General features: G+C 40.1%; 2 protein-coding genes across 2 annotated transcripts in view; both read right to left on the bottom strand.

Moving 5' to 3' along the window:
- Positions 1-22,465, bottom strand: part of kdm6ba (lysine (K)-specific demethylase 6B, a) — a 120,015-nt gene extending 97,550 nt beyond the window's left edge. Inside the window, exons 1-3 of the mRNA XM_055007785.1 lie at positions 21,956-22,465; positions 17,271-17,431; positions 16,709-16,742 (exon numbers count right to left, since the gene is read on the bottom strand). The gene's annotated coding sequence lies outside the window, so the exon portion shown is untranslated. The remainder of the gene's footprint in view (positions 1-16,708; positions 16,743-17,270; positions 17,432-21,955) is intronic.
- A 2,594-nt stretch (positions 22,466-25,059) lies between these two features.
- Positions 25,060-97,556, bottom strand: dnah2 (dynein, axonemal, heavy chain 2). The gene is made up of 88 exons (XM_035950287.2): positions 97,383-97,556; positions 97,056-97,137; positions 96,757-96,915; positions 96,145-96,370; positions 95,714-95,824; positions 95,201-95,439; positions 94,834-95,025; positions 93,873-94,030; positions 93,271-93,358; positions 92,900-93,105; positions 91,738-91,867; positions 90,076-90,258; positions 89,746-89,960; positions 89,000-89,146; positions 82,480-82,636; positions 82,150-82,259; positions 81,856-81,985; positions 81,275-81,463; positions 80,692-80,836; positions 80,406-80,598; positions 80,079-80,279; positions 78,251-78,407; positions 77,757-77,931; positions 76,751-76,914; positions 76,326-76,487; positions 75,809-75,912; positions 74,256-74,412; positions 73,284-73,366; positions 70,845-71,025; positions 70,509-70,647; positions 69,402-69,619; positions 68,641-68,730; positions 68,369-68,494; positions 67,959-68,069; positions 67,584-67,772; positions 67,179-67,300; positions 66,772-66,961; positions 66,335-66,515; positions 66,016-66,143; positions 64,656-64,808; positions 63,790-63,915; positions 62,563-62,781; positions 61,417-61,534; positions 60,501-60,637; positions 59,933-60,070; positions 59,691-59,849; positions 59,342-59,494; positions 58,095-58,186; positions 57,691-57,886; positions 55,948-56,172; positions 55,562-55,666; positions 54,696-54,884; positions 54,301-54,386; positions 53,987-54,117; positions 53,652-53,801; positions 53,088-53,255; positions 52,692-52,852; positions 51,598-51,737; positions 50,206-50,338; positions 49,549-49,688; positions 49,064-49,274; positions 48,815-48,931; positions 48,291-48,432; positions 47,445-47,614; positions 47,210-47,326; positions 46,922-47,086; positions 45,666-45,788; positions 45,312-45,460; positions 45,066-45,132; positions 44,554-44,704; positions 44,288-44,436; positions 42,641-42,774; positions 41,527-41,671; positions 41,032-41,231; positions 40,584-40,710; positions 40,142-40,328; positions 39,338-39,486; positions 38,929-39,112; positions 38,531-38,721; positions 38,197-38,388; positions 37,493-37,677; positions 36,181-36,415; positions 34,063-34,214; positions 33,075-33,189; positions 28,679-28,855; positions 28,204-28,278; positions 27,143-27,293; positions 25,060-26,962 (listed from the first exon to the last, which is right to left on the bottom strand). The coding sequence occupies exons 2-88, from the start codon at positions 97,110-97,112 to the stop codon at positions 26,808-26,810; spliced, it is 13,347 nt and encodes a 4,448-aa protein (XP_035806180.2). The 5' UTR covers positions 97,113-97,137; positions 97,383-97,556; the 3' UTR covers positions 25,060-26,807.
- Between the last annotated feature and the right edge of the window lie 46,623 nt (positions 97,557-144,179).

Here is a 144,179-nt window from a genome sequence, read left to right as displayed (position 1 = left end):
TCAATAAGGAAGGTGACTTTATTGATAATAAACCTTGGTCTTCATTAAAAAATAGGTCATTAAAAATTATGAATAATTTTAAATGTCGACTGAAATTTAAAGATTTTATGATGGAAATTTTTCAGCTCTATCACCAAGTCCCTTTTTGGTGCCTTTTAAAACACCCAAGGACACCTTCCAATACATCAAAGCACAATACCAAAAATTCTAAATAGCTAAAGTTAAAATCAAAATGAATGTGACAAGCTCAGAATGACCAGGTTAGACCTCAGATATAATAGGTAAGCTAATGGAAACTAAAATTTGAATTCAAGGATATGTAGCTGTATTAAGTTCCAAAGTTGTGGTGCAGAGCTGCTCAAAGCTCTGGGTTTAAAACCAATGACATACAGCAGAGCAGCTGAAGAGGATCTTAAGCACTGAGTGTAAGGATGGAGGAGGTCTCAAAGGCATGGGAGCCAAATTATGGATGGCTTTGAAGGTGAGAAGTAGAACCTTGCAATGAATTCACTGTTGAACAGGGTGCCAATGGAGATGGAGGAGGAAGGGTGTGATACATCCAGTGTGGGCGATGATTGTAGCAACAGTGTTTTGAAGGATTTGGAGCCGGTTGTGAATTTTACTGGGAAAACCATCGAGAATGACCTGATATTATAGACTGTATACAGATCAGTACCAACATTAAAACCACTAATACAATATTAGACATGTAGGTTTAATGTTGTGGCTGGTTAGTGTATGTAAAAGATGGATGAAGCCTTGAAGTCGGACAATTTAATTCAATGCAGAAGTGCTTTAAACCAACATTAAAACCACTAATACAATATTAGACATGTAGGTTTAATGTTGTGGCTGGTTAGTGTATATAAAAGATGGATGAAGCCTTGAAGTCGGACAATTTAATTCAATGCGGAAGTGCTTTAAACCTACATTCTTTATAATAATAACAAGCACTGGTTGACTATTCTGGTGGCAAAAAAGATGTTTGACAGTGTAGAAGTATATGACTAAAGGACCCCATGTCTCTCGATCTATGGCAAATCATTACTATTTACTGGAGTAAAACAGACAATAAAGCAGGGTATGGTTTAGACATGAATAAAGTCTGGAAATAGTATGTAGATGAAAATAAGCAGGATGTGAAGTATTACTGATATGGGGGCTATGGGAAAGCATACTTTCAAATATGATCCCAGTGCTTTTGATTTGCGGGGGGGATATGGTCAGACTATTGACCATGGAATAAAAGGAAAGGTTGGGTTTTGTACAGAAATCTGTGAAGCAGTGCAGAGAACCTTATGTTTTCACTGAGTTTGAGAAAGTTATTTGGCAGGTACTTGGTAAAGGTTAAGTAAATATTGTGATTTGGATTAAAATGACTACTTCACTGCACTTCGTAGAGTATTGCCATCATGATGATAATAACAGGTGGTTATGGTTATGTAATCATCACACAAACGGGTCTCCTAGTGTCTTTTAAAGCCTCCAACCCTCCTGCAACCTCCTCCTTATCTAGACTTATGTCTCCTGACTTCCCCACTGTTCCCGTGACATCCCTTCTGGTTACTCACCAACTGCTAATGAGATATAAGTGCACCAAAACACCAGCCCCGGCAATAGAAACCTCATCAATGCATTAGACACATTATGCCATGAAAGCAAATTACAACTAGAACAACACTCAGACAGCGCAACACTCCGCCAAGGCTTCCTTGTATCATTTCCGACAAATAAGTCCCAATTAGTCCGCAGTGGTCAGTTTGTGGTAGGATCACAATCGTGATCGTCAGCAGGCAGCTGATGTAGTGTTCACCTGTTGTCATAGTTACAGTGATTCCATGCCATTATCAATGATACAGAAATCGTGGATTCAGACTATATGCTGCATCACTGTCAAAATCTAATCAACTGGTCCTTGTGTCATTTCTGACCTTCCCTGAAAATTTAATATAAATCCTTTGATCCATTTTTGAATAATGCTGCTAACAGACAGACAAACCAACGGCGATGGTCACATAATTCTGTTGCGTTTCTTGGTGGAGTAAAAATGCAAAGTTTGGTTTTATGACAAACACCAAGCATTTTTCCTCACATGATTATAAACAGCCTATTATTCCTTTGAGAATGGAGCCCTCTCAACCCCAACTCTGTGGCTTCCAAGCAGGACTCCTGAGGTGTGTTTGTACGCCGCTGGCTAGACCTCTTCATCCATCCATCCATCCATCCATCCATCCATCCATCCATCCCACACTGCTGGCAGTCTGCACTGAGGGCTGATGGACTCAGCGTGTACACAGGAGCTGGTAGCTGTTCGCTATATGGTTAGGTCAGCCACGGTCCACTGTGTGATTCTAGTTTTTATTACTTTCATGAATGCATGTCTATTTCTTTGTCCTTATTTATGTGTGTAAATTTGTTTATTTGTGTGTGTCTTCAATTGTTGCATTAATATTAAAATAGTTACTTGTGTGACCTGACTGTAAGGATAATGAGGTCAAATTCAAATTACCCTTTTTTTCTGTTGGTCTTCAATATAAATATGTCATTAAAATGGATCAATAACTAAGGATGGACTGAAATATATGAAAACACAACATTAATTACATGAGAGCTCAAAATTCATGCCATTTTTAAACTACAGCTCTGTTTTGGATTATGTAAACTGGGAAGCAGAAATCTGTGCCTTATCGACTACACTGAATTTATCTAGGTTTGAGAATGTCAAGTTACCAAAATCATGCAAAAAAATGTAGTTTATTGCTAGAAGTTTTACTTTTACTACATAGCATGAGTCAACCATTCTTTACCAATTTCTTAAAAGCTGCACATACAGTACATCATGTTTAACTAGGAGCCTATAGATGGATGCATATAAATTTACATTTTTTTTCTACAACTTCAATTACTGCTCAAGACATTACAGGTAGCTGCTGAGAACTAATTTTCGGTTAAAGCTGGCAGCCTTCGTATATTTTTGTCTTCATATAATCTTCTTTGTGGTTCTAATAAGTTTGAGCCTTTACAGGACCTGAAAAGCTACAGCAGGCTACACAGCAGGTGCATGCCCTCACTTTTTGGTTATCTAGAATCCATAAAGCCCTAATAACTGTTCAAGTGATCTGTTTCACTCCTGAAGCTCGCTTTGTGGTTTCAACGTGGCACTTCTTACATTTCTAACACACGCAGGCAGACGCAGAAAAGGTAACCGGGTATGTCCTCTTTGTTCTCGCAGTGAGGCGAGATGTATAACGGGTGTGAGAGAGGGAGGGAGAGTATCAAAGATATGAAGACAGGAGGAGAGAGATGGTGGGGGGCAGAAAGACAAAGAGCCAAGTAGTGAGAAAGGTAGAAAGATAGAGTATGAGACAGGCCGGCTCCTGGAGAATAAGCAGGAGGAGAGACAATGAATAGCAGCTACTCCACAGACAGACAGACATGATGAATGGGTCTGCTGCCTAAAAAGCCAGTGCACGGAAGACAACGAGGGAAGTGTGTCTGTTCGTCCCACGGTGTGTACTCGCGAGCATGTGTGTAACGACAGAAGCGATCCATCTGGGCTATTGTTGCAGTGTCCACACTGCAGAGGAGGTTGATATCCAGTATCCCTTCGCCTCCCACAAAACAAAACTCACCCATCAGCTCCGAAAACAGCACCGAGGGTCAGTTGTCAAACCTAACAGCAGGTAATTAAAAGTAATAGCGCAGCTTCCCCTTGGGTTCGCTGATAGGCGATGTATGTATCCCCCCACCAACAGCAATTAGTCAGCCAATTACCCCGGGGCCTAATTATAACCGCCGTCCATAGGAAGGCTTTGGGAGGGACAATAATGGGCTCTTATGGTAGCTTGTGTTTATCTAAGTGATCAATGATTAGCATGATCACTGGGAAAGGTCAACACCTCGGATGAAAAGCTGGCTGCTTAACTGACATTTCTGCTTTGCGGGGTTAATTGGTACACCATGAGCAAAGTGTTGTTTTTTATTCATGGGTATTGTAAATACATGTATATATGGTAGGATGCCATCTTGGAGGCTGCATTGGGTGCAATTAATTTAAAGGCAGAGACATTCCTGAGCAGTAACATCATGTTTTTAAGGTTTCTGAAACATAAATACTGAAATTCAACATTTTATGGACAGACTGCCTAGACAAAAGCATGTTTCAGTCACTTAAATGTTGGAGCGTTGAGCTATACTTATATATGCGTCACTGATGGAGCTTTATTGGCACAAGTGGTTATGATGTTGCATTAGTTGGAAATTTGATGTATGCTATTTTGAGTGATTTAATTAAATGTAGAGTAGGGGTCCTCTGCTGTGTGTGTGTTTGTGTATGGGTGTGTGCATGCTTGCTGCAGCTCTCAGAGCAGAGGGCTTGGCGGCAGAAGCTACTCTAATCGAGTTAGCTGTGATAACAGGAGTGGCAGCTGGCTTTCCAGGAATATACTCTCCTACTGAGCGTGCACTCTCGGCAAGTGGATTTCACACATACATGCATGCAGATTCACACACACTGTAGCAGATAAGCGCACACACAAGCAAATACGCCCAGCGTGACCCACCTTTCTGCTTCCTGGGTTTTAAAAATGCATGCGAGTTGCTGTGGGTCTTTGGACAGCGAATGCATAATGCATGTACACATACTGAGACAAGCTTATTAATGCATTCATCTCTGCATTCACACATCGGCTTCACTCACTTGCTCTCTTACACACAAGTGTAATCGGTTTCAGTGCTTACATGTCACTCTGTCTGAAGGTTTGTTGGTGTTGTTTATCCGCTGGCAGCTCTGGGAGACATTTAGGTGGGTCAGTAGGTGGAAGACGCCTTCGGTGTCTGGCCAGCTTGTTTGGTCGACGTGAAGAGGCGAACATTAAAGCCCTCTTAGCAACATAATGGCCCATTTCCACGGGCTGAACTCATTGACCTGCTCCACCTGAGTGGTCAATGAGTCTGAATACGTCTGACGTTATTTTGGATTCAGATCTCTGAGTCCAAGATACATCAAGTATGACTTCTAAGACTTGTGACCTCAGGTATTTATCAAACCCTGGCCAAAAAAAAATAAAATAAAAAATTAAGCAAGTCTATGAAAAGGCTGAATGTCACAAACAGCAGCTCCTCCAACAGAAATAGCTTATTTTTTTACTTTTACGTTCATAAGAGCAGTAATTCTAATCCACAAAGTTCAGGTAACAAAGGTGCTGATTGTGACTAGAGGCTTTACCATGAACTGACACATTTAGTATTTGTACTGGCTTCTTCAAAATTCAGTGTCATTCTTACCAAGTGGTTATTTAAGTGAAGTAGAAATGCTAAACAAAATACATCTGAAGTTACACAGGTTTCATGACACTATATCAGTGTTGGTGCTGCTCTCTATCGCCCCCTGTTGAGCCTTTCTTGGAAATACTATAACATATTTATATAAAGAAGGATCTACTATATATCCAGCGTATTTAACTACAAAGCACAGGTTCATCAAGGTGGTTACAGTGTGGCTGCCTCACAGGGCAAACGAATAACCTTTTTGCACATTTCTATGCTGTATTTTTTTTTTTTAACTTTAAATACCAAATTCACTTTTTTTTTCCAGACATGTACTCTTTTTTTCTTCATCTGTCGGCATTTTATTGTCTCAGCTTTATATTTGAATGAGCACATTGGTCATTTTTGGTAAAAGCTAGTCTCACTAAGTTGGCCCTTGTAATATTTTTGCATTATTTTCAACACGGCACAAGTCTGAACTGTATTTTGTCACTTGCATTGACAAGCACGCACAAGCAACATACTTTGTGAAGCAATTCAGGGAAGTTTTTTTTCCCATTTTACTACTAACATCGATACAAAAATATCACAGAGTGCGCCAAAGTTTAGACAAAGTCTGAAGCCAAAATCACAAAACACCTTCCTTATTCAAGTGCACATCTATTCATCCATCTGTCCCTTCTTTTTCTTCCGCTTATCCAGAGCTACGTCGCAGTGGCAGCAGACTAAGCAGGGCATTCCAGACTTCCCACGCCCAAGCAACATTTTCCAGATCCTCCTGGGGGATCATGAGGCGTTCCCAGCCCAAATGAGATATGTAATATATCAGGAAAAGTGGGGCTCAACCCCAGAGTTTGGTCCCAGCTAGACCCATGTCTGAGCTCCTCACCCAATCTCTAAGGCAAATCCAACCACCCTATGGCAAAACTCTTTGGGGCCACTTGCACCTGGAATCTCATTCTTTCCATCACGACCCAGAGCTCATGAAGGTTGTAACATAAATTGATCGGCAAATAGGGAGCATTGCCATCTAACTCAGTTTCTTGTTCACCATCACTGTCCAGAAACACACTTGCATTACTTCTGACACTGCACCAATTTCAAGATTTACATCTATTACAAATTGAATATAATAACTGCAAAACTTTACTGCAATGAGGAGTAAAAATGTTTTTGAGCATGTATTTGATTTGATTGTTGCTGAAGTTTAGTTTGGTGCTTCCAGCTGTTCCTCTGACTTCATTTAATACCTTCAGCATCAGAAACAGCAAAGAGCCTTATGAGTATCTTCAAAGCAAGAGAGAGTTAATTGCCTTTATGTGATGATACAACAGACATAATTTCAATAATTACTTGAAAACGATCCCAAACATGGAGACAGAATGTGTCAGGATCAAACATCAGGTCATACTTTGGACTTTTCTTCACCTCAGACAGGTGAGCTGTCACATACAGTTTCCTAGTTAAGAAAATCATCCGTTACATAGTAGCAAATCATTTTTAACAATAAGCCTTCAGCATCTGTGACATGCAGTAACTTCTCATCCTCACTGACAAACGTGGACATCACTCGTCTTTATGCTGTCACATAAATTTGGAATAATGGGATTCATATGCACGATTCTTAGGCTGGGTCAGCGGTCAACCACAGAGATCCAAAATTGTATGCAACTTTTAGTCAACAGCCTTGTGTCTTTCTCTCAGTTGTTTAGCAACGTGTTGTGCCAAGCAACTACAGCAAGCAGAAGTCACAGCCTCATGGCTAAAAAATTAACAAAGCTGTGTAAGTTTGTTTGAAACTTAATCTTGAAATTCTGCATTAAACCAACATAGCGTCAGGCATTTCCATTTTTCTCAGCTCTAACAGCACAAATCTGATTGTAAAACAACTGAAAATAAAGTACATGGAAAAACTTCACATTTTTTTCATTACTTACTATATTTCTCAGGACATGCTTTGACTCTTTGTACCGTATATAAATTCAGTCTGCTAAAATTACTAGAGCCTGTGCAGCTGTGTCTCCACAAAAGACCGTCCAGCTGTTTCATGTCAGTCATCCATCTCACACATGACTGATGGAACACAGACACATTATAATCAATCCAGCTGTCTCCACAGGTGACATAACAGCTTGAGTTTTACTCGCACTATACACTCGTAAATGTGAGCTGAGACATATATTTTCCTGCCTTTTATGTGCTTAATTACAGTGGTGGTCTCTGAGTGTTTCCAAAAACGCAGGTGACCTGCAGCTCAACGCTGCCTTAATGCTTCATGTTCAGACGGAACAATGAGGCTCCTGCTGCTGGTGTTTGTACTACACCTTCTATGTAGGCATTGTGTGAAGTAAAGAAATATAGTCTTTTCTGATTTGTTTAAATGTATAGTATGTTACTGCTCACAGTGGATTGCTGTTCACATGTATATCAAATGCAGATAAAAGAGCAGTGACAACATTTCTGCAGGGTGAAAGAGAACAAACAGCTTCGTGTAAATCCACAAGTTAAGTAAGAGCATGTAAAAATAAAAGGCTTTAAGCTCTAGTTTCACATCTGATCTATAGGATCCTCTCTATCCTGTCGCTCCGACTCTCTCCTCCTCTGCAGCCTCCCTCTCCTCTCTCCCTTTGCTGGCCTCTCACACACAAAGGCAGGGGGAGGCAGAGGTGGAGGAGGAGGAGGAGGGAGGAGAAGGAAGGCACAAAGGACTGGGAGCTGTGGGCTTGCCCTCGGGAGAGGGAGGGTGAGGGGGTAGATGTGGGGTAACAGGGGGTCAAAGGGGGGCCACGGGGTGTAGATGGGGGCTGGGGAGAAACCTGAGAGGCAGAAAGCCAGAACAGGAGCTGGGGGAGAAAGACTGGGAAGGGAGGGTCCGAGGGTGAGAGAGCACAACACTAGACAGCTTATAGCTGCAGTGATTTTTTTTTGTTTCCACTTTGAAGGGGGGTTGGCAGTGGATTTGTTCAAGAAAGGGATTTGGTTTGGGAGAGTCGGGAGAAGCTAGGATTTGATGAGATTTACACTTTTCCTTCAACAGGAATGCACATCCACCATCTACTAAAGCCTGTGTAAGCGTTTTAGCCACATCTTTTTATTTTTTTTAGGCTGAGTGTTCACATCTTCTGCCCTCTTTGACCTGAGTCAGCTTCCTACAACAGCAGCAAAACTCCAGCCAAAGTTTCTTCTCATAAGTCTGCATGAAGGTATACAGAAGAACAATGGTGTGTAAACCTGCAGTAGTTCTTTACTAAGGTAATTCTCTGAAAAAGCAAGTGAGAAAATGTTTTTGCTAGACATAACAATGGATCAAGACATGTATAAGACCAATTAAAAATATTCACCTTGCGGGTGGTAATTTGTGAATTACTCCACTTTTTAGCCAGTAAAGAGCACACTGTGGAAATCAAGAGACCTTTGTTTACTCTCACATTTTCTTTGCTGTGACTGTCCTAATCTTTCAGCTGCAGGTGGAGATAAACACAACAGAAATAAGGTTTGATTTGAATGTATCCACTTTAGCCTATTTGTTACGGTAAACAGAACCAGGTATCACCAGAATAAACCCAAAACTGACCTCCAAGCACACCGACATCAAATCTATGAGCTTTTTAAGCAGGCTGCTGGGAATATGTTGTTTGGAGTGAGGTGTTTTTAGACTGTAAAGCCCATCTCACAAGAGACACTGTCAGTCCCTGCTGACTGCAGCCTCCACCAGCGGAGGTCTGATGGTACAGATTGAGGTGACCATGAGGCCAGGCAGCTGAGGACCAGCACGTCTCGGGAGATCAGGACGGAACGACGAAGGGTGTAGAGGCTCCGTTATCGAGGGATATGACAGACTGTTTATAAGGCAGGGACGGAGTACACATGAGGTTGATTCATGCAACCAAATTTTTTGCTATGTGCGTTCATGGTGGATTGCATCAAACTATTGAACATTTCTCGGTTTTCTTTTGCTGTCATTTTATTGCTCGACATTACATTATTCTGCACATCATGCCAGAGTTTCTTAATATGCTCAGAAAATAGAATGTGAGTATATCTATAAGAGATTTTATATTGGAAGAAGCATTTACTTTTCTTGGAGTTTCATGTGCAAATGAAGAAAATTCTACTTGATGTCCTATGAAAGTTGCATCACTGACACACTAAAATGTCTGCTGACATTCGGTCACACAATGCCCTTCATCGGGGCCCTTATGTAACTTCACACTTTATGCAACAGTGTTTTCAGAGTAGAGACAAAAATCAATGCAGTTGTGCCAAGTATGTTACTGTTGGACACGTTACTGCGACTGCAGAACTGACTGTCTGGGATGTGATGTGTCTGTCTTTTCACTCTATTATAGTTACTTAAATTAATTAACTTAATATTGATTACATTTAGTTTTTTTTTTTGTCATTGTGCTTTTTGTGTTTTCACTGTACAGCTTTTTAGTTCAATTCATGTTGCATTTAAATGTGCTTTAAAAAAAAAAAAAGACTTTGACCTTGACTTTAAAACTCTGAACCCCAAAACACACCACCAAGTTCAAAGTTAGTATTATTCTATAAAAACTGTCAAAGTTACATCCTGAACAAAGTCAGAAACTGTGAAGAAAAGAGAAATCTTTGGTTTTTTACATTTCAAACAGTCCTAAAACTAGTCATTTATGACTTAAAGTTTTGTCAGGACACACCAGCAAGTCCAAGCAAAAAATCTAACTATTTAATAAACATCACTTCATTCATAATATTTCATTTAAATATTTACCAAAATCATTTTTTTACATTAATCAGATTCTGTAAAATTAGAAAAAAAAAATCAGCATTCCTTATAGCAACAGGTAAGTCATTAGTAAATCAGTTACGACCAAAAGTAATGTAGGAAAAATTAAGACTGGAAATACTTGTAGACACTTGGAAAAATGTTGTTAAGGTTGATTCTTTTTTTTTTTTTTTAAACGAATAGTCAAATAAATTTAACTACTATTTTTGTTTGTTTCTAGATGCTTTATGGTATTACAACTGTGTCATACTGGATCATATAGATTTTTGAGTTTCATTCACTTCTAGCCGTGGTTGTGCTGTTTCCATAAAGGTGCAGGACTTCATACTGGTGTGGAAAATAAGCCCACAGTGAGTAAAAATGAGACAAGAGCAAAAAAACAATCAGAAACTGTTTGGTGTTCAGAGGGTTAATAGAGTAGCAATTGCTGGTTGTAATCGTTGCAGTATTGCTTTGTGTCACATTTCAAAGCACTATGATTGCCTACGCTCTTTAGTATTTTTTCATTGCAGTTCATCCCTTCCACTCCCTCCATTCGCTTTAAATATCACAAACTCGCCCCAATCTTGCACAATCTAACTTCCACAAACTGCCTCCAAAACCACTGTGGGGCAGGTGCACACATCAGGACTTAAACTTCACAGCAGCAGACCGAGTGTATATAGTACAGAGCTGAACTATAAAACATGTAGTTATGCATATCCTGGTAGAAATGCACACATACAGACACACACAGACCATATAAACATAAAGACACTGCATACCAACAGAGGCATGTTGGGAAATGCAGGCCAAACAACAAGCACAGCAAAGGACAGGAGGCATGTCTGGCATCCTCCTCTTTGCACACTCTGTCACCCTCCACACACAAACAACCACAGCCTACAAAGAGAGCTCACATGAGGACAAACAAGCACACACACAAACCCAATGCCCTCTTTTCGCATGAAAGTTATATAACCAGATAGGCAGAGGAGCTCTTTCTTTCTCTGTGCGCTCCTTTGTTTCATCACATCTTTAAAATCCCTCTTATCTCCAGCTCAGGCGGTTCTTCCATCCCTGCCTTTCTCTCCGTTCATTCTTTTTTAGCACCAGTTGATTTCACACAGAATTTCTTCTTTCTCAGCCAGCTGTTGTTTAAAAGCATTAAAGGCCCTTTGATGGCATAAATGTGAGCGTTTTAATGACGCTTTACTGTGGAGAATGTGGCAACACGCCCTCATAGACCTCCAGGAAGTGGATGATGTCAGCTCCACCTCTCCTCCTTTCCTCCCTACGCCACTCCTCCCCTCAATGACACTGCCGATGATGACAGAGGAGGAGGAGGAGGACGATGAAGAGGAGTCTCCCCGCCTCCCTTCCTCTCCTTCCTGTCCTCCTCCTCACCCACTGCTTCCTGCTGTCCTACCCCCGGGCATCCTGACTCAGCTCTTACCACCTCTCTTCCTGAAGCTCCCTTTTCTATCCTGCCTTCAGCTCTGCTCTCGTTTCAACCAAAAGCATTATTATTTTGTTCTTTTTAATCCCACGCCCTTCAATCTCAGGGTCTGAGACAGCTTCACAGTTCTTTAGAAACTGGGTTTTATTCAACATCAGGTAACAGCGGCAGAGAGGAGGAGAGAGCAAAGGCGGGAAGGCAGTCAATAGTACGGTGAATTAAATATCCTCACTTTACTGATGCAACAGATTGAAGCTAACATTAAAAAGATGAAACACATTCTGTTACACCACCACTAAATGCTATAAAAGCATAAATCCTATTCCGTGCTGCCTCCACAGGGTGTGTGGCACATGTGGATGGCACATGGCTTGCGACATTTGAAAGAAAGAAAAGGAGGAGGAGTGTGAAGACGAGGCTGATGGGGAAAAACAGATGTGTAAACTTAATGTTCTGTCCTAAATGTAAAGCTGACCACTCACAAACTAAAACAAGGACACAGAAGCAGGAAGTAATGCAAACTGGACAGTGTTGCGGCGGCATTTCTGGGGGGTCAGTAAAGTGCCATTCATTTCTCAAGTCTGAATTCACTGGAATGTTTACTTGCCACTTCAGTTTATCAGCGAAATGACAATGTCACGCCATTTTGAAATCTTTTTTTTCCTACATATGTGAGCTGTTATAGGCTTTCTAAAAATTTAATTTGTCTTATTCCCTCCATCAGTGTCTGCAGGAGTGTGGCTTTCACTGTGGACTCCTACCGCTCTACAAAGCTGCAGCTGAACATATGCCACTCATCTACCAAGCCTTTAACTAGATCCCTGTCCAAATAAACCATCTGACCAAACTGGTCCCAGGTGCTGCATATGGAATTGTTTCGCTTACAATCAGCCAACATCAAAACCCTGGTGTAAAAGGTGCTGCCAGGCTCTATAAGTCAAGCATGCTGACATCATTATAGCTTCAGATTTATTATCGGTGTTAGAGGCAACTCTCTGGAATCAAACCAACACTAGAAGGAAAGTCACACAAAAAGCTTGTGAATTACAGTCGAGACAGCAACGCTTACGCTACATAAGAGGTTTCTAGTCTTGTAGCACATATAGTACACAACGCAAGTTAGTATGCAACAGTCACTTAAATGACAAACGATTTCAAGTGGCATCACCTCTTAATAACTGCTAGGAAGATAACGAGAAAGACTATCAAAAACAGGCCCCAAAGGAGAAACTAACTGAAGCAAAAGTGAAGACACCTGTCTCACTGACACAACAGGTCAAAAATCTGAGATCTCTGAAGTCAAACTGAGAACACCTGTGATCTCCAGGTAGTCCAATGGCATGGACACGGTTATAAAACAACCTGGGAAGACCAGAACTTGCTCAGTTTCAAATATTATGGTTTCACTTACTTTTGCTATATACTGTAGATCTACGCTACATCTTTGTGGCTCTGCATGAAAAATGCTACAAGTAGATAAGACTGTGGCACTAAGACCAATGGGGAAAGTCCCAAGGAAGAATATGTGAAAGTTGAGAATACAGATGCTATCTGATTAATGAGCTGTCATGTAGCTTAATGTCAGCACTCCCTTAATCATGTTACCCTTAATCAATTATCATGCATATATCGTTCAAAGCTGCTATTTTTAATCAGTTATTGAGTTAATTGTTAATTCTTAAATTATTTGCCAATTTTTCCTTTTTATTCAGACAAAAGTCAAAATTCTTAGACTGAAGTTTCTGAAATGTGAATATTTTCTGTTTCTTTACTCCTCTATGAGAGCAAACTGAATATCTTTGGGTTATGGACAAAACATACATTTGAGATGTCATACTGGGCTTTGGGAAAACCTGATCCAAATGTTTTACCATTATTTTCATTTCAGAGGCCAGCCAACTTCTAAATTAATCAAGATAGATGAAACTAGAAAAAAAAAGGCTTCTTTTGGGTGCCATTATGTCTCACTACATCTCTGGTTCTATATGTATATCAGCTAGATACGACAAACAACAACTGCCTTACATTCACATAACTTACACAACTAGACTGGCATTTGAGGTTGCAATTAAGTCACAGTTTATTTTCTTACACAGTAGCAATCATTCATACATTGCATTTTAATAGTCAGTATTGTTTGAACTTCCTCCTAGAGTATTCATGATGCCACTCGTTTTCATGCTGCAATTCCGTTTCTTCTTTATTAAATAATTCTTCCTCCTGCTCTTCATTCATCTAAACAACATCCTTCCTGAGAAGCCTGCAGCTATACTGCACTCAATATATACGGTGCATTCAGAAAGTGTTTGCCTCATGGCAAAATCATTTAAATTCGTGTTTTTCAGACTCTTAACTCAGGACTTAGCTGAAACACCTTTGGCAGTGTTTATAGCCTCAAGTATTTTTTAAAGGTTTTTTTGAGGAGGTGAAATTTCAGGGAAATACAGGCGTGAGAGCAGGAAAGTACATGCAGCAAATAGTCCGTCCACCCAGAAATTAAAAGAATTATGTGCTGTGCAAGGTGTATGTACCGATATGGGATGCACCTGAGATCAGCTACCAGGTCTCTCTAAACCTTCACTCTTTCTGGGTTTGATGCCTTTGCATGTCTGGATTCAGGTGCAGATCATCTCAACATCTGTCAGGATGCATGGGGACCACTGAGAGACAGTCCTTCTCAGGTTGCTCCAGAGATGTTTAATTAGGTACAAATCACAGACATTCACAGAGTTGTCATCAAGTCACTCCAGGACTAGTGGGCAACTGGACTTGGCCCACCTTCGTTTGTCCCATTGGAAGGTGAACCTTTGGTCCAGTTTGAGGTCTTAAGTGCTCCGGAGAAGGTTTACTTTAGGCATATCTTTGTATTCTCTCTGTTTGCTTTCCTTCAACCCTGACTAGTCTCCCTTTCTCCACTGCTCAAAACATTCCGCGCCATGATGCTGCCACCACCGTGTTAGGCCAATGGGATGGTATTGGGCAGGTGATGAACAGTGCCTGGTTTCCTCCGGACATGAAGCCAAAGAGTTCATATTCTGACAGTTATTTAGAGTCTTCCTTCACTGACAAAAGATTTCTGTCTGGCCACTTTGCCATAAAACCCAGATCAGTGTGGGAGTTTAGCTCGTAACAGGCCCCGTGACAGAGACATCTATGACACTTAATGCCCTCAGGCTAGAGCTATAATGTTTAAAATAGTGTGTCCAAATGCAAACTTATATTTTGCATTCTCAAACTGAACGCAAACAAAGGATCGGGTAGGAAAAAAAAACATGCTAGTACGTTAAAAAATGTCCTGATCAGCCCTGATCCTGATTCTTAGTTTTCAGTTTTAGCCATAGCTAGCAGAGATGTTTGTTGTTCTTGAAGTTCTTCTTCTATCCCATGCCAGGCAGACTGACCATTGGGTTCTTGGTCACCTCTCCTACCAAGGCCTTTACCAACAGTTGCACAGGCTGGGCAGGCAGCTAGCTGTAGAAGAGTCCTAGTTGTTCTAAACTTCTTCCATTAAAGAATTATGGAGGCCACTGTGCTCTTGAGAGCTTTCAATTCAGCAGAAATATTCTGAAGCCTTCTACAGACCTGTGCCTCAACTCTGACCTCTACAGGCAGTTCCTTCAACCTCTTGGCTCGGTTGTTGCTATGATATCTATGGTCAGCTATGAGACCTTACACAGACAAGTCCAACAAATTGAATTTACCACAGTTGGACTCAAATCAAGGTGTAGAAACATCTTAAAGATGATCAAGAGAAATGGGAGGCACCTGAACTAAATTTCAAGAGTCATCGCAAAATGTTTGAGTACTTAAGCCAATGTGATATTGGGTTTTTTCTTTTTTATTGCATTTACCAAAAAAAAGACTCCCATTTACGCTTAGCCAGTACAGATTGATGAGGTGAAAATTAAATTCAAAATAATTTAACATAAGACTGCAGTATAACAAAGAGTGAAAAAAGTGAAGGAGTCTGAATACTCTCTAGATTCACGACGTGTCTGTGTATCCATATACAAGCATAATGGCGGCTGACTTATTGGTCTCGAGAAGGATTGTACGCCTTTTTGCACATATATCCATGTGTGTAATAGATCTTATTCATGGCCAGGTGTAAATGTATGTAGTAAAGCTGGGCTGCAGTGACAAAAAAGCCCAGGTGTGAGAGACTTGGCGAGGTCCTGGGAGACACCAGCATTAAAGAGAATGTGTGTCTTTGTCCCTAAGAGGGAGATCAAAACAGTAAGTGAGATGGGTGTGGGGGTGTTTGAGATGTATGTCAGAGACTGTTTAAGGACTGATAATGAAACAGCGCTGCTGTTAGGTGAGGTGCCTACATGCCTTTTTAAGCCTGCTGAATTTGTAAAACAGAAATGTGTGTGGCAGTTAGTGGCTATGGCAACTCCTTTACCAAAACAGAAAAAGTAGAAGTATGATTTCAACATGTAAAACTTCAGTAGTCAAAAGCTGTACGTTTAACCTTACATGGCAGTGCCTTTATAGCAGGGGAGGCTACCATACGACCCACAAAGAATCTACAGAAGCAGGCAGGCAGCTTGGCATCCACTACAATACAAACAGGGAAAATATGAGAAAAATCAAACTGGTTCATGTGTCAGAATGTTCCAGTGAACAAACAACAAGCCAGAACAAACAGAAAATAGAGGAAAACTTCTTAAATGCATGACTCAGTAACTGTAGCCAAGACCACTTCTTTCAGGTCACAAAGAAAATCATCAGTCACATGGACTCTGCTTCAGTACTGCATTACAGAGGTAGCCTCTATACCTCAACCACGCCCTTAGCTTCAAAAAGACTGAGTCGATAAAAACAAGAGTCGAATACGAAGCAAAATCAATGGAATTTCCTTTCTAATGGTTGTAATTAAAGTGGATTTCTTTGCTGAAAGCTGAGATGGAAATGGTTGAAAGAGACATTTCTACAGTGATTGGATCCCAGATCAGCAGGGTTTCAAATCTCAACCACTTTGCGTTCTCAGTAAAATGCTTCTAAACTGTAAGTACACATTATCACAGAGCTCGCATGGACATATTGTTCTAGTTGGCTGGACATTTCAGCTAATCAAACATTTCATTGTTCTGCAAAAGGCTCAGGCAAACATATTCACGGGACAGACAAAACAGGAGAGGCCGACATCTCAATAGGTCTGAACAGTGAACTCATGCACAGCCCATTTGTCACTGCAGGTCAAAGTCAAGATAAAAGCTTGAAAGTCTTACCTGTGCAGGTGGATGCTTGCAGCCAGGTGGTTCCCTGCAAGAAATGCATGTCAGTATATAAACAATGGGTCTGATAGGAATCGGTCCATTGAGTCTGCTGTCATTAGAAGGAAAACCAAGCAAGCTCAGCACAGTATGGCGACACCTTTAAAAGTTAATGACATCAACTAATATACAGCAACTGGTGTACAAAATTGCCATGCCATGTCTCCCTACAGTCAGTGGTGAGAGTGTGTGTGCGTGTGTGTCTGTGTATGTGTGGGCGTGCGTATGTGTGTGTGCTTGTGCAGTTGTGTGCATATATGTATATATGGAGGCAGGGAGGGATGGGTTTGCTTGTTTTTAATGTTTTTAAATGTTGTACAGCACTTTGTTGCATTTTTAACTGTATGAAAAGTGCTATATAAATAAAGTTTGATTTGATTTGAAAAGAAAATACTACAAGAGTCTGTTTTAGGATACACGGACACATCCCTGAGAAAATGTTGTGTCACACCTACCTAGAAAGTGAAGACAGATTAAAATTGTGAATTAAAATGTTTTATATTTGTGTCCATCTTACCATCACTGAGGGACGGGAAGAGTATTTTCCACTCCCACACTGTGCAGCCCATCTTGCCACTAAGGTGTTGGTCGCCAGATATTTCACTTACGCTTCAGTCAGGTGGTGGTGGCGGTTCTTCAAACGCAGCACAACGTTTGACCATGTTCTCCAATCCTTCTCTATGAATGAGAAACATGCATTCATCTATTTGAGGATGATTCGAAACAAGTAAAGCAGAAATCAATGGAAGAATAAAGTGGAGATCTGATGGAGACGATTACCAAAAATCAAATAAAATTCCCTAAAAACAGGATAAGAAATAGCATATTTTAGCCAAAATTGCTCCAAAAGTTAAACCAGTCATCGACTGCTAATCATTATACACAAAGAGACATTATTTGAGAGTAGCTGCTCCTACATATTGAATATTTAGTCAGTATTACAGTTTAGAACTTTGAATGACATATTCTGTTACTGTCCTATATTAAAGTAAAATAATATGACTGTTTTTGTGATCTTATGTGTTGCTGTTGAGCTTCCAGGGATGTCCTCCTGTGAGTTTCTGGCACCTTTATGTTCAGAGGACTGAAAAGTTGTGAACCTCTGATCTATGAGCCATTAAAGTAAGAAAACGTGGACCCCAATTGCTCTAAATTTGGCAAAATTCATACAATTTAACAACTACATGAAGTCAGAGACAACACTCTCCCCTCCTACTGCTGCACTGAAAGACACTAGCAGCTGTTCATAAAGCAGATAAGGAGACCAGGGCTGGACTGTGAGGGTGTCGCCATCTAGAGGTCAAAACACAACCTCGCACTTCAGCAATTTGTACAATTCATTAAAATAGTTTGGAACAGCAGCGTGCGTAGTAGAAACACTGCTTCAGTGCCAGCATGTAATTACTGTAAAGTCTGAAGATATTGTTAATCAATTAAAAAGAATTAACAGCTTGGTGATACACCTCCTTAAATACATGTCTGTCTCATAAAAGTAAAAGGCATGACCCAGATTTCTGAGATAAAAACAGCAGTGGTAGGTCCCTACTTAGTTTTTATCCTTTTGATTCATATTTGCATATAACTATTTAGTATTGGTCTCTGTGTACCGTCCGTTGCCTCATTTCACATTTACTTAAGTTCTCAGATCAGTTCCATTACAGCAATTAAAAAAAAAAAATAGCGGGATTCTCTAGAGGACATGACATTTGGGTTTCTGGGCCTGGAGCATATTTCAGCAGTTTTGTTACTATTTGAGCTGATGACTCTCAACTGATTCAGATGTCAGGGCCCAAATACAGTCAGCGCACCTAAAAATGACTCAAAATAAAGTTGACAATAACCTTCAGCACCAAACACATATTTACTTTTTACAATAAATCTAACTTCCTGTGGGCAGAAGCACCTAAAAGATAGTGTTGCATTGAAAGAACATTTAGACACAGTGAAAACAGCAGTGGCTACTTATAACTATAAATTCGCCATGACAAAGAGACAGGATCGATCAGGATCTAACAGTAAAAAGACTCTCTGCACTTGTTTCAGCTCAGACAGGTGAGGTGTCAGTTTATCAGTTAAAGCAGTCTTAATCCTGAACCTCATCACAAGCTGGATATTAGTTTAATGTAAAAGTCTGATCCATTTAATAAAATATTAATAATATACCGTCATATCTAATGTTTCTATTTTCTAGCAGGATATCTGCAACAGTGAAGCAATGAAAACTGTAGTTGAATAAATCATAATCACACATGAACAGATCATTTTTAGTGTTGAAATCACAATTACATTATGGATGTGTTGTCTGTGGGTGACATTCTCCCCTTGAATACTCTGCATTCTCCTCTCCTCAGCTATTTTGAACGGTGGTCACCATAGTAACCACATGTTAACTGAACCTGTGGAGATGACATGCTCTGTAATATTAACTGTAAAAGGAGAAACCACAGCATGCCCTAACTCTCACATTTGCCATGGTTACATGAGAGCTTTAATTCCTCTTTAATTCGGAATTAAAGTTAATTCCGCTTTAAGATCTCCTTGTAAACACTAAATTCCGAATTAGAAAGTTAAATCCGAATAAACTTAATTCCGAATAAACTACCTGGTTTATTCCGATGTTAATTCCGAATAAACTAATTTCTGTGTACGTTCTATTCATGTATACAGTTAATTCCACTTTAGTTAATTCCGGTCATTCTGCGCATGTTTGGCTCCTCACGTAGCGATGACGTAGCGACTTACACAGCTTGGTCTTCTGCCTCCCTTCTCCGGTATTCTATCTCTCTTCTCCTTCTCAAGTGACGCAACAGAAGTAGTACGCCATTGTCGAGTTGCTGTTTCAAAACGACAATAAAAAGCAAAGCGAAAAGCGTGCTTATTAGTTGTTCCTCCATGTTGTTGGGGAAAAGAAATGCCGCGGGAAATGGAGTTTGTTTTCTTCCGGTAAACAGGGATACGTCACGTCCACTTCCTGTCCAATCAGAATCCTTTCCAACGCCCAAGCGTTAAAGCGGCATTAAGGAAGGGGATAAACGTGCGGTCCATGTAAACCTTAATTCGGAATTAATATTTACATGTAAACGCGAAGCACAAAACTTTAATTCCGAATTAAAAAACTTAATGTAAACGTGGCCATTGACGTAGTTTTCAACTCTTTATACCACAACAGAATAATAAATGCGTGCTTCATCCCAAGATTTTCATGGGAAGCATTTGGTCATCAGTGTGGAAAAAAATCTGGAGGCGCCCCGGCACAATGTACTTTTAATAAAACTTTCATTTTAGTGCTTTGGGTACGTTGGAGACTCTGTGTATTCGGACCTGCATTATATATTTACATGTACAGACGCATTTCTGCCTAAATAAAATGTTTGCAGTGTCGTCTTGCAGCAGTACAGAAAATAAATGGAGCTACTTTACCTATAGAAGACGTGCACATGCTCCGAAAGATTCCACTTAAGGAATAAGCGAATAAAACTTAAAACACTTGCAATAACAAATTTTTTAAAAAGTCAAAAAATCGAGAAAAATACGTATTTTTTACGCTAAAATACGCCGTTTTTTCGTCTTAGTGCAGGCTGGTCTATGCAATTAGTTTTAAGCTTCTGCACCTGTGAGCAGCACGTCGTGTTGCACTGCATTGTGGGACATTGAGTCTTCACAACTAGCTTTTCCACAGTCAAAATGAAGGACTAATAGTCAAGTTTGTTCAACGTTATCACTTTAAGTGAAGAACTCGACATACTCAAAGAGCTGTTTAACAGAGAATGTAAATAACTGGTCAATATGGAATTTATGCGCACCCGTCTGTGCAGTATTTCACCTGCCTTTTGCGCTAAATTCCAACCAAACCAGTTATTTTACCGGTGGAAACAGCTATAAGGACGAACACAGCTCATATAATGATGTTTTGCTATTGCCAAAAAGTGACTACAGCCTCTATAATAAGACTAAATGTTATTAATTAATCAAAATGACTGTATTTCAATCATGGGGGTTACTTTTTAATGTTTATAACCAACGGTATAGCGGCAAAACAGATCATTTCTTGATTTTACGCACATAATCCCATCAGTAAATCACGTTAATTACAGTCGAAATCATAATATTATTCTAGAAATATGCTATTTTTTGGTCACGAAAGAAAAGTTGCGCACTTTTCTGTCACCACATACATAAAGTTATGTTTCATGGCCGCAGCGGCACATAAAGTGGGCGATACAGCTTTAACTAGAAGCGCGCAATCGGTTTTTGGCACCACAGCGCGTCGATCCCTCCGCGTTGGAGCAAGAATGACCTCTGTATCGAAGGCAGACCTGAGAGGCCCCAAAGTGGGTCAGTGGATCAGAAAAAGGGGGTTACTAGATGACCTTGCCAAGGCTCGCTGGCCATACAGGCCGTCTGGTAAAGTCCAACACTGGATTTCACACGTGTGCGCTGTCCTGCGTCGCCATCCAGCGGCAACGCGCCAGAAGTGGAAGTGGAAGAGGGGTGGAGACAAGAGGAGGGGGAAAAAAAATCCAAGGGAAGAAAATTCAAACACTCTTCCTGGAAATAGTAGAGAACCCGCCACAACTTCACCACATGACAATTCAGAAAGAAAATGCGACACTCCTTTCCTCCGACAGTGAAGCATTTCATTCAGATCACCGCCATTCAAGCCCCTTAAGAATAACCAAGAACGAGCCAAATCTCCGAGTCACACGTTGTATCTTGATCTGACACCCACGGACACGATCCGTCGCCTTTTGGTGCGTTTATAAACCGACATCAACACATCGTGATTGCGACATCACCAACTCCTACCTTCCCGTAAACTATCGCCTCCTTGCCGTAGAAAACATGACATCACCAAGTTCAGTTTCACTATGAATTTTGGGGGAAATCGGAGGCAAAATGAAACCGGTGCAGCGTCAAAACTTATATATTCATGTCAAGTTGTGGAGCTCATTATATAATGCAATCAAATCACCACATTATGGGGAAAAAACACAAGCATAGATCCATAGTGTTCCTGCTGTAGGAAAGCAGAGTTAGCAGACTTACAATCCTACAGTTGCTCTAATGTATCGCGTCCTTTAACGTTTATTTCAGGAAGAGGACACTGTAGTTGAGCTTGTTTTCAATGGAGTCTCATTGGTAGAATTAGGTAACGCGGTGTGCACATGCCAGCATGTCTGATAGAGTCATCATCATGCTTACCTTTTGATCCAAAATGTGCTGTGGTGGGGAGGTGCCCTGTTAAAACAGTGCAATAGTGGAAAAATCTGCAAAGCGGCTTCAGCCATGGATGACGCAGCCCCCTAAAAAAAACCCTCTCCCCCTAAAAAAAATATTTAAAAAAATCCTCATTCAACATCCATTTAGGTGCAAACGTCGAGCAGACAGCACACACGCATAGATCACATAGAAAATGTTCGCCCATGGGCAAGGCATGACGGATAGACTCATCACTGATGTTGCATCTCTGCACAGTCATATTCTGAATGATTGCAAAAAAAAAAAAATCGCAAGCTGGTTGTAGAATTCAAAACAGCAGAGAGGTTTTTATTATTATTATTAGTGCAATGAGCACAGATGTCCAAATCATCCAAAAACGCAAAAGGTTTCATGGAGAGTAATGGTCCGCCGCGATCCGAGCAGGGAGTCCTTAAAGAAATTGCGCAGTTTTTATTCCATTGAAACGGAGACTCTTTTCCCTTCTGTCCCCGTTGAAAGGCTCTTTTCCCTTCCTCCTCCCTCCTCTCCCTGCCTCCCTCCTCTCCCTTTCTCTCTCTCCTTCTCTCTCTTTCCTCATGAAGGTTTATTTTCAGTGGAAGAGTCTTGGACATTAACTGCCCCGCCTCCATAGTCACTGGCAAACACACTGTACAAACTTGCCCAAATTCCATTATTAACTACTGTTCAATGGGGGAACAACTGGACCCTCCTCACGAACTATTCGGCTCAAGAGTCAAGCTCTCGGTTGGAGGTAGTTCCTGGACTCAAAGAAAAGGAGGGCCATGAGCCACTTGAAGCAATCAGAAGTTGTGCTTTGGAGGTGTCTGCTAATCCTGTCAGGTGGCTCACACTTCCCAAGAAACCTAAAACTGGGGCAAAATCAAATTAAAGCACAGATGGGATTCAGTTCGGCTCTCAAGAGTGCTTGAGGTGTCGGGGGGGGGGGGGGGGGGGGGTAGGCGCTCCGCATGCTTTGATTCAAGTAATACTGTGTTCAACAGGAGACGGTGTAATGTGGCTAGACACTTCCCCTTGAATGTCCTCCAAAGTTCTCAGAGGGGCACTAGAGTCCACAGAGAGCAGCTATCATAGGTCCGTTAAATTATAAGCTTTGGATTCCCTCATCATGGACGATGCCAGGACTTTCGAGGTCACAGAAACAGTTTGGATCCATATTGTTTCCAAGAATAGCCAAAAAACTTGAGACTATTCCAGTCCATGTATGGTATATCTAATCTGATATGGTTCCACACCACATTCACGTTCTAGTTCATCTCTCCATAAAACACACCCCTCCTCGAGTCTGATATTTGTTACAACCAACCCAGAGAATAAGCCAATTTGAATTTGAATTCAGCATGCCGCCCCCTCCCCTCCCCTCCATGTCCTCCCCATCCAGAGACCACCAGTGTACACAGAGACCTGGGCCTGATAAAGAGGCTCTTAAACCCCGAGGAAGTCTGTGTTTGGTCTTTCAGGGGGGACAATCCTTAAGTCTGAATACAACCTTGAACTCAGCCCCTCCTTTGCTGGTTCCCCTCTCTCATTACTGGATCATTCTTCCTCCCGGCTCACTTTCTCCAGGGTCCTTCTCGTTTTTTTTTCTTCTTTCTTTCTCTCCCTCCCTTTCAGGAGTTTGGGCCGAGTCCTTTCCAGCGGGGAAGTCCGGGCCTTCTCTCTCACAATGCTGAGCGACTCCAAACATCTTGTCCGCGAAAGCTTCATTAGAATTCATTTGTTTGAATGGCTTCATTTCTCCTTCAGTCACTGCCTCCCCTCTGTCCTCTTTTTCAGCCTGGGAGAAATGCATATTAGCATAAAAATGTCCTTTACCTCACCTTGATTAACTGCATTGTTTGCATGTGTGCTTTGCTGTGTGTGTTTGGTTACTTTCTGTGTATGCGAGTGGGCTTAACCAAATCTAATCTTCACAAAATTTTAACGTAAAGACAAAAATCTACCAGTAACAGAACTGATTTGTATTTCTATGACTGTCTGATCAGTGGGCATCTTGTAAATAGTGGACATATACATCGGAATCTATGTGAACCCTTAGGAATTCTTGGTTTTTATGGTGTTCATCAGTCATAAAAATGTAATCGGATCTTAATCAAAGTTACAAGTACAGACAAATGCAGTATCCTAAAGCTAATAACACACAATAATTATCATCTTTAGTGTTTCTACTGCTGGTGGGAAAACTGACAGGAGTTTTGGGTGACAAACTGCTTCAGTTCAGCCATTTTCTTAGGATTTCTGGCTCTCTAGAGGTCAATCTCCAGCATCTCTGTTGGGTTAAATTGTGGGAATTTTTTTGCTTTTCCTGCTGCGTCACCCAACTTCTGCTGAGCTTCCGCTGGTAGAGAACCACTATGGCATCATCCTGTAAAATCCCTGAATAATTTGGGAATTTATTTCAGCCTCGGTGATGAAAAGCGAACTCCGAATCCTGAGCTCCCTCCACCAGAAATTTTGTGAGCATGTTTTTATATTGGTTTGCACCGTACATAGTGTTGTTTGTTCTTCCGAAACACAATCATGTTTGACTGGGGGGATTGTGTTTTTTTCTTTTTTACTTCAATGAGCTTCTATGTTGTGCTTTTGGAGGCATCTTGCTGAGGCCCCACTTCTAGGCAAAGCAGTCACAGTCACACTTATGCAAATGTTTAGATCCAACCTGTTCTGAGATCTCTGCATCAGATCGCGACACTCAAATCTTGTTTTTTTTCTATTAGTCAAAATATCTCTAAACCACAACACCGATCTTGTTTCTTTTATTTGATTCTAAGTTTGTTAACTCCAGATTCCAGTTGGTTGGTGCCAAAAGATTCTGGCTTCACAAACGTCTTTCAACCTACACTGTGAGTGTTTAATTGATGTATTTAAAACGGGCAAAAACGACACAATAATCTGTGTTACTAGTGAAATTGATTGCGTTGATTCATGATAAAAACTTGGATTAAATTCTGACCATATTTTTAAGATCCCCTAGAAGACAAAAACATTTTAAACTTTCCTAACATGTCATTTTGGTTCCTTTTATATGCTGCATTTCCACCTTGAGACTAAAAAATTAGATTGAGACATCCAGGGTGAATCTTTCTGTATCATAATTTTTCTTTAGAATCAGTTGCTGCTTCAAACATCCATGGCTGAATGACTCCAATATTACAGTTTGCTACAGTGTGGTGTAAAGTAGTTTTACAGTGTTCCAGCAGTGTTGTAGGTGAGCTGGTGTGCTCCATCTGCAGCGAGTGAGGAGTTTGTCGAGAGAGAGAGGCAGGGACTTCACAGATTTGCACATTCTAGAGCAGGGATGTCAAACAAACAAAAAACAACCCTCCAGAGGATCCAATCTGGCCCACGGGACGACTTTGTAAAGCGTAAAAATTAGAGATTAACTGCTAATTGTAAATTTGTAAAACTACAAATTTAAGGTACTTTCTAGACCATGAAAGTTGTTTTGATCATAAAATACTAGATTGCTCATTGTTCTTTTGTCAATTTGTATGTCATTTTTGTAATATTTTATCTAGTTTTTTTGTTTTGTGTCTGACTTGTCTTTTGTCTCATGTTTTTGTCGTTTTGTTTCCTTTTTATCTCATTTGTGTTTTTTTTTTCTTATTTTTATCATTTTGTGTTTTGCTTTATCCATTGTTTTGTGTATCATTTGTGTCGTTTTGTGTTTTTTTTGTCTCGCTTGTGTACTTTGTCGTTTTGTTTCTTGCTTTTGGTAAAGTTTGGTCTCATTAGTGCCATTTGTGTAATTTTTTTGTCTTGTTTTTGTCATTTGTCAATTTTTTGGTGGCTTTGTAAGTTTTTTCTGTTTAATCTGTTGTCTCTATTGTTTTGTTTCGTTTCTCATTTTTTTGTCTCATTTTTGTAATATTTTGTCTTGTGTTTTTGTTGTTTTTTGTCTTGTGTCTGACTTTTGTCGTGATCATAAAGTAAAATACTATATCATTCAGTTCCAAAGACCTGTGACTAAATGTTTTATGTCTTTGTAGAAACTCTGTAATCTGTAAGTTGTTATTTTTTTAAATGATAAACTGAGGCATGATAGTGCTGAAATTCAACATATTTTTCTTTAAAAATGTCAGATGTACTTTTTAACACTAAAACAAAGGAAAAATTTGGAGTTGTGGTTATTTATAGGTTATTATGCTCAGATTTTACTGGTCCATTGGAGATCAAATTGGGCTGAATGTGGAACCTGAACTGAAATGAGTTTGACACCCCTGTTCTAGAGGAAACATCTTTTTTTTTTTTTGTGCAAGTCCTTTGTCAAATCTGCTATGTTCATACAAAATAGACAACAGTGTGCTACACCTCATCAGATTACTATGGAATTCAATGAGCACACACTCAAACAAGCAGTCACTTGATCCAGATGTTACAAGGAAGCCAGTTTCCAGTAAAACACAGTAGGAGGTTATTCTGTGTGCCTGTGTGAGTGCGTGGACGTTGGTGCGTCAGTGTCTATGTTTGAGAGGGGTAAAAAGGGGTCAGCATGGAAAGACTGATGCAGGTCTGTGGAGAGGAGTGCATAATCGCTCAGCGAACAGCCGAGAAAGGAAGGAAAAAACAAGAGGATGGGATACAGATCTACTAGAAGTGTGCAGACGGACTGCAAAGTGTCAACTAACGACTCTTGTTAAACCTCAAGTGTGAAAACCTTCATAAAATGTAATATATTTATGAAGGGACACAGTCAGAACTTGAACACAAATGAGAACAATAGAAAAAAATCTGAAATTACATTCAATAGAATTAAAACATTAAATAATGATAACAAAGTGTGAGAACCTATTATTGAGTTTACTTGTCATGGCCTTTAATTTTCTAGGCTCATGAGAAGAGCAGTCCCTCTCTTTACCCAGTGGTCTGGACTCTCAGCTCCAGGTTTGAGGTCAACGCCGATCACAAAAGATGGTCTTCCTGCCCCACCAGACCGCAAAGGGAAGTAATAACATGGGCACAGGTACATACCTACAAACAAGAGGCACGGAGCTGAGTCAGTGAAACCACACAGCATGACGCAGATGGTAAAAACACGAAAGCAAAGATAAATCATTTAAAAATGAATAAAACTGCAAAGAGAAGACTATGGAAAAACAGCTTGTGGGGTGAATTGTGGAATTTCATATTATAAAGTCCTGTAAAACTCACTCTTAGCCATCTTCTTGCGGTTTTCCACTGGCCTAAAGTGGATGGTGGGCATGGGACAGACCATCTGCATGGGTTCAGCTTCCACCAGACATGTGTTCTTCCTGTCCCAACCAGCCCCCTCCAAGTACAAACCTCTGACAAATACCCCATCCTGGAGGGAGGTGGCAGGTAGGGGAAGGAATGAGATGACAGACAAGGGGGGAAAAAAGGGATGGGGGGTTACAAATGGGCAAAGGTAATGGGAGAGTTTTACATACTTTCTTGAAGGTGACTTTTGACAAACACGAGTGCCAGTTATTAAACTAAAAATAGAAATAATAAGGAGGGGCAAAAACAATGGAAAATGGAGGACTGCAGGGGGAAGATGAACAGAGGAGAGAGGGAAGCGGCAAAGAGGAAGCTACAGGAGAGAGGGTGGAAAGATGGAAAAGGCAGAGAGAAAACTGAGGTGGCACAGAAAGCAGAGATGAATGGGAAGCAGTAGGTCATGAGAGAGAGAAAGTAAGAGAACAAAAAGAGTTGAAACTTCCAAAGGAAAACACTGTGGAGAGAAGAGGCATTAGAGGTGAGAAGAGAGAGGAAAGATGAATCTGGGCAAAAGAAAAAGAGCCAGAGAAATAAAAAGAAACAAGTAGGAGGAAGGGACAGAAGTGTGCATTGGTTTTGGAGTAGCGCAAGGAGGTATAATGGAGAAAGGAGAGAGAACCACACAGAGAAGCCGACAGAAAAGAGTTAAATAAGACGAGTTGAGGAAGAAATCAAGTTGCAATGACAGACATTTGGGAACAATATGATAAAGCATTATCAGTCCTAGGCAAAGCAATTCAAACGGGAGAGCAGATTTGTGGAATGGGAAAACAGGCACAAAGTGGTGTGCTGCTTTGAATGAAAATACCTTTTTTTTTCTCCAACAAAAATCACACAGTCAGTGTCTGAGCAGAAATGAAAAATGTGACAGACAGCGGCAATGACAGCAGAAAGCTAATGGCTCAGAAAAAGCGGTCTGATGGCAGGTTTATGGAAATCTATACAGAAATAAAAATGTGAGTACAAGGAGTCACCTTGGGAGGGCGAAGGATGTGGCTGTCATCCACAGTGGACACTATAAACTCCCAGGACAGCACGTCCACTGATACCTGCAAGAATACACAATGATAAGTGTTGGATGGACAGGATATTGTTACTGTCAACAGTCTAACAGTGAAAGTTCTGTTAGAAGAGTTTCTTAACCTACAACATTAAGTGTGGAGTATCTGGCTGTGAAAATCTGAGAAAAATATATGTGCTTAAAAGAGTGATAGACAAGAGTATTTAACAGGTTGTGTTTGCCAAACCTCCACAGAGGATGACTGCTGGTGCGTCCTGAAAACCAGCGTGCCTCCAAGTGTTTGTCAGGGAGATTTCATGTGTGTGAGTTGTGTGGCTGTGAAATTTAATCCTCACTGTTTAGTCTTCAGATGTAAAATCACATAATAACCTCATGCATGCAGAATTGCATAACCGTCTCTATGTGCATGTGGTTGCGTCAACTCTCACGTTGTGTATTCGAGCAGAGGACTGCAACACGGCGGTGAGGAAGCCGTTGGGAGAGGTGAAGCCGGACAGCCAGAACAAGTTGGGGGGCTGCATCGTCTCTGCCCAGCGTGCAAACTGATCGACTCGCTGGCAAAGATCCCTGGTCCACGCTGCCAAGGGTTTCAGTGAAGGGTATGCCTAGTGGACAGAGAGACAGAGAGAGAGAGAGAGATGGGAAATCTGCAGTCATTTCATGCTTCCAGCTGTTGGCAGCCGCTCATAATGGGAACAGGCTCAGTACAGTGCAGTTGGTGGCTCGTACGTCTCACCAGCACACAAAAAGGGATGCAGGAAAATGTGTGTGAGAACTGTGTGAAAAGTCACAAGTTAGGCGTGAACATAGTTAGAATATATACACCTACATTTGATCATTTGCGCCTTTATTGTATTCAGTCAAGGCTGAAGGAAATGTAGGTGAGAGAGGGAAGAATGACATGCAACACAGGCCTATAGCTGGAATCAAACGGGGAACACTGTGGTTTTGTGTCATGTGTTCAAACAATTAAGCTACTGAGGCGCAATGTTTACTTCCTTTGGTTAATTTGATATTGCTTAAAGAAGATTTACTGGAATCTATGAACAATCAGTCATAGCATATTAAGGATTTTGAGGGAAGGTGTTTAACAAGCAGTGCTTCAAAGGTTATCTTGTTTTACTATCAAACACACAAAAATAAAAGCCATAATGGAATGGATTGCTAATTGCTGTCATAATTATTTTCATTATTAGTTGATTCAATTATTACTTTTTCCAAGTAATCGGTTAGCAATTGCGTGTAAAATCCATTAAAAAAAACAATAACTAGGGATGCCTGTCATAACTTTATAAAGCCCAAAGTTAAAATTTCACATGCAAAGGCATTTAATACATAAAGACATGTAACAGACGAAAGGAATGAAACAATTACAAAATGCATTTTCTGCTGCTAATCAATTTGCAGACATCCTTTTCAAACACGACAATTTAAGGAGAACTTCTGGTACAGTTCCCTATAGTTTTGGCCAGTGATCCGAAGAGCTTTACTAAAAGGCAACTGGCTCTTAAGGATGTTTAACCTCTTAGGAATGACTAATGGGAGTCCCACATTCATATGCTCACCTGCAAATCACATGGCTCATGGCCTGTTAACAACACAAAACTCACATAGTTTGACAAGTAAATGATTGTTAAACAGGTGAGGGATGAGTCATGGTGGTGAAACTTTCTGGGAAGGGATCTCAGAACTGAAGGATAAGTACCTGATAAGTGGTTAATAAACCCCCTCCTCTGTTTAGAGATGGTTGTTTTAGTTGAGCACAGACAGCTTTCTTCACTTCCCTCTCAAACCGTCTGTATTGTCTGTCCAGAATGTGAACATTACTGTCTATAAAGGAGTGTCCTTATCCTTGGGATGCAGGAGGTCTGCTGAGCAGCTGCTTCCCCTGTGTTGAGCCATATGCTTTTGGAGCTGATGTTTAGTCTCCTCTATATATAGGTCAGTGTAGTCTTCGCTGTATTGGACTGCATATACAACACTGCTCAGCTTGAGTATGGGTGTTTTATCCTCAGGGTGATCCCGTTTTTGTCTCAGTGTGCTGCTCAGTCTGAAGTGCACCAGGAGGTCGTGTTTGGAGAAGTTTCTTAGACACAACAGCTTCATTAGGAATGACACTATTGTTCCACCTGTTCTCTTTTTTTTCTCTGTTTGATGTTGTGCTGTGTTGTCAAGATCTTTTTCAATTATGACAGCTCATTTGGGATAGTCACAGATTATAAGTGCTTTCCTCATTTCTTTTCCCTCTGTCTTGGTGGGGACTGACTCAGCCACTGGCCAGCTTATGTTCCAGTGCGTGTTAAATAGTAGCTACTGGTTAGTACATATGTGTATGTTTCCAGTAAATTTTTACATATATGATACTAAGAAATGCAGATCATACCACATCAGGCCACATGTCAGAGCTGCAAGAGCAAAGCCCATGTTTTAAAAATGACATAACATAATTTTTATTTCCTAACAATATGAATTAATGCTAATATTAATGGGATTCAGCTGTTTGCCTGTGGCAACAATCCTTTACTAGTCTTCAGGCTGAAACAGATCCGCCAAACGGTCCATCACAGATCAAAAATACCAAACTTTTGAAGGCAAATTCTTTCTCGAGTCAGTCTGTTTTTTGTGACTGCAGTGTTCAGATTTAACTCTTTATTCCACCTCAGGGAGACTGTAAAAATTAATCCAGTTTTATATCTACATATACTTTCAGGTGTCTTCCTGACCCTCACATTCAGACATAAGCTGGATGTTTTCATAATGTCGACTATGTGCCTGGAAAGACACCAACATATTTGCACAATTTTTATTGGCTGTATAAATTTCACTGATTTATTTCAAACCCCTTCTACAAGCACAGATGCACATAAACTATACAGTCCCCACACAGACACACATACACACACACACACACATACAGGCAGAGCGTTGTGTGGAAACCAGATACAAAAAGGCCGGAGACAGAGAGGCAGGCAAGCCAAAATTAAAGCCATGAGTCTGTGAGCTCAGAACTAATGACAGGCTGCCATGCCAAGGAGGAGCAGAGAAGAGAGGGATGAAGGGAGGGATAAATAAGCAGGACTGAGAATCTATGAGGGGCTGTTTTATGAAGACATAGACAGAAAGAAAAGAGGAGAATGAAGGTAATATTAGAACATATGAAAGGAATAAGATACAGACAGAGAGAGATGAAGTTGACTCAAAGTACACATAGGAAAAAAAGAGCAAGACACAGCAAATTTGAAAAGACTGAGATAGGTAAAAGCCAGAAATAGAAGGAAAAAGGAGAATTGTTGTGTTTACAAGTCGTCAGTAGAATATATGCTCAGCTGGAGGCAGTAGCTCTAATAATTATCCAATACTCCTATAAAAGGAAATACACACACACACACACGCACACACACACGCACACACACACACACACACACACACACACACACACACACACACACACACACATGCAGACACACATACAGTACACTGAGCAGTAATAAGCCGCTGGCTAGAGGACAATGAGCTCAGGGTCTTTTTAGGAAAGTGGAGCAGGCCTTGAAAGGTTTACTTTGCTTATTACACTACGATTAGTCCACAGACACTGGCTTTGTTCAGCCACTGAGGGCCAAGGTATGCTCCACCTGATGAACAGCCACTCACAAATACACACACACACACACACACACACACACACACACACACACACCCATCCACCCACACCACTGACTCATACACTGCACTCACACACACACACACACACACACACACACACACTCGTAAGCCAGAATCTTTTCAAGCCCCTTGACCCAGACTGACAGCACCCTGTGTTCTCTCCCCACTGTAAAGAGAGGTCCAGTGATAATGAAGCCAGAATGGAGCATTCGGACAGAATCACAGCTGGAATGCTGCCAGAGTGCCATCAGAGTGTGTGCGTTAGAGTGTCTGCGGTTGGACAGACCAGAACAAGTGTGTGTCTGTGTAGCCAGGCAGAGTGATGGATAAATACACCTTTAATAACAGACCAGTGAGTGAGCACAGAGACAGGCCTGCAGCCTTTTTCTGGCTCAAGGAAGAACAATAGATTGGTGTCGATCACGTTACAGTCACAAAGATCAATATGCAAGACTCTGACTGGACATCTGAATGGCCTCTGTTAAGGGGCTGCACAGAAATCTATTGTAGCTGTTGCAGAGAGATGCTTAGATGCAAATGTAGTCGGAATTTGGAAGAAAAAAATAAACACAGCAGTCTGTCAGCACTGGAACATTATCCGTGAGCCTCAAACAGAAACACTCGGTCAGAACTTGATCATACTGTAGAGAAGAGCCAAACCAATAAAGGCTACATTTGTTTCACTGTTTACCTTGGTTCTTGCTTGCATTGTTATGTTTTTCAAAGCATTCTTTTATCATTTTAATCCTGACTCAGCACAGCCTTTTTGTCTTGTATTATTCATGTCCACTCAATTCTCCACTGAGCAGCTATCTCAATATTATTGATCTTAGCAGCACTTCTTCCTTCTAGTCTGTGTCTGCCAACTTTCTGAAGTCAGATAAAAAGAGGGTAGCAGGTGTAGTCTCTCAGGAGAGTCTCCTCTATCACACTGCAGCCAGGCAGTATGATAATATGTGCTTCACACTTATATGTTTAAGTACACCGATATATATTAAAAGAAGTGAGAAGCAGAAAATTACAAATCAAGCAGTAGAGAGAAGATAACCAGGAAATGAAAACTAGGGTAGTAAAGCATACTAACAAATTTGATGTGACCTCAAAAGAAGTCGTAACGGAGGATTGTGTGGATAACTGCAGGTGCTCTATGTGTGTTCATACCTTCGCCCACAGCGGCGGTACACGGGCATCATACATGCAGTTGAAGGTCTCCTCCATGCTGGGTGACATCACCACTAAGCCTTTGATGCCTTTCTCCAGCTCCACCAGGGACAAGCTACAGACACAAACACACACAGTTACAGAAACAAGTGCCAACAGTGGCTACAATTGCAATGAACTCTTATCCATGGCAAAATGTAGCTGCCAGTGTTTAGTAGTCTATTGACTTTAATGTGCATAGAGACACAAGCAAATTATAAGGTTTTCTTTGCAAATATATGATATTAGGGACTATATTCAACTCTGTGCAATTGATTCAGCTTTGTCAATTAAGCACCAAACTCCTTGCTATTCCTCAAACTATTTATCTTTAACAGTGTTTTTGCATCAAAATGATTTTAGAAAAAGCATTTCATCTAATACAGTGCACATGACCCAATTTCAGTCTTACTTCATGGTAGGGTTATTGTCACCGATAAAATGTCAAAATGCACAACACAATGACACAGATGTGCGTCTGTTAAGCTTACTGTCACAGTAATATAACGGCACTGAGGCGCCTGATGATGAGGACTTCATTTTTGTACCATATATTTGGGTTTAGCAGTAGTCACTCCATAAGAAATGCATTTCAGGCATACAGTAGTGTCTGTGCAAGATCCAAATCAGCCAAAAATTTACTTTCATTTGCTTCCTTCTCTTTTAATCTTGGTTATTATCTCTTTTCTAGCTGGTACACAGCCTGCTGCAGCATAAGTAACAGGAGAGAGAGAGCCCTTGGGTGAGCAGCACCACCCCGACTCGCTAATTATTCGCTGATGAGAAACTGTAATTGTTCTGCTGTGAATCTCCTGAAAGTGAGTCAGATGTGTGTTAACGTCATATTACACTTGCAGACTTGAGAGACATTTGAGAGTAATCACACGCATAAAGGTATCCTACAAACATGACTCTTGGCCAGATGACATGCTGACAGACGCACACATACGTGATAGTTTCCAGCAAAGAGTTGTATCTCTGGATCTCTTGCAGCAGGACCACATTAAGAGGTGTGGGGTTTTCCTGGACGAGGGACCTGGTGCCTTCATAGTCAATCAGTGCTGGGATCTTCTTACGAAGATCTGTCAACATCTCTAATACCTAAAAACACAGATTAAATATTGCACAAAAGAAGATGTGACTCACACAGGCTTTTGATTTTAACAGTAATACACATACACACACACTCCAGAAAAAAAACAGTTATACTCTAGCAACCATAAATAATAATAATAAAAGGGAGTTGGATGATAAGATTACATTATCAGTTGGACAAACTACATATATTTAGCTGCACTATTACACTATCACAGAATTTAAACAAACAATTACTTCAAGGAGTAAGAGATAAGACTCCATTAACTTTTAAAACAAAACAGAAATATCTGGCTAAAACAGACTGAATGCACAACATTCTATATATATTTGATTTAAAATAATGAAATCAATCTCGCTCTGAGTGGGATCAGCATGTGGGAGCTGTTACAAAAACCTTATTTAGTATATAAATAAGTGCTCTGTCTTTTTTCCTGCACTTACAGAACACTTTATCAGCAACTAAAGGTACATTTTCATTTACAGCAGTCAGTATAAATATCTAACAGTAGCAAAAAGAATGAAGTTAGAAGCATTTAAAGGAACCTTTTGAGGCAAGGCCTAAAACTTTACAGAGCAGCGTTCACCATAAAACACGGATTCCTAGATCTGTATCATATTACACTGATGACGGTAAACCAGTGTTATGTAACCATATGGTTGTTTCAGCATTGTTGGAGGAAAAAACTATCATATAATGCTGGGTGGCTTCATGAAGAGAGCCTTTTTTAGCTGTAACTATTAACTGTTCTGTCACAAAGATACAGACGGACGAGGGTTTTAAAATCCCACTGACCAAACCAAATGCATTTATCGGTCACGGATTAAGATCAGCAGAAGATCAAATTGTTGTGGAAGAAAATGTTTAACACACACACAAGCCTCATCCAAACAAGAAGGATGAAAACCAAACGTTAAACTGCTGAGGACTGGGAAGGTGACAAATACACTTGTGGGTCATAATTAGATGCTGATTGTTTTTGTCACCAGGTTCCTCCTCGACATTCCCAACAGATTCCAGTATGTATATATTTGAAAGACAAGTCGCGGTGACAGATAACCTGCCCAAATATGCAAGTCATTTAGTTGCGAGTGCAGAACTCAGTGAAACAATTTTCTTAATTGATTTTCCAGAAAATGTATGACCATACCAATGTTGATATAAAATTACATGTACCGTGCCAGAGAATTTTATAAATAACATCCAGTCCTAAACTGAGAGAAACTCCATCCATGTGCCAGGCTACTCTGCAGCAGCTGCGCCTGAATCATATATCAGTACTCCTACTACCCATAATGATTAGTGCGATGAAAACAACCACAAATGCCGTAGGTCAGGATTAATCAAACAGACAAAAACAAAAACAGCGTCATGCACTAGGTCATAAAACAAACCAACATGTAGCTGTAAAAACATGTTGTTCTTTCTGCAGCTTGGTTTCATTTCTTTTTTAATTCATCGCATTTAACCTGACCACGATGTCAGTATTAGTTCTATGTTGTGACCATTACAGGCCTTGAGCCTTTTTAAAGAAAAGAGAGAAAACTGACACAGGTTGGATTTCATTAGATATCTGTAAGGTTTTAAATCAAATCAACTACGAAAACCTTTTGTAAAAATGAAGTCAGAGAATTACATAAATATATACTTAGTGGTGTGTCTAACAGATCATGCAGCCATGGTGCTGAGGTACAGAGGGGGATATTACAGTCTTTGTGTTCTTGTTCGAGTTTATTGTTTTTGAGCATATGCTCTCAACATGGCGCAGACTGCAGTATCAAATTAAAGCTCACAAAGAGTGATGATAATATGATTTTAAGGGGATAAAACCATTTTCCCCAAGTTCAACTATACATACTCTATAAAAGAGATGACTATAGGGCCCAGTATGCTGCTGGACTATGATGTATGGTTGTACTCATTGCACTACAATAAATTACTTGTCGTCTCTGCCCTCCAATTTCCCCACACCTTATCTTCTCTACTGGGCCTGGCTCCCCTGGTGGTGATGCTGGAGACCTGGGGCTGCAGGGAGAGCAGGGTGTCAAACAGCGTTCTGGTCTCAGCGATCTGACTTGCGATGTCGGCATTGGTGTGCTGGCCAAACACCTCAGGGTGCTCTGTAGGTGGCAGCATGTTGATATAGTCCTTGTATGAGGACTGGGGACCGTCACGGGGGATGTAATAGGAGGTCAAGCACGATAACCTGATAGATGAAAAAGGGTTGACAGAACAAAAATTGAGTCATATATAAAAGTATTTTTAAACATACAGCAACAGCAAAGTAGAGGGAAATAACAAATTAGAGCATTATATTTTGGGTATGGCTTATCTGCATAGTTAAAAGGCAATAAGAGTAGTTAAAACAGCCCATTTGAATTTGTTTCTGAGCATACTGTACATTACGCCATCTGTACACCTAATAATATACAAAGATACAATTACAGAATCTAACCTGTGATGCTGTCAGAAAATACACTGCATTTCTATTCCATTTATTTCATTATGATGTGCACACTATTTTAATGGCAAACAGCTTTTAAAGACTTTCAGAATACAGTATTAGAGCCATCATTCCCACAGTTTTATTCCCTACCATTGTAATGGCCCGTGACCAAATTTCTTTTTACAGATTGTTTTCATCTCATCTAATGTAATTCGATGTATTGATGCAAGTGCAGCAACACAAAAACGTTACAATACAAAGGACAAAAACATATTCAAGTGTTCATGTATTGGCGATATAAAAAACGAATGTTCTGTTGGAGGCAGCTGAATGAAGTGGTAGTGCTGTCATTGTACTGCAGTTTCTTTACACAGCTGCCAACAGCTACCCGAGAACTCATACTGACTGAAATAATGCAGTGCACGAAAGCCTATTCTTTGAACTTTAGAGATTTCCCTTAGAATTTTTTTAAGAGCAGTGTATTTGAAGGGACTGAACATGGGATTTGTGCAAGTAATAAAGCAAAAAAAAAAAAAAAAGAAAAAAAAAGCCTAAGAGATCATGGATGTGTTAATGTGTATTAAGTGGTAATATTCTAACTGTCCTCTTGGTGGTGCTGGCACTCTACGACCAGAGGAGAGCTTTCCCAATAATTCACAGCCAGTTTGTCTCCACCACATAAAAAAAGGCTTCACTTTGACAGCACAAATTTGGAGACTAAAATATTTAAATGGCCGACCCCTAAATTATTAACGGCATGCTTGGACATTATAGCACTTACATTCGTAGTAGCACATTACAATGTAGCAGAAAAAAATGTGTGTCATAGTGTCTCACTTGAAGAAAGGTTCATTTACGGCAGCGTCACAGAAGTAGTCGTTGATGTATGTTGTTAGAAGACGTCTGTCAAAGTCGTCTGTGACGTGACCGCCATAGTTGACCCCAGCGATGAGGTACTTTAGTGCATCCCAGGGAATCTCCTTGTATTCATTGAGATACAGACTGAGGAGATTCTCGCTCACCTAGGGAGGCATCAAGACGAGGATCTTAAAATACTGGCTTTGAAATGCAAGGCAACATACCAAGGAGAAGTGAAAATTCTTTGCTGTAGAAAGCAGACAGAAGCAGCAAAGACAGAATGGAGAGGAAGAAATGTTAACAAATGCAAGTAGAGGGATTCAGCGCCACGCAATTGAACTATAATTGTGCTATGTTGCACTTGATTGTTGGTGGTGGCATGGTTTTCTGGCAATACGGAGCAATAAGCTGTTAGGATAATATACCAAACTAACTAGGTTGTCATTATTCATTAGTCTAAATATTGAGGTATGAAATTGCTTTTCTGACTGTAATTTAAGTCAAAATCTAGTCAAGGAAATCAACAGGCACATGGAAATTTTAATCAATAAAACATTTCCAGCACATACTCAGCCATATAATCATCATCTTCACTACATGTTCACAAAAGACTAGTCTTTCTGTTTTTACTGTGCCTTCTAACAGCTGCCACTATTTCTATCTGTATCAGATGAGGCACTGACCTCGAAGTCAGAATCATTGAAGCCATAGACAATGTTCCAGCCCATCTGCAGAAATTTCTTCCTTTCCAACAGGATGCTGTGAAAAAAGCAGAGGGAGAAGAGGAGCTTCTTGTAGAATACGGGTTTTGAGCAGCGGTTGAACTGAGCCTCAGTCACCAGCTGATACAGACGCATCATGTTGGCTTTAACTCCCTGAGGACGACAGGATGGGCAGAGTTAGCACAACGGAGGGTGTTACATGTAGGATGTATGTCTTACTCTGGAATACTGGTAGGCAAATAAAATGTAATCTACAAAAAGAACTACAAAGAAGAGTATTGATTTACACATGCACCTTTGGTGGCTCAGTGGTCATCTTGACACCAGCCTGCAGGATGGTAATGGGAAATTCGGGGTGTGGCGAAGAGCTGAGCCAGAGTCTGAAGTTTGTATGGGGCTTCTGTACCTGTAGCTGCTTAATCAACTTGTCCAGCTCAGGCATCCATGAAAGTGAGAGGTGGCAGTTGGCAAGGAACACCCAATGACCTGGGAAGAAAAAAAGTACTGAGAAAAGCTGATATAACTTGCTAAGACTGTGTATGTAAGGCTTTGAGCATTCAGATAATGTTGTGGTTGCCATGAAAGAGAAAAAATTCATGATTCAAACACTTTGTCCTAACACACGTTAAATCAAACTAAAAAATTTAAGACAGAAGAGCGGAAAAAAAAACAAAGAAGTAGTGGGTCTCGTACCGTTCTTGACGCCCTCTTCTATCATGCTCTTGGCAATGGGGGCCTGTCCCTGGCCCAGAGAAAGAGCAAAGAAGTGCTTGCTCATATCAGAAGCCTCAGCCAGTTGCAGCAGGGCACCTGCAGGGTCCACTCCAGGAGACAGGACAAAGATCAGAGGAGTACTGCTGGTAGATTCCTCTACAACCTGGGGAGAAGACAGATGGACAACAGTCAGAGAGAGTAAAAAAAATTAAAAGTAACTTGTTTGACGCATAAAAAGGACTCTGTGATGGGATTTTGTGACATTTTTAAATGAGATAGAATCAAATACAATTACACACATGATATTATTGGCATTTAAACCTTCAAAACTAATAATAGAGATTAAAAAAAGACAACAGGGACTAAAAAGATTACAGCTGACACTCACAGCCTTCATGTCGAGAACAGGAGGCTCCACAAAGGGAGCACCCAGGTGGTTAACAATGAAGGAGGTAACGCAGAAAGAAACACGGTCCTGACGCAGAGAGCGCACTATCAGCATCTTCTGGAATGTATTACACTTCCTCTGCCAATCACCTAGAAGAGAAAAACAGAGAGGAAAGGTAAAGTTGGGAATCCAAGGGTGAAGGAGGGCAGTTTGGAAATGAGGACAGAGATGTAAGATTACACCAACATGGATTATTAAGAGTTGAATTTTTAAAAAATGAAGCGAAAAAGGGTAGTGGATAAATGAAATAATGAGGGGAAAGGCTAACAGAAATTTAAGAAAACCTCAGCAGCCTAAGTGAGGACTGTGGCAAAATCTGCCTGCTATCATATTCAAACAGAGCCAGAGTTTGTCAAATCTAATTTCTACTAATGAAATTTACCAATAAAAGACATCCAGATACACACATACTAACTCTCACACTCTCTCTTGCTCTCTTCTATCTCTTCCAATAATTCTTCCAACAACAAACAATTAGGTTAGAAAAAGCCGAGCAGAGGACGCATATTCACCATTAGGCAGACAGCAGAAGAGTGTTTAAAGGTACTGATATGTTGTTCCAAACGACCAGTGTAAAAACGGTGCTTCACAGCATCGTGAACGAGCTGTCTTTCTTGCACAGCAATACTCCCAGCCTCTCAAGAGAGTACACTTCAGTTTCATTGTTCTTCGTGGGCGGAATTTCCTTCAGTAATACAGTATCAAAGAAAAAAGAAAAACCTGCCTCCTACAACACATACAGACCTGGCAGAGAGGCATTCTCTGGCTCTGAGCTGGTGAACCAACGGTTCCAGAAGTGAGAATGTTGTTCAAAGGACTCCACGATGCCATGGAAGTTGGGCAACTTATTCAGCTCTGTGATGTTGTCCCAGCAAGAGTCTGCCAACCAGCTGGTGCATGGGTTAGCCATCTGACCCTGTTTATCAAGTACCTAGAAAAACACCCATTAATTAATCACTAGTCAAACTTTTCTTCTATTAATCTATCAATACATACACCAAACATCTCACACATCTGTCACACAGTATCAGACATGTCCCTGGGATATTAGGAAATTTACTTGTGTAGAAACGTCACAATGATTGATAATGTTCCTAACTATTGAAAATATAGGTTTGACCTGCTGGAATGTCTTAAACTGAACAAGGCAATAACATGATGTTTGTGTATGTTCTGTATTTCTTACAAGTCCTCCTCTAAGGAAGAAGTTGTACTCATCCATGTTGAGTATGCCAGCCACCTCCAGGATTTTGACACACATCTGGAAGCTGAAGAGCAGCTTGTGAGCCTCAAACAGACCCCGACACATGTACCTGCAAAGGACAACACAGTTAGAGACATGCTGAGTTAGCTACAAAAAACTTCACAAAGTGTTAGTTTCTGATTGATTATATCAAAAAACATACAATTCATGTGATATATTGACATTGCTAAGTTATGGCATAACATCTGTATCAAAAACAAAGATGTGTATAGTTTTATCAGCCTACAGAAAATGTGGATATATAAACTACACCTTCCATTCTGAAATCTCCGTGATATACCATAAACCCTCACGAGCTCTTTGTCATTTTTTTTTAATGAGTGGAAATGTTGATCTGCAGCAGTTTAAGAAAAGGTGAACATTTGCTTACCTGTACACTGCGTATGTGTGGTAGTCATTTAGGTTAGCAATCCTTTCTTCCAGTTTGGGGCTGCGCTTGCTCTTTTGTATACTGTGGTTGAAAAGGTTAATGTAGGAATCCAGAGAGAACTGGTACATGGAGTTAATGTGGCTCATGTCGTTTAGAATGAAGAAGAGGATGGAGGCTCGTTGGGCACATGAGCGGTACGCCTGTGTAAGAGAGAACATTTTAACCCCTTAAGTTGTAGACTATTTCCTTATGTGAATCACAATTCTAAATGAATTCTAAACAGCCTTATAACATTGAGTAAGTAGAGTCTGATGCTAGGGAACCTGTTTGAAAAATTCTTAATTCTTATCTATCTTATCATGTTAATTTTCATTTAATACCACTTATTTATTCATCAAAAATCGTAGCAAATGGATGTTATAAATGGATTCAATGAATCATAAGACCCAGTGAAAAGCAGCACATCTCCTTTGCCCTTTCATCCCACCACCTGACCTCTCTCGCAGAGTCGATCTTGAGCTCGGTCTGTTCACTGCTCTCCAGCTGCTCTGACACTTCATTGGCTGTCACTTTTGATGTCTGCAGGGTGTTTACCAGCTGCACATCATCCAGCAGTGAGCCCGTCGCCTCATTTAACAGTCTGGTAGAGAAAACAACCACCAACAACAAAAAGTCTATATAGATAAATCCAAAAACACACTGCCTACAATGCATAACTGACAAAGTTTAACACAAATGCAAAGTTTAACACACAGGCAAAATTAAAATGTGTAACAGTTTGTTAATACACTAGACAGTAATAATAAAAATCCATAATTACAAAATCCTTTTTAGAATTCTTGAAAAAAAAAAACCTGCATTCAATCACAGGTTAAAAGTGTTACGTGCTCTTTCAATGAAAATATTTACATTTGTAATAAAAAGAAAACCGTGAGACTTTAAACATACTAGTTTCATTAAGGACCGCTTGAAAAAAATAACTTGTCAGAGGACTTCCGAACAAAAGAATGCTATCAAAAGCTAAAAAGACAAAACATGTGTGGTTGTAATGTAAAGAGAAGCTGTGATGATCAGCTCAGTTGCTCTGTTACTATGCTGTTGATTAGCCTTTAATACAATCTGCTCCTGCGTCACAACTATGAGATTATCATTGTCAGGAGTTGCTCAAATTTGTCTCTTGCATGGTTATCTTAAATAATGTAGTCATATACAATTTAAGGTCTTTAACACATTACTATATAGCTGGTAGATGAAATGTAATGCTGGGTAGGGTATTAATTGGTGGCTTCTCTGCAACGTACTTATTGCTGAGAAACATAAGTAACTAACAGTAATTGTCACTTAAAAGAAGGCATTTTAAAATTATTTTGGGTCTTTGGGTTCCTCTAATTAAACCTGACTTTCATCAGTGTTTTTTTTAGCTCCTGTTACTATTACTATTGCAACTTTAAATGCAATTAGTACCACTAGGATGATAGAAAATGCTACTAATGGTACAGCTGCTATTAGTACTACTAATAATATAAAACCTGGATCAATCACTTAAACTACATGTTGTTCACAATAAAGAAAATATCAGTTGAAGAGGACACTGGAGCAATCAGACAACCTGAGGATCTCATCCTCCAGGTCCTGCAAGCTTCTCTTGCCAGAAGCAATGCTGATCACCAAAGAGTCCTTCTGCTCTTCTAGTTTTGGACGCTCTTTACGCACCACAAGTCCCAGTAGCTGGGCTTCCAGACCCTGCACACACACAAATCCAACAGACAAATAGGCAATTTAACAGGTTTGGAGCACACAACATAGCTTTACACAATTTGGAAACAAAGAAAAGGTAAGTATTATCTGTTAAATTATAGAAAGAAAAGACTTAATCAGGCTACCAATATATTTAGCAAAAATGGAGAATTATTAGTAGAGTTACAATGTCAAAATTCATTTTTTAAATAGGCTAAAGTACAATATGATATGATGTAGGGACACATCCAATCACTGTCAATTTTAAAGGATTAGGATTCTTTTAAACCCATTTCCTCTTTTCAGTCACTTCTGTTGTCATTCGGAAATATGAAAAAGCAGCAAAAATATACATCAGATGGTCACTGGGATTGAGGAACACTTTCCCAGTTTAACCCAGCTTCAGTTAATACTTGTCTGCTTGCCTGAGGTCAACAGGCCTAACAGGCCTCACAGAAATCTTTATCACAGTGCTCCTTTACAAGCTAAATTTGCTTGCCAACATGGAAGCGCCTGCCTCCTTGGGATACTGCAGTATTAAACTGTAAAAGGTAAGCAGGTACTACAGTTAAATCTACAATGCTGTAAGTTTCTATTATCATTATACTTTGTGAAACTCCTTCATTGTGAGTTTGCCTCATTCACTTTGCTCTACAATGTCATATCTGTTTGTTTACTAAAGTCAGGAATATTTTTCTGTCATTTTACAGTCTCACAGCAGGACAGTTATTACAGTAGTGACGTTATTGTGTGTTTGGATGTTTCCCACATACAATGAAACCTCTCTAATTACATACATACCAAAACATTGAAACTAGTAACTTAGTAACAGTTTTTTGTAGTTATATAAATTATACATATATAAATTACACATTATTTTTCAGCATGCATAAAACAATATATTAAGTAATAAAAAGATGTTGTTGGCTACACCATGGGCAGATTTGGGTTGATTATTGTTAATTACTGATTGTGAGTAATATTTAACCATGACAATTCATAGATAAACTTTTCCTCTCATGGGAAAAAAAAAGAAAAAAAAAAAGAATGACGTCTTCTACCGGGATTTTTAAAGTGTGAGTTTACCCAAACTACCTTCAATATAAATTACTAAATTACTATTAGATGATAATTGTGACAATAATTACATTATAACACCTCCTGTCAACCTGTCCAGGCATTATATCTCTTCCTGTCACCTTTTCAGAATCTCAGAGGTGGATGCATTACTAAATACACTTAACCAAAAGTTATCTTACTGATGTTTCTTTAACGGTGTTTGAATATTTAGTACTGAGGCAATTCCACAGTGAAGAAAAACAATCAAGTTTTTTTTATTGCTTATATTACTGCAAATTGTGATACCTGCATTGGATTACTGACGACATTGTTGAAGAGACAATAAAGTAACCCTCCCAGCTCTGTAATTTTAGGCAGTAGCGCATCCTCTCAGACTGCATGTGCACACAATTAAGCATAGACAAATACTCAATGATGACATTGAGCCGAGCATGCACACCTGTTCTTTGACAGCAAAGTTGACTATGGTGGTCTTAGAAGAAATCTCTGGTGGGTAGTGAGGGTTTGACAGCTTGGTGGTGATGTAGAACCGGAATTCTGGATTATATTCCACTTCCTTATCACCCAGCTTCAACAGCAGCCTGCCACCTGGAGAATTGCACACAAATGCAGACCCATATGGAGTCAGGAACCCACTCAAATTCAGAAAACCATAACAGCTGGCATTTAAGATTGTTAATTTGTTCATGCATGCATGTGTCAGACCTATTCGTGTCAGAGACTTGTTGAGAATTGGGTTGAGAGAAGGGTCCAAGACCTCCAGGACATTCTGTAGCAAAACAGGATTTCCAAACTGGACGGCAATTTCCAGAACCCGCAGGTAATCTGGCATTTGAAAGTCAATTAATTTCAGTCCCTGCATGTGTGGCAAGTAAGACACAACAAAACACAGAAGGTTACACACAATCACAGGCAAACAACCTTAGAAATTCAGACAGATATCTCTGAAATATGCTGAAAGCTTAAATTCATCCAGTTCAGTTGAATGAGACTTTCAACTGTTGTCATCAGATCAGTACTGGATAAAGTGGAGTTGTAATTTTAACTCTGAACTAAAAACACATTCTAGTGATGTAAATACAATTCTATGTAAACATATCAGCTAAAGCTATTGAAGTTCAACAACGTATGTTGGAATTATTTTTCAGAACATGATGTTGAGCTCACTAACAGTACTGAAGATATCTAAATTATGAGCCCCATAGCTCAGCCCTCACCCTCTTCATTTCCATATTCTTGATCCACTTCATGGCTTGGCCTTGAGGGTCCACCATCAGTGGCCACCTTGAAAAGAAGGGAAGAAGAAATAAATCAAGCCCACTTCTATTTGCAGCATAAAACATGCTTAGAACAGCAAACCAAATCTAAATCTAATAAAAATTCAATTTAAAAAAAATTGCTAGACCACAATTGTTATTACTTAATAAATATTTTAATAACAAACTGTGTCTACATGTACTGACCGGTTTCCACGGGTCACTATAACTCCGTTCTCAGTAGAGAATGCATCGGAGGGCAAACCCTGAATATTCCAGTCTCTCACTACAGTCGGCTTGGACAGAAAAACTGTCAAACTGAATCCTGGTGTACATGGGATCTCTAAGTCTAGTACCTGAGGAGAGGACAAAAAGATACACATGGAATTTGCTGGAAATATAACCATAAGACTATAGATTTGATCATTAAGTTGAACATTTTAAGAGGACACTTTTCCTGGATGACTTTCTAGAAAAGACAAAAGCAGTAAAAGTATATCGCTCTTCCCTGAATGGCATATTAGGATATAATTTTACGTGGTGTGTGTTTGTGTGTCTGACCTCCTTCATCCAGATGGAAAGCAGCTCGTCTCTATATGTGGAAAGGAAGGGTCCCATGTAGGATAGAAAAGACGCTGCAAGCAAACAGTCTCCCACCAGGTACCCCATGTTTTCATCAAGACCCTGAAACAAACACACACAGACTGCATAAGTATACATCTGTGGTAGTCTGTGACTGTATGACAAGTTTGATTCCAAAGTAACTGAGTACATTCACTAGTGTTACAGAAACAAGTCATCCTTTGTTCTCTTTTGTCAAAATGTCTCAATTTTATGTTACAGAAGTTAATGTTATGCCAAATATTGTACTTCATCACATTTCAAGAGGCAAAATCAAAAGTTCCATGATAAAGTCATTATAAATTGTGAGAAAACTAAACAAAGGATGGAAACCGGAATAGCAGAGAAGTTGATGCTGGTGTATCTGAATCCACTGGAGGAAAACTTCACGTCAGAAAGGACACACTCTCTAAGCTGTCCAGGCTCCAGTTTGGGGCTGCAAGCAATGTGGTGTTCACATCCCCAGTACATCTCTGAGTTGTCTGCTATAGTGAGGCTTTATTCTGCTTTTAATCCTATATTAAGTGGCTGCTTATTTGATTTATGGAGCACAAAGAGTCACCATTATGCACAGCTACAGGTTTAGCATTTTGTTTTTTGGAGTCTACTAGAATATGATTACATGTTTTGATGTTCAAAAAAGGCATTTTCTCACATGGTACATTGCTACAGCACCTCTTCCACCCTATGCTTTAACAGGGTAAGTAATAGTGGACAGTGAAGCTGCTCTACCGTCTTGAAGTGTGTGCCAAACTAGCTGCTAGGCAGGCATTATGCAAGTGTGCTATATGTCAAAACTAAGTAACAGAAGAAAAGTCAAAATATCAAACAAGTCATTTCAGTAAGGAGCAGTGTTTTCTGTGGGAGAAAATAACTCCCTTTGGTGTGGATCTTAGGTTTTTTAAGTATGCAGACCTTTGAATGAAGATAAAAGCTACATAACACACTAAAGGAAAGCATAATAAGGGCTCTCTACTTAATACTGTTAAAGAAACTTTGATTATTTCTAGCAAGACTGCCCTGAAAAAGGAAGTGGTACATTTATAATTACACATTATAGGCTGAGGATGCATGTCACGCTTGCCAAAAGAAGAGGAATGTATTGTTGATTCAGATACATGATGATGTTCTACAAGAATATACATTGAGTAGTTTTTCCATCCCAGTGTGTGTGTGTCTGCATGTGTATAGCTTACCGCAACTCTTTCCTCCCAGCGGACTCTCTCTCCAGTAAGTCCAGTCACCAGTTTGTCAGCTCGGTCCAGTTTCACCTCCATCTCATCTGATTTCTTTCTCAAACTATCCTTCATTGCCAGCTTCTCGCCATGCTGCTTTTTCAGCAGGTCTAATTTCTCCCCTACCTGGTCACACACACATACGCACGCATCCACACAAGCACAGTATTACTACACTGTCATATGTAAATTGGACTCACCATAATATTATGGTTACATTCATTGGTTACACTGCACTGAGCTTCATACCTCTCGTAGCTTGTTCTGGGCCTCAGCCAGTGCAGCCTGTTTCGCGTCTAGCTGGGCCATGGCAGCATTCAGCTGGGCCCGCTTTGGCTCTACCACCCTGTAGATGCGACCATACACCTGGACAAATAGTATGTGCATATTTAAACATTAAATAGGAATTGCTTCCTCCTGGTGTTATGCAGTAATCCACTTAATTGTGTGTAATTGTGTAGGGAGCCAGGAAACACCGTCCTACCTCCATGGCTCTGACCCACATGCAGAGGGACTTGGCAGCGAGCGATACTTTGCCAATGATCTCAGGCTGGAAGTCTGGTTGTCTGCAGTAGTTGCCGATCTTCCTCAAAACACTGTCTGATATATTATCCTTGTCAAAATGAACCAAGGTTTTGATGAAGTTGGCCTCACCTGCCAGAAACATTGCAAGGTTCGATACACCAGAATCCGTTCATTTCATATTCATATGCGCCATCAAAAATACACCTTTTACCTAACTAAGTGGTTAAAGATCTGTCTAAAGATAACACTACATAAATTCTAATAGTAATAAAATACTAGTTACTCGTTTTAATTTTCCCTGTTTTGTAGCAAATGACCCTTTTGGGATATAAATGTTTTGAAATTATTTATTTGATAAATTCTATTTGACATATCTTACATCAGTTTTTGTATGTCTGAAGGGTGTGTTTAATTTGGCCTTCACTACCTTTGTTTTTGTTTAATGTTCTTCTGCTACAGAGTAAATAGCTCTATAGTCCACTTAACTGTAATCACAATCAGTTATTGTAATGGCAAAACAAGGAAAAAGATCACAGAGAACAAATTATTTTTACCAGCTGCATCACTGCAGTAGAGTCTAATGGTCGCTGGTCTGCATTTACATACTGGATTGTAATCGTGCCAATTCCACAAAGCACTTCTAGGGCCAAAGACACAGCTGACCCAATGTTTTATCTGCAGTCTCCTTTCTTAGATGTAACTGTACAAAATCTATTTTCAGAATACTTCAGTATCCAAAAGACTTTGTTTCTTTGCCATACTCCATCCATCCATTGTTTAACTGTGCACTGTTGCTGTCTCTCACCCAGCTGTCTTTTGGCCTCTGGCCAGGAGGGCTCTTTGCCCAGAAGAGTCATAACAGCGTGCATCACTGTCTCCACCAGTGCTGGAGGATGGCCGTATGACTTGATCTCTGTCATGTCCTTCTTATTCAGAGACTCCAAAGCCTACGTGCAAAAAAACAGGAATAGAGAGTGTGTGAGTTAGTCATGTATAACGAGTGAATATTAGGATGGGTTCATATTGTAATGTCGGTATTGACGAGGCGAATGTTGATCGCGCGACATCATCCGACGGGGGGTGGGAGGGGTGGGGTTGAGGGTTTGGGGTGGAATCCGAATATTTGGATCTCAAAATAAATATTCGGATACCACCGTCACGACCGAGTATTCTGATATTCCGATATTCGGGCCCAGCCCTAAAAGGGTCAAGTATTATTAATCAGCAATTATCAAGAAAACAAATCAATCAGATGCAATAATGAGCAAAGTGAGCACATGCAGTTAGAGGAAATCTAGAGTTAGAACAGTTAGCAGGGGAAAGATGTACCTTCATAGCCTCTTCCAGGGCAGGTAGAGCCTCGTCCAGGTCTCTCTGCGCATTGTCAGCCATAGTTTTACACAGTAACTCTTCTGACTTAATTTTCTCACTATTAGCGCTCACCATCTGAGGACAGACAAATATGCACCAATCTGTCACTGATTATTACATCTCTTTGATATTAGTCAACTTCCAGATGTGAAGCATACAAATTAGCATTTAGTCAATTCTGTGCATGTATGTATTGAAGGCACTTACCCTCTGCTGCTTGTCGGCCTCTATCTTTTGTTGTACAACGACGGACAAGCATTCGTCACACTGTTTCTGGAACTCAGCCACCTGCTTTTTGGCCTCCTCCAGCTCTACGGACATGACCTCCACTTTCTCCCGAGTGTCACTGATTTTGAAAAGGCCGTTACGCAGCTTGCTCACCTGCTCCCCCAACTCACTGCGTTTCTCTGCCAACAGCCTGGATATACACAAACATTAAGCAATCAAATGACTGACAAGCTGATTGTAACGGAAATGGTTAATTATGATCCTGCTAATTCTAGTTTGTCTCTATTCTGATGATGTAGATGTTGATATTTTATGAATACAGTGTGCACGCTTGCACTCAAAAACAGAATCAGTCAAGTTTCTTTTTATCAATGTGTCTCTAATACACATATAAAACATTTGAAGGTGGTGTAAAAAATTGAGAAATAAAAGAATAAGTGAAGCTGAGACTACAAGGTGCTTACTTTTTGTATCCAGACACCAGCTCCAGGTAGTTGGTGGGCGTCACATAATTATGTCTCTTCAGCTCCAACTTCATCCTCTGGGACACTTGTTCCACTGACTGGTGTGTGGTCACAAAGATACTGGCAACCTTTGTCTGGATCTACAACATCATGCAGCTTATGTAAAAAGGGCACCCTGACATTCAGACAAGAGTCAATCTATTCAGCATTTGATGAGGGGACTGATAGGTGTCAAAGTGGGGTTTGGGCCAGTTTGCAGTTAAAATGATAGTTTTTCATTTTTCTAAACTGGGAACTTTTCACAAGAGTTTTTATGCAGTACTACTAAACTTTTTTGAAAGACTTGCTCTGTACTAATTTTAAATTAACTCATTATTCACATTTTAAATTACACTGATGCATTACCAAGTAAGATCAGTGCTCTCCAGCAGAATTAGAAAATACAGCCTGAATAATCTCTGTAATTTAAGGTACATAACATTGATAAATCTGTCCCTATTCCGTATGTTCAGATGTCAGATGGAATTTCATCAATCACCCAATGCCATGTTTCTTTCGAGTTCAAAGGCTGGCATGAATACCATGAGTAAATGTTCAACAGTGTGTATTCAAATGCCAACATGTAAAAATGTGTGTGTCTGTGTGTGAATGTCTCACCCCCTCTAAGGAGCCCAGGTCAAGTCCATCCAAATACCTCTCAGCTACCTCCAGCAGGGCATCTCTGGGCCATTCACAGAACCAGTCAATGGTGGTGCAGTTGACAAGCGCTGGGTACTGGAGGATGCGCTTTCTGTTGGCAAAGAGCAATTTATGGATTTTATTTAGATCTAATTGGTAGATATGCGTTATAGGCCAGTGAACACAGGGTCTGTAAATGGTTGAAAACATGTTTGGAAGATGGTAAAGAAAAAAATATTGACATAAGCCTTTAAAATCTTTGTAATTTTATTGTTAAGTTGTACAGTTACATTTTCAGGGCACGGACACTGGGCACCTGCAAAGTTGTTGTTTTTTATTTATTATTATTGTTCTGCTTTAGTTATAAAACAATGTACTAAATACGGAAATCTTCTTCTTTGAAAATTGTGTTAAGGAACATCTTAAAATTAAAATGTTTCATTATTCTTAGTAAAGCTGTTATTTGCTGCAAAGGCTGTCTTGTCATATTAGTATCATGAAATGAACATGTAAATATCACTGTCAGGCTTTAGGCAAAATGACACAAACGTTTGTAGAATTACAGCAAGCCTCAGGTTCTTGCTGCACAATCATTCAGATCACTAAACCTTCTCTGCTCAAGATGACTCACTGTTCCCACTAGAACCTCAAGGATGTAAAAAGATGCACTGTAGGGAATAGTCATGCTGTACAAGACCAACAATACAATTAAATTTCATTATTTAAACACCCTCTATGATTAAAATTTAATTTCAAAGAGAAGCGGACACTGTGTCTTTGATTACGCTAGGAACACAGAGGTGCTTTGGTTGTATCAGCTGGTACAGATCAAGAACAAAACAACAACCATGAACATTCGCGCCTTCTCATCCCTTATTTGTTCAATATCAAAAATCAGTCTTGTTAGAAAAATACATAAAGGGGAAGACCTGAATGTCAAATATGATTCACTGCCACCTGGACCCTTACTGCATGGAATTACAGTGCTTAATTTCCCATTTTTTTCAATCTGTTTGTACTACACTACATTAAAATTCTTCAGAAGAAGAGACCAAGCAATTGATGCTATAAAAGACACTACTGTATATGCTAGTATTTACATGTGGGCTAAATACAATGTCTCTAAAACTATATGAGAATTCCTTTTTTAATATAATTATTTGCTGTTAGGGCTGCAGTGTATCTTCAGCTGCAGGAGTAAAGTTACTTAAGTTTTGCAGGTCTTCAGGAGTAAATTCTATTCACATTTTGTTAATTTACATAAAGTTGTGCATCAGAAACAAGAGCGACCAGGATTCTCAAGGACAGGAGAGAAAACAGATAGTGGGAACATATTTTCAACCAAGATAAATTACAGTACATGGACTCTACCTGAAGGCTTCTCCCACTGGGCTCATACAGAGAACTACGTGCAGGTTGTTTCTGACTCGCTCAATCAGGTAGCTGAACAATGAGTCAGGCGTCTCCACCACCTTGTCTTTCCTGGCCGACTCCGACAGAGCATTGCATATCTACAGGGAGACACAGAAAAGATAAAAAATAAGAACATCTGATGGAAATTTTTGACTTTTCAACATATTTGAAGCAAACATTTGATTGTCACACATGATCAGTGGTATACCGACCAATAAAACATAAACTTGATATTCTGTGGTAAATTTTAATAATTAAAATGAAGTGGAAAAAAAAAACTAACAAAAAAAATAGAGCATCCAGATAGAAAAACGTTGATCACACCTTTAAATACTTAATTAGAAATAGGAGTTCAAATGATGTGCAAATGATTCTGACTTCCATAGAAACCAACAATTGGAATGTGTGTAACATCATGACAAGACCTAAAAAGCTAAGGCCTAAAAGGTTGTGGATGCCTTTGAGTCTGGCAAAAGTTCTAAAAAGATCTCCAAAAAATTGAAACAAATCACTCTAAGAAAAATCATCTACTAGTGGTGAAATTTTTCAATAATTATTGTAGTGTGAACTAACTGATTCCACTACAAATTCTGCATCGTATCAAAGAGTGCTTGAAGATATTGTGAGGCCATTTGTCTGAAAGTTGGATCAGAAGTGGATTTTCAGGATAATGATCCTAGGCACAAGAGCAAATTCACAGAGGAATGGCTCAAAAAAAGAGGAAATGCAGATTTATGGGATGGCCTTGTCAAAGCTCAGATGTGAATTCCATTTCCATCAGTATGAGTAATTCAAAAGAGCATTACATGAAAGACTCCTGCGGCTGTCAAAATTTTAGTCAAAACCTCAGCAAGCCAGTGTCAGAGACTGATGAAATAATTTTGATAGACTTAGGTTTAAACTGACTTACAACTGCCCTTTGGTTAGAATTTAAACTACTTGTGTGTTCCCTGTTGGCTTTAACAAATTTGCAAGCATGCAAAAAGGCATGAAAATAGACAGGACAGAGAGGCGAATGCTTGAGTCCAACACGATTTGAAGAAAATACAGACCTCAACAAACTCATCCTGCTTGTAGAGGTTAGGCACCTCTCCAGAGCTCATGATGTTATTGATATCTTCTAGAAAGGATTCTTCGATGATCTGGGTGTCATTAAAAAGGAACACTGTGGGCTTGTTGTCCACTCCAGTCAAACGGTACAGCTTCTTGATGTCTGAAAGCAAATACAGAAAAATCACTTATTGTGAATGTACTGTAGCTGACTGACAGAGTAATGAAGGACTCATGATACAAAGGGAATATATCAGGAACCAATTTCAGGCAAATCAGCCAATCTGCTATATTTGAATTTCCAGACAAACAAATCATTTCAACGCAGAAGGTGCTGGACAAAGTCATGCTTTTCCATCAAATATCAGTAAATGTAATGCTTGTGTGTTTGAGCTCACCTTCTCTGAACTCCTGTTTGCGGTATTGCCTGGTGACTTCCACCTGAAACACCTTGTACTCACAGATGTAGGCGGCTAATTTACACAGGCTCTGTCGACCTGAACCCCCAACACCAACCAGCAGCATGTTGCCCCTGAGCTGACTGATGACCCGTTGAACACGGGTTACTGCGATGGGAAAACAAAAGGATTACACACATCATAAATGTCATCTCAAATTCTTTATTCATTCCTAAAGTCACACTGTATGCGGCCTGTCTAATGAACACATCTTTACACAAATATTCATATAAATTGTCTTCATACTGCGTTGCTTGAACATTATTGTTTGTGTGACAAAATCAATGTGAAATTTGCAGTTCAAGTCAAAAGTTTGCATACACCTTAGCCAAATCCATTAAAAGCACAGGCAACTTGCTGTCTGTGAACATCAGACCCACTGGAAATGTTACAGTGAACTAAAAGCGAAATAATCATCGCTGGGACAATTTCATCAACATATTGCTCCTTTAAATATGTGCACAAGGGTGTGGGTGGATGCACATGTTGTGTTTTCAGACTTACTGTGTTCGATGGCATCTCGGAAGAGCACCAGGCTCATGGGCACTACGCCAGGTGTGAGGTTATAGTCCTCCAGCTGTGTTTCCATGAACTTCTTGACACCCTTTATGTCCATTAGGTCCTCATAGACAGAAGATTCATTCATGAAATTACCTGACATACACACAAAGAAATCAAGACACATAAACATATACATACCTTTTGGACTGATAATGGTGTAATGCTAATACCACAGTCCATTACCAATCTGAAACCTTATCTGTGAGAGTATTTTACACACTTTGGGGAGACATAGACATGCTGTGTGCATGCATGAGTGTGTACGGTAATGCACAAACCAAATATAGGTGGTTGCTTATTTGGGCAGATGCTGTGGAATGTCAGGTCAAAGATTGAACCCAGTTTTTCCCCCAACAAAGCAACAAAGGTATCCATGTCACTGCGATTTACAAGTCGATCTGAAAAGACCCTGGAATGAACAGAACATGGTATTATTCACAGCTTATCTACTACATAAATGACAAAAGCACCTGTACATTTTGGCTCATGTAAAGCAAATTAGAAAGCCATTTCAGCTTCCATAATAAAGCTAGAACTACAGTAAATAAGCTAGATGACTGAGGGATTTGATTACAGAAACATTTCTGTTTACCTAAAGCACTCGTGAATCCACAGTCTAGTAAGGCTGTTTGTGGTGTACTGGAAGTCTGGGTCAGCTCTGAGAAGGCCCTGAAACACCTACAGGACAAACAAGATACAAATCATCTAACACTGTCATTTGTGAATGTTTTTCTTGTTCATTAAAATAACCTCAAGGCAACTGTACCTGAACAAGTTCAGTTAAATAAGCCTTCAGTTTAACTCAAGAAACTAAGTGTGTTACCACAGGTATATATTGGTTATCCTGAATTATCTATGTGAGGTTTAGTGGCTTTAGAATTTTTATTAAAAAACATTTTGGGTCGTATACAGGTATGCAGTCTATGTTCAGCATGAACATGCTTTGGAATTAATGTCTCAATCCATATTTTTCTACATATGTTGTACCTTGGAGATATCCCTGAGGTTGAAGATGTAGTGTATCTTAGTTGGAGTGGGAAGAAAACAAGCAGCGACAGCATCATACAGATCCAAAGTGGCCTGAGTCAGAACCTCTCCAATGGGCCTCAGCTCCTCCTTGAACTCCTGCAGCTTTTCTTTGATCATGGTACCAAAGATGCACTTGATCTGGGACTCCTGCATGCAGATGGGGCAGCTTTGTTCAAGTTTGGTACATCTTGTAAACATTATCCTCAGCCAGGTCAATAACATAGAAAGACTTCAAAGTGGTCAAGAGAAAGAAAAACAGAAGACCAATTTTCATAGAGATGTAAAGATTTCCTTCCATCTTGTGCACTTTGCACATACAAAAGGCAAAGCAATTCAAACGTCAAGTGTTTGCATCCAGAATGCAATCTGGCTCCAGCCATTTTCAAAATCAAAATTATTTTTGTTTTTTGCAGCAACAGAAAACAAGGTGGAGAGAGCGAACAATAAACAAGCAAATGCTGAAAACCTGAAGTGTGACAGGACAGAGCCAGATATTACAATTTATCAAATAATTGAAAAATACTGAAAGTAGGCATTGATTGAGATGTGGCTCAGCCAGGAAAGTACATATGTGCCAAATGCAACAAAACAAGGCGAACAACAAGGAGAGCGTAAACTAGAAGGGGTGCTTAGGGTACCAAGGCAACAGAAGTCAGAATAAGGCAGAAAAAAATAGAGATCCTTGTAAAGTGTCTCTTTTAGCTAAATGATAAAAATATAATGACACATTTTAAAAATCTTAGGTATTTCTCATATCTTATGTATCTGAGATGAGGGCAGGAGAAGGACAGGAAAGAAGATGAGATATATTCAGCAGGACTTGCATTAGGAAAGGTCACATTGATGAGGTTAAATCCACTCTGGAAGCGGGAGGAGATGTGAGTCCTCCCTCCACCAGGGGGTCCCATGGATGCCAGCAAGAACATGTCCTAAGACAGACAGACACACACACACACACACACACACACACACACACACACACACACACACAGAGAGAGAGAGAGAGAGAGAAAACTGCAGTTTAGAGGCCTCTTAGTAACACACTTCTATGGGGGAAAAAACTAAACAAACTCCCCAAAAATATAAACAATTTCACATATTCATGCCATCTAGAAGTGATTAAAGAAAAGGCAGAAGAATTCTACTATGTCAATCTCACATATTTTAACACAGACTTCACTCATTCATTCATCATAAGTCCCTCCCTCACCTTGACAAATTTTTGGTTCTGGTTCTGGCGGTCATACCAAAAGCCATAGTCAATCCAGAAGCGTAGCAGCTCCAGTGGTGGCTGAGAGCCAAAGAGGTCATGAGCTGGCATGTTGAGGTCATCCAGGAAGCACAACAGGCGCTTCCCACCTGCCGGCACAAACAATCCTTTGGTTCTCTTCTCTACTCGTCTCTCTACAATGGCCTGGATGGTGTTAGAGCTGGTCTGGACAGTGGCAGAGACATTGAAAGACACAAAAATAAAGATTAAATGTTACCTATGTTTCTTTAGAGGCAGACATCTTTTTAAACACCATTTACAATGTGGTAATGAAGTTGGCTGAAAACAATAAGGGCAGCGCTCTGACTGTTAATTTCCTGACCTTGAAATTTGCTTGGTGCATCTGTGGGATATCTTGGTTCAAAGTACAGAGCAAATGAAGTGGGTGGACACGTGCAAAAAAGGTGAGAAATGAAGCACTTCAAAGCGAATTATGGATTGTCTTGTGAAAAGTCGGTGCTTGTGGTGAGAATGAACATCTCAGAGCCACAATTATTTGCTCATGGAATATCAATCTGTTGCAACTTTAGTGATTTTTATCAACAATAAAATGTTAGATATTTGATACTGTCTGCCAGATCCCCCTCTTACCTTTTGTTGTCGCACCTTTGCTATTTGCAACTGTTTTCCAGATCTCTCATCTCTTACCTTTTCCTGCCTACCTAGACCCCTTGATTCAATTACCTTTTGACACCAAGTGACACCAACAAAACAGCAGTGCATGCAGCAATGCCAGCATCAGTTCAGAGGATTCTCTTCGATCTTCAGGTATATATTGCAGTTGGGAGAAGATCAGATTTAGATTACATACCAATATGGAGACAACAAGTCTGCTTAATCACGTCAGAATAGACAATATCTAATCTCCTGCAACGTCTGCCTGTCTAGAGGCCATTATGACCTTAGAAAGGGGAAAGAGTCATTTTTCCTGGACATGTATTCAGTCTGCTGCCATACCTTTAGTGAGAGGGAGAGTTGCCAAGATAGAACAGTCTCTGCTCAGAGTTGTTGCCTGGTAAAGCTTGGTGGTCACAGTGAAAAAAGAGGATATAGGGGCACGGTAATAATGCTGATGTGGAGGTGTGGGGTGGTGTTGAGTTGCCATCATCTCTAGCTCCCTTGTCATCAGAGCTACTCAGCAGTATTCAACCTGACTGCAGGGGCTCAGAACAACTCATGACTTTACTCTGATTGTAATGAAGCTCAAATGGAGGCTACTTACAAATGTCACATGGTTGGATGGAGGCTGACACACTCACACACACAAACTGTACTCAACACGTTTAAGTGACTGCATTGTATGTCTGTCAAGCTGTAAGTGACGGCGGTTCATCAAGTTATCAGAATTAGAATCAGAAAGGAGGCTCTGCCTCCTTGGCCGAGTAATTATAGTACGTGTATGTGGCAGCTTTATGACATGTTGCAGCCTAATGAACTTTTAATGTTCATTATATAAATCCATATTATAGTCTTGTATCCTATCCTTCTCTTTACTGAAAACAGCCAAGAGTTACAAAGAATTATTAAACCAATCCTATTCTAATTATGACTTTTGTAGAAAGATTAGCTGGCAGACACACGTGCAAAAAGGGACTAACAAATGATAAAAGACCAAATTAAACCACGGAGAACAGGAACATATGTCTGACATGCACCAATACACACAACATGGAAAGCACCAACCTGTGAGGACATATTGATAGTGAGGGAAGTCCATTTGTCATCCAAGCCCTGCAGGACACTCTGTGCCACTGAAGTTTTGCCAGTGCCCACCGGCCCAGTAAGGAGCACTGGGTACTGATTCAACACCAGAGCCTTGACCAGTAAGTTGTAGCGAACTGTGTCCACTGTTGGAACCATGATCTTATAGAATGGAGCACTGTGGAGAAAAGAGGGAGAGATGTAGGTAACTACAGGTATTAGATATAGCTCACACCTCGATACCTCTGGCACACATTCAGTTTTAAAAGCAAAGTGAAATGACACAATGCACAACAGAACTAGGTATAAATTCCACACTCCCAAATATATATATATACACACATCTAGCAACTAACACTAGCACATAGGAACACCTGGTTACTTACGAAGCCTTATAGCGCCAGCCTTTTGGAAGTTTGTCTTCAAAAGGAGCCCAGGTTTTGTTTTTTTCATCCACATAGTACTCATAAACCGTGTCCTGAAAGAGTTCATAGAAAAAGTTCAGAGAATGTTTCTGCCTGCTAATGCAGATGTACTCAGTTTGGTGGTGGAAAGTGTCGATGAAGTAATTAGCATCTTCCCTCTGGTGTGCTTCAAATGCTTACATAAATTCAACCAGCCTTACATGTCTAAAACAACATATCAATCATATTAATATTGCTTTATAGTTATTACAATGGTTGCAGAAAGATGCTGTGTTTGTCTTTGGGTATGACTGGGCATAAAATCGGCTTCCTAAAATTTTTATTGTTTAAACACTCAAGATGTCTTCGTGTCAAGCAATATTTGCAGTATCAACTTTTGTGTTTCATTTCAGGGATGTATATGAAATCTGCATCATCATCAGAATCAGTTAAACTAAGTTAAAGGCTTGGCATCAGCCCTAAATGAACACTGACAGACAGATGACACCTGCTGGGCAAAATGTTAACTGTTTTCTTTAAAGATGCCACATAAAAATAAATATTGCACATTTTGCAAGTAAGTTAAAGTGGCTTCCTTGTTTTGCTTAGAGAACATATACATTTAGATAGCACTACAATTTATGTCTGCATCTGCCAGGGGGCCAACATGATAAAAATAGGCATAAAAATAATATGTTAATTCTACTACAAGAGAGACCTGATGCTCCCAGCAATTAAACAGAAAAAATATGTGCATATATCAATATTGGTAATCAGCCAAAATAAGGTCAGATATAAGAAAAAAATCTAAATCATGCATCCCTAATTAATGCCATTTATTTATTCCTGACTGTCAGAGAAAGTATGTAATACATGAAGATGCATCACTTGGATTTGCAGGAGGTCAAACCATAATGCTAACAGGTCACCTCGAGATGATCTCTAGCAGTTGTTGGGAAACTAACTTTTTTTATGCCAGTCTTCCCTATCTCTGTATTCTTGTATATGTAGTATAGCCTGAAAATCTGCTAAAGTTACTCAGACACAAATAGCTCTGGTAGCCCTACATGCCTTATTATTACTGTTTTTCATTTTGCAAAAATAGTTCAGGTGCAACCCAAAGTTCACTTAAGACTGGTTAAGGATTCAAGTTAATGAGGGGAGACAATGTCAGTTAGTAACAGACTTTGTATGTCTTAGTGTGTAAACAAATATGCTCTCCAGAGGACCTTGCCAGGGAAGGTGCCCTCTGTCTCCCGTAGGAAGTTGTCCATCTTCTTGCGTCCATCTTCATCAACAGATGCACAGATGGACCAGATGAGGCTGAAGATGAACCAGAGTTCCACCATCTTACCCAGGTTTTCTTTGTCTGATGTATCCACCTGAGGAAAGAGGGAAAAGAAAATCAAACTTTACACACTGTAAATGCTTCTCAATGTATTGTATTTGTTTTGGGACATAGGTGCTAGAGTAAGGAGGTGGAGCTTAATAATTCAATGTCAGTAACACCAAAATGCCATTAAGATGAACTATTTCAGCAACTCAGACAACTTAGACCTTTCACTGTACTTGTCATACCCCACTGCTGGATGTAGCCAGGGAGTCATAGAGGCGGCAGAGAGAGGTGACGCCGTTGAGTTCAGTGATGGGGATCAGCTCCTTACAGTTGTTCCTCTTAAAGGTCATTGTGCTCTCTACATACTTCTCAAACAGACCCCTCAAATGCTCCACTTCGGCCTGTAGAGAGAAGAAGAAAATTAAAATTGCTTGTAATAGTGTACTTATGTTCCACAATATCTTTCTTAAAAATTTCATCATACTTTGTGTCGCTTGTCCAGCCAGGACTGAACGAAAGGCCTCCATCCCAGATCGGTATAATCGTTGTAGACCATTCCACAGCGACTCACTGTAGCTGGAGAGGCCACTGCAAGGTTCTCAACTTCGAACAGAAGAGACACCTATGACAAAAGAATGCATACTATTGATCACACACATTCATACTTATTCTCAGTCTGTCCAGAGAGGACATAGCAGTATGTTAACAAAAAGGATCAAACCTCTCGAATACAACCTCTCAATTTTAGCCTATTAATCTTATCCTGTCTTTGCATTTTTAATATGATGGATTTATTAGACAGAATCTAAAACAGTCAAGGCTTTTGCCTTTCAGTTGCCGCACAACAAAAGGATATTCACTGCTTTCTATTTGCAAACTGTTTGAAAACATCGCTGGCTCACTGTTACATTGTCAAGGCTGACTGAGGCACTTTAATAGAACAGAGAAATCATAAATGTTACTTTTGACAACAGTGTTGTTCCTATTTCAAAAAGTCAGAAAATGTCTGTTGTGAAAAGCGGACATCAGTCTAGTTGTCTGTTCTTTCTCACCTGCTCCGGCATGGAGATTCTCTCTCCATTTATGAGTGTGAGCACCTTGTTGTCATCCATAACTGAGTTCATGCTCTCTATCCACAGCGTGTCAACAGGCCCGTCAAACACGATCCACTTCTCATCTGGTTTCTCATCTTAAGTTTGGAGAAGAGATGCAGTGTGTGACAGACAGAGTCATGTGGCATGCAAACATTGGTTCACAGTGTAGTATTTATTGTGCTAACAATTTCAAAACAGGAGGAATCATTTGTCTGTGCACCCTTGCCAGTTCACATTTTTATATAAAAAAGAAATTATTGTATTTCTACTTTTAGACTTGTGTTTTTAAAAATTATCAAGAAAACCCTCAAATCTATATTTATTTTGTGTCTGTGTTTGTATTACCTGGCAATATAATACTATGTAAATCACATAGCTTTGTGTGCAAGATTTATGAACTATTTTCCCAAAAGTTTCAACTGCTTCCCAAATCACTGGCAAGAAAGAACAAAGCAACCTAATATCTAAAATTTCCGCCTGGGCTTTTTGTGTGTTTAGTCAAAATTTATAATGATTACAATGATGACAAATAGACGCCTGTGGGTCTAGTGCATCCTGATAAATGAAATTCCATCTGTTTGTAATTCAGTGAACCCCAGGTAAAATGGATATATTCACAGCACAGCAACATAGATATATTGACTTCCACAGTGGCAGTATGCATTGTGAAACAAAGGACATTTCCTTAACAATTTTAGATGCACTGTCTGTAAAAACAGATATAATATAAGTTACCAAACAAATCAGATAAGAATTCCAAAAAACCCTCTTTTTCACATTGTGCGAATGGGTTGCAGGCAAAGAAAGAATTCTTTCCCCGATATGTTTCTACAATACAGTGGGGAACATCAGTGTGTGTTTTTCATCTTAGCACCTGCACATGCTGCTCTCATGAGGGAAGACAGAACTCCATCACTCCACTCGTTAGTAGACAGATCATTTTCTCCATAAAGCTCTCCCAGACTCATTGCCTTGGGATTTAGAGGATACTCCTGGTTTGCACAGGAACAAAGAAAGGGGAAAAAAAGGGCATGACAATGGCACATCATAGTTATAGACTGTCATTTACAAACAATAACACTGATGAACAACATTCCAGCAATTTTTATGCATGACTGTTAACGGAAAAACATCTGAATATGTAAATTTGAAAAACAGAGGGTAGTTTTAGAGGTTAGATCTGTGATTCGAAAGGGACTTTATTTGGCCGTGTGCATTTTTGTTCTGAATATATAATATTTTACACCTCTGATCAGGGTTCACAAATGCATGAAATAATTGTAGAAACATTGGTACAACGTGAGTTTCAGGACTTTTTGACTACTTCTAGTGTATGAACCGAGGCAACCTCAGATTGAAACTGAAGCCAACGTAGATACAGGCTCCAGTAGACTCAATATTTCCAAGTCATGTCAGGCAAATTCAATCCTTCTGATGAGTGTTTTGGTGGCCATGTTGAAAATAATTCCATTGTTGAGTAGATATTAGACTTTAAAAAGAGGTATGTTTGGATGTGTGACTGACTAGATTAACATGCCTGACCTGGAGTCAACAAGTCAATTGGATGCACCCATCTTTATATAAAGTCTACCCTATGAACAGTGACAGAAACACCCCGAGAAGTGAACAGATTTTACTTATTAGGGTGTGCAATGCCACTCTGGTTACACTCACTGCTAGCTCTCTACTGTAAGCAGTTTTGTAACAAATGTAAACATATTCACCAAACCAGACACTTAATCTATGTCTGAGTGCAAATTTAAAGAAGCAAATACAGTAAAAAACCACAGCAGTAAAATAGCTGAAGCGCTTTGTATTTGTTGGCAAGTGTATCTACATATTTAAGCCCTCTACAGCTAGCAAATATAGAAGTAGTTCAATTGCTCACAAACAAAAAGACATTTTTGTGGAGAATTGAAAATAACAGGATTTTAGAGCAGATTTTACACATAAACATTTGTTTGTTTAAAGCAGGAGTATTAGCCACAAAAACAGGGTTTTCATATTTGTCTATACCAACCTGGACAAGCTGAAACTCAGGCACTCCCTTATGGTGCAGGGCAGTGAGAGCATTCTTCAGCGTCCTCCAGGTAACACTCTTACCGCTGCCTGTCTTGCCCACCAGCATGGAGGAGTGTCGAGAGTTTTTGGTCTCATAAAGTTGGATGACTTTGGTCATGGTGAAAGGAGTCACCTGCAAGCCGCTCTGACGGAGTTCTGCCTCAATGACCTCCTTTAACTACGGGGAAATAACAGCAAAAGATAGAAAGAGGGTCAATCACTGGTGACATATTGTGTGATACTGCAAATGTATAGACGACTACATACTACTGAGATAATCTCGCAGTAGTGAACAGTACCTGACCTACAATTTTCTCTTGCACATACAAGCAAAGACAGAAATGCAGCATAAAATATTCTTCCGACATTTCCACTTGTTTTTGCCCAGTTTGAGTTGTCTGTCCAATCAGCAGGCTATACCAGATTTTGCTGCAGCCAAGCAAACCAAACTAATAATGACAGGTAAGCAGGATAACAAACGTCTATATTTTTTTGCTCTATCCTCATATAAGAGGTACACTGATTCAGCCTAAGGTGCCGAAGTGACAGACAGGCAGAGGACTGACAAACAGACACAAAGAAATGAATTGAATTGAACAGGAAGTGTTGAATTCGGAAATGCATCTCCACTTCAGGTAATGATGAAAATGGGTAACCGGTGGAGCCTGTCAGAACAGATGGCTAGTAATCTTCTAGCTTAGTGATGAATTCATTCGATAATACTGGTGGAACAACCCTGACAAACGAATAGGACATACATAATTAATACGTACGTGCTTATACTCAGCAGGCAAACTTTAGCTGGGTCTATACCGGGATGCATCCCTTTAAAAGATTCTTGCTTAGTCAGATCAAACTTCACACAGAATATTAAAGAAAAAAAAATAGGAGGTGAAAAATAGGAGGTGCCACACTGGATCAAAAATTATATTAAATGAATAAAAATACACAATCAGAAGCTCTCTCTTCAGGGACATAGCCAGTGGTCAAGCAGAAATGAAAAAATAATGACCTACTTATTATTTGGTATAGCAAAATACCAATTAATTAAGCATTTTGATATTTAAAACCAGATCATCTTTATTGGTATACTCTGCTGAAACCAGCCCATATTGATAAAGTCTAGTTTTTCATTACTGCTTCTTCACAGAAAACTGATATTGACGACTGATGTAGATCAACTTACCTGGCCATAGTCAACAACAGGGGTTTCCACAGCAGGGAATAAGTCCTGGATGATCCCATTAAACAGTGGCACGTCAGCCGAGGTCAGTTTAGCAATGTTCATGTCCTTCATAGCCATCAGCAGGATCTGAGGACAGAGATATACTAGTGCTTAGAGCTTAGTTTACTAGAAAGGAAAGGACAGTTAGTTCAGGTAAACTTGAAGGTGCTGGGTGTTCTGTGATTTAATATTGTACTTGTCAGGACAGGAAACCAAAAGAGAGATGACAGTGCAGCGTGGATTCTATTTTCCGCTCATGCAGTCACAGCAACTTCCTACTATGAAATTCATAAGTAAGTTGTAGTCTTTTTGGTTTGAAATTCATTCTTTGTGTTTCAAAAGTCACCACTTTGTTGCTAAGCTGCAGTGGAGGGACAGTAACAGTAATGGAAAATTTCATATTAAAAAAATCATTTTAAAGAGACACCTTCATGGTTTGATGTGCCTATTGATGGACTCGGGCTGCTAAAGTCTCTGTTAGCAACAATCACGTAAATTTTGGACATTTTTGTACATCGCAAACATTACATTCTGTTCCCAGGCAGTTGCAATGGAAGCACATTAAAAAAGTGATCTCTTAATGGTGAGTACAGACAGGAAAAATGACTACAGCAGCACAAACTTCTTTAAGTGACCCGACAACTGCTTAAGAACAGACTTACAGAATTGGCTATGGAATTCCTTAACCTGGTTTGCTTTACTTACATACTGTTTTTAAAACATTTTAGGAGTTTGCAAATTCTATATGTTTAAGGGTCCTATAAAGCATTTATTAACAAGTCTATTTTGTGTGAGTGAGACAGAGAGACGCAGGCAGAGAGACCTACTTCTTCATCAGGAACTTTGGGGCAAGAGCGGCGCTTCTTTCCAGCAAAGCGAAGCATGGAGGTGAGTGCACGAAGACCAAAATCATAGTGGTCCTGTTTAGACAACTGCTGCACTGCCAGGGAGTACAGCGTGAACACCTTCTTAGCGAGGAGCTATTAGGACAAAGACAGACATAAAGTAACAAAGACAGAAAAAGAAAGAAAAATAAAGAAAAGAGAATGTTAAAAGTCAGTTTTGGATATATTAGATTGAAATTTGCAGTTTAAAATGAGCCACTTAAATTACACATCTGTTCAACCACCATGCAGCCAACTTCTATCACAGCACAAGGCCATAATGTTTGCCGAGCATGTGTGTGCCCATCTGTGTATTCTTCATGCTGCAGGGAAATCAGGTTAACACAATGTGTGAACCTCAACTCAATTTGGCCCTGCCTGCTGTAGTCGTTCAATCCTTTGTTTGTGTATGTATATACAGTAGCAGAACTTCATTAAAAGACAAGCACAAATCCACGTGATGAAAAAATGTTTCTCATTTCTCAATTATGCTGAAAGAGGTTTGGTCTTGCCCCAGTTCCGATCCCAGACCAACCTATACTGCTTAAAAGTGCAAGAAACAGCTCTGGAGTAAAACTATATATCAAAACCACTTCACATGGTATATACAGTAAAATAACAAGAACTTAATGAACATTAAAAAAACATGAAAGTTGTTCACTAGTATGAAGATTCAAGCAGAATGATTTAATTACATTGCATCTTTATCAGTGCAGAGGAACTCAGTGTCATCTGCCGATTGCCTGAGCTCTTCACATAAAAGTAGTGGGGATGTTTCATTAAGGCTGTGATATTTCAACAAGCTGCACTTTAAAAATCAGTGCATATTCAGAGCTGTGCACAAGGCAGAATTCATTACACGGATACATCCACTATACAGACAAGACCTTGTTACTAAAATATGAGAAAAATGAACTTGAAGTGTGGTTTCATGACAGTCACATAGAATAATGCAAAAGCTTGATGTTCCTGGATACACTAAATTGCATTTTTTTGTTAATGCACATCAGCATCCTGTTTTTAAGCAGGTTTACAAGATTACTGCTCAAACTCTCACTCAAAATCATTCAAGCAGAATAAAGAAAGAACCTAGTCAGATTGTTGTTGAACTAAACAACAAAGGCACCATATTTGTGTATGTCCAATATGCATAACGCGTAGAACAAAAGCCTACTATCTTCAACTAAGAATACCCTTCAGCCTTAGTAAGCTTTACTGGCACTGTTTTCTTCTTTCATCTTTTCCATTCTACTCTCTTTTTCCAACATATTACCAGTACCCAAGTTCTGTACACTGGTAGTACCTTGCAGTTGTTGAAGCCCTCAGCAAAAAGTAGGATCTCAGCAATCAGAGTAGAGTCTGGTACCACCATGGCGACAGGTCTGAACATGGACTTCAGATTGTCAGGAAGCTCAGTGCGACCAGCATATCCTAGCAAAAATACATGGAGAAAACAGATTACAAATACTGAAACAGACAATTATAACAGGTTTTCATGACAGAAAAAAATATTTAAGTGGAAACATCTCAAATTACTCATGCAACATAGTTCCCTTTTGCTCTGGCTGTTCATGTTTCACATTTTATCTCCAACAAATGGTGACATAAAAGTGTTGATGCACCTGGATTCATGGTGATAAAGATGCCACATGTGGAGACCAGTTGTATGTGCTGTCCTTCGAAATGGAACTTGGACTTTGCAGCTGAGAGGGCAGACAGAATGGAAAGGATCTGCTGGGCCACCACCGACAACACCTCAATATTGATACGGTTGAACTCATCGAAGCATCCCCACGCTCCTGTCTGTTCAGGGTGGACACAAGAAAATGCACATAGAGAGACCGAGGGAAAACAATTTTTTGTTTAACATTGTATTGCATACATATGTTAACATCTATGTCATCAGTAATTCAAACTTGGTGATGAGACGGATGCAGAGCTGCATGCAGGCTGTAACTATAAGTCCTAGGTGTCAGAATATATTTCACAACTGACACAATAACTCAACACAGTTTTAGCATTTACCATAGTTATTCTCATCATCACAGCTGCTTCCTACCTGTGCCAAGCCAGAATACATGCGTCCCATGGATTTGTAGTCCAATCCTTCAGAACAGTTGACCACAATGACGTACATGCCGAGAGCTTTGCCTAAGTCCTTTACCGTCTCTGTCTTTCCAGTGCCAGCTGGACCTTTAGGAGAACCCCCTCGGTGGAGATGGAGTGCTGTAGTCAGAGTCATGTAACACCTGGACAGAGACAAACGCTGACATTCACTCCAACTGGAATATCTTTGGTAGCCATTCAATAATCAAAAAAACAGATGAACACGTATAGAAACCCTGACAGAAAAGACATTTATTGTTATACAATCTAGACTATCTTTATCACTTACAAAATGTCCAACATGGAAATACAGGACAATTGTTTGTTTTTATGTCATATGTTTAAAATAAGTTTTGTGACCTGTCAGTGAGTGGAGTGATGACGAGCCGTCCCGAATTGCCCAGATACTCGTAGCCATACTTGAACTGCGTGTTGGTCTGTCTGATTATGCAGTCGCTCCCCAATAAGTCATTTGGCTGAGACTACAAACAAAGAAGGAAACAGACAAGATAAATGGATGGTCTCACTGTAACTCATCCCATCTATAAAGATATCCTCTGCATGCATTTCTGTGATTATTATACAAACCACACGCAAAAACTACAAAGAACATCCACTGAAATTATCTGCTGGAAAAAAAAAACAGCTAAAAAAACAGCTAGGAAAAAGTTTGTGTTTTTTCTCTATACTTTTTTTCAACCCTATGCTTTTTCTCCATACTGTCTCCTGTCTGCTGTTCTTACCTGCCTCACTCTCAGAGCTTACCTTCTCCCAGTACAGACGCAGTTGGCATAGCCACTCAAAGCCCTTGACATCCATGCAGCCTGCCTCGGCCAGCTTATTAATAACATCCCGAGCATGAACCTCCACTGTGACCAGCGCTACCATCTTCAGACGCAGGACTTCGGTCAGTTTGTTGCGAATCATTTCTGAATAGCACTGAAGCATGGCAACCTGAGAGAGATGGTTGTAGCAAACATTCAAATGTAGGCTTTCTTATGTCAGGATGTCAGCCTTGAATTGAATAGGCAAAAATCATAAAAACAAGTTTATGCAAAAGTTTCAAAAAAATGAATCATATTAGTCATACACTGAGAACTTTCAGAAAGGTTTCATTAAGAGGCAAAATGTGAGTCAAACCTGCTTTCTCTTCACTGACTTAAGCGAGGACTTGTCACCTTTCTCCTTACATCTCATGAGTGCTTGAGTGACATCAGAGGTCCACTTGATCTGACTGGCTGTGATAGTCACCTAAAACAGGAAGAAAAGAGATTTAAGAAAAAAACGATCCAATTCAGTTTGAAGAATGTGACAAAACCTCAACCCATGGAAACAGAAAGGGGTAATTTGGAGTTCAGCCCTTGAGATTTGTCAATTGAACCAAGTCAAATATGTACAGAATAGACAAAGAAGAAAAAGACAATCACATAAAAAACTTCATTTTCACATTCCTTTGTGCTGAAGGTCAAATTTTTTGTCAGTTATTCAGACATGAAGATTCAGAAGCAGGGTGCTCATCTTAAGGTGTAAAAGTGACAGAAAAAATACACCTGTCCCGGCCATTCTTTGACCCATTTGTCTCGTGGTCCTTCTGTCCTCTTCAGATGTACGAGGCAGTTGCTCAGACTCTCCTTTAGTGTGTCACACATGGACTTCTCAACATCACACAGCCAAACCTAAATGCACACAAAACACTGCTCACATTGTCCATCATACCTTTCCTTATTTTATTCAATATCACCAGTATGATCATGACTTCTGCAAGATTTATCACCATAACATCCCTATCAGATTAGAATTACAATCATCATTACTGCTGTACCTCCACAGGTCTGCCCAGCTGCACTTGGGAGACGAACTGAACATACTCTCCATCAGCAGAGTACATCCCCCAAGCTGCTTTATTGTTCCCCTGTAAAACACACACATAATACAGTGGCAGCTTTCTGTGTGCACAAGTCCATCCCACTCTGATTTGGTATAACGTAAAAACAATTGTAAATCTGACTTGCAAATGAGTGTAACTGTGACATGAGGTCATAAAAATAGCAAAATGGAACCCAGGTGCATCTGCACATAAATGCTAGCATCTAGATTTTTTCAAAAATCAAGAAAAACATTTCTATCTGAAAAGGTGCTTTCACTGTGTATAATGTAGTGCCATATATTACAACGTTAGGCCCGGTGTATCAGCACAGAACACACATTATTCTCTCTGTAAGAAGTTGTGTAACGAAGTAATTTGTATTTACAAAGTGCAGTATTCTTACCTTAGAAACGTGTTTGCTTGTCTATCTGGTTCTTGTTGTTTTGACATTTAGCTACATTGACTTACACTGAAAAGCTTTTTATGTATCATTGACAAGTGAATATTTTCCATTCATAAAATACAGCTTGCTTAATGGCTCTTTTATATATTGAGTTCAGTTAGTTCCAAAAAGAAATTTGTTGCAGCTAAGAAGTTGAGGTGAAGAAACACCAGCCATGTATAGTGAAATCATCTATTTACTCTTAATGTATTCAACTTATTCAGGAGTGTGTCACTTGCCACTGAGTGTATGTGTGTTTAGCTAAGTCCCCTGCCTTTTCAATGCACAGGCTCTTGATGTTGTCGAAACAATTCTTCATGTGGGGCTGCATGGCTTCTGGGTTCTGCGACTGTCCCAGGATCTCCAGTAAATCGTCATTGGACAGGAAATAGAATCTTGGGAAGATCTGCCTCTTAGTCTCCAAGTACATGTCCAGGGCCTTCAGGATTTCCTCCAGTTTGCCGCTCATCTTCGAGAGCTTCTCTGGCAAGCCTGGAAGACAAAGTTGACCAAAGATTTTATTCAATTCTAAAAACAGGACTCCAGACTAACTTTTTCACTGGTAGCGTCGGTGCGACCAATTTTCTCATTTGGTCGTACCTTCCACCTTCTCACAGGCAAAACACATCACTTGCTGAACATTTTCTTATCGATAAACACTACAATTTACCAATGTTCCCTTAACGCCCCACACTGCAGGTGGCAGTAGCTGCTGCTTGGTAGCTGCGGTGCTCAGACAGGTGTGTGACCAAAAATAATTTTGAGTTAAACTAGGGCATTGTAGTTTCAGATTTGTCCAAGATAAAACTGACTTTTTCTACATCTTTTCTATTAGTGGACAACACAACATGCAGCTACACTCTGCTTTTCACAAGCGACACCAACACAGCTTAATTATCATCATGCCCTCGCACAATGCGACCACTTGAAATTTTTACTCACAGAGTCTCAAAAAAATCTCAAATGCGACCACTCTGGTTGCAGTATAGGACCCTGACAAAGACTTTTTTATTATAAATTAGACGACTTGTAAGTCTGATTTGATAAATGCCACCATGACAGGTCTGTTTCTAAGCATATTTAACTCCTTATGCTTCCTTTTTGTTTTTATATTGACACATCACATATGGAGGATGCAGATGAAATAAGAGACACATTTCAAAACAGTTGCAGAATCAACACACCGATGTGCATGAAAACCATCTTAACATTGAACAACACAAGTTTAAGACCTACATTTCAGTCTTGAATTCAAGACATTTTCTTCCGGACATTTCGTAAAAGTATTTTAGGGCCTGAAGACATCAAAGATAAGCGGATATTGTGGTAGGTTTATTAACAACAAATTCTTGACACAGAAACATTAAGTATGTTGTCCTACCGGGCTGGTGTGTTCCCCTTAAGGCATTGGAATCTTTGCAGAGACGGTCCATTATGGTTTTCCAAACACAACTAACATCTTCAAAGTCTTTGCACTCATGAGGCAGCTGCTCCCTAATGTCCTTTCCTTGGAAAATGTTCTGAGGGAACAAAAAAAAACAGTATACCAACAGTCCAACTAAATTGTGCTTTCATCAATCAATGGATTGCCAGATGGCCTTCTTTGGCATGCAAACGATAATAATTGTATTTCATTCAATGAATATTCACAGACAATGAAAAGTAAACCATCAAACCATGAATATGTAGTTCATTGGCGTGAGTGTGTTTTATGTACCTCCAAGTAAATCCAATGACGTTGCAAATCAAGAATCATCTCAATGACTTCCAGCACATGGGACAGCTGGCGTACCCAGAGGTCCACCTCCTGCTCAAAGGCCTTGACAAATCGAGACGCCTTCATTGTGGACAGACTAACCTGATTGTCGTCCATGATCTGGAAGAGCTCATCCGTGCTCCTAGGAGAGACGAGGAGGGAAAATATGACTGCTAATGGCTGGTTATAATAGATGTCAGAGCAGATATATTTCTGCTTATTACGTAAAACTGTACAGTTTTTTATACTCCAACAAGGTTGCATAATTTCTGCGGTTAATAACATGTTTGTGTCTTTTTTGTTGTTTTTTTTAATCCTTTCACTATTTTTATTCATTTATTTTTTTGGCTATTTTTAAAAATACTCAAACGTAAGGTGTAATATTCCGTTTTACTCCTCCTTGTTAGCTTTAGGGGAAAGTCATTTAATGTGAACAATCTTCATTTGATTTTATATGATGAATAAATTTAAGAAAAAAAAAATTCCCAGGAACCTGTAGAAACCTAGATTGCAAAATAAAATAAATGAAAATTTCTCTGAAGGTGGTCAAGTTTCTTATATCTTAGTCTTTTTCTGAATCAGCGCTCTGTTTTGACAGATACCCCCAGACTAATGTCATTGCATTAAAGTAAAAAAAAAAAAGATAACTCTGGTGGTTAGTTTTGAATGAGCTGTAGCCAGAGCAGGTCTGACTCATACAAAAAATCAGTTTAAAAAATTTTTATTGAAATCACCTGTGATTATATGCATATAAGACAGCAGTTATTAATATTCCTTATTCTAACATATCAGTTTATTATTGTGCTTTTTATTATTTCTACATGTTTGACAAGTTTTGTTTCTATACCCTCTCATTCATCCTCACTTTGTATTAGTGTTGCATTGTAAAATAATTTCTGTCTCCCTCCTTCCTTGCCTCTCTCCATCAAATTTACTGTTGGCCAGTGGCTGACTGCAGCCTCTCCCCCTCTGTCTGGATGCTGATTAGTCTGTGCTTTAGGTGTGACTCAGTTTGTTTGTATATGCAGCAGATGGCCTGCGCATTCTCACTTCTTCTCTGCTCATTCATCTCTCACAACAAACAAACACACTTGCTTCTTTATTCTTCAACCAGGCAGACCATTCTTGTCTCAGCCTCATATAAGCTCCTAACTATACAGAGATGCCACAGTGGCATTACATTCATCTGTACTTGACTTTTAAAAAAAAAAAAAAAAAAAAAAAAAAAGCAGTTAGCTCGACACATCACAGGTTGACATTCGTGAGCTATTCTGAACTGTGGGATCGAGTGATGCAGATAAAGACATACTGAAGATGGTAAGGCTCCTTTTGATTAATCTGATGACATCTAAGCGTATCAGCTTCTTGTCTAAAATAGCATCCTCGTTACTTTGTATTAACAACCACGGCGACAGCATTCTTACTTGGTTAGACCTAGTAATATTTGCGTATTACTTGCAACACAGAACAACTCTGTCCTATATGTAGTCACATTAATAGATGGGGCCAGATTACGATGTGCCAGTGCAGGACGTTGTTGTGTGTAGTAGGCAACACAACACAGGGCTCCAGACAAACTTTTTCACTGGTAGCACTGATGCAACCACCTTTCTCATTTGGTCGCACTTCCCCTGTTGTCTCAGGAAAAACACATCACTTGCTGAACATTTTCTTATTGATAAATACTACAATTCACCAATGTTCCCTAAATGTCACACATTGCAGGCTGCAGTAGCTGCAGTGCTCAGACAGGTATGTCCCCAAAAATTATTTTAAAAAAAGGTCAACTAGGGCGATAATATGTCAGATTGTCCAGATTGTTCCAGATTTGCGTTTTGTTCTACATGCGGTCTTTTATATGAGCGGAAACAACAGTGCATGTAGGTGTGCTTCGCATTCCACGAGAAGACTTTTTAGGCACATATACCACAGTACATCGAAGTTTTGAAAGTACTACTTTCCACCCCTGTGCTTAAAACTGTAGCTGCCTGTTCCAGTTAGAGCGCCACCAATACAGTTTAATGATCATCATAACCTCGCACACACTCAAAAAAATGTGACTGCATCAAAGAATTGTTTTGTTGAACTCTTGTGCTAAAGCAAACATGATTGTTTGGAAAACAGCAAAAAATGGCAAAATTCCCCTGGAACGTGATCACATTCATTTATCATGTTCTAGTAAGAAGACTTTAGCCTCATGCAATATGTGCCATGATGTGCCGTACAACATTACCAAAAGTGACCTATGTCTGACAGAACATTGTCACTTTCGCAACCTGGCGAAGCACTGTTAAATACCTGTCTGAAAAAGCCTCCTGTTGGAGAGAATTTTTGCCTCTAATATGGCTGTAACTTGTTAAACTCTTTGTCTAACTCTGCCTTAAAGGCTCCCATTCTCACCTCAGCCAGTAGAAGCCTTTATCTTTGAAAGGTGCAATGTCCAGGACTATTTCCTCCCATGTCTTGGTAATGGCCTCTAGACCCTTTAATATCAAACAAAAAGAATAAGGTTAATAGACAGCAGACATTGCTAAGACGAATTAAATGAAAGGGCAACATTTCTGCTCTTTTTTTATCTTCCTTATGATGCGTACATACGACTAGAATAATAATGACAGACAACCATGAATGAAGTTCTGATCCCTAGTGCTTGCCTTCATCAAGGATGGAGAACCATTTAGAAATTAGCATAATGACAACATTTCTTTTTACTCTTTTTTGACTCTGCACAGTATGACTTTTCTTTCTTGGAATTCTTTTGTACTCATATGCTTTTCACATTGTTCTACAGTTTCATTTTTTTCCCTTTCAATCCCTCACAAATATGTCTATAAAGTAAAAGTCAGTTATATCAGGAATATCAAAACTAACAGACATGGCTGCACACCCCTAAGAAGGAAACATTTTTCTGAAATTTAATGCATTTCAATTTAAGAATCTGACAGGTTAATCATTTTTCTCTGCTGGCTAAGTCCCATCAAATTACTTGTAGTCATTTCAGTTTCAGGCTCCCCTTCACTCACAGCACCCGGAATGCAGTTCCAATTTCTAACTGCACAATCACCTGCTGATTTAGTAAATTAGCCCCTAATTACATGCAGATTGCAAGTGCTAACTGTATGAAAGGCACAGCACATATTTGCTCTGTGCTTCTGTGGGCATAGGCCTGGCCATAAACTGCACTGATGTAACCTCAGTGGGTTCTGAACAGAGAACAGCAGGTCTGAAGGCAGGATGGAAGGGAGCCAGCCTCATACACTGCTGACTTTGCTTATGCACTTCCAAGGGAAGACCCAAGTTAGAATTAAAGGAGACAAAAAAGTTACAAAAATGCCCACTGAGGGCCAGTCTAGATAAGTAAAAGAGGCCAACCTGTTCAATGTGGAGCTCTTTGCTGGCGGCTCCAGAGATGTCACAGATTTTGTCAGCATATTCATCAAGGTGCAGTGATACGATCTTCTCCAGGGTGAATTCAGCACTAGCTGGGTCTAAAGAAAACTGCAGCTCCTCACAGATCTGCTTCCAGTGCCTGAAAGAAAGGTGGCATATAAATTAAGGTTAGTGTTTGTCTCAAATTACCCTGCAGGTCAGCTGAAGAAAAAGTAAGGGTGAATGTTTGCACCTTCCAGATGACTAATAGCAAGTTAAGTGTCACATATTTACTACATGCCAATACCTCTTCACTGATAATCCGCCAGTAAATTAGGTACTGTAAAGATAAACTACAGCTACAACATTTTTACATTATGTTACATCCTCACACATTGATTATGCAGATTTGATAGCATCTAGGAATGCACAAGAGAGGTTTATCTTAAGGTCATAAATGTCTCTCCTTATGACCAAAAAACTCTGTGATAGTGATGTTCTAAAGTACTAAAAGGTCTACAAAACTAGGATATTTGTAGAGTGCTGACATATAGAGATATCTGGGTATGACAGATGTTTCACTATGCTCTGCAGGAGCATCATTAGCATGCTGACTGACATAACTGACAGATGACGCTAGGAGAAAGAAGGAGGCTGTATAGAAGGAGAGGAGACAGAGCAGAACCTGTGCCAATTAACACTTCCTGACTCTTCTATTTGTTTTTAATCACAGCAGCAGTGCTTTCATTTGAGACCAGGTAACTTAGCTGTAGTTGATGCTGACCACAAAGTGACTGCAACCTTTCATTCATTGCCGTCTTTCTCACATGCTTCTTTTTAATTGCCCCCACCAAATAGCGTGTTTTGCTCCCCCGCCCCCCTCCCTTTCTGCTGCTTTCCTGTGGTTGTTTTACAGTTCAGCGTCAGACCCAATTCTATATCTATTTATATCTATTTCCCAAGCACAGTGAGTCAAGGAAGGCTCCTTCTCAAATTTGCATCAGTAATTCCAAAACCTAATAATGTCAGCAACTTATCCCTTTCTTGCTTTTGGCTTCTTCTCAAATTAAGTCATCCTTAAAACAAACAAATATATGTTGGCAGTGCAATTTTGACACAACAGGCAGTACAAAGCATGATGGGATGTGTTTTCTAAAATGGAAGCTTATCTTTACAGGCAGTGTGTATGCATCCAATGACAGACCATCCTCCCAGATAGAGGACAGTGTGCCTTAAAGAAACAAGTCTCAGATGAAGATCTTGGATAGAAAGCAGGGAAACAAACTCCAAGAGGAAATAACTGGAATAACTACAGTAATAAGCTTATTCTGGGAGACACTGCCCAACTCTCTAGTCCAAGTTTTAAAACCTGTAAATTAAGACCTTTACCTGTACAACACACTCAGCACATAAATCATTCATCCCATCTTATTCCTAATAAGGACCCTAAAGCATGAATTACTTACCGGCTATGTTCCTGCCATGTCTTAAATTACTGTGAGACAACAGTTCCTAAATATACTCAAATACATAGTTACTTTAATTTTAGTCAGTACCTGTCTCTCATGGCTGGGTTCCTCAGATCAGCAATGAGAGGGACGATCTGCCTGAAGTGGTCAATCCTCTTCTTGGTGACATCTAAAATGCTCCACTCCTTATCCTGAAATCAGACAAAAATCCTGTCTCCCCTACTGTGTAATGTAAATGTGATAGCGGCTCAGTGGTATATTTAAAGAGCTGTGCATTTAATGATAGCAGCACAATTCTTGTAGGTTTGTCTGCCACTAAAGCACATTTTAGGCAGAGTTTGTGGATCAGAAATCGAAATAAAATACTCTTTACACTTTGTGTCCATTATAAGCAATTATTAGTGTTATGTTGTGCTTCCCACAGAGTCCATGACCAAAATACAGCTACTACATTGCACTGGACTGATATAAGATTTTAGTACAAATTGTTTTTCTAAAATAAAACCTAAACTGCCACAAGTAATATATTACTGCTGAACCATTAACTTCATGCTGTAGCTGAAAGCTAGAATCTTTATAATAAACCCTCTGTGGTAGAACTGACCTTGAGATCTCTCTGGAGTTTGTGGAGTTTTTTGAACAGGTCCTGAGCTGTGTTCTCCATGTTCTCCGTTTGCAGCGTTGCAAACTGGCCAAGCTTCCAGATGTTCCAGTTGTTATTCCATTCTACTGTGATGTCCCAGACCAGCTGCAGTTGGTCTATGTCCTGTATAACATAAAGAAACGTGCAAAAATAACAAACCAATGTCAATACACCTTGTATATGCAACAAAAATGATCCCTTTCAAAACTCACTATATTCTGTATTAGAATTTAGACTGAGACCTTTGTTGCACAACTGTATGTCATAGTAATAGTTTATCATCACAATTCCCACAACAGTCCTCTCTGGATTAACTGCTAAATACTATGCTGTAATCTGTAAAAGCTACAGTATGTTAGGAGTACAAATGTAGTGCAGCTTCAGACCTTCTCCAGAGTCCGCATGGTTTTGGAGGAAGGCTGCTCTATTTTGAAGAAGCCCAGCCCATCAAAGATGTTAGTCTCTTCCTTTTTAAACATCTCCAGTTGGTTGCGAATCTCTGCAATCTGCTTCAAGGCCGACTCTGTGCTCTGTGTACTTTTTAATGGACCTTTATGTGTAAATCCAAAAATGTTGACAGATACACACACACATATAAAATAACACAGAAACATACATATTCATACGTCCAAACACAAAAACAAAGGGCAGATATACTACATTTTGCATACTATATCATAGTAGTCAGCAAGAACAGATACAGATTTGCATATGTATGAAATATTAGACAGAAATGTATATTATAAACTTCTCCCAATCCACTCGGGTTGGAATATGCACAGACAAAGAAGATTAAGTTAGACCATTTCTAAACAAGTAGTATCTCCAATTGTGCTACTAGGAATTGTAAGAACATTTCGTCAACTGCTTTTTGAAGTTTTTAAAATTACAGTATTACAGATTTTTGCATTAATCTTACCAAGCACCTTAGTTTATCTCAGGTATTTATTTCATGGCATTAGAAAAAAAATGCAATTGCCACTATTTTATAAACAAATGCTGCTGGATTTTCAATAAATGCCACAATATAGACACAATAAAATTCATTTTGCTTGTAGATCATTTTATCTACATCACCCTATAACAACAAGATGGACGGGAAGTAAAAGAAATTGGGAAAGGAGCAATGGTAGTTCCTTTAAAAAAAATCAGAAGGGATACAATAGGAGCCAAAAAGAAAAGGCAAAGAGACGATGATTGACCAAGTTTACAAGATTAATCGGGTCAGAAAAAGATTGGAGAAAAGGTGTTGTTCCTAAAGATTCATATAGATTGAAAATGACTCAAAAAAGAGAAAATCAAATGGAGAGCAACAGTAAGACACACAAATCATGATGAAGATACACTTGGTGATGATGCAGCTAAGTGTATGGGTGAAAGAGAATGTGGGACCTTTGTTGTTAAATGCCTGCACAGCAGCATCAATCTTCTTCTTTAACTCTTCAGAGGAGGAGATGAGGTTGTTCCTAAACTTCTCTTTCTGCTTCTGTAGCATGATGTCACTGTCAATCAACATCTGCTGGAACCAGACCCACTCTTCATTCAGCGCATCACGCATTCCCTGCACCTGAGGGTACATCAAACAGGATTCCTTTATCTGACTTCAGGGAATCAGAACAATTTCACAAGCTGGTAAAGATGTATTTTTGTTTATAAGTTCTTGGTTCTACAGTATGATCTAGTACTTTACAACAAATGAGTAAATGGAAGATTTGTCACAATCATTTCAAACAGAAGCGCAATAACAACAGCAGCAGTAAGTACCTTCTTTCAGAGAAAACAGGAATGCAAACACAGTAGTAAAGTCATTTTTAGTTGTATATAACACTCAGTTCACTTTATATGCATATAGGTATGTGTTTATTGTTGTTGTGCAAGGTACTTGCAGCCTGTGGCACTGGGACTTCATATTTGTCCAGTATTGCAAACTGTTCATGGATGACAGGAATCTGAGCCTCTGTCTTGGCCAACTTGCCCTGGAGAGTCTCCAGGAGCTTTAGGCTCTCACCAAGCTCCTTCAGTGTCTGGGGAGATTGCTGGGTCCTAAACATACACATACAAACAAACACAACAAAGAGTGAGAACACCTTTAGCGCAACACATTTCTCTTCCTGATCTTCCCGTCATCTTCTTTTTCCCTCAGTGACTGAAGCAATCATAGGTGAAATTAATCACACTGTTTATTTAACAGAAAGAGTTGGTACTCCAACTACAGTGTATGCAAAAACTTACTGTCACTTCCTTGTATACCTACACTTGTAGCATTGTGCCCAAGCATTATTAGAGTTGGGACACTTTTGTGTTAATATGGATAACCTGCTAGATGACCTGCAAAATAAATACTGCAGGCTACATGGCACACTCAAGCTCAAATGATTTGTTGGGGGCACATTTGTAGAATCAAACATCAAGTTTACAGTTACAATCAGATGAAAAATATAAAAAAAATATACATTAAGGTGTCGAGGAAGAACCACACTGATGAAGCACATCTCGAACCGCTACTACTGTGCATAAAACACAGGATTTGATTAAACAGTATACATGATATTGATATATTTATATGCTAGGCTAAAAAAGAATAAGGCTGGTATAATACAGTATATTAAAAATAAAATAAAAGGGAAGAATGATATGTGAGAAAGCTCTACAGTAATTGTAATTTTGAATCCTACATGAATCCTACATGACCTGTACATCTAAAACCAGCCTACAGTGCCCTACTACCAACAACTGCTCTTTTACACTGGTGGGCTACAGGCTGTTGAGTATTTCAGGATATGCTTAGCTCTGAATGTTGTTTTAAGGCATCATTAGGAAAAGAGTGCATCAAGTGCTTTTAGTATTTTTCTCACATGGGACACACTTGTTACAGTGTTTAAAACTGTGAAAAACTGTAGCTTGCCTGTAGATATCGGTTCTGTGGGCTTTAGGAGGACAAGCACTGACAATCATGTGGTAATTCCTGCTCAAGCTGTAGGCTGGATAACCCACTGTGCTTGAACCACAGCATGCCACACACAACAAATTTCTATTTGATAATAATGGCGTAAGTGAGGTATTCTGAAACCATTTTTGCAGTCTTTGGGAAAACATCTTATTTTCATTGTGTTTTGTGGTTGTTGGACTTTGAGGAGCTTTAATTTCAGTAAGAATTCAACCCTGGTGCTGTGTATCACCTAACTAACCAGCAGTCATCCAGCTCAAACTGACTGACAGCTCCAGCTGACGGTCTGTTCTTCCACAAGGGGGCGCAAACAGCAGCAGCTCATTGGTTATAAGAGCAAACCAGCCCTCAAACCAGGGGTTATGCAGTCATGGTGAAATGAGCCATCTTTACAGCATTTTGAGCAGAAAAACTAATAGACATACTGTGGGGACATGTGAGACTTTCATGATTTTGTTGAAAAGGGGCACAATATGTGATCCTTCAGGAGTTACACAAATTTCTGGGAAATTAGTGCTCCTTCATGAATTAATTCAATTTGCATATTCAAGCAACGTAAACTGAATCAAATTATTTAATCATTAAGGGGTACCTGTGGTGTAACCCTTCTATTTGGCATCGTTCTTGAGTTATCAAATTAGCAAGACCGAATCTACACAGAGTAACAGTCACAGAGTCACGGAATAACAGATAGCAGCATGACGGCACATTGCCACTGTGACAAAAAAAATGCCTCTCAAAAAAACTTCTTTCATTTGACTCCTCACCTCTTGGCGTTGTCTTGCATGTAGGCTTGAAGTTCTTTTAGTCTGGTTCCTGCCATGTGACTGAGAAGCTTAGTGAGCTTGGTTTGCCATTCATTGCAGTGCTGCACCAAGGAGGACTTCAGCGGTGAACAATCCAGCCTGACAAATCGGATGTTAAACACTGTCTCTTCCTGTTGGATGCTGTTTGCATTTTCTGCATACCTGGGAGTGAACCGGAGATGGACATGACACAGAGTTACAGTTTAATACATCTGCATACTCCATTAAAGAAAGCAGAAACTTGAAATAAATTTCCTGAAGAATCAAATGCACAGTATTGCATGGTACCCATGTATATCAGCATCAAAGGAGGAAACTGGTGGGTTAAGACTCTGGTAGCGTCGTATGAAGGAGTCCTTGTTGGTCTCCCAGATGTTCCTGTATTTGTCCCAAGTCTTCAAATAGGTCTGCAGATTGCTGGCATTGGTTGTCATCTCTGCAGCAACAGCAGCCTGAATCTTTTTTATCTCTTCATCTTGCTCTGGAAGATCAAAGTAGACCACAAATAACAGCAGGACAACACACACACAGGCATGGTTACATATACACACTGTATACATGTAAATGTTCTAACCTATGACGACGTGGATGGGATTCCCCTGAGACTCTTTGCCGGAGAGAAGTTCAGGGAGCCGTTTAAATTCAGAGACCATACGGATGAGCTGAGGCAAAATATTCACAATCTCAGCAAGTTTTCCGAGAGATGGGGAAAACTCCACCTGTCAAAATAGATATTTTCTTACTTCGAAGTTTTTCATTTTATGACATACAAAAAAGGTCAAAGGCCAGCCAGAGAGATTAGGCCAGAGAAACCTAACAGATAGGCCTGTTGGAGCCAACTAAAAAACCTCGAGAGGGTTCATGTGTGCCTATTTTTGTGTGCACATGCTCTATGCTGTTTGAGAAGGACATGCAGCCATTTCCCTGTCCGATTACACCATAAATATTATGTGTTGTCATGTTTGCAAGGGAATCTTAGTCTGTAAAGCACTTAACCTTGCAGTACAATGACAGGATGGAAGACTGTGTCTGTGCCTGTATGTAATACAGTTTGTCATTGCTTTCATATACTTAAATACTAACGTATGCTGATATGTCTCCACATAATGAAAATCATTATCACATGACCTAAAAGGATTAAAAAGGATTGTTGGTACCTTTGTGTTGGACTGGGGAGAAGTTTGTCGCAGTGCCACAAGGACTTTGAACAAGGGACTGGGCGATGCCTTGCTATTGCCAATGATAGCTCTGGATAACTTCTTCATAGAGAGCTTGATGTTATTTCTGAAAGCTTCCTCTACCATGTGGTCCACCTTCTCTGTGTAGGTCACCCAGTGCTCCTGGACCTTAAACATCACAGAAAAAAAATACACACAAAACCCAATAGTGTAAACTTGGGCTGTGCCTCTCATCAAACTAAACATGCAAAAGGTTTTTTAAAAAAAAATCTGTCTCTCAATATGGAAGAAAAATAAACTGTACCCAAACAATTATTTGGAGTTCAAAATTCAGTTATGCTCAACTACTAGTTATGTGGGTCAACATTTTTTTCTATTTTATCTGGAAATTTTCAACCTAAAGCTCTAAACCACTGAAGCTACCATCACAGCCTTGCAGATTTACAGACATCACATGAGCTACATCTAAAATATTTATCTTGTTAAAGCTCTGGATTACATTATTTGAAAATTTCTGACGGAACAGAACACAAATACTTCATGAATAACACAACACATACGCCAGGTCCATCATTAGCAAAGACGCTATGGATCCGGGTCAAGATATCAGCAATATCCTTGTGTGCTGAACGCAGTATTTGGAGTTGGCGCTGCTGGTGAGCATTCTGGTCATTCTCAAACTGCAGGTGCCTACAGTACAACGTTGTGAGGTTTAAAATCAAACAAACACACTACATACACAGAGGATTAAACATATAAAACATGTCAAATGAAGTTGCTTAGAATGAATTCATTGTATTTGTGTATTTACTGTAGATGCCAAGTAATGAAAAAAATCACTTGTCTGTTGTTACCTGTACACAGTCTTTCCATCCAGTCTAACCAACAATGCTTCAGTCATCTGGCGACAGAGGCTGGAGATGGACAGATTGGATGTTTTGTAACCGTCAACTATCGCCTGAACCTGGAGTGAGAGAGAGGAGCTGCTCAATCAGTATAATCTTCCACTGTTATACCCTATACTTCCATCAAAACTGTGTTCATTGTTCTAAGTAAATTGAAGTAACTGTTACGAGCAAGTAAAGCCAAAGAAACCTCCATTCAGTCTCTTCTTTAACGTAAACTCAGACATCACTGTGAATTTAAAAGGCAGAAACTGTAAAGTATGACTTTCATGTTACAACCTTGTCAACATGCAGGAGACAGTCACGGACAAAGACGTTAGAGGCATCTTTAGACGACCACTTGAGGCTGGTCAGACCCGGCTCAATCTTCTTATCAATGAAATCAATTCTCTGCTGAAACAGGCCCAGCTCTTCAGGAGACAGCATTTCTACGATCCTGACACACAGACACACAAGTCAAAGGAGCGTTAGCTAAATGTGTTTTTATGTATCATTGAATCTTAGTGTAATGAGCAATATTATCTAACAGTTGTCAACACTGTTGAGTCTCTGTGTGTGTTTCTCAACACGTAGGTGTGTAAATTGATTTTGAATCTTCCATAAAGTCCCACAGTACACTTTTTTTTTTTTTTTTTTTTTTTGTCTGCATTTGTTCTCATTGTTTAACTCCACAAAAGGGGAGTCAACATTATATGAGATTGATGCATATTTTAGTCTTGCAACCAAATATTTTAATATTTAGTGCATGTGTGTGACCATCACCGGCCCTCCCTGAAAGCTAAGCAGACCTTCTTTATTAGAATTCCCTATTATAAGCCAGGGAGGGCAGTGCTACACCTCAGTGATGTGTGGGGGAAACAAAGACTGGACAGGACGAACAGGACGAACAGGATGAACAGGGATAGAAAATAACAGGCGTTGCTATTGCAATTAAAGATTGTAAGGTGGTGTGTTATGCCCAACTACTAACTGTCCATCAATAGAAAAAAAAAAATAAAAATTTGAAAAAAGAAAAGAAAACCAAACCAACACAAAAGAAAAAGAGATTCAATAATAAATGAACAAACGGTACTGAGCACCATAATTGTGTGTGTCTTGATAGTATAGAATAGAATAGAATAGAATAGGCCAGAAGAGGATGCTAGTGCGAGAGAGAATGAGTTTAGGGTAGAGACTGGAGAGATTCTCAGCACATTCTGGCGGGACCCATCATTTGCTGAAATGGGACTCGGCAGTAGCTGGCGAGACCTGATCAAACATGCAAGTGTGAAGAACCCCGAAGCCCAGAACAGCAATCACGGCAAGGCAGGGCCAAGCCAACAGGGCACCCCCCCCCCCCAGGCAGTAGGAGCCACAGGGTGGCACCCCCAGAGAGCCACCGGGGCCACCGTGAACGACGAGGACCCAGAGAACAAGAGGGAGCAGCTACCGACACCCCCAGCGCGCCCAGACCAACCCAGGCGGCCCGGGGCACGAGGACCCACCCGCCACCCAAACCCCAACCCCGCCCACCCCAGCCCCCACCGAACCCCCCACCCCACCACCCGACCCGCCCACCCCCCATCCCCTCTCCCTCCCCCGAGGGGGCCAACGGCCCCACACAGCCAGGAAGCCAGACACAGGGGCCGAGCGGCCCACCGAAGGGGCGGCAACCAGCCCATCACAAGGCAGGCCACCACCGGGAGCCGGCCAGAGGAAATCGGAGCCGGGACCCGATGCGAGTCCAGAGAGTAAAAATGGACAGTGTGGTGGGGCCCGGCGACGCCGACAGGGAGGCACCCCGCATACCCCCCGCACCAGGCCCCAGGCGAGCGCAGTACACCCAGGGCCCCCACCCCCCGCAATGCGCCCTGACAACCCACCGGGACAGAGCCACCACATGCCACCAGCCCGCAGCACAGCCACAGCGCCCACCAAGACGGCCAATCCAGCCCCCGCAGCCCACCAAGAGCCATCGCACCTGCCCGGACCCGTCGGGCACGCAGGAGAACCCCCCCCCGACCACAGCCCCCAGGTCCCGGGGACCCCCCAGCCACAGCAACATGGATGATGGTCCACCCCCGCCACCCCATAGCCATAAGGGGGCCGGGTCCCACCAGCGAGGCCATATTAGTGAAATCCCCCAATTACTCCCTATTAATATGTCTCCCGATCCCAGACTGGAGACATTATCCCTGCACCGTGATAGTGTAACCCTGAGTGTCATGTGGTGCATTAAAAGTGGGGAGGCTGGGCGAGGCGTCCAGGGGGCAGGCCAGAGGACCACAGAGGATGGCTACTCTGCAGCCTACCCTGGCCCAAGTTCCCCGAGCCGTCCCAGACCTACCCCCAAGGTGTGAGTGTGTGTGGTGCATTAAAAAGAAATTAGAGAGCAGGGGAGGCAAGCAAGAGGGTGATGGGGAAGAGACAAGGCCGTAGAGCCCTGCCATCCGCCCCACCACAGAGCCCATCGTTCCTGCCCCCACCTGCTCTCGGGGCCCTAGCTGTTGTGTCCCTATATGTGCCTAAGAGTAACTATATACAGTGATGTGTGAAGTATGTGAAGTGCACAGTAAGAGGCAGTCTGGTGTGGATCCGGCCCATGAGGAGAGAGCAGCGGGGGAGACAGGTAGTAAGACCACCGGTACTGATGCAGAGGGCCCCCAGAGCCCGGAGGCAAGAGGCCGAGGTGGGCCCACACGAACCCGACCGGCCCGGCCAGCACCGAAACCCCCAGAAGTCGCAGCGCTGGAGCAGCGCCCCGGCAGACGCCGTAGCCCCACCACGGGCCAGCCGCATGCAGCACCCTGCCCCGGAGGGAGGACCAGGCCGCACCACCAGGGAGCGAGGGCCACGAGCCCCCACGCCCACCCCGGAGCCGGCACGTCCAGGATGCAGGGCACCCACCCCGCAGCACCACCGAGACCCCACCCACCCCACCACACCCAAGGACAGCACCGGGCCCGGACAGAAGCCCCCAGCCAGCAGAAACTTATCTCCAGTGGCGGCACACAGGCAAGTACCAAGGCCTGTGCCCGGATGAGCCAGAGCCACCCCCCCAGAGAGACCACCCGGCCCCCATGCCAGACCCCCAGGCAGCGGAGGGCCCCCAGCCCCCCCAGGGGAGGGAGAGGGACGAGGACGAGCGGCCAGGCAGGAGAGGAGGGAGGAGGAGGGAAGCAGAGCAGGAAGGGACAGGGGAGCGACCGGAGGGCCGACCCACCCCAAACCCCAGGGCCAGCCAGGGCGCCCCAGAAGAGACCAGCCGCCGCCACCCCCAAGGCCCCGGGAGAGCGCACAAACCCAGCAGACCCAGGGCTCGAAGGGAGAGACACCGGGGACACCCACCCCCAGGCAGAGGGGCCCGAGCCACGCTGGCCCCGCAGAGCCAGAGAGCGACCCCAAGAGCAATAGGGAAGGGACACCACCAGTGCATGCACACAGCCTTGAAGTCCATGGTGCCATCCTACTTAAAAAGGTAGAGGGTTAATAAACTGAAATAAAGCAGACAGAAGTCAGACCATACACACAGACAGAATAATAATTACAATTTTATGAGGGAAGTGGCATACGCCCACATACAAGCGGAGGCTATAGGTTAATATTTATTGATTTAATAAATGGAGACCATTTTTCTTTGAAGGAATCCAATTGGTTTTTTCTGATAGCAGATATTCTCTCAAGTGAAATGTGTTCTGTGAGGAGGTTCAGCCAATGGATGATGTTGAGGGCTTTCTTATCTTTCCAGTTAACTAAAATAGTTTTTTTGGCAATGGCGATAGCTGCAAGTGTGGGTTGGATATGAATGTCTGGAAGGGCTGTTTGCGTTAGATCACCAATTAGGCAAACGGTCGGGGAATGTGGAATCCCGCAGTCCAAAATATTGGAGAGTTTCTGTGTGATTGTTACCCAGAATTGATAGACGGGTGTACAAAGCCACAGAGCGTGAAAGTAAGTGTCCGTCATGTTTTGGGTGCATTGCGTACATGTGTCTGAGCGTGAGAAGCCCATTTTATACAGTTTATATTGTGTTATATGTGTTCTGTGAAGCACCTTAAATTGGATCAATTGTAAGTTGGTGTTTTTAGTCATTTTAAATGTGTTTTCACAGATTTGGGTCCAAAAATCAGAGTCAAAAGATTTGGATACGTCTTTTTCCCATTTTTGAGTTGGTAGGTGTATAGAGTGTGTCTTTGAGAGTAAACTATAAATTTTTGAGAGATTCTTCTTATTTCTTGGAGAGAGTTTCACAATGTAGTCGACAAATTCAGGTGGCTGTAAATCCGTTGGCTGTAAAGTAGTCTGAAGCGATGGAATTCTACTTGTAATAGTCTTCTTTACCTGTAGGTACTGAAGAAAATTTCCATTTCTTATTTCAAATGTTTGGAATAAGTTTATATATGTCCTAAATGTGTTATCATCCAGAAGGTGATGGAGGTGAGTGACTCCTCTCTCTGCCCATGTGCTGAAATAAAGAGCTATTTTGTTGTTTGCAAAATCAGGGTTGTGCCAGATTGGGGAGAGTATACTGGGTTTTAATTGAGAGCCTGTGATTTCCAGTGCTTTCCACCAAGCAGACAAGGTGGAAGCGATCATAGGGTTCTTGAAGCAGGAGTGATGTTTAAGAGCAGAAGAGATAAAGGGAAGGTCAGAGATTTTGATCTGGTTACAATCTAACTGTTCTAGTTCTAGCCAGGAGTTATATTCTTCATGTGGATGTATCCATTTGGTGAGATATTGTATTTGGTTGGATAAATAATAATACATGAAGTTGGGAGCCTCCAGTCCCCCTTCGGATTTATTCTTCTGGAGGGTAGTCAAGCTGATTTTAGCCTTTTTATTCTTTGAGTAGAATTTACCAATAGCGGAGTCTAACGATTGGAACCACTTTGATGTGGGTTTAAATGGAATCATGGAGAAAAGATAGTTGATTTTAGGTAATATTTTCATTTTGACTGTAGCTATTCGTCCCAAAAGGGAGATGGGGAGGTTGTTCCAACGCCTCAGATCATCACAGACTTTGTCCAAAAGTGGAGTGAAGTTCAGGTGAACTAATTCTGAGAGTTTGGAGGAAATATTTATGCCCAGATATCTGATGTTGCCAGTAGGAAAAGAATAATGCGAGTTTTGGGCTGCGGGCTTCCACGAGTTTTCTGTTAAAGGTAATATAATTGATTTTGACCAGTTGACGGAGTAGTCTGAAAGACGCGAGAAGGTTGTGATGAGGTTAAATACTTCCTTTACTGAAGTTTTGGGTTCTTGTAGATAAAGTAAAATGTCATCTGCGTATAGGTTGATTTTATGTTCAGACTCCAGAGCGCAGATACCTTTGATATCGGTGTTCTGACGTACAGCTGTTGCTAATGGTTCGATAAAGATCGCAAACAATAAGGGAGAGAGTGGGCATCCCTGTCTTGTTCCCCTTTGCAGACTGAAGCTTTGTGAAGTGATCCCATTAGTGGTGACTGTAGCCTTGGGTGAGTTGTACAGAGCTGATACCCACTGGATAAATGATTCTCCGAAGCCAAATTTGTGGAGCACAGCAAAGAGAAAGGACCAATTGACTTTGTCAAAGGCTTTTTCTGCGTCCAGTGACATAACAATAGCTTCTTTGTTGTGGCGTTGCGTCAAAGAGATTAGATTTAGAAGTCTTCTGATGTTGTTGGTGGAGTGTCGGCCATTTATAAATCCTGTTTGATCGCTGTGAATTATTGACGGGATGATTTTCTCCAGCCTAGAGGCGAGAGCTTTTGAGATAATTTTGATGTCGGTGTTGATTAGTGACAGAGGTCGATAGCTAGAGGGAAGCGTAGGATCTTTGTCTGGTTTCAATAATAATTTAATTGTCTGTGTGTGTTTCTCAACACGTAGGTGTGTAAATTGATTTTGAATCTTCCATAAAGTCCCACAGTACACTGTCAGCTAAGGGAATAAAAAAAAACGGCTGCAAAAAAGACTAAGTAGCCTATTTTCTATCCTACATAACAGCTGTAAAAATAACCATCACACTTTGTATCTGATTATTTGATTCAGCAAAGTCAAAAAAGATTACTGTTGAATATTTCAATGCAATATGCAGAACACAAAAACCAAGTAACAAGGAATTCCTGTTCACCTTCTACCTCAAAATGACATTTATCTAGAGCGCCAGAGATTCTTACTATCCATTACTGTTAAAATCAAGTGAATCACCACACGCACACCCATACAAAAAGTTCATGTGACTGTTGCCTAACGTACACAATGATAATCTCATCTTCAACTAAAAAAGCACTCAGAGCGCAGTACTCCGTCAAAGGCTGCTCATTCATTGTGTCATTTCCAAGGGATAAGTCCCAGTAAGTCCAGAGTGGTCGATCTGTAGTAGGATCGCAATCATGTGATCATTAGCAGGCAGATGATGTAGTGTTTACTTGTTGTCATGGTTACAGTGATGCCGTGCCATTATTAATGATACAGAAATCTTTAAAAAAAATTTGTGGATCCAGACTATAAGCTGCATCACTGCCAAAATCTAATAAATTGTTCCTTGTGTCATTTCTGACCTTCCCTGAAAATTTCATCTAAATCCGTTTCTGAGTAATGTTCCTAACAGACAGACAAACCAACACTGATCGTCAAATAACTCTGCCGGGGCTACGTTTCCTCGGCGGAGTAATTAATTCTAAAGCACAAAAGGAAGTTAATTTACAATAGTTCATATGATTACAATATAACTATATTTCAGGCTCGTGAAATCCAAAATGGCTGTATATAATGGCTTTATTCCGTGTGCACGAGTATGTGTGTGCACGTGTGACTGTATGTGTGTGTGCCAGACCTGTTGTAGCCCTGGACCAGCATCACGACTCTCTCCCTCAGGTCTATCAGGGCCTCCCTGTCCTGGTAAATGTCAGAAGCACACTGGGGGATCTCATTCTTCAGTTTTTCCCAGTAGTGGATCTCAGAAAACCAATTCAACAAGTTGCTGGACACACACACACACACATGAAAAACACAAAGTATATCAGGAGAATGAGTCTGTAGGGAGATCTCAAACATGCTGTTTGTGCAAGTCATCATAAAAACATCTCCTAATGTGATCTTAACTTCAAGTGATCTGCAAGGAGGAAAATTCATAAAACATTAAAATTTTAACTGGCCACAAAAAAAGGTTTGCAAACTGGGATATCTGCTAAAGGGTAAGTTATGAAGGTGGAAGACTGCCCAAACATTTGGCATGACACAATTACTACTAATTATTCTCTATTTCTGAAGCTCATGAAATGAAAAGCAACAGTAACTTTTAAAGAGATTTTTACAGTGTGTTTGCTGCAGCGTGTTTTTACTTCTCATCTCAAAAATCACCAAAATATGTCATTTGTATACACATTTATATGTTTGTGTCTTTATGTTTGTATGCAACCAAGTAGTTTTTACAAAAATATACTGCATAAGAGCCTACTAGCATTTTCAAATGTAGGCATTAGAATTCATCCCTCTCGTGTGGTTTCGGTGCAGAGTTAAAGTCTTGTGCCTCTTGTGTGTGAGTTGTGCATGCTTGTGTGTTTGTTACATTTGACCCACTTGTCAAAGTTGATGTCCAGCATGGGGATCTTGATCTTGGAGCGCACCATGAGTGGCTGCTCCAGTTTCTTGAAGCACTGTCCATCTAACTTCTGGCTCCACTCATTGAAGTGCTTCCTCTCCATCTCCTCCAAAACCTTGACCATCTGGCCGTAGTCGGAAAATATCTGCTTGCGGACGTGTGACTCGGGCATGAAGTAGGCCTTTTGAAGCACCTGGAGGGGAAGAAAAGAGGTCAAGAATGATGAAGGGCCTCAAGTTTTTCTTTGGACCCTCCTTACGTGATGGTGTGAGGTAGCCAATGTGTACCAAAACTTAGAGGGGACTCACCTCCATTGGTGCATCTAAGCGATGTTTGAGAGCCCTCATCCAGTAAACCTTGCCTGCCATCCAGGGCATATGGTCAGGCCAAGACCTCATCCCCTGGTTCAGCACCTTGTTTACCATTTTGAGCTCCCTGTCAACGATGTTGTACACTTCATCAGCTTTCTCTTCTGTGGTGCGCCTAATGACCTGTGACAGAGAACATCGTAAAACTGAGAAGGAGTAAATGAAATATCAAAGTAAGAAAAGACAAGCAGGTGAAAGACGAACTTTGGCAGCAAAGAAAATAGAGAACTAGAGTTTAACTCGGCCCTGTTTTGAGTGCAACTCACACTGAAAACTGAGAGAAATTTGTGTGCTGTCAAAGAGCATCAAATCCAACATAATTAAGATGAACTACACTAAGCCCAACTTAGGAAGTATTTCTGCTCTAAGTGATAGAAAAGGCACTTCTCTATTAACATTAGTGCTGAGAAGTGACTTTAATAGGTCTTAATGTCCAATTGTGATCCTGAAATCTATATGAACTTGGGATGTTAATGATTATTAGGTAAATGATTAATTCCTATTAATAATGTTAAAGACTAAACACATCCATCCAATCATTATCTACACACCGCTTAATCCTCTGTAGGGTCGCATTTTCGTCATTTAAATTCAGATAACGCTGAGGTTGTTGTAGTTGGTTGTAAAGAACCATAGAGTTATTTTTGATCAGGATGTCATTCAACCTGTATATGAAGAAAATCTGTAGAACAGCCTTCCTTCATCTACGTAATATCGTAAAAATCAGGAACATTTTGTCTCAGAGTGATGCTGAAAAACTAGTCCATGCATTTGTAACTTCTAGGCTGGACTACTGTAATTACCTATTAATGGGATGCCCCAATATAATTTAATAATACTTCTTTTAAAAACCTCCAGCTGCAGCTTGAGTTCTGACAGGAACTAGTAAGCGAGATCACATTTCTCCTACATTAACTTCTCTTCGTTGGATCCCTGTAAAATTCAGGATAGAATTTAAAAGGGCTGTTCAGGAGCACCTGATTCGTCAATTAGTTATGCTGTTTTAGCTTTACACTGCATGGGGATTCCCATGATGCACTGGGCTTCTCTCCTCTCCTCTCTCTTTCTTCCATACAGCTGTGTATCACCATTACATTCACTAACTCTGTGTTTCCCTTCAGGTCTTGTACTTGTTCTCTCTGCAGGTGTCTCTGGATCTACACATCTACAGGATTTTTTTCCCATTCCTTGTTCAAGGGGTGTTTTTTTTTTTTTTTGGTTCCTTCTCAACGTCACCGACTGCTTGCTCATCAGAAATCCAAAGGCTACTTTGGATTGTTGGGTTCTCTGTTCATTGTTTAAAATCCGTAAGGTCTTTACCTCACTATGTGAAGTACTATGAGACGACATATGTTGTGAATTGGTGCTATACAAATAAAACTGAATTGAACTGAAAGTACCTGGAAGAATGTCTTTTGTACTTCATTCATGTTCATTCATGTTAGTGAATAATAGTTAGTTTTCCAAAAATCCCTCATATAAACTATGAATGAAGGATTACAAAATAAAACACACAACATGCTAAACTGAGTAATATGTGTAAAATAAATGGTAAAAAAGCAACTTGAGAATGCAAATGCATTTAATGTGTGTGAGACACACCTCACGTGTGGACACAGGCCTGAAAATGTCCAGAAGTAGAACTCCCTCCTCAACTTTGTTCACCGTCTTAAATACTGAACTGATCAGGTCCTGCATATTCCTTTCCAGATCTTTTACTAATACACAAAACCTGTGTACACACACACACATACACACACACAGATGCACAAGAAGATATTCATATATGAAAATACCTGATAAATATGTCAAAAACACACTGAAACAGGAGTAAAAACACCTACACTAATATCTACAGAAGCAGACAAAGAGATAAGCTAAAGTCAAACATTAAGATAGAGAGCAAGTACAGATAACATGAGAAGAACAATTTGTTGTATTTTTAGAAGATGTCTGTGGTGCTTTCATTGGAGTCTTATGCTATATTTCAAAATGTGCTTGTTAACTCAGTAATAGAAGCACCATCTGTTGCTACCAGTCACATAACTCCTCGATCACCACATCTATGTAACTGACCAATCATGTCAGTGGCAAAGGCCCTATGTCCTCCTTTATATTCGTGGCGTCTGTCACATGACAGTGATGGGTCCCCAACAATGGGAAACTTCTGCCTTCTGTACAGGTTCCTGCCAAGTCCTGTGCCCTGCTCACAACTGGACTGGGCGATAGGGAGGTGGAGTGAAAATGGGTGAAAGGGGGGCAGTGGGAGCGAGACAGACATTAAATTTTGCACATATCTGAAATGCAACCTTGTTGAATATCCTCAATCTTAATCCAGAATTGCAAAACTCTCACTTAAAAAATTTACTGTACGAAATGGGGCTGCTGGTCTCAGTCAGTTTTACGTTCTTAAGGGGCTGTTAGGACGCGACCTGAGCAACTTGTGTGACGGAGCCGTCTCTCATTAAACATGCTGACAGTGAAACCTCCGTGATCTGTCATACCAGAATGCACTTCCCATACTTCACTCAGTTCTGAGACAATTTGGCTTACCCTGGTAACTAAATGCTTTCTGTTGTTTTTGGGTGTTTTTTTCATAACTTTGTGTAGTGAGGTAGAAAAACATCAACTTGTGATGCAGCTGCATCATGATAATTCATTTTCCATGGCTTTTACATGCAACATAACAAATTTTTAGATTTTTTAAGACATGCAAAATACTTATTTAGTATTAATTTGAATGTGTTTACAGACAAAGATCCACCTTTTGAATTCACTGGACCATGTGGTGTTTTTGACATTAAGGATGCCCTTGTCAACAGCATACAGGGTCTGCAGGCCACGATGGAGGCTGTCTTCTATCTTAAGGAGGGAGCGAGTGAACTCTGGTCCCTTATAACCACGGAAGAGTGGCAGATCACTCTGCTGACCATCCTCCCAACGGGCAAACTGACGCTGGCAGTCACACACCTGAGACAAGAGAAAGTAATGTCTCAAATGGCAAACAATACATACCATAACAATACATAATATTTCCACATGGAAATAGTCTTGATCATAAGGAGCTGTTTTAACATTATGAATCCTCAAGAGCAGCATACAGGTGTTAATGTGTGACTAAGGAAAAAAAATCACCTCAAGCAGGTCTTCGAGCCTCTTAATGAAAGCATCAAGCACCACAAAGAAACTTGTCTGGTCGAGGATCCAGCCTTTTGGAGAACATCTGATGTATAAACAGAGGGAGGGATAGAGAGGGATGACAGAGATTGAGAAAAGAGATAGAGAGATGGAAATAAAAATGAGTGGAGTGGAGGGTTCATTAAATGAAGCTCTCTTTCACATTAGCACTACAGTTTTTTATGCTTCTGGGTTAAAAATCCTCCAGACTGTTTGGGATTGGTTTTAACAACCTGTATTCAAATGCACTGCCTCGTGGAACAAACTACCACCAACATCTGAAGTCATCTTTCACCAAAGCTCTTTAAAATCAGAGCTTTTCTGTTTAACCATGTTCTTTCAAGGGTCTATTTATCATTTCATTGAAACCACCATTAAATTTGCCCAACTTCAAAACCGTGTCTGAAATAAATATCGATTCAGTTTTATGCTAAAATCATCTAAAGGAGTAAATGGCAACATTTGAAATCAAACACATTACTTAGGGAACTAAGGGCTTGAAAAGAATTCAGATGAAAGAGTCTCTACTTTTAGTCAATACACAGGTGAAACAGCATTACGTCTGGTGAACGTGTGACACGTGCAGGTAGATTTCCTTCGTGGACAGGCAGCACTGCACACAGTCGGAGAGATTCTGCTTGCTGGACAACATGTAGCCCTGAAAAATCTTGTCCAAGGAGATGCTTTGGGAGCACAGGCGAATGATCTCATTGCTAATCTGCAACACAGCAGAAAACAAACATTCCTATAACAAATAATAACACTAACCCAATGCATCTTTGTTGGTGTTTCTTGCTCCAACAACCAGGCATAGTGAATTTATACTTTGCACTTTGTAGGAGGCAAAGAATACCAGACTTCTGGTAAAGAAAACAAAGACAACATCAGCTGCAACTCACACACAGGCAGGTAACTGCATAATGGTCACTACAGCAGTTATCACTCACTAGGCTTATTATTTTCTCTCCCTTGTCTTTGGTATTTGCTTAATCACCTCAGTCAAAAGCGTTTATCCTGCAGCCTTCGTTGATTGGAAAATTATAGTAAACTTGACACTGGATTCCCGAGTGAGAAAAACACAAGTCATGCAGCAAGGCACCTAACGATGCTGAATCAGAACATAGCTACTTTGCACATCTTTTACCCCTTTGCCAGTGGAGCTGTCAACTGAAATGAGAAGATCTGCTGTGATGAAAACACACAGGTGTTTCATTTTTATGCACTGAGTCTCTGGGTATTGCAACTCTGGAGTCTGACAATCCAGGATGAGTCGGAGTGGGCTTCTGGGGTGATAATGCCTCATCAATCTAATTCAGATGTCGAGCTCATTTACAAATGAATTCTCACATCATGTTGTTATCTAGCTAATCATCATCATCATCATCATCTATAAATTGCCAACAAAAATAAATAAAAAATATGAAAGTGTCAAAGTGTTCACACATGCAAAAGTAATAGAAATAACAGAGGAACAGACAAAAAGAGGTCAATTAAATAAATTTGATAGTAACGTCCAGGTACCTGACGGAAGAGACGAATGATCTGCTCACTGGTGTTATAGTGGGGGGAGTAGTCCCAGATGATGCGAATGAGACTAAAAAAGTGATTGAGCTTAGAGGCAATTTGGTTTGGCTTGAGGGTAGCAAGTTCCTCACAGGGCTCCTTCAGAATGGACAGGTATTTCTGGTTTGATTGGGCCTGCAGAGAGCAATCCTGGGCAGCACATACAATAAGACGATAAAATTAATGATTATTAGAATAGTTTGGTCATGTTAACAAGAATTCAGGGTCAAATTTTCCAACATTCGAGACAACAAGCTAATTAAAATAGTGACATAAGTGCATTAACTTTGTTAAGAGATATTTTGTTTTTTCAGACTTTCTGTACCTGCATTTCCTTGGCCAGTGCACAAAAGCGCTCTACATATGGAGACCTGACAAGCTTCAGGATGGTCTCGATGGTTTTGACCCCCGGTTTTTGCAGCTGCCGGCAGATCGCCAACAGCTTAGCAGAGCGACTCCTCCAGAATTCTATCTCCTGCAGTGGACCGTAGTCGTCTCTAATTGTCAATGTGTCTTGGGCATCCAGTTGCTCCTTGATCTGACTAGTCCAGTGGATCATGACAACTACAAAGGAAAGACCAAGTGAATTGAGGAAAGGGTAAATGCAGGTAGGAACACATAAAGATGAAAGACAAACAGTCTGGAGTAAAGCACTACGGACAGAGGGAGGAAATACCATCACTTGTATGTATTATGCGGAAACCACTAAGCATGATGAAAGAAATCCCTTACTTTTAATATCGTGTTGAACACAAGGTCTAGGTATATGACGAGCCTACAGAAGTAGATGAAAGGCAACGCCACCCCCATCACCCATACACATCTATAAAGAACTTACTCTCCATTCTCTGCACCAGCTTCTTGTCCTTAATAGCCTCCTCAGGACTGCACTGTAGAGCCTCCATTGGGATGTATAGCATTGTGTTGCCAGACCTCTTAGATAATTCATCTGTTTGAGGACAACATTGGAAAAAACAAATGTCATTGCAGCAGGGCCACAAGTAGATAAGAGAAGCTTTATGTAGGCTATCACAGCCATCCTGTGCATACAACTGAAGTCAACATCTGTCTTGTGCTTTTTTACATTTTCTACTACACAATCATGGCATAGTATGCAATCTGTGTACAATGGCGTATATAAATACCTTTGTCCTCCATTTACATCTTTTGCCTCCATCAAATGCATGTAGGATTCTGGGCAATAGCAATCTTTAAGTGTTAAGTGTAATAACAGTGACCTATCTCTCTCTTTTGCTCTGAGGTACCCACCTGCAAGGCCCATAAGGAAGCAGTGCATGTTGCAGATGTAGCTGTCCTTGCCCCTGAAGGTGCTCATGGAAATTGCGGGGGCATGCAAGCAGGTCATGTGATTAAACAGGCTCTGGAGGGGGTCGCCTCGCACTGTGCCAAACTGTATAACTGCATCAAAAGTCTCTGCTGTGATTTTGGCTCCTGGCGTGGGGATAAAATAGCACAGCTGCTCCACCCACGCTTGCTATAAAATTCAATTTTAGATGAACGATACAAAGAGGGAGTTGGATTAACAAATGAAACACAGAGGGTAGAAGCAAGCACTTCAGCTTTTTAAACAAGGTGAACAATGCTGCTTAACTTTGTGAAATCCTGACCATTTTTCTTGCTATAGCTGCTATGTTTCTCTTCTCTATATAGAAGTATGAATCGGAAATGTAACATACAAGAAAATACATTTTCAGTACAATGTGGGCTATTTGAACAGTGCACTGCAGCGATGCCACATGATTTCACAAATAGTGACTGGAAAGACAAGGTTAAAGAACAAAAATGGTGAACACATGCATATTAAACTACTTGATTCAAATGAGTGAACTGATGTAAAGTGGCGAGCAACGTATGCTGTACCTTTGGCACGGAGTACTCCACTGAAAGTCCAGAAGAACCCATATAGACCACCATGATTGTCAAGGAGACGTCTGTAATAAATTGATCCACGGCTTTTTCATGCTCCTCAGTCCACGACTTTTCAGTTACTCCAGAAATAGCCACACAACCGATAAGCCACTTTGGATAGATGGGGAGAGAAAATAAAGGGGTCCAATAAAAGAGGGGGGGAAAAGAAAATTATTTAGTGGGTCTGTGCACACACGCCAAACACGGGTAAAAAAAAAAAATCTAAATTACAATCAGTTATCCGGCTTTACCTGACGAACGGCCTTAATGTTATCCTCATCGATGTCTTTGAAAGCCCCCTCCGCCATGCTTTCTGCTCTCCATGCAAATACACTGTGAAAAACACACGACACAGTGACAAGTTAGCATTTTGAACTTCACCGAACTCACAAAGCAACTATTGTCAGGATTTTAGCGCAATAGTGAGCTTATATCGTTTATTGTTGTTTCTATTTTCCCCCACATATACTGACAGCCTGACAAACGCGCAGGCTAACACTTGTTTCTGAACTACTCCGGTTAGCTAATGTGGCAGTTGACGGGTACAGACTAGCTTAACACAGGTAGCGCGTCCTTACCTCAAGTAAGCGAAGCCGAAAAATACGACACCGTAGAAGTGTTTACTTCAACTTCAATAGAACTGCTACGACAACTTTATGCGGACAGAAACTATTACGAGGTCGTATTTAAGGAAAGCCAACTTAATTTCATCTTTCGCGTCTCTCTCCGGTCAGTCCTACCTGCTGCCGTTATGCCCGTTACCACTTTGGTTGCCTTGGTAACCCTATGCACAGCACGAGCGCTGTATGGAAAACCAAGAGTGCCATTTGTTTTTCTTTTTTACATTAAAAAGTCGCTTTTTCGGCTTTTTCCCCCTATGGTGTACCACCAACATGGCCTCTATTAAAACACGGCTAATTCCCTAAGTACTTTAATTAACAAAATGGTGAATAATATTGTAGCGATTGTGGAGTCAGGCTAAGACTGAACTGTTGTACTGCATTGCACCATGGGAGTTCGGGGGGTTACAAACGTCATTGTGGTTCATATTAACGTAGAAGTTTTGTTAGTTTTTGTCCTTTGCTGTGCTTTTGTGATTTAGTTCTTCCATTGTGATGGTTTTATAGTACTGAATGAATGACCAAATATAATGTCTATCAAAAACTAATTGCATTTTAAACACATTAGATATTTATAATAAATCTTACATTATTCTGCATTGAAACTGAATGTACAGTATGACGAGGAAGTGAATTGTTCTGAGAACAAGTTGTTCATATTCACATTTTACATTATTTTATTAAACATCAAAACAAGCTCAGTATATCGCCCATTCCTACACATATAATTCTAATAATTAAATAGAATAATTGAAAAGATTTTACATAAAGGCAAACAGTCAACTTCTCAGATGAACTTTTTGCACAAAAATGACACTTTTACAGTGCTCCAGTTACTAGTAATAAAATGCTACCTTATATGCAAATAAAAGCTTTCTACAGTGCTCTGCTGAGTTGCAGTAAAGTGGTGCTTTTTTGATGCCATGTTGGTAAAAGCTGTCAAAATTGTAAAAAATTCTAAAGAAAAAAAAACTTTGAGTATTTTTTTCTGTAGAGTTTAAGTTATATTATTCTTTTTTGCCATCAAAAGCCCTCACAGAAGCGTTTTTCTTATTATGCAATAAAAATGGCACTTTATAATGTGCTCTAGCGAGTTGCAATAAAACAACTTTTTACATCATCAAAACTTTAAAAAAAAAGCTTTTTACACTACTTTGGTGAGGTACTGTAAACCAGAGTGGTTTAAGCCATCAAAAATGCCAGCCCTACAGGGCTTTAGTGGAGTAATGAACATAGACTGTATAATAATCTTTATTATACAGTCTATGGTAATGAAACAATTTTCACATCACCAAAAATGTAGATTTTTAGAGCTCTGTTTTCTTAATTATGCTGCTTGTTATGGCATTTTTCCTTTGGGTAAAGAGCCCTCCTTGTGTTTTGAACAGCATACACAAGTTCAAAGTTTCAGTGAAGTGCATAGCTAGAACAAAGCAGTTCCTCAGTGTTGTACCTCCCATTGTTGAGCTGGAAATGTAAAACAGTTGTACAGTACTTACCTGAGAATATAATCATGTAACCTGAATGTTTTTAAAATTATGCATTAATCACTTTAGTCTAAATATAGCCTAACTGTAGCGGGTGGGAGACAACTGTTTATCATTCGTTGATTTTGAATTGTACAGTTTACAGAGTCAAATATTGATTTGTGTAAGAAAATAATCAACCTTATCTGTCTCCAAGTAAACATATTACTTTTCTTTTTTTTTTTAAACAGACATTTGAGAAGTACCGATTTATGGCACCTTATTGATAGATGTCAGGCACATGAGGCAGGACTGGTATGTGTTTTAAGAGTGTGTGAGCTGTATGTTATTTTTAGGCATGGTTGGAGGAGTGATTCTTTGGTTCTGCATGTTGTGATTTGTGAAACTCAACATATGTGGTCATGTACAAGCACAAGTAACTACATTTGACATAAAATACTGTTCACTCCAACAACATGTGTACCTTAATAAAGTGACAAGATCTCATGTTTGCACCACAATAAATCCCAATAGCAACAAAAATATGGACTAAATCTGCACAACTATGCTGTGATATCTTTATGTAGGCCTCCAGTCTTGAGCATAGATCGTCTAAGAACTTTTCCAAATTGTCCGAGGTCGCCATCCAGTGGCAGAATGACTCAAGTGCTGTGGGGCAAGACCTAAGACACTTATTAATATCGCAGAACAGATATTGCAGTCAGTTGCAGGAAATAAATTACAGACCTAAGGAAAGTTGACACTAATTTGAAGATAATGTGCATTCCACAAAAATCTTCAAGATATTAAATGTGCATGTAAATAAATGGACTTGATGGGAAAAGATGTTTAATAAAGCAAGTGAAACGAACATTCAGATACATTCTTATCTTTATGTTTTGCAGCTGTTTACACTGAATTTGACTGGAACGAATGTAAATATAATGGTAGATGTTTAAGTCCAGAAACAGTGTTTATGGTAAACTAAAATATTGTCTTAAGATTGTTGTGCTGACTCTTGTAGAACACCTTCAGTAGGAGACAGTACATTTTTAAAAGTACAACCACCCTATATTTCTTATGAAGTGAGACTGGCACTTCAGTTCTCCAGAAACTGGCTTTAAGTCTGTTGTATGCACAAATGTCCTTTTAAAAAAAACTAGTGAGGAGGCCACCAAGACACCTATGATTCTCTTGAATGAGTCACATTGAAAGGGGTTTTATATTAATAATTGACATTATTTTGTAGAATACCCTTTTCACTTTGACATGAAACAGTATCTATTTTTATGAATTCTCAGCAAAAAAAAGCTAACTAAAATTGACCAGAAAGGTAAAAACTTTCAAGAAGGTGAGTACTTTTTATAGGCACTCTAAAAATATACTGTACTCCTAGAGGAAACAAATATTTGGTTATTTGACATGAAAGTTGAAAGGAAATGGATACCCTATTAAAAAATGATAAATCTACAATATTTTAATATCACATGTAGTTCACTTTAGCTAAACCTCTTATCTCTTAAATTTAATATTTTTGTTACCACTAATTGCATCTTATATCTATCTCCACCCATCCAGAGACCTCCAGTGTATAAACATAGAAACATGTGATAAAGAGGCTCCTAAACCCAGAGGAAGTCTGTTTTGGTCTGTCAGGGGGGACATTCAGGGTCCTTCTCTCCCTCCCTTTCAGTAGTTTGAGCCAAGTCCTTCTCCTTCCTTCTCTCTCACAATGCTGAGCGACTCCAAACTTATCGTCTGTGAAGCTTCATTAGAATTCATTTGTTTGAATAGGTTTACTTCTCAGTGCCGCCCCCCCCCCCCCCCCCCCCCCCCGCCCTTGTTTTCAGACAGAGAGGAATGCATATTAGCATGAAAATGTCCTTTACTTCACTTTGACTGACTGCATTGTTTGGATGTGCATCTGCATGTTTCAAGTGTCTGTCTGTACCTGGATGTAACTAGTGCAACTAGTGCAACCAGTAAATCTTTCTTGCTGGTACTTTGCTAGCAGCTGTGTACTGGGTCAATATATAATTGAGGTACTTTTGAAGTCCATGGGATATATCTTGCATACATTTTTATTAAAAATAGAAAAAAAATTAGGTTTATATTCTTTATGATCATGTCTTTACAAATTCCACAATTATTTGTTATGAAAACAATCACTTAATAAAAAATGACTGGATATCACTAAAATATCAACTAAATAACCGTCCAAATTTAATAACAACCACCTTCTAATTAGCTAAACAATAATGAGCTTATTCAAAAACCGTTTTTATTGTGTTCTCTGTAAGTTGAGATAATCATGACAGATATTTCTTTTTTGGCAATGCATCCAATTTTATACGGAAAATAACAAATTATATCTGTGTCCGAGAAATCACTTTCCACTAAGTTACCCATTACAAAAACACCTCTCAAGGAAGTGTGTTGATTCCAGATCACATGACCTGCTCCACATGATGTCATTTCCTCCTGAAGAAAAGACTGGCCAGACTCCAAGGCTTTCTGAGTTATTTAATATAAAGTAGTGTGTAAGTGTGGATTTATGGCATGTCAACAGGTTTACTACAATATCTTTAAAAATAACTTTCAATTTCAGTTTTACTCAATTGTGTATATATTTAGAGGAGTCTTTCTCTAAAAATACCATGTGGTGTTTGGTTATAGGCAGCCATGTTGATTTTAGGCCTGAAAACAGTGAAAATGTCAACTATGATACAAAAAGTCCCGCAATTATATATTGACCCTACTCGCTCTGTTTGTGTTCTGAATGGATACAAACTCACAAGTGTGGTGTGGAAAAGTTCAGCTTGTTTTAAACAGGACAGGTGGTGACTGACTGACATGTTTTTCCCTCGGGGCTTACCACAGCTGTATGTGTACAAACCTGTAGACTCATGGCAGCTTTCATTGCCCTTGACATTTTCTGCATATGCTGAACTGCAGCCGATTTGGGGAGCTTCGGGCCTCGCCAGATTCGTTCACGTACTGGATTCTGACAGCTCAGCACTTCTTAGCCCGCTGGTTATCAATTTGTAGTGCATGTCAGTGCTTTGCATTTAAATCCTTTCATTATCTTCAGATTATTTTTTGTTTCCGTTACTGTCAAAATACAACACGCGCAGCAATTTGTAGATATTTGTGGGTTTAAGCTCAGAAGAATATGCACGTTGCAGCAGCACAGTTATCACAGCAACTTAAGCCTGCAGCTAAATCTTTTGGGAGGATAATGTTGCTTTACTTCCATTTGATACCTGCAAAGAATGTGAGTGTGCTTGCACTCTTTTTGGCCTCACTCAACACTTGGAAACTCAAAATTTTCTGTATATTTAGAGGTCCAGACTCGGGCATATCAAAGCAATATGAAACTCAGACTCTGAACCTTTCAACAAATGAAAACAGTCCTCTGTAGTTCAGATATTTAAACTCACCGGCATCAGAATTGCTCCTGCTGACCTTGTGTCACAGCGCTGAATTTCCCGCCAAGGTTCGCTGGTCGGTGAGGCATGCTGTACAGTGAAAAAGTGATGATTTGAGAGTGGAATAGAGGTGTGACGGTAAGCTGACACAGGAGTGAATAGCTTGGACTGGGAGATACTGACATATTAAATGCAAACACATCTACATGTGAGTGGATTAGGGGGATGAAATCACCCATACATACGTACATATATGTCAAAGTCTGGTGGAGAACCCAAATACAAAACTGCCAGAGTCAGAGAGGCAGGCAGGCTGGCCAAAATTAAAGTCTGTGAGATCAGAAGGGTTGGAGAAGAGAGGGATGGAAGGATAAGAAAGGAGGACAGAGGCTCTATAACGGGCTGTTTGGACCAGATGAGGGAGAAGATTTACAGCGTCACTTAGTAAAATGAAAAAAGATGGCCTTTAGATGAGCACAAGGAAAGTTAAAGATTTGTCTAGTGTACAAGTGGTCAGTAGAATAGAGAAGCTGGAGGCAGCAGCTCTAATAGCTGTCCAATATTTCAATAAAAGTACATTCAACACACACACACACACGCAGCCAGAATCTTTTCAAGGCCCTTGACCCACACTGACAGCACCCTGTGTTCTCTCCACTGATAATGAAGCCAGAAAGGAGCGCTCAGACAGCTGGAATGCCGCCGCAGCCTCGTCAGTGTGTGTGTGTGAGGAGAACAATAAGTGTGTGTCGGTGCAGCCACGCAGAGTGATGGATAAATACACCTTTAATAACAGACCAGTGATTCAGTACAAAGACAGGCAGCTGTTTGTCTGGCAGCAGGGAGGAAGGCACAGTCACAAAGATCAATATACAAAGAGTCCTGCATGTTTAAGAATAACATACTGGATAAACAATGACACATATTTGTTAATATATCAGGTGGGTAGTGTGTTGAAAACAATCTCAAGGAAAGAGAAAGCTGTATTTGTAAGTGAAACTTCTAATGTTTAGCTACCTCTTTAAAAGAATCCCTCCTTTCAAGTTTTAATCCTGACTCAGCCATGGCTTTTTTGGCCTGTTTTATTGAGGACTCATTCTCCAAAGAGCAGCGGTTTCAATATTATTGATCCAAGCACTTCTTCATCCTTCTCTATGTCTGCTACCTTGATGAAGTGAGAAACAAGATAGATGGAAAGTAAAGGAGCAGCTCAGAGATGTAAGGAAGTAAGAATTATGCATCTGGATTTAGAAAAGAATGATTTACGATGAAAAAGCAGTCATAGGATTGAAATATCTTCATTTAGGAGATGATGTTGGAGGAACACGTCTGAGTTCTGTGCGGGTGTGAGTGTGTTTAGTGAGAGTTTGGCACAGTGGTGATACATGAGTGTCACAGATGCAGTGAAAGGACTCCTCCAAACTGGATGACATCACCACTGAGCCTTTTGATCATTTTCTCCAGCTCCACGAGGGACAAACTAACACACACAAACACACAGTTTCAGTTGGCCATCTGTCATCTTAACCCCCACTTACAGTGGAAAGTTGGCTGTCACCGTGTTTAATCTGGATGCACTGGAATTGCACAGTGATTCATTAATGTTTACAGAACAAAGGGAGTTGGCAGTTCTCGTTAGCGTTGTTTGCTTTTATTTCAATTAAGGGTGAAGTCGGCGAGTATAATCCAATACAGCTTTTTGTCAAATTCAGTGAATGTCACCTCATGGACTAGTAGCTGTCTGTTGTGTGTGCATGCGCTGGAAAAAATATCTGGTGTTCATGCGCATCTTTGGCTCTTTAAATATGCAAAGTAGGTGTGTCCGAGCTACGGGACACAATTTCAGGACAAAGGCAGCTGTAGACGCAAAAGAAATGGTAAATCCCACCAGTGCTAACTAAATATGAGTGACGAACTAATAGCAGTATGTACCGTGATCAACAGCAATAAGATAATTGTTCGACAGAATGATCAATAGTTTAACTAGTTCAAAACACATAACAAAAATGTAATATTTATTTGCATGCATAAACTTCAAGTGAGCTTCCACTGTGGTACATAACCAGCCTATCATATCCCTTGATAACTGAGCATCTTCACTGTTCGTCACTCTACCCCCATCTGAATCTGTGCAGGTCTCCCAAGGCACGCTAGTCTGTGACCATCTCATATGTGTCAAGGTGAGAATGTTTAGCATGTCCCAATACACAGTGTCTCAAATGCACTCTGCCAAAAACACCTGCATGTCCTTCTACATCTGGTTGGATTTCAGAGAATTCAGATCAGCCAGATTTTTTTTTGGCCAATTTGATCCCTAAATTTCTGCACAACTACGTCACATTGCCTCAGTATAAATCAATTTGAGCCACACAGACAGATGACAGCTCATTTCACATTACAGATTACGACAGTCAATGCTGAAGGCGCATTATTATGACAAAGTAGTATGTCTACATTCAGTATGCACACTGCATGAAACTAGTATTTTGTCAGGGTAGCTGTAGTCTCTACTAGTAAAAAGATTTGGAACACAGCCGTAGCCTTTTTCCTCCTGGTCTTCATTAAAAATAGGTCATTATAGTAAATCAATAACTATCCACTGGAATGCAACATTTTTATCATGATACTTTTCCAGTTCTAATGCTAACTTTCTAAAATGCCAAATATTTAAATATTATCAATCTGTCTCCAGAATCACGAGACTCTACCTTTCACTGACCTTTGAGTATTCCATCAATCAGTGCTGTCAGGGGAAGTAAGGATTCTAAAGATCCATCAATCTGTAGATTTGACCTCACTTGACAGCATGTGGAGCAAACACCTCCCTCCAAGGACAACTTTCAGACATTTAGAGTTTCAGACCTACCTAAAGACATATATTTGTAATGTTCAATTTTGATATTACCCAACGTGACTTTATTACTTATTAATCAATAACTAAAGTGCAGATTTTCACACAGAATTTTTACAAATGAAGCGAGTGGACACGAGTGCCTGGGTGTTTTTGTGTAAGTGATTAAATAAGAAAAAGCTAGGACTAAGTGTTCCTGTCAGTGTTCATCAGGGCATCACTGTGTCTATATTTTGCAGGCTGTAAGTATGGGTTTGTCCACTTGGTGGTGCTGGTACTCTGCAACCATGAGGAGGCTTCAGCAGGGAGTTGGACGTCCTCTGTCAGCTAAGTGCTGCCGCAGTACGCTTCCTCAGAAAAAAGGTGTTTTTACATGAGTGGGTTGTTTACATTTGGACTCGGACATATATTTTATTTATTTCAAGTAAAGAAGTGTACATTTAAATATATGCAGAATGTTTATATTATTGCAGAGTGTGAGCTTGAAGGTGCAATTTGTGATTTTTTTTTTTTTTTTTTTTACCTTTGTGCTCTTATTTGCTGTCTTGAAAAGGGTCTTATAGCATCACATAAATACACAGATGACATTTTGCCCATATACAATAAACTACAACAGAAAAATGTGTGTGTCACAGGTTCTCACTTGAATAAAGGCTGGCGTATGGCAGCGTCACTAGAAGTAGTCGCTGATGTATGTGGCGAAAAGACGTCTGTCCCAGTCAGCTGTGACACGACTGCAGCAACGAGGCATTTCAGTGCATCCCAGGGAATCTCCTCATATTCATCCAGGTACCGACTGAGCAGACTCTGGCTCACCTAGGGAGGCATCAAGCCGTAGATCTTAACAGACTGGCTTTGAAATGCAAGGCAACACACCAAGGGCAAGTGAAACGCAGAGCAGACAGAGTAAAGATGGAATTGGAGAGAAAGACATTTCAACAAAGGCCATAAGTAGGCTTCAATCTCATACATTTGAACCAGATTGTCATTATCCATTAGTCTAATTGGCCTTTACTCTGACAGGGTATGAAATGGCCTTTCTGCTCGAGTTCAGCCTATATTTGTGGTTTAGTGCAGATTACTGACAAGGGAAACATCAGCCATGCATAAATTCCATTCAGTCATCACTGTCATAACTGAAAGCACATATTCACTGTATCATTCAGTAGTTTTCACCAGCAGCCTAACCGCTGGACGGATAGCAGTCCATCTGATGGCGGATATGCCAATAACTGTCGTGGTTTCATTCAGTAACAAATGAGGCTCTGATTTCAAAGTCAGAATCACTGAACACAATGTTCCAGCCCATCTGCAGAGATCTCTAACTTCCAGACAGATGGAAAAAAGCCATAAGAAGAAGGGTGATGTTGGTTTTCGCTCACTAAAGATGACACTATAGACAGACTTATGTTTGTGTACATATCTTCATATGGCCGTATTGGTTTAAATTTTTTGGCTAAAGATAGTAATGACATATTTCAATTGGGAAGCAGAGGTGAAGCTTGAATCTGAAGTTTAAACTTGCCCAGTTCAGGCATCCATGAAAGAGAGAAGTGGCATTTGGCAAGGAACAAGCACTGACCCGGGAAGAGAAAACCAGGGCTTGCGGTAAGCTGATAATACATTTTTGCATTGTTTTATTCATGTTTAACTAAATTATGGCAGAAAATGCAGAAAACTGCACTGATGCATCTCAGCATCTCTGCATCAAAGCCCATGAAGAGAAACTCAAATTAGAAACAGTGGTATATGGGACAAATCTGATAAAAAACCTCCAACAAAATAGTTTTGCCACATAATGACATCTCAAGCATCTCCTTGTGGGAACATTGAAACCTTTAAGGATGTTTCATGAATAGTTACATTATGACAATACCTACATTTAAATCTCACTTAAAATGTCAAATTTACCTTGAAACAATCAATAGTTCCAACTGACGAAGAACAAAACTGTTCTTCCGTACAAGTGAAGCAAGGCTTCGTAAAGAGCTCCGGATCACGAAATGAGGTGTAATAAACAAACCAGGTGATTGAGTTAAAAACTAAAACTCTTAGTTTTAACTAAACAATATCATCTCTTTAACTCAAACACATTTGATTCTTTGATCTTACTAGCAGAAATACCAATTAGCTGTTACGAGCACACAAGGACACAGTTGCAACACCAATTACAAACAAAATAAACACTCTTTCTTCTGTCCAGTTTTCTTCTTTTTCCTTTAGTTTTATTTTTTGGCACTTTGCCTTTATTAGATAGTGACAGTTTAGTCTGTGAAAACAAACCTAGTTGAAGGCTCATGTTATCATTTATTTATATGTGAATCATCCATTCATAATCAGTTACTTGTGCTTTTGCTCATTTTCAGAGGAACAAAGTGCCCACATCTTTTCAGGTTAAAGCTGACCACTGCAATTTGTCGTGTCCGTGTGTTACATAAGTAGGTTCAAAAATAGAGACCTCAGGCTTTTATGAGGAATGAGGTACAGTCTGAAGAAGCCTCTTTGTGAGCATATAGAATGTAGACGTGGAGTTTCTGATATGGTCAAGTAAAATTCCATAGGTCAAACCTGTCACACCATTCAAAACAAGCCAGTGGAAAAGAGTTTTGTGTCCACTGTCATACTATAAATAGGCGGTCACACTTGTGCTCCTCTGTGAGAAATGCTGTACAAATTCTGCCTTTCTGCCTACTGCAGTGGATCAAAATTTACCATCAAGCAGCAAAGTGCTTCTTGTGTTTCTAAGGTCATAAGAGTCACAGCAATTTTTCCACAAGCTCGAGATAAGAAAGATGGAGAGCAAGAGATGGTTTCAACATCCACCAAAGGTCCCCAACTGGAACTAAACCTTGGATGTTGCCATTCTGTTCTACTGCTTCTTTTGAGCGTTGCCATGTGTGTTTTCTTAAGTAGGTGCTGGCATTACTGGCTTAATGAGAGGCCTAATGAGTCAGTCAAGTGCATGATGTTAAGAATATTAGTGCACAGGGATAAGTGGTGCTTCTGCACTTGTAAGTCTAGTTGTACAAATGTCGCCATCTCAAGTTTAGCTCTTAAGATAAGGAATCAACAGGATTATGAAAGCTATGTCTGCACAACATCTAAACTGACAATAAACAGTGAGGTATTGACGCTTGGCTGAACCAACCCTTTACTTGTAATCAAGAAAGAAAGTGAATCATTGAAACCAATGCCAAATTTTGATTTCCAGGGAAGTTCTATTTGAATAATAGGTTTCTTCTGGCTGGAAATGACCTAAACAAGTGACAAAAGACCGTAAAACTTTATGTGAGAAATGTTAATGACACATTGACTTATTTCTATGTTACTACAGGGCCAAAACTATTCGTACCCTTTGTCAGTAATCAATAGCAAAGCCTGTGTTTGTCACCACATCAAACAGTTCTTCTAATTGATAAAATGCTTTCTGCATGTCTGCACTGGGATTTCGGACCGCTCCTCTTGCAACGATCTCCAGGTCTTTGACGTTGAACGGATTCCTCGCCATCACTCTGGTCTTCATTTCCCTCCACAGATCCTTGATGGGATCCAGGTCTGGAAAAAATGCTGATAGTATGTTCCGTTCACTATTTCTTGACCACTCTGGCTGTATGTTTCAAATCACTATCTTGTTGGAAGGTACAAGGCTTCTCAGTGCCTCCTGTTTGCCTCCAGATTCTGAATGTAGACCTGTATGCTCTGGCAAAGTTGCCTGGTCCAGTGGCTGAAAAACACCACAAGGCATTACAATCATACCATCATGTTTCACTGAGGGGGATGGAGTCTTTAACTTGATTTCTTTGCAAAATGAAAGCCACATCCCTGTGTCTGAACAGTTTTATTTTGGTGTTATCCAACTACAGAGCCAGCCTTGTTCAGTGTCTCCTGGAGTTTCTGGCTTGTAATGTTGGCACCAGAATTGCTGAGGTTCATCAGGATAGTTGGTGGCGATTCTTGGGACTTCTCATCATCTCTCGCACTACCATTCTCTACAATGCTGAGGTCCGTTTTGGCTTCTGACCACACCCTTTGAGATTTTCCTAGTGTCCTAGTACTTTTTTATTACGCTTTGCACTGTGGTCACTGGCACTTGAAAAACCTTGATATGATTTTATAGCCTTTACAGTCTTGTAAGCAGCCACAACACACAACTCTGTCTCAATGATACCCCTAATAGCAAGCTCGCTAAGCTCTTTGGATTAAGGCATGACTTGCAAATGACTTGTGACTGATTAGAATAGTCCTGCATTACCTGCTCTCAGTTTACAATGCATTAGAATGCTCTGGATCAAAGCTGCATTTTTGGACTTTTAGTTGAAGAATACTTCATTAAATCAGTATATAATCCCTTAATTCAAACAATGTTGAATTAGAAAATACAGTAACAGTATAGTATGCTTCTGTTCTCATATGGTGGCATTTATGAAGTTGGTGGTTGGCTGTGTGCCACTTGTACCTAGAACGTTATGACTGTTATGCATCGAAGGCAAAGAACAGGTACGACATGGAAGGATGAAAATGAATCAAAGTAAAGACAATAAAAATTGACTTTCCCAAACAAACAAATTGCTTGATGTATAACAGTGACATTTCCCTAGTTACAGAGAGGCGTGTCTGAAAAGCAACAAACCATAGAAACTGACAGTCAGGCCTCCACTGGTATAATAAATAGCTGCAAATCATGCTGATGAGCATGAGAGAGCAGGGAAACAGTGGGTCGATACGGGGAGTGAAAGATTCATCTGAATAAACCAAATCAATCAAATATTCATCAAGTATTTTTTTGTATTTTGTCATGCACAAATGACACTTGAGTCTAAAAGAAACACTTGTGCAAGGGGAAAAAACGGCTACTAAGCAGCTGAATGAATTCCAGACAGGAGTGAAGGCGGGAAGACAGAGTAAAGATGGTGCTGTCCCGTTCTTGAAGTCCTCTTCTATCATGCTCTTGGCAGCCATCTGCCTCAACTGGTCGGGGTGATGGTAAAGAGGAGAGACGTAGTAATGTAGTAGGAAAAAAGACACCTATAGAGAGGATAAAATACAAGCCAGCACTAACTATATGTTCTGTCAAAGAGGAAAGTTGTAGCTGGATTCAAAGCAGACCCTGATAGCTGAAGGCTCTTGCTCCAATTCTGCTTTTGAAACCACAGGTAAGCAATTGGGATAATATTGTACAGTAAGGTTTTTAAGATATGATGGAGAAGGATTTTAAATTCTATTCTTGATTTTACAGAGAGCCAATGGAGAAAAGCCTATGATAGGATGAGGGGAGATTGTAGGTTTACACGCGAGTCACAGTCTAAGATAAACATTTATTTATTTATTTTAAAGTTGATAGAGTTCTCAACTAAACCTCAACAACTTAGTATTACAGCACTGTAGCTGAGCCTCAGTCTGTGGTAGGCATTTCAGTCACTGGAGTCAATCAAAAAGGTGGCTGCAGTGGAGTGTGTGGGTAGGAGGGCTGAGATCGACAGCGAGACGCTGAGGAAAAAGAGTGAACAAGAGACAGCCACATGGATGGAGTAGAACAACAAGATAGAAGAAGCAACGGGGATTGATGGGCTAACAGCTGACACTCACAGCTTGTAGAGCAGTGAAGAGCAGGCGGCTCCACAAAGAGACACGAGGTTGTTAACAATGTAGGTGATGACGCACAAGGAGATGCGGTTGTGGTGCTGAGAGCAAACCATCAACATCTTCTGCAGCATATTAAAGCTATGAATTCAGGGGTTAAGCAGGATATCTGTCAAATAAGGAGAAATGGGTGTAAAAGTAGAGAACAAATACTTAGAAGAAAGGGGATAATTAATGTAAGGAAGGTAAGGAGAAATAGGTACGAAAGTTTAATGTATGTTTTCATTAAGAGTATTCAAGAGTGAAACTTTTGTCACACCCGCTTAATATAATCACGGATCATGGCCCTACATCATTAACTAAACGAGACTAGATAAACATGAGACTCGACTCTGAGCTGAAGGGAAAAGAAATCTTGGCAGCAGCAAAATTCTCCTGTGATCACATTAATATTGAGCTCAACTTTGTCAAATCTAATTCACACTGATGGAATAAAGGAATGCCAGTTGAGTGACAGACATCCACAAACCCACACACTCTCTGGCTCTCATCAGCGCAGCAGCCATGAATAGATCCTCAGTTGTCAGAAAAAAGCAGAGGAGAAGACATGTATTCATCATCACAAGAGCATAAACACTGCAGGGGACGGTTTTCTTAATCAAATACAAAAAGCATACAGTTGTTCTCTAATCTCAGTGTCATGTTTAAGCAAAACCTTGAAACTCTGTTGTATGCAGCATAATGAAGACACCAAAACACGCACGTCGTCTTTCTCACTCATGCATCCGCCCTCACACCTGTCTTCATTTCAGCTCTACTGACACAAGGGCAAAGTGTTCACAAAGCAGTAAAAACAATAAAAACCCCTAGACAACCCAAGAAAAAATGTGGTGACAAAGCAAAGGTTCCTGACTTGAAGTTCCCATTTGAAAGAAGCGGATGGAAATATGAAAGTCGGGCAGATTATACATGCATTCAACCATTTTCTTCCACTTTTTCGAGGTTGGATTGCAGAATCAGTAGGTCAAGCTGGTAATTCAAGATGTCCTTGTCCAAAGTAATGTATTCCAGTTCTTCCTGGGGGGTTGTAGGGGTGGTCCTGGGCCAGATGAGATAAAAGGGAGATAAAAAGACAGGACAAATCCTAATCAGATGCATGAACCACCTTAGCTGGCTACTCCAAGTCCAGCCACCCTAAGGTTTTTGTAACCACAACCTCATTCATTTGGTCATTGACCTAATGTGAGGGATAAAACTGATACAGACTGATAAACCACGACATTCCAGTCCACTCCTAACGCTGCACCAAGCCGTCTGTCCATCTGCCATCACTTGTCAATAAGATCCTCTGATATTCCAACTTCATCACCAGTACATATGGCTCTTGTCCATCTAAACAGCTACATCTTTGCAGAACTGGCTTCCCAACAACACATCAATTAGATTTTTGATGACAAAACCAATCAAACAACACATTGATCATGAAGTAGTGTGTCTGAAAGATATTGTGGAATTCCCTCGTTAAAAAAAAGAAGGAAAGAGTTAAAGAAATGTTATCTTGGACTGGCTATGACAGAGGCTTGCTTCAAAAATAAAACCATTCTAATGAAAGGGCTGTTTTCGGAGGAAAAGCTTAACCACCACACAGCTCCGCATTTGAATTCACAGTGGATTCCCCTTTGGGACGTTAAAAGTGTTCCAATCCTTTGATTAAAAGCTTGTTCTTCTTTTAAATGATCTCAAATCAAGTCAAATAAAAGCAAGATGTTTTTGTTTGGTCCTTCGAGGAAGATGCCGGAATCATCCATGATGGCACACATCTGGAAGCTGAAGAGAAGCATGTGGAGACCAAACAGACCACTGAATCTGCACCTGCTGAAGACACACAAAGTGTAACCTACATGAAAGCTGAACAATCACTATCTGTCTCCTAGAACAGTGGATCACAGTATGTATAATAGTTAGAACCATCAAAATTGCCCAGAATTGTAAAAAAGTGTTTAAAACTTTCATAGCTCAAATGGGTAATTGTTTCTAAGTTAAATTGGGCTATAGCTTCAAAATTCGAGTTTTAAACAAAAACGAAGACTCAATATTGTATATCAACTATTTGTGTTTTAAGCTGGTTTTTGGACTGTACCATTAGCGTACAGGGGAGTCTACAGCCGCAGCCACACAACCACATAATGTAGCATAATATACGACGTATCAGACCAAGCAACAGTTCATCAGCGACACTATATAATAGGCATTAATAAAACCTATGGAGGATATTTGGACTATATGATTGCTAGAATAACATCTTTACTTTCATTTAGTTAATTTATAAAGACTATACATTGTGAAAAATATAAGTTTTTAACTGTCTCGAATTCTACATTTTTAAACAATTTTCGGTTATTTTACAGATTATTGCTGTTTTCTTAAAACTTACTCTTAAATAGTATCTAGCGAAATCACAAATAAAGCACAAATTTACATGTTCACCTTAGAAAAATTGGTAAAAACTGCAAAAGTAAGGTCTACATCAAATACTATATTTTTAGAAATGGCAACTTGTTCTTTTAAAACATGATTGAAAAATTACACTGCTTTACTAAAGTAAAATCATTTAAAAAATAGAATTACTTTAGAGACATTGGCTGTCTTTTGAACCTTTTTAATTCTTGGGGTTGTGATAAAATAAAACCCAAAGCAAAATAGAAAAACAACCACTTAGTTCTGTTAGTCCTCACCTCTCATCTTTGTTTTTGTTCACATGAAATATTAGAACTTTTCTCTCCAAGTCTACTTTCTGGCTGGACTGCTCACTCACTGCAACTCATCAATACACTCAGGAAGACATTTATTTAATTTATGAGGTCACAAGCCAGAAAGATTGGCAGCCAGTGTCTTAGAATGGCATGCACCTCTTCCAAAAACATATTTTACTCAGCTTACCGTAGCTCCAAACTGAATGATCTGTGAGTGTTAAAGTGTATTACAGTGTGTGTGTCTCCAAGATCAAAGGATACAATTTATGCTCTGCAGTTCTAAGGTTACATCTGAAACCTCATATGACTCAAACAGCTTTTCTCTATAGAGTTGAATCATGATTCAATAATCTAACAAATCACTCTAAATAAAAGGCAAATGTGGCATGAAACGCACAGTTCATTCTGTAATAGTGCTTGGATACAGAGTCTTATTGCTATAGTACGTATGTACATCCACTTTACATGCAGAGAACTATATTAATACTATCCGGGGATTAATCATGTGAATCCATGTTCAGACTGGATGTGCCAAAGCCTTTTTAGTAATTTTAAGAAAAAAGCTGAGTTGGAACAAAGTCAGAGCTATTCTAAAAGTTGGATCCCAGCAGAGAGCTTAGGAGAGGTTGAGCGAGGTGAAAGAAAGGTAGAGCGGCAGAGGAAAGGAACAAAGGGGAAGCAGCTAATAGTTTGGAGGATCTAGGAATAAAAAATTTATAGAGTAAAATAAGGTTCCTTTAGTCCATCCGTCAGCATTGCTGCAGTGGAAATTAGTCTCTGCTCCCGTCAACCTTCCACCTCCACAGTGTATTTCTACTATACCCAGGCGTGTTAAATTGTCTGTTTCTGGTGCTCTCCAGGTTTGTAAACTTGTGTCAGTAAACCAAGTGTTTTATAGCTGACTGATACTATTTTATAATGTGAGTTTGGGAATTGTATCAGTCTATAAAACGGGCCCCAATGTACCACAGAGTAACAGAGCATTACGTGAGTTCAGAGTCTTCTTTTGTAGAGATTTGCATTTTATTGTTATAAATCTATTACTGAATGTTTGCCCCACAGCTCACCTCTTCCTCTTTGTCTCTGGCTTTGTGAACTATTTTTGTACCGACCACGGCACTCTGCTCGTCTTCCACTACCTTTCCTGTTGTTGTCTCATCTCCTTTCCTTCCCCCTACATCCTCCTGCTTTTGGTCTGCCATTTCAGTCTTCGTTCTCTCTCTTCCATCAAGTTATTTTCTTCTTTTCTTCCCACTCCTTACATACCAACCCCTCTTGTCAGCCCAGCTTCTCTTTCATTAATTCCCTCTTCATCTTTCCCTGTCCTACTGCCACTAAGATCCAACACATTTCCTACCTATAGACAAAAAATGTACACACACACACACACACACACACACACACACACACACACACACACACACACACACACACACACACACATACATATATATGCTGTGAAATCATCAATATACCTTTTAGCTGCCCCCCTTTATCTGAATCAACAAACTTTATGAGCATAATGTGAAAATGTTTGGTAGGATTTCCAATAATGGGTACATTTACATTGATGAACATAACATTTATCGTAAAGTTGTGCCACACCCAATAACATTTTCAAGGTATTGTTGCCAGTAATAAGATTTAGACAGTGATTACATACACTATACCACCAAAATCCATAAAATCCTTTTTAAGGTAATGACCAAGACGTCTTACTTTAAACTTGCACAAGCTGTGGAAACAATAAATGTTATATAAAATTTAGTTGTTTTTACAAACACTTGTGATCAAAAACCACAGCTAAAGGGAGAATGTATAACCAAATCACAGGTCTATAAACAGTATAGAGAAGTTAGTGTACGTATGTAAAATATCGCTTAAAAGTGAAAATGATTCAAAATCAATTCACCTTACAGCAACTGCTTTATTTCTGATATCAAAAGTCGAGCTTTTACTTTTACGAACAATCAAAAAGAAGTACAACATTGAAAAAAACAAGCCTCAAAGCGGAAACTCAATGTGACAATAGTGAATACGCCTATGATCAGGGCTGCAGTGGTCGTCCTCCCAAAGCAAGGCCACATATAGTGCACCACTTGCACAATCGAGCTCTAAAAAGCAGGTGGGCAGGGGATTAGGACTTGGCACAGGGGATACCAATGGAAATCTGAGTTTCAGTGACAGCTCACACAGTGCAAAACGCATAATGTCAAACCTCTATGGACGTCCTCCAAGAAAAAAACCCTTGCTTGCTCTTTGGCACAAAATTGTAAGGGGAGCATTTGCTAGAGAACATGAAAAGACGCTTGATGAATATCGGGAATGCATTCTTTAGTCAAGACAAGATAAATTTGTTTGCCTCAGATGAGGTCAAGCATATTAGGTCTGAACCTGTTCAGGACTACGGCAGTAAACGCACAGTCCTGACAGTGCAGCACCGAGGTGAAAGTGTGATGATCTGGGGCCGCAAGAGTGCAAAAGGTGTCGAGGAGAAGACATTTACAGATGGAACTATGAATGCCTTTGGATATACCAAACTACTTGATTCTCAGTGTGCAGAAGCTGGGCAGAGGAGGAATATTCCAGCATGATAACGAGCCAAAGCACGATGCTAAAATCATACAAGAGTTTGTACAGAACAAAAAAAGGAGATGAAATGACCGGGCCAAGTACACTACAGTTCAAAAGTTTGGGGTCACTTAGAAATGTCTTTATTTTTGAAAGAAAGGCATTTTTTTTCAATGAAGATAACATTAAATGAATCAGAAATACAGTGTAGACATTGTTAATGTGGTAAATGACTAGTCTAGCTGGAAACGGCTGATTTTTAATGGAATATCTCCATAGGGTTACAGAGGAACATTTCCAGCAACCATCACTCCTGTGTTCTAATGCTACATTATGTTAGCTAATGGTGTTGAAACGCTAATTGATGATTAGAAAACCCTTGTGCAGTTATGTTAGTACATGGATAAAAGTGCGAGTTTTCATGGAAAACAGGAAATTGCCTGGGTGACCCCAAACTTCTGAAAGGTATTGTATGTCGTCTGACTGTAATTCAATACAACACCTGTGGGTCATTTTAAATAGAAAGGCAGAGGAACAAAACCCATTTAGCAAACAGCAAAAAAAATGCATCTGAAGACAGCCATTTTGACTATTCAGAGATCTTGGAATTGTTCATGCAGGGGAAGACTAAGTCTGTCATCAAAAATAAAGGTAGATATAAAAAGTATGGAAAAAAATAAAGGATTTGAATCTCATTCATTTACTGGCTTTCATTACATTCAGTTCCTATGTGTTGGATCTAAATGTATTAAATTGTACATGTTCATTATAGATTATTCCTGTACGTGTTGAATCATTTGACATTTAACTGATATTGCACAGGGGTGTACTCATTTCTATTGTGCACTATAAAATAAATGAATTATAATACAAGCATAATGTAACATGTTTGACAAACTGTAGATTGTTTTCTTTCTGTAAATAGTTTTTTTGTTAATGCTTCAACCTCTGCTCCAATTCCCTCTCATGTCTTTCAAAAACATGTATTTATATTTTGCGTTAAACTCTTAACTTTATGAGAGTTGTAGTGGTACTTCTGCTACTACAGATGGGCATGTGACTGGACAAAGAAACAGAGAGAGTTATTGATTATTGGCAAGTCAGAACAAACAGACAACTCAGCTAGCAGACAAATACGTTACTCTGAAATGCTGCAGTCACAATCTATAACTGCCACAACTCAATTGTCCCTAAATGTCACGCTGTGGCTACACTGTGAACTGGCAGCTGAATGAAGCGAGAGCAATGAAGCTGAGCAAAGACCTGAAGAGAGTGCGATACACAGAATGAAAGGTCACAGAGACCAAAGAAGAAGAAACTGTCTGAATGGCACACACTGGGAAGAAACTGACCAGAGAAAAGAAATGAGAGAGAGAAGAGGTCCTGTGGAGTCGAAGGACTTTTTTCTTTAAAAAAAAAAAAAAAAAGTGATGCAATGGAAAAATAGTGAGGTGACTTACTCACTCATTCTCCTTGACTTGACCACTTCACTCTTTCCTCTTGGATATTACATACATCTTTGCAGCTGTTTTTCTCATTCAGGACTTGAAGGAATACATGGTACTTTAGAGTCACTTTGTAGACAAAATGTAAAACAGACGACAGCTACGAGTCACCTCTATAGTCCAGTATTAACTTAGTATGAATGAGGTTGTTAAAATTGTTATTTCAAGGCCTAATTTGCAAAACTGACAGACAGTAACTGGGAATTACATATTTTCATTTGTTGTTTTTTTGTCATCACTAGGCAAAAAATTTCATACTAACCTTTCAGTGTACTGTAATTGAATTGGTCTGAGAGGAAACCAGATTCTTGCACCTCCTCTGGACTTGACTGTTTCAGACTGTAGAAAATCAAGAGCGTGAAAGGAGACTTTAGTTAATCATGAGGCTTTTCCAAGCAACATTTTAGACATTTTGTGTTTCCATCACAGAAATAGCAATCAGGTATTTTAACAAAAGGTTAGTTAAGATAAAGTCTTGCTTAGACAGTCCATTCTGTAGTACATACACATGTCAATCTGCTATAGAGGGAATTCAGTTTTTTTGTATTTCTTGAAATCAGTCATAGTCATTTTGGGTGGAATTAAGCAAAGGATGCAAGTTCAGTGTTCACTCAAAACCTTGGCTGGAGCTTATTCCAGATGGCATCAGGCAAAAGCATCAGAATTTCAAAATGAGCCTTTCTACTTGAATGTGAGCTTTTTTTTAAGATTAGTTAAAAAATAAACTGCTTCGGGTTAATGCAATGAAGACTAGAAGAAAGGACACAGGTATGCTATACGCACCACAGACACACATGAAAAGAGTTAAGGTTAGAAAAGGTTTACTTCATTTCGGAAAAAAAAAGGACAACAGAAGTCACAGTAGTTTCGGAAAACAGGAAGGACATATTTACTCCTGTAAACTCACTTTGTAGCTTTGCCTGACTTTCCACAACCCACGTCTTATCTGATAACCAGTCAAAGTAAATCCCTTCAAACATAAAGAGCCTTCCTCAAATCTAACCATAATACACTTCACTGCAATGTCTCAGCTGATAGCAGTTCAAGATAGTCTGGTTTCCATTATAAAAGCCAGTACAGGGGCTCCTGTTCTCATGTTGGCCAACGTGTTTTCAATACACTGATTACTTCCCTCAAACTGCTAATGTCTGAGGCTCAACGGCTTTTAGGAGGCATAGTGGAGAGTACAGCGAAAGAACATGGGAGGTAACAGGACATCGGCAGCATGGGTGACTGCCTAAAGTGCAAGATTATGTTAACGGGTTGAAGCTGAAGCAGGATCCACTTGGTGCTCAAAGCATTCTGTAAAAATTCTCAGCTGCTTCAAGTTTTCGGTTTGTTGCTCCTCACAACTCATACTGAGAAAAACACCGCTCCAGGCTGGTCCACAGCAAACGCAGCACATGCCATTCAGTAGTATCATACAGCAATAGAAAAAACAAAGGAATAAGCAGCCAGAAGCCACAGACATTTGAGTTCTTGACATATAAAACAAAAACCAAAGCACCCTGAGATCTGACAAAACTGTAATACAAAGTAGATGCTCCTTTTGCGTGGGGAAGCAAACACTTTGCACAAGAAAAGGAATGGATTTCTCCTGTTTTTTAAATAATGAAGTTTCCACAATAAAGCTTCTGCATGTACACTTGACACACATGCATCTCATTGGCTCGTCCACTATATCATTTGTACTATCAGCCAGAAAACACCAGCAGCAATGTCTCTTAGTTAAAATAAACCTACTGTTAAAATTACAGACCACTCATTGTTTGTATGTGGCCAAATCATGAAATATGTTGGGGATCAAATACTTATTTCCCCCAATTTGATGAAAACACAAAAAAATAGTTAGAAAGGATCTTTAATAATAGATTGATACATATTGCATTCTCCGTCGTGAATTCTGCATTTCCACAATTTTGCCCAAGAAAAGTAATTCGGCAACAGTAAAGTTACAACACCACACAGACACACATGCTAATATTGACATTCTCAAAGAATGACAAATGCTTTGATTACTTTCCTACTTGCTGTCACTCAGAATAGAACATGAGTACATATTTTGGTGACTTTGACTTTTATCATTTTAAGCCATCAAGAAGCAAAACAAGAAAATCAAAGTCAGATCTGCGGATGTTTTGTTTAATTTAGATGTGTCTAAATGTGCGCTTACTGGTTTCAGCTTATTTCAGTCAATAAGTCGCTAATAACTACTGTGTGAATACGTCAAAAAGCAAAATCTTGGTCGTCTCTTCCTGCTTTGGGTGGAAACTCTTCTACTTGAAAAGAGAGCAGACAGACGGAAAGAAACATTCACACAAGTGTTTCTGCATCTGTGTTAACTGTATGCTCTTGTTGTTTGTACAATCTATAACACAAGCTACAACTTGTTGTCCTTGTCAGAACAATTAGATTAAGTTTTCCCGCTCAAAACTTCAAGGGCACACAGATAAGGGAACGGCGGAATTTCTTTTCTGTTACTTTCTTTTATAACTACCAGTTTGATTAATTTCCTAATCCGAGTTGTCCTCAAAAGGTAATAAATGTTTCCTTGTTTTGTGACCTTCTTCGTGATATCCCCAAATCACCCCACTGTTTTGTATTTTATGTGTTTTTATGTGTTTTTTCCAGTGGTTCTACTGTTACACGACTGTGATCCTCAAGATGAAAATTTAGCTCAATGAATCAGAGGGGAGCCATTTCACCTGTACGCTTGTGAACTTCATTATACTTTACAGCACTCAAGGAAATTATTTTCCACAAATCATGTGTCATCTTTTGTAAGCTGCATCTAATTACTACAGGAGCAATTTAAGGTGATATTAGTGCGAATACATGACTTTGAATCTCAAAATCTTTGCAGAGAATTTTCACTGGCTGTACGACAGTTGAACAGAAAAAAAAAGACTATATACTGGCATAAATATATGTGATTCAAATCTGTAACCAAGGAGGAATGAAATAAGAATTTTAAATGGTCCGGAGCCATTAGATTTCAAATTTAAACATGACAATTATGTTAGATGGTCATGGTGTGATCAAAGAGTTCTGGGACAATTTGGATTACACGTGCATGGAGCACATCATGGTCACAGACATGCAACATGTGCAAGCAATAATTGTCACAAGTCAGAGACCATGAAACATTGTACTATCAGCAGCAGGACCTGGTTTACACAAGTTTTTTGCGACCATTGGGGGGTAGGAAGGCAAACTGGAGCAGACAAAGGAAGAGCAAGAAAACATCACGTTCTGTGTCAGTCAGCAGCCAAGATGGTCAAATCATCATGTCAGGGATCGTCACTGGTGACCAGAGGTGGGTCCGCAGCTACCATCAAGAGAAGCAACAGCAGTTTTCACAATGAAAAGGCCTTTAGCTTTCAAAACCGGACAAGGAACATCAAGTCAGAAGCACAACAGGCGCATGGTAGTCGCTTTCTTAAAAATTGCACCAGCATTTTGTCCCTTATGTTTGGACTGAGATAACATTCAGCACAAACAACATGAACTGTGGTGCAATGCCATATAGGTGTGCCAGTGGTATGAACACTTAGTCACAGCACAGTGATTATGTGCAACATAATAGTGGCCTACATGCTAGATTTGGCTTCTTGTAACTTCTTGGATGTGATGTAAATTATGTTGACACTGAAGATGGACTGTATGCATGCCGACTGTGTGTGTGAGGACTACAAGTGGTGCTTTAAGCAAAGTTTATTATGGGGAGAGACTATAAGAGGAGATTCCAAATCATCCACACCTTTAGAATTCATCATTTCTTGAGTTGTAATTGAAGTAGTTGCTGCCGTACTTTAGATGAGTTTCGATTTGTACATGCTTCCCACCAACACGAGGAAGTCCTGATTTCTACAGAAACCCTGTTTCATGTCTGCCCTTCGTGCTCAGTACACTGCAGGAATAATCACTGGCACAGTGTTACAGTGTAATCTGTAACAAACTGCTGTTTCTTTAAGTGTTTTTCTGTGTTCGATGAGGGGAAATGCAACCGGCCGTGCAGCACACCGGCATGATCCTACTGCAGTATGACCAGAGCCGCCTGCCAGACATGTCTGCATAGCAGGACTTCCAGCATGGATTGCGGAAGCACTAGGAGTGTCGTGCCGCTGCACAGACTATTCCATTCATTTTTTTTAACAGGCACAATCTTAGAACTTTTTGATCACATCTTGTACTGACATTTATAGAATTCATAAATATTATTGAGACTAGCAATGGATCGGGTGTTAATTGTGGCACACAATGCTTTGTTCTGTTTTTGTTTTTGTAAACTGTATTTTAGCAATTTGATTAAGTGCAAGGGATCTGGGCATGGTATTTATGTAGCAGTAACTAATATTCCAAAGCTCAACTCACTTTCTGACCTTCAACTCATGAAGCTTTTCATGTATCAACAAATTGCTTTAGTAAAGAGGAGTTCGATGAATGCAACACAAATCCTAGCTAATCATTCAGCTGACATTTTTGCTTCTACTCCTACAGAGATAATGGCATCACTTGAACATTTTGGCCAGGATATGCAAATGCAGAACACAAAAAATAAAGCCCAGGCTGAAAATACTGCAAATGACCTTTAAGATAGAAAGATAAAGAAAACAGAGCAGTTGTACCTTTCCACTCTGTTTCTCTCGATTCATGGTGTGACTGTTCACAATCTGTGCTTGTCAGGTTTTACTCTGCTCATTTTTAGGGCACTGTAGTTCTCCCATTTTCTCTGTGTTTCTTTTCCACACTCCCAATCTCCTCACTGTCAAGCCCAAATGGCTCTGTCTCCCTGCATCTCTCCTTTCAATTTCCTTTCCTTATTCATCCCTTCATCCTGCGCTGCTGCTGTCTCTTTCCCAGCTGGCTCTTGGCCTCCGCCCAGGTGGGCTCTTTGCCCTGGAGAATCATGATGGCCTGCATCACTGTCTCCACCAGTGCTGGGGGGCGGCTATGAGACTTGATCTTTGTCGCATCCTTTTAATTCAGGGACTCCATAGGAAATGAGAGAGGACAGAAAGTAAGTGGATGGATGACGACAGGGTATACTTCTTGCTGAGCCGCATTATAATTCATGAGCTTTTTCCTCTCTTTTTTGGTAAAAGGAGCAAAAGGAAAGCCAGACATTTTAAGATTAACAAATTCTACTCGTCGCTCTTTAAATTTTGGCTTCCTTGACCTCTGAAAAGGACATCCACTTGTCTGCAACAATAACTGCAGAGGAATCATTTTGCCATTCATGATTATATCTGTAACACTTATCTTTTTTTAATGCTAAAAAGATTCCTCTCAAAGATGTGGTGAGGCTCACAGACTTGGCCTAGTCCTTGCTCTGTCAAAAACATTTTATTACTTAGCTTTTCATCCAGAACTGTCAGTAACAAATCTGACAAATCCTTTTAAAGTTTCTCAGTTTAAGTGAGTATGCTACCTTGAACTGATGAGGTAGCATGGGTGACGTATGAATGGTGCTTTTCTATCTTTCTTTTATAGTGTGAAAAGGGTTTAACTGTCTCAAGATTGACTACCACCATTATCAACCATTAGCTCTACATCTATACAGATAAATTAAGAGTCTATAAGCAGCTCTCTGTAGCTGTACTTACACAAAGCACTGCTTTGAGTTAAATGCAGATAACAGCGCCCTAACAAGTGCACAGTCATTCTCATGTCACGATGCTGACGTTTTCTAGGTACGTTCATTGACCTTACCGTGGTAGCATGCTCCATCCCCCAATCATACAAGTCATTCCAGACATCCTTCTTCCCAAGAGTCTTTTGCAAGGTGTTTCCAGGCCGGATGAAATGTGTTATCCCTTCAGGGAGTTCTGGGTCTACCTCGGGGTCTCGTCCTAGTTGAACATGCCTGGAAAACCTACAAACAAAACCACCAAGGAGGCACCAAAGTCAGCTTTTATGTAGAAACGGGGTAACTAAGCGTCGGCAATCTAATATCTGTATAATCCTGCTTTCTCAGTGACGGCTGCTTCCATGTGAACCATTCAGAATAAGCAGCTGCCTTATAGTCCACCAGGTTTATTTACTTTCTAGAGCTGCTTCTGCTAAGTGCTTCCTAGCAAGACTGAACACAAGAGTCTCAATGCACACCCAGCATCTAAAGAACTGAAGACCCAGTGGATTACTTTTATTACTATACACAAAGTCACCATAGAACAATTTTAGTATTAGCATCTTGTAAGGCTAACAGTATTCTTCACTCCGACTATATGGCCAGAGGTCAGAGCTCAGAGGTAAGAGTTCGGGACTACAAAGCAATTTTAACAGGCTCAGGGTATATTTTCATTATCTATCTAGCATGAATGAGGCTCATCACAAATATGGACAAAGCAGAACATTTCTCAAATCAAGAACAAACTATATTATTAGAGAAATACTCAGTATTTTAAACGACTAAGTAGGCTCACTCTCGGGTCGTTTAGAGGGCTACATGTAATTGTGTTTAACTTTATATTTTTCTCATAAGAACAAACTATAATCCTAAACCCAAATGGGGAGTCTAAAATGTAATACGGGCTATAAAAAGCACAACTGCTCCAGGAAAAGTCAGGAAGGAAAGCTGCAAAAAACTCCAGACTGTGTGAATGCGTCATTAATATGCCTATCAATATCACTGTCCCACTGTGTATAAGTTGCTTAGATGTAAGTTTCTTATTCAAGATTGAAGATTACGTTTAATTGCCATCATGCATCACAAGACAAAATTACAGATGTGGGCCCTTTATGCTTCTCACAAAAAAGACAAATTATTTGACAAATAAATAATCAAGACGGAAAAATAAAACTATTTTCATGGTGATGTGGAGGATGAATTGAGTAATCTCACATTCAGCCTCATTCTTCTGGCGTGTAAAACAGTTTTATCCTTATTCTCTCAGCTGCTTGGCAGTGTTAAACAGTCATGGGTGCAAGTAAAGAACAAGTATAAAAACATTATTCAAACCAATAAGTAGACTTACTGCAAATCTTTTAAGGTCAACAAGTGCAAGGCTTTAGTGCTTTAATCAGTTACAGTTCCAGGATTATACTACTCTACAAAGGCATATAGAAAAATGAATTGGCTTTGAAATCACTTGTAGCTATAAAAACTCCTATTTTCATATCTTACTATCTATAAACCGAACCCCACATGATCTACCAGGAATGGTGACGCTATTTTCTAAGAGAACTGAGTGGTCACTAGGCTCTGTTTGAATACGTGCTAATCTGTTATCTGGTACCAGGGCAGGTAAGGCGTTCACTATAAGTTACCTTAAGTAGTGAATCACCGTTGTCCTGAAAACCCAGAATTGAACCTGCAGTTACCTCGCTAACCTCAAATCCACAGGACTGGGTGGGTTACTGTGTTTTCATGTTGACTGTTGGTGCTTCGGTGCAACCTAAACACAGCTGGTGTTCACATGTGTTTGCTTCTCTCCTACACTCTGTGCTCACATATACTATATTTTAAGACAGCACAATTCCCAATGAAGCTTTAAGCATTTACATATTTTTCTGTCCTGCTGACAGACGATGGATCGAATGTGAAATACTGACTGAGATGCAGACCATTAGGACTACATGTTAACCAGCAGTCTGTTCATAACACTTCCAATCTGGTTCTCTGCACTGCAAAACTACTGATTTATAACCACAACATTGTCTGAAAAACTCATCACACATATGGGTTTAAGACCACAGCTGTCCTGAGAATTAGGCAATATTTACATACACTGGTCTCATTCAGATTTATGTCAGCAGCTGTGCCGTGGGGACATGTAGGACTGTGATTCATTTGGTAAAAAGGAGCACAACATGGGGGTCTAAGGAATCACCGAACTTATGACAATTCATCCTGAGGGGAACATGAATGTCTGTTCAGAATCTCATGATGATCCATCCAATAATTCGGAGGACATTTCACTCAAAACCACAAATGTCAACCTCATAGCGGTGCTAGGGGAAAAGTCAGGGCATCACCAAGGTTATGAGCATACAACATGTGGAAAGCTAAAATGTCCAAACTATTTTAGGGCCACTTCATGCAGTTGATGTTGACATATGTCACTGTAGAAGAGAAATGTCTGTTGTACTCCACTAAACAGCAGGGAATCATGAAAGTCATCAGAATTCATCATCTATGGACCATAGCTATCTGGAAAACTAGATTAAGATTTTACATTCTCAACACTCCCTAGAGCTGCACCCACAGTATGTTAAAAACCCCACAGACATGTACAAGCATTCATAGATAAGCACGTGTCAAGAACGCTCCTCTTATCACTTCTACATGAGCAGCAAATGATGGTTTTACATAGCAACCGATACAGTGTTATGCTATAACTTCTCTTTGTGTATCCTTGTCACAGGTCATAGGGTGATCTGTCAGGGTGAACTGAAGAGTGTGTTAGAAAAAAAGGGGGAATAAAACAAAGCAGTTTAAGGGCAGCAGTACCATGTCATGTTAGAGGTAACATGACAAGCTACTGTCTACCTGAAAGCTTACCTTCTGCTGCCTGTCAGACTCTATTTTCTGCTGCACAATGATGGATAGATTCTCAGCGCTGATTCTAGGACTCTATCTGCTTCTTGGCCTCCTGCAGCTTTACTGACATGGCATGACAAACACACCCACACACTTGCGCACACACACACACACACACACACACACACACACACACACACACACACACACACACACACACACACACACACACACACACGTGTGTATAAAATCACTTGCGCAGGGGAGCAATTATAACGGAGGTAGGTATTTAGTGAGCTGAATAGACAGACAGAGTCATTTATCTACAGAGTTGAGGTCAGACAGGTGGCGACTGTAAAGCGAATGAAGAGAGATCTCAAACTGCAAAGGACCCCAGGAAAAAGACTTTAATAGGAGATTTTCAGAGATTTTTCTCCATTCTTTCTCCTTCAGGTCATATCATTATCTGCACTGATAAACATTATCCACACTATAATTGACCAGGCAAGCTATGTGCTCTGGTTAAGTCCTTGTCTGATATATCTCACATCCAAAGTGCAATGAGGAACAAAAGACAGCTGAGGACAGAAAAGCCTGAAAGGCTACAGTTCTCATTTTTTCTATGTATATTCTTCCATTTGGAGCGTGTTTCCATAAAGCTGGTGTCTTTAAATGCTTTCAGAAAAGATCATAGTTTGACAAGTTCTTTGTACCTGATCTGAGAAGGCTAAGAGTATCTCAAAAGGACAGAGATTTGGAATTTTTCACATCCAATAGTCACATGCCTAAAGGTATGTAATACATACGAAAGAACTATTGGTCAATGAAATCATTCTTGCTGGCATGTGGGCCCAGGTAAGCTTTATAGAAAATCAAACATGTTGGGGTGGGTCTGATGGACAAGAAATAAAGCAGCGCTGCAACTGAGGTATAAATAATTTACATCATGTGCAGCAGGCTAGGTTATGATTTCTAGTCCACATTGCATGGGTCCTCTTATACCTTTGTACAATGTGAATAAACTAAGGCCGCTGCATTCAATTTCAACTACTCATTGCTTTATGATAACTGTTTTAGCAGATATAGAAAAGAAAGATAACTAGTTAAAATGGAATTGTAGAATTGAACTTGTCACAGTTAGGGTTAACACATCCTGTCTTGATTGTTTGAAGCTTGAAACTGATGTGCAAATACAATATTTCATTGTTATTTAAGGGGTATACATGTAATCTTTAGTAGTCTGTCCAAGTTAACCCCTGTTACATCATAAATGCAGGTTTTACAAAGTTGAAAATGCCTAAGATTGTCCTACATACTTTTGATGTATTTTTTTAACGCTCAATATGACTTTTCAAACTGCCAGTCCACAAATTGAATTAGTCTTAAAGCAGTTCATGTTCTGATCACTACTCATCCTGTTGATCTGACTCACAGGATATAGACTGGCATTACCACCACATACCTTTACATTATCTGGATGTCACTGTTTGACCAAGTGGCAACCTCTTGGTCCACAAAACAAGATCCAATGTAAAGTACCAAAATCTGCAGTTCTTTGAATGGCCACTTGAGACTCACCGCAAAAGTGAATCAATCCCCATAGACCCCATGTTAAAATGGTCAAGTCTACAATAAAAATAGACATGTTTACAACCTAGTACAAAACATGTTTTGTCTCTAACTAAATTACTCATTAATGACAACCGTACAGGGGATGAATTTTCCATAACTCATCCATTTAATTGGCATTAGGGCCTAAAATGATGCATAATTAAGGGTGTGGCTGCTTTAAGCGACAGGTAGGTGTCCTAATAGGCCAGCACACTGAGCTTTAAAATTGCTGTTCAGGTAACCAAAGGGAGATGTCATATATATTTGTCTATCTTTATATACAGCAGGTGTGTTTGACTGGGCCCACCATCACTGCAATCTGAGCTTAGTAGCCCCCTTTTCTTTCTTTAATTCCTTTTTCATTTTGAAGCACTTTGAAATACACAAAGCTGAAATAAAATCCTATACAAATAAAGTCTCAAAGTTTAAAGATGGTTGTAATTGGTTATAAGAAATACAAAAAAAGCCCTAATGTTTGAAAATGAGGTGCAGTCAGATCATTCTCCAGTGCTGACACAGCAATGTGGAGATAGATCTAGCTATGTGAGACAACTACTAGAAAGTCTAAACAGCAGCTTCACTAACTAACTACAGTATGTGACCTTTACTGTATGATGGAGTGGCTCTACTAATTTTCATTGAGGGTATTTTTCATAAAAGTGCAGCAATTCCTATGACATTAGAGAAGGCAGCTTTGATTCTGGTGAAACAGCCCACCTCTGCTTAATATGTGTCAGGACGCCCTGTGACATAGTTGAAGTAAAGTTAAATTAGCCCAGATTCTCCAAAATCAATTCCTCATCCTTAACAGCTTAATTGACAAGGGTCTTTAATGCCATTTTGAAAGACCGTTGTAAAAATGTCAAATGAGTGTTTGGGGAAATGCTTTCCCAGATAAACCAATACTGGGAAACACGGTCCAGGAAACTTGCCAACTGAGGTAAATTACTTGTGTCACCTGGGTAATGATAAATGGAAAGTCCCAAAATGGAATCTAGCTGCACATTCTTTGTTAATTAACATGTTTGCCAAAACTGACCTTTTGCAAAAAGTGAACAAAATTATGAGAACAATAAAAACAGAAAGGCAGTGCTCTCTGATATTACAGACAGCCAAAACTAAATCAAGCATTGTGAAAAAGAGGCTACAAAACTTTAATTTGAAATGAGGTCTGGTTGAGGAGCTTGGAAATGCAATTAAAGTCAGGTCATGTTTAATGGGCACAAAAATGAAAGCCTCCTGATGTGGAAAGCTAAAAAAAAAAAGCTCTCTGTTCCTGTTCAACCATGTTCAGGTTACTGCTTTCATTCCAGACAGCAATCCTCTCCCTCCCATTCAAACGCTGCTCCACTCACAGGTTGGTTAGCCTCAAGGCTCTGATTGGCCAGATTCATTTCATTGGACTTTTAAAGGCCTCATCATATCAGAGAAAGGATGAGGAGGCTCTAGTTCTACAGAGGAGTGAAATACCAGAACTACCAGCTGGTAAACCTTCAAACATCAGGACGACATCTGTGGGTAATTCACACCCCTGGTTAGTGGTGGTGAAGTTAAATTAGTGCTGGAGGAGGCAGTTCCTCTTCACAAATAGCTATTACTGAAACGTGCTTTTTAAAAGTGTCCACGGACAGGGTTTTTGCTTGAACTTACCATTACAAAGTAAACGCTGACTGCACAATGTAATGGTTGTGGAATAACAACACCATCTGCCTTTAGATTGGTTCCCTGAAGCCGTGCTTTCACCAGTGGTTGAAAACGTATTCAGATCCTGTAGTTAAGTAAAAGTGCCAATACAGAAGTGTAAAATACTCTTTTATAAGTAAAGCTAGTTAAAGAAACTGCATATTAGCAGCAACATGTAGTTAAAGTATTGGAGGAAAGGTGCTTGTGTGGTCCTTCTGACTTATGTATTATTATATAAGGCATCATAGCATGAGTACTGAAGCATCATGTGTCAGAAGCTGCTGCAGGTGCAGCTAGTTTTAACTTAATTTTATATCAAGTTTTGCATAGAATGACAGCAGATAAATCTGAGAGACCTTGACTGTGAGAATTAAAAAGAAAAAAGAAAGCTCTGATACACAAATCTGCTCAACCTCGAACATTTTCAGTGAGATACTGGATCATTTAAGATGTCAGAAGCTAAAATGGTTGGAAATCACTGGTTTATTCATTGACAATGTGATGTATTTTAAAAGCTTATTATATTATTAAAGGTGTGAGATAAATGTAACGAAGTAAAAGTATAAAGTAGCATAAAATGTGAATATTCAAGTAAAGTACAAATAGCCCAAAACCGAGCTTGAGTACAATAACTGAGTGAAGTAGTCAGTCACTTTGCACTACTTGCTTTCACTATTCAGTTCTATCTGCAATGGTGCAACCAGAACAAAGTATCAGACTATCAGTACCTCTTCACAAGCAACTGATGGTGGAACAACCAAAGAAAATGTGGAAATTCTACCTGGCAAAAGACAGAGACCTGTAGTCGGTAATGAAGCTGAAAAGGCAAAGTGACAGGGTTAATAAGTGTCATTCACTTGGTGTCATTTCTACTAGATCAGTCAGTGACAAAACCTGCCTACCTGTTAATACAACCAGCTACTGCATTTGATTTCTAGAGGCCTTTCTTCAAGTTAGCGTCGAGCCATACACCCACTGAATAATGCGACAGACTGGCACCAGAGACGGTGATAATCAATTTTCTGTGCATTTATTTCCTTATGACCAAGTATCTACTATCACTGTCTCAGTGCAATTTCTTTCATTTTTCCTTTTATGGAATAACAAAGCAAAATGATACCAACCTAATTCACTTTTCTCAGCGAATATTACAGAATTTCTACCTGCTTTCATGTCTCCATTATAGACTAATGCCGGGCTCAGACAATAAGAGGTTTAAAATCTGAACAGACTTTTCAATCAGGTTGCATCACGCACATAAGGAGAAACTTCACAGATAGTTTTCTCTCTAATCTCAGACACACACTCTACGAGATTTGAAAATAAGGGTGCAGCTCACACTATAGGATATTATTAAAATGATCAGGCCAGAGGAACCAATCAGGGGGCTGTGCACAACCTCATGTGGTCTCACGGCAAAGCAGATGAAAAAACTTGCTGTAATGCTTGTAACATTTTGTGGTATCTAAAAAAAAAAACAAAGCAGAAGGTTAAACATGAGAAAATAGTTGAGGAAATGTGGTCAACATGATGCAGTTGTCTCTTCTTTAACGAGAAGTGGAGGTGAGATTTTAATATTTAATTTCTAATTTAATTTAGCTAATGTTAGCCTCAAGGGTAAGAATGTTTGATATTAATTGAGGCGGCCCTGAGGAGTCGGCGAACAGTTCAGGACTCTTAAGACTGGATCTGTAAACTCCTCACATTACCAAATCATTTGATCTAAATACTAGTTATGAACAAGGTCCCAGACAGGACTTCTCTTCCGGTTGTTGGGAGGGGTGAATGTTAATCGGCTTTTAGTCTGAGCCTGGCATAAATGAGTAGATAAATTGTGGGGTTTTTTTTTCCCCCTAATGTTCCACTCTGACACAATCACTGCTTTAGTTTATGCAAAGCAAGACTCAGAATATATTATTATGCCACATAAAACTATGACTATTTCACTTTGCCTCTTTAATTTTTTGTGCGTTGTTGGTCATCTTGTGCCCTGACTTGTTGGTAGCTGATTGAGAAAAATGGAAAGCGATCCGGGCTTTGTGACAGTGGTGGCAACAGGATAACCACATGGAAACGCATTTGGGGGGCGGGGGTTGAAGAGTTGCCTGTTGCCGCTATAGGATATAGCATTCCCTATTATAGAGCTAAGAACACAAAGTCAAGTAGTGCAAGTGAATCTTCCTCAGGGACACTTTTAGGACTACAAAAGTCAGCCCTTAAGCAGATGAGTTCAATTCAAAAGCACAACCGATGAATAAGGTAAAGCAGAATGTTCCCAGGACTCCAGTGTAAGTCAGTGAAGTTTGGCTGGTTAATTGGTGTAGTAGGGCTCACTGAGCTCTGGCAATGTGATATGGATCCTACTAGCAGCTAGTGGTCAGGGGGCCAGGATGCCTCGTCACCCAGAGAATGGTGATTAGGTCTGGGTAATGGTGCCTGCCAGCCCAATTAGCAGCATTATGTGTGACCACTACCCTGTGCCACTAATTACAACCAGGCCATGAGTGTGTGCGAGCGAATCAGAGAAAGATGGAGAGAACGAGGTGTTCGGCGAGAAAGGCAGCATGCACGTGTGTGTGTGTGTGTGCGTGTGTGTGTGTGAGACACCAGAAGGAAAGAGAATGAAGAAAGGAAAATGTGTGTGCAGACAACTGACCCTCTCTGCCACAGCATCCACCCTGTCATTTCCAATTACAGCGAGCCTCGGGTCTTTGCTACAGCATCACCCAGCTTGCTAGACCTCATTTGCTCGACACCAAGCGTCAATCTTCCATTAACACTCTGATTCATGGTGAGACACGACCCACTGTCCCCAATGTAATACTGAGGAGCTACTGAAAGGTACTGTAGGGAATAATTACATGCATCTGAGGGATGGAGGGACTCGTGTGTACCTCCATTTAATCTTTTTTTCTACATCATTAAAATTGCATTACTACGGCGCACTCAATGAGCAAAATGAGTATGAGCAAAATCACAAAGGTGGCTCCAAATACTGAAATGATGCAACTGTGACGTGCCATCTTCTGCTGCTTGTGGCTCTCTGGCTCAGGAATCCAATGGGCAGAGTAGAGAAGGACATCAGGAAACATGTACATCTGAGCAATCTGGGCCTCGGCCTATTCACATGGCTTCATTGCTAAATCCTTCCCCACAACTAAGTTTGGTTAAGATTTTGTGCCTTTTATTGGTACTTCTCACACACACTACACTCAACACTCGGCATTCATTACTGGCTGCTTTACATTGCAGCTGATCAGGCCCAATTTAGCATTTTTATCTGAATAAAACATGACACAAACAAGAATTAGCCATGAAAAATTAATGAAAGCGGTGCATCCCTGCTGACAAATGCAACAGTGGTTTGGTTTTATACAAATTTAAATAAATTTCACTTAATTAATTAACAGTACTGGTGAGTCAGTGTGATGGACACACACCAGGTTTCCTCTCTTGGTGTTGCATTTTCAGATTCACATTGAAACGGGCATTTATTTAAATGCAGAACTGGTAAAATGGACTGTTTATGTTACTGTAAACTGGATGCAGCTTGGCCACAACACGGTGATGTGACGAGCAGTGCCAGACACCTTTGTACAGAGGAAAACAAAAAACTCCAGAGAGGTGTGTGTGCTTTTGAGAGTTTTTTCCCACTCAGCACACACTATATTGTAGCAGAGTTGTTTACTTGCGAGGAGAGTTTTTATGAGTTTCTAAAAGTACACTAAAATGCATTAAAACTACACAATACCTGCATGGGCTGCTGTTGTTAAGACATCAATTCACATCCAGCTGCTAGAGAACCTGAGGAGTGCCATTAAGTGCTGGGGCTCTTCAGCCTAGAAGCACAGCAGTGTGAATCATACAGCGCTCCTTCTCATAAACCCATGTCGATGGCTTGAAAGTTGGTGTGCGTTCGTGGTGAGTACCTAGCCAAACACATTAGTGGATGAAATGTTCTGCTCTAATTATTATTATACAAGCCGGGCTATTCACCTGTGTTAATGTACTCACTGAGGACTACGGGTCAGAACAGTGTGAAACAAGAGAAAACATGGATTCTCAAAGAGGAGAAGATAAGAACGGGGAGAAAAGAGGGGGGAAACAGTGCACGGCAAGAAACAGAATCTACCTGAAGGGCTCTCCGACTGGGTTCACAATGAGAACTACATGCAGGTTGTTCCCAACTTCACCACTTCCGTCTTTCGTGGGAGACTCCAACAGAGTATTGCACCTCCAGGCACAAAGACGACAGATGCATGTTATTCCAGTTAAAGTTGATGCATCTTTCTAAAATCCAGTAAAGTAAATACTAAATACATTGATTGACTGACTGATTCCAACTCCCAAACACTGATGGAGCTCGCAGCAAATAAATCCAGCATCTGCTATGTATAATACCAAGCAAGAAAACTTTCTGACCAATGATAAGTAGCTCACCACATTAACCCTTAACCTTTCATGTATGAATTATTAAAAAACTCAGTGAGAAGTTCTTTACTTCTCCCAAACAAGACTTTAAATGGCTCCAGATGGATTATTTTTAAGATCTATTATTATGCATGGAATACACAACTATCCACTATAGTGGAAACTGCATAACAATGTTTTGATGCACTGTAAGGCAAAATAGGACAACTAAATGGAGTTTTTAAAAAAAGTACCTAGTAGGCATTGCCGTGAAACTTCCGCAGATGATTACTTACATCAAAATAGTTAATTTTTGTTTTAAAATTGTGGACATTTGAATACCGAGACAAAAGAACTGATCATAGACTTTAGACAAAGAAACAAAACTGTTCACCAGGGACTTCACACCACTAGGGCAGAGGTGAAGCTGGTCTCCTGCTTCAAGCTCCTCAGGGTGTACATCTCAGAGGACCTGACCTGCAGAGCAAACACCACCCACCTCATCGAGAAGACCCAGCAGCGCCTCTTCTTCCTGAGGACTGAGATGCACCACGCTCCCACAACAGTTGCTGAAGAACTTAGAGAGCATCCTGACTTACAGTCTGGTACTCAAAATGTACAGCGGTAGAAAAGAAGGACCTGCAGCGCGTCATCAAGACGGCTCGGTGGATTGTCGGCTCTCCACTCCGAAAACTGCGTGACATTTACTCGAGCCGACTCCAAAGACGAGCGGTCAGCATCAAGAAAGACCCCTCTCACCCCCCTTTCACCTCCCTCTCCTCAAGCAGACTCAGAACTATCTGCACTCTGTCAAACAGAATGAGGAACAGCTTCTTCCCCAGAGCTGTGCAGAGTCTGAACTCATAATGCCCCGTTGTATTTCCATGTACATCCATGTTTCATTTTTTATTATTTTACTGAACAGAAATCTGAATTTCTTTAAAAAGTCAGATTCGAAACTTGCTGCATTTTGTTGACACATTCCAGCAAAGCATTTTTAAGGAGGGGATTTTGATGATCTATTTCTATTTCTCCTTGAATAAGAAAATACTGCCTGTCAAAAAAATCTATTTTCCGCATGTTTTTAGGAATGAAATGTTCTATAATTCCGGCTGTGAATAATATATGAACAAACTGCTCGGTAAAAACCTTGAGAATATAGATGAGAATTAACCTGGAAAGTTTGGTGGACGTAAGTGCAGCTGAAGGGGGAATTCTGAGTCACAGTGTGAGAAAAAAAATATTCCATATATTTTTTTTAGCATTATTTACAGGTACAAAGCCGAAGTAGTAGATTTCACCATGACATTGGCATACTGTGAATAAATAAAATTAAAAAAAAACAATCTGATCTATAATAGATATAGTTCTTTATATATGCTATCAAAAAATAAAATTACATCATAATATGAAGAACCTGATGTTTTTTTCATTAAATTGACACAAAGAAACCTGGTGACAAGAATATAGGATGTATGTTTAAATGAAACAAAGCAACATTGATTACATTTTGATCAAAGTATTCCCTTCAGTAGTCAATCTAAATATGTTTTGCGCCTGCATGTTTCTTGTAGAATAAAAAGGTTTTCACTGATGACGAGCACATTTCACCTAACATCTGTTTCGTTACTTTGGATTTATGGTGCAATATTTCAGGTTCACAGCTATTGAAACACTTTAAATGATCACATAACAATACAGATATGACTTGGGAGATTGTTCCCTGCTGGTTTGGAATAATTATTGTAAATAATGGAGTTTTAGTTGAAGTTTGAATCACTGTCCCCGCTAGTGGACGCCATGCATACAACGGCTAAGATGAGTCAGACCTGTCTCTATTAATTTTTTAGCACTTAGCATAGTTTAATTCTTTTCTAATGTATGGCCTTCTGGGAAAACCATTTACAATTAAATAAAGTCTGTGTGAAACTGATTAAAAGCGGTGGCAGAGAAAACTGCAAGTCAGACTCCATAGTTAGATCAGTCTCTCATAATGCAGACTGTCTGAAAAGAATAACAATGTGACTCCTCTACTGCATATTTGCATGTTCTACTCTCTGGCCTTCATCACTGTGATCATTCAAACACAAAACTGAATACAGTAATAGTATCATTGCTGCCAAGTACCAACCTCTCTGTTCTGACTTGACAACTGAAAGAATTTAGAATTCAGAAGCCATGAAAATTCAAGTGGCGAGGACTTGAAAAGTCACTCTTAATAAGTCAGATAATATAAATCAACATAACCTTTGTATAAACACACAAATCCTTGTTTAGAGATAAATGTCCCAAATATAATAGAGCCAGAAATGAAAATGTCACAAAAACCTGACCAGTTATAACAGAATTACTACCCTGGTGTTCAAACAGTATCGCCTAAGCATTGTGTGCATTTTAGTTACTTTGCACAAATCTACCTGATTTGACATGGAGCATTTTGAATATTCAAATATGCTAATCAAACTACTTCTTGACGTCTAAAGGATAAGTGAGAAAAATCACCCTCTGTAATGTAACTGACTGAAAAGGATGAGAGAAGCCAACAACACAAAGGCAGAGGTAATTCATCAAAATGCTAATTAAGGTCACACAGTCAGGATCCAAACGTCTTTATCTTGTTTTTCACAGAATAATTGAGGGAGTTATTAGGGTCCGAGCACCACGAAGTGGTGCGAGGAACCTATTGAAACCCTAGGAATTATTATTAGGGTCCGAGCACCACGAAGTGGTGCGAGGAACCTATTGAAACCCTAGGAATTATTATTATTAGGGTCCGAGCACCACGAAGTGGTGCGAGGAACCTATTGAAACCCTAGGAATTATTATTATTATTATTAGGGTCCGAGCACCACGAAGTGGTGCGAGGAACCTATTGAAACCCTAGGAATTATTATTATTAGGGTCCGAGCACCACGAAGTGGTGCGAGGAACCTATTGAAACCCTAGGAATTATTAGGGTCCGAGCACCAACGGTGCGAAGACCCTATTGGAATGCAAGGAATTATTTATTATTATTATTATTATTATTATTATTAGGGTCCGAGCACCACGAAGTGGTGCGAGGAACCTATTGAAACCCTAGGAATTATTATTAGGGTCCGAGCACCGAATGGTGCGAAGACCCTATTGGAATTGGTCGGGTTTCTTATTATTTTTATTTTTTCTCCGGGACAATGAATTGCACTTTTGGCGGCTTTATCATACCCCAAAACGCGTCAAACTTGGCATGCTCATCAGGACTGGCGAAAAATTTGATATTTTAGGGGAGGTGCGCATGTGTGTGGCAAAAAGGCTCCATAGCGCCCCCTACAAAGTTGCAAAAAGTGGTCATTAGGCCAACTGGCAAAGTGTTTCATCTACAGCTACAAAATTTTTTATGCATATTCAGCACAACCCAAAAAAGTCAATCATGGCCACGCCCTAAACCCAACAGGAAGTCGGCCATCTTGAATTAGCTGTAAATTTTTTGAGATTAATAACTCAGCGGGGGTAAGTCCGAGAGATGCCAAATTTGGCCAGTATATGCAACAGCCCAACCTGATAAAACGTTATCAAAATGCTCTGCAAAAGTCAAAGGGCGTGGCCATGTCGACTCCCAAAAATACTGATCCTTTGCCATGAAACAGGAAGTGGGGTCTAAATCTCTTGTACATAATCCAATCTGCCTGAAATTTTACATGTATGATCAGTGTACTGCCCTGACGACATCCATGTATTTGTATACATTGACAGGCATAGCGCCACCTTGTGGTAGCAGGAAATAGACTTTTTTTTTTTACACTTTGATGTACTATTCTTAGCACCTTGATCAGATTCACCTCAAATGTGGTGACATAAGACTGAACATGTTGATGATGATTCCCAGAGAAAATGGTGACTCGTCGTCAAGGGGCGTGTCTGTGGCAGCACGGCGAATTTCGATTTCTCGCCATGAAAATTGAATTTATTATATCTCAGCTGGAAAGGGTCCAATCTGGACCAAACTTCATGTGACGGACACCCGTCCGGTTCTGAACACATCCACACTCATAAATGTAGAAATACTCATAGCGCCACCTATTGGCAACAGGAAGAAATTGTCATTACATTTGCACGTGCCATTGCCTGAAACTTTGTCATATCATTCTGAAAATTGGTCAGGTGAGTGGTGACACCTTGACGATGCCACAGTGTGAAGATTTTGATGATTCATAAAACGCTGTTGCCGTGGCAACGTATCGTTGCCGTAATAAACAAAGTACTTTTTGACAGGTTAAAAATGCTCAAATGCTCGCCAAAATTGCCACACATATCTGGACCAGCAACCCATGTGATATTTTAGGGAAACTGCACATGTGTGTGGCAAAATGGCTCCATAGCGCCACCTGGAAAATTTCAAACAGTTACTACGGCCAGTACGTGTCACCTAGAATTATGAAACTTGGTAGGCATATGTAACTCGTCAAGACACACAAAAATGTAATTGACACCCATGCCCAAAACCCAACAGGAAGTCGGCCATTTTGAATTATATGTCATATGTTTTGACGATTTGGGGTCATTTTTGTACATTTTTAAAAGCTATAAACTCAAATAGGGTAACACCGAGAGAGCTGAAATTCGGCCAGGATGTACTCCAGGCATGGTTGATCAAAAGTTATGAAAATGCTCCGCAAAAGTCTGAGGGCGTGGCCATGGCGGCCTCCTGAATTTTGATGCTTCGCCATGAAACATCAACTGCTGTGTAACTGCCCTAAACATGCTCCAATCTGCCTCAAACTTTACATGTGTGATCAGAGTCCATTCCTGATCACATCCATAGGCCGACATTAAAGTCTTGGTCGCAGCGTCACCTGGTGGACGTGCGTGGATTCGCCGACCAGCAAGGATGCGATGACCCGTCCAATGCTGCTTGCAGCTTTAATTTTTAACTTGAGTTTGGACTCGACAGTTTTTGTGAGGAGGTTGGACTTTAGGCTTTGTGCTGGAGGGTTGAACCCTGATTTCCAAGATTTTCAAAGTGTACAGACCTCTTGAGTCCTGAGGAGATGAGCTTTCACACAGTCTGAGGGCTGAAATTTTCGAAATTTCACAGTAGTTGTCTGTAAAGTAGAACCTTCAGATAGTCCAAGGACTTGTGTCTTCTATGTCCATGTGTAGTTGTCTGTTAGTTTGAAATGTCAGATAGTGTGAGGACTGAAATGTGCAAAGTGTCTTAGTACTTCTCTGTTAGTTAGAAATTTCTGTTTAATCGAAGCCTTAAAAGTTGTGAACATGAGTCTTGATTTCACATTTAGAGTATCCATTTGAGTTTTGGTGAGACGTTCACCTGTGTGCTATTTAGAAATGGTCCAGAAACTTTGATTGTATTCAATGAAAAGTATAGTTAGTGGTGATCAGAAGGTAACATTAGTTTGATCAATGATTTCAACTATTAGTAGACTTTATGAGGGAAGCAGTTTTGAGAAAAGAGTTATTAGTAAATCAATTCATAGTGCAACCCAGAACATTGAAAGAGGAAGTGTTTGAAGAAACAACCAGATGTTTTTGTTTCAGAATAGAAAACGTTTTAAGATATGTAAATTTTTTTTTTTTTTTGGATTTTGTTATTGTGTCTTCTGTGTAATTAGATATTCAAAAGTGTCACTGGTGTTTTTCAAATTGTTTGTCTGTATTTAGATTCATCTTAAAAGTTTAGTCTTGGTCTTTTGTCATTCTTTATGATTTTATAATATTAGATTAGATGTCCAACTGTTTTGTCTTTTGAATGTGTAATTGTTGAGTGAAAAGTATTATTGCATGTGATGAGTTAAAATATTATTTTCAATAGTAAATGTTTAAAGTCTTGTAGTTTGTAATGTGAAGAACTTGTAGTAGATTGTAATGTGTAATTGTATATTTAAGGTTTTCATAGGAAATTGTGTTTAATTCCTAGTGAAAGTGTTATTGTCTTTAAGATGTTATTTTGTAAATAAACATTTAACTATTTAAATAAGTGTAGTAGTTTCTTTCACTTTTTGTTTGGATAGGCGTAGTGAGAGACAGCCAGACAACGGGGTTAGACATAAGAGGTAGGCCAGCTCATACAGCATAGGGTGTACAAGCGGGAGTCGAACCCGGGCCTCAGCGGCGGGGACCTAGTACATACGTTAGAGGCGTAACCCATAGAGCTACATGAGCACACATGTTCTCGCCTTGAAAACGTGTATAAATCCAATAGAAACTCAAGGGGTAGGGTTAGGGCTAATGAGCAAGGTCCTTACAGATGGAATGAAAAATCGGGAAATTTAATATGACACATAAATATTTTTAATTTTAATACTAAGCAGCCGAATATTCTGAGAAATTAATTCGCGGTTTTTCCGTCCGCATCGACGATGCGGACGGAAAAACAACAACTTTATTTTTGGAATTTTTTGGGTTAGTCTGACTTATTATTAAATTATGAAAAAAATTTATTTTTTTAATAAATTCTTTTCATACATTGCTACTGTCAGGACCTTCCTCTCCAACTCGAAACCCTACCTCTAGATTTTCTATTACATTGATGCACCTTTGCTGACAGCCAACACGTGTGATCATATAGCGCTGCGGGTTAAACCACTGACGCATGTAGTAGGTCCTCAACGTTGAGGCCCTGGTTCGATTCCCGCTCGCAATCCCGTGCTATATTAGTTGTTCTCATTTTTATTTCTACCCCATTGTCTGGCTGTCTCTCACTACCTCTATCCGTCAATTAAATGCAAAAGACTACAACACTTATTTACAAAATTCCTGTTTATTTATTACATACAATTCTTACATTTCTTACATCTTTTTTCCCCCACACTTTATTAAAGTTTAATTGTCTTTACTTTGTCCCATTTATTTAATTGCTTCTTTTTTATGTCTTTTCTTTCTTTAATCTTCTTCTTTCTAGAATTTAACACCAACCTTAAATTTTGGGTCATTTTTAGACATTTTGAAAAGCTATAAACTCAAACAGCGTAACCCCAACAGAGCTGAAATTTGGCCAGGATGTACTCCAGTCATGGGTGATCAAAAGTTATCAAAACGCTCTGCAAAAGTCTGAGGGCGTGGCCATGGTGACCACCAGAATTCGGCCATTTTGGATGTCTCGCCATGAAACAGGAAGTGCTGTCTAACTAGCCTGGACATGCATCAATCTGCCCCAAACTTTACATGTGCGATCAGAGTCTGACTCTAATCACATCCATAGGTCAATATACACTCAGTCAGAGCGCCACCTGGCGGCCATTTTGAATGTCTCGCCATTAAACAGGAAGTGCTGTCTAATTAGCCAGTGCATGCTCCAATCTGCCTGAAATTTTACATGTATGATCAGAGTCCGGCCCTAATCACATCTTTGTGCCACTTGGCGGCCATTTTGGATTTCTCGCCATGAAACAGGAAGTGCTGTGTAACCAGCCTGTACATGTTTCAATCTGCCTGAAATTTTACATGTATGATCAGAGTCCGGCCCTATTCACATCTTTGTGCCACTTGGCGGCCATTTTGGATTTCTCGCCATGAAACAGGAAGTGCTGTGTAACCAGCCTGTACATGTTTCAATCTGCCTGAAATTTTACATGTATGATCAGAGTCCGGCCCTATTCACATCTTTGTGCCACTTGGCGGCAATTTTGGATTTCTCGCCATGAAACAGGAAGTGCTGTGTAACCAGCTTGTACATGCTCCTATCTGCCTGAAATTTTACATGTATGATCAGAGTCCAGCCCTAATCACATCTTTGTGCCACTTGGCGGCCATTTTGGATTTCTCGCCATGAAACAGGAAGTGCTGTGTAACCAGCCTGTACATGCTCCAATCTGCCTGAAATTTTACATGTATGATCAGAGTCCGGCCCTAATCACATCTTTGCGCCACTTGGCGGCCATTTTGGATTTCTCGCCATGAAACAGGAAGTGCTGTGTAACCAGCTTGTACATGCTCCAATCTGCCTGAAATTTTACATGTATGATCAGAGTCCAGCCCTAATCACATCTTTGCGCCACTTGGCGGCCATTTTGGATTTCTCGCCATGAAACAGGAAGTGCTGTGTAAGTAGCCTGTACATGCTCCAATCTGCCTGAAACTTTACTCTCTCAGTTGCAGCGCCTCCTGGTGGATATGCGTGGGCCAGTTGGGCTGCTCGGATGTGAGGACCCGTCCAACGCTGCTTGCAGCTTTTATTGGTTTAGTGGTTGGAAGTCAATAAAACATTAGCGTCAGTCAAATTGAATGCGTCAGTGGATGGAAGTGGTGGTTGCCTTGTGCTGCTCTTCACTTCACTGCAGCTCCATGGCTCCATCTGCTGGACGGACAGAAGTGCAGCAGCTGATGGCAGCTTCTTTGACCTCACGCTGCTGTCAGACCCCAGATTAGGGTTTATTTCAGATATATATAATAGAAAATAGTAATTAAAAAATAAGCTGATGTTGTATTTTTGCAGCAGTGAGTTTTACAGGGTTAAAAGCAACCAGTCAAAGGTTATTACTGAGGATTTTAAATAAAAACATTCAGGCAAACAGTTAACATCATAGGGTGCCTGACATGTTTGTTTTTTTTCCGGGTCGATACAGATTTTTTTTGTAATCAAGGAGATCAATAACCAAGATTTGGAATCGCTACACATTTGCAGAAAAAATAAAGTTTTTGAACAGCACATAAAGTTAAGTTAAAATTAAAATAATCACGAGTTGCAGCCTTTGCTTATTTATGTTTTACATGCTGAAGTTGTCCTTCAGTGTTTCACTGATCAGATTGTGCTGTGGGCAGGAACAAGATCAGAGGGAGGCAGCTGCAGCAGACCCAAAGTAGTTTCACATTCATTTATCTGATCAGATTTCAGGGGGCTTTTTTTTTTTTTTTTTTTTTTAAAGAAATGGGACCAATAATTGAAAACATGCTAAATATCAGATGGGATCATTGGTGTCACAGGACATCTGCAGACACAGGTCAAAGATTACAAGGAGTTTATTTAACGAATGAAACTAAAACCAACACAGAAAGGATAACTAAACCAAGGTGAAAACAAAAAGGGGAAACCAGACTAATTGTAGGAGAAAGGTTCTGGTTTCAAAGTCTCTGGTCTGGCAGAGAGCGGAAGAATGAAGAACCGGGCCTTCGTGGATTAAGGTGATTGAGAACAGGTGAATCAACCCCCACACCCGTGAGAGAGATGGATGGATGGATGGATGGATGGATCGATAGGTAGGGAGGTAGATGGACCATAGATAGATGGATGGATAGGTAGATTCTGCAGTGGGGAAATTTTCAGTGTGGCAGTAGCAGATAGGAAAAAAAGTAAAAAGAAAAGTAGCACTCAGTGCACAGATATAAATAGATGCTTTCTCCTTAGAGAAGAAATAGAAATGCTTGTAAAAAAAAAAAAACCTTGTGAAATTGCACATATTGACTTATTTACATTTTATTGCAGTTACTTCATGGGTGATCTGAACTACTGGGAGCAGGCTTGATTGAACACAGTCTGACTGCTGCAGGAAGGAAGGACCTCCTTCAAACATCGTGGGTGAAGCAGTCTGTCCCTGAAGGAGCTGCTGGTGATGGTCCTGTTTCCTGCAGGGGGTGGGAGATGTCCTCCATGATAGACAACAGATTTGTCATCATCCTCCTGTCTACCACCAGCCCAGGACAGAGCTTGCTTTCTTAACCAGTTTCTTTAGTCTCTTCCTGTCTGCAGCCGTGATGCTGCTGCTCCAGCAGACCACTCCATACAGGATGGCTGATACCACCACACAACCATAAAAGGTTCTCAGAATTGCTCCCTGCACCCTGAAGGACCTCAGTTTCCTGAGCAGGTGAAGTCTGTTCTGACCTTTCTTACACCGTGCGTTGGTGTTCTATCTCTAGACATGTTTGAATGTCTTTATCAATAAATGGTCAAACACATGTTGAGTGTCAGCTCAGCTCTTTGTTCCACACATGTATATGTTCCTATGTGATTGGTGTCTTGCAGTCAGAGTGTAAAGAATTGAAGCTGTCAGAGGCTTTCTGTGGTGAAGAGGCTGCAGGACATCAGCTGCTCCAACAGGTGACGCCTTTGTTCTTTGGCTCCAACCAGAACCAGCAATAAATCAGCATGAGCTGCAGCTTATCCACCTCATAGAGTGTATAATAAAGAAACCAAGAGGTTTTAATTGATAGCTGTCTCTAGTGAATGACCAGCAGTGTCTTGTTCAGGTTGTGAGGAGAAGTAAAAAGCTTACAGCAGCTGGTATTCCCAGGTAGTCTCCCATCCAAATACTAACCAGGCCCAACCCTGCTTAGCTTCACAGATCAGATGAGATTGGGTGTATTCAGTCTCAGAAACAAACCTACAATGTAAGTTCTGTACCTCACATGATTCAAATCTCCACTCACACCTTTTATTTGTCCTTTGATTGCTCCAGTACTGATTGATGCCATCATTTAAG

This window comes from Amphiprion ocellaris, chromosome 23 (genome assembly GCF_022539595.1).
Source record: "Amphiprion ocellaris isolate individual 3 ecotype Okinawa chromosome 23, ASM2253959v1, whole genome shotgun sequence".
Lineage (NCBI taxonomy): Eukaryota > Metazoa > Chordata > Actinopteri > Pomacentridae > Amphiprion > Amphiprion ocellaris.
Note: the sequence above shows the minus strand (reverse complement) of the source record. Positions and strands in the feature narration are given on the sequence as shown.

Coding starts and splice junctions, on each gene's coding strand:
- dnah2 (XM_035950287.2), bottom strand. CDS start 97,112: ATGGCGGAGGGGGCTTTCAAAGACATCGATGAGGATAACATTAAGGCC. Junction 38,389..38,530: donor TGACCACTGAGCCACCAAAG/GTGCATGTGTAA, acceptor TGTCGTCCTCAG/GGAGTTAAAGCCAACATGAT. Junction 28,279..28,678: donor CCTCTGCTCGAATACACAAC/GTGAGAGTTGAC, acceptor GTATTCTTGCAG/GTATCAGTGGACGTGCTGTC.